General features: G+C 41.7%; 1 protein-coding gene across 3 annotated transcripts; it reads right to left on the bottom strand.

The window, feature by feature from the left end:
• Window positions 1-13,846: 13,846 nt before the first annotated feature.
• On the bottom strand, window positions 13,847-115,275 carry kif26ab (kinesin family member 26Ab). Of its 3 annotated transcripts, none has more exons than XM_021310646.2 (16): window positions 114,784-115,275; window positions 113,065-113,283; window positions 70,065-70,535; window positions 62,950-63,164; window positions 35,787-35,970; window positions 31,042-31,254; window positions 28,191-28,284; window positions 27,126-27,388; window positions 26,163-26,346; window positions 24,636-24,795; window positions 24,190-24,352; window positions 19,593-22,839; window positions 17,899-18,092; window positions 16,252-16,275; window positions 15,900-16,050; window positions 13,847-15,809 (listed from the first exon to the last, which is right to left on the bottom strand). In XM_021310646.2, the coding sequence occupies exons 1-16, from the start codon at window positions 114,916-114,918 to the stop codon at window positions 15,625-15,627; spliced, it is 6,102 nt and encodes a 2,033-aa protein (XP_021166321.2). In that variant the 5' UTR covers window positions 114,919-115,275; the 3' UTR covers window positions 13,847-15,624. The 3 variants fall into 3 exon arrangements, with proteins under 3 accessions (XP_021166321.2, XP_012707972.2, XP_012707979.2); XM_012852518.3 differs by lacking the exon at window positions 114,784-115,275 and adding an exon at window positions 113,453-113,693; XM_012852525.3 differs by lacking the exons at window positions 62,950-63,164; window positions 70,065-70,535; window positions 113,065-113,283; window positions 114,784-115,275 and adding an exon at window positions 39,584-40,473.
• Between the last annotated feature and the right edge of the window lie 6,293 nt (window positions 115,276-121,568).

Here is a 121,568-nt window from a genome sequence, read left to right on the forward strand (position 1 = left end):
TGCTGATTGTGAAAAATTTTAAAGTGATACTTAAGTGTAAAATATTAGAACTGTACTTAATGTGCCATTAGAAATATGTTAATCATTTACATTCGTGAGCGTATATGCAAGCTCATCTTTTAGCCTTTCGTTTACAGGTGTGCTTCTGAAGAAAACCTCACTTTTCAGGCACTAGAAAGCCATGATCGTCCGCCCTCTTCCCATCCACAGAAGAACTTGTGGTTCGTAGCGTGCCTTCTCCAAGTTTGGGGAATCACCTTTGATCTGTTGGCTTCTCACACCAGAACAGCCACTACAGAAGAGGAGGGGAAAGTGCAGCTTCTTTTTGTTCAGGGATTATGCTTATCAGAGGATTTTTGCACAATGTACAAGGTAAATAAAAAGATTTACTTCAAAGAAATCTGGACAAGCTGACCGGACTTCTGTCAGCTCAGTCCGGCAACTTTCTGTTCTTGGTTCTGTTCTGCAGCAGAGGACTTTGGTTTCCAAAATGTATTCATTACAAAGAATAAGAAGAAAGAGGATTGTATTTCAGAGTTTACCAAAATCACCATTTAAATTTTTACCTGACATGGATTATTTTAGAAGATTTCCTATTTTAGCAAATTCACATGAGTGACACTTTGGGACATAAACAGACAGACCAGGAGAAACACTCTTCAAGGTCCTCAAATGTTTATATTATATTTTTGAAGATATATTCTGAAGAAGAGATATTCTGCTGTGACAAATTAAAAAGGTCCAACAAGGAAACTTTAAACAGCCTCGGAGGAGAGCAGTTTTTAACTTCTCACCACGGCTTTGTTCTCCTTCACACTGTCCATCAAACTGCACTCTTTTTCATGAAGTGGCCCAGAATTATCAACATTGTTTTCAAGTTTGTCTACATGAGTGGGAAAAGACAAGGCATTAGGCTTTGGTTGGTTGTACACTGCAGTCTCACTTCTAAATGTTTCTAAATTCTAAATAATCCTTAATTAAAACTCATCCGTCCATTTTCTGTCTCTTTTTATTCTTCGTAGGTTGTGAGGCGTTTGTTCCCTTCTTCTGTGTTAAATGAGCGAGAGGATGGGCGCTCCCTGGACACGTTGTCAGGCCATCTCTGGCTAAATCAAAATCAGTAATAAAATGTTTCTTACAAATATAAAATTTCCCTCCCCCCCTATTTGTGCTTCCCCATCTAATCACTGGGATTAAATATTAACCCAGTTCAGTGTTAGTGTTTGAACAGCAGACAAACGGCTTCCATTTTTACGACTCCAAGCTTTAATGAAGCACAAACACAAGCAAGACTGATGCAGTCTGTTGGTAATTCAAAGGACACATTTATTATCCTCTGGCTATGAATGAACAGCAGTAAAAGAGAAATGGGGGGGGGATTGCACCAGCCTGCCAACCAACTCAAAGAGACAAACAGCAGGACGTGCACATCCTGCCAGACAAGCCGCCATCACAGCAACCGTCGCCACGCTGCAGAGCTGCCATCACACGTTTGATTTGTTCGCGTCTGGGACGTGATTGGCTGTGGCATGAATTGTGAGGCAAGAAGGGGTCTTATTTTTTGAGTAATTAACCCTTTCACTTGCACGTATTCTACTTGAGAAATTACATGTCCTGACAGGCTCCTGTCAACAACCAGCACCGATCCTACTCCTACTAATGTGCGAGACAGAGAGTAAACACAAAGACAATGTTTGGGCTGTCACCGGTGGGGTGCTTTGGAAACTGTCTGCGGACACAATGTGCTGCATCCCAGCAGACCTAATGAAGGGGACGCTTATTGCTCTGAAGGAAAATTCCTGGAGAGCGAGAGAGAGAGAGAGAGAGAGAGAGAGAGAGAGCTTTACAAATGTAGTCATCACAGAAAGTGATAGACCAGAATGACGCATATTAAAAAAGGTGTGCAAGAAGAATGAGAAGTGACTGGTGGTTGAATTGAAAATATCAAATGGTGGTAGGTTAGGTTTATATTTACAGTTTTTATTGATTGCTTTGACGCAGCAGTCAACTTAAAACCCACATTTTTCAAAACAGTTAATGCAGAGGCCTAAACAATGGCAACAATGGTCAAAATGACACATTTTGTTTGCAAAAGGCTCCAACTCAGCAAAAACATTTAAAATATGAACCAAAAGCACATTTTTCCCTCAAACAACACAACCTGCACACACATGTTTGAGCCCTTCCAATCATTCATTACACAAGGGGCAACAAAACACAAAATACCACATTCAGTGTGAATCAGTGCAGCATCGCTGGTTCATTGTAGCCAAAGACTGTACGCAGCTTACATACCAGTGTCATTTGTAGTCAAATTTGCCTTCTTGCAAAAAATGGATCCAGAATCAGGTATGCTGTGATCCAAATTTAATTGATTATTCATCCTTTTTCTTCAGATTGTGGCTACAAATGAAATATTCCAACAGAAGATACTAGAGCTGTCTGTCTCTTCTAGTCTCTTCTCTCTTGACGAATAGGCCACATGGCCTCAACTACATCACACTCAATATTTTCCCTTGCGATGCACCTAGGGAAAAATCTTCTTGCATGCCTGATCCATCCTTGACATGCCTCTGCATCTATATCATGGGCAGCAGCAGTCATTGCATTGAGCAAGGACATCTGCTCATAGGGGCGGTGACCATATACCTTCCATCTCCATGCACTGAATAATTCCTCTATAGGAATAGATAGAGATGTATATACTGTATAGCAGCAATACCTGCTCTCCTGTTGAAAAACTCTTACAATGGATGCAACCGTGTTTCTATTGAGAAAAGGTTGGACTCTTTGCCCCTCTAAGTGAAAGGACATGATTTACCACATGATCAATCATAGTTGCCTGAATTTCATCTGAAACTTAAGCCAATCCAGCTACACTGCCACCTCGCACACAGACTCCTCTTCCTCATAATCTTCTTCCCTTAACCCATCTGTCCTTACTCTGACTCTCATCTGCCTTAGACCATCCATGCTTGCAAAGAACAATACACAACATGGCACCTTTTACGTAAAGCCTGCAAACTGACTGCAAATTAAAAAAATTGTGTAAAGAAGTGTCAATCAGGTGCTTCAGTGATTTCATTCCGATTAAGAAGTTTCAAAGAGCTTGGAACATATGGTTTCTGTTTTGCTACCACAACTAAAGCAATGGAGTTTGGACTGCATGAAGGACATCTGCGTTAACTACTTTGCAAAGAGGCGGGACAAAACCTATGAGAATGGGTTACCTCATTTGCAAGAGGTGTCTTTTGTTCTGCTGAGATGGTGATGATGAAAACTCCTTTAATCTTTTCCATTCTCCCTCATTACATCCACAAAGCGCAACACATTGCGTTGGAGTTTTAGTTGGTAGACTGAGTCAAAGTAATGAGCAGTTGTAAAGTGAAAGGGAAATAGTTTGGGAACCTCAGGCTTCCATATTTACTTTTTGCGGATTAGGTGGTTCTGCTGGCTTTCAACAAACACTGCAGTGGTTTCAACCGAGCGCGAAGCAGCAGGGATGGGAGTCAGCTCCTCTGAGCTGATTCTCCACTCGATAAAGGTACGCCTCTTGAGTTGGCTGCCATAAGTGGGGGAGTTTCAGCATCTAGATATCTTGGTCATGAGTGAAGGTAGGATGGAGAGAGTCCAGTCAGAGGTGCTCGTGCCGCTCTAGTCTGTGATGGTGAAGAAAGAGTTGGGCTAAAATGTTCTTGATTTAGTGGTCCTTCTATGTTTAAAACATTACTAAGATATTGACCTTGAGCAAAAGAACTAGGTCCCAGATTTAAACAGCTGAAATGAGCTTGTTTTATTGGATGGCTGGAGTCACTCTTAGAGAGGTGATGAGCTCTACCATCTAGAAGTAGAGCTGCTGCTCCTACGCATTGAAATGAATCAGATTTCTTCTTGGTACTTCTTTCTGGAGGTTTTCTTGACATGTCCCATGAGGAGGAGACCCTGGGGAATACCCAGAAATCCCTAGAGAGATTATATCTCCTTTCTGTCCTAGGAACACCTTGGGATCCAGCAGAATGAACTGACGATGCCATTGGACAGAGGGATGTCTGGGTTACCTTCCAGGATCTGTTACTGCATACATACATACATACATACATACATACATACATACATACATACATACATACATACATACATACATACATACATACATACATACATACATGCTTTTATAGCTCATAATTAACTTTCATTTACAATTAGAGAAAACAAATCACAAGGAAAAACGTGTCACACTCAAAGGTCCTCAGCACGTATGAAGCCATTCATCTTTATTTAAGGTTCCTCACAAAGAAATTAAAGCTCCGTGTTAAAAAAAAAGCAAAAAATATAAATCAGAAACTTTTCATGAACATTATTACAGATTTAAAAAAGATGCTGGATCAAATCTAGATTTAAAAAGTTATCTCGCAATCAGAATACAGTCTTTCTTTTTGTAAAGCACGACTGCCCTGGCTCATGCAGGTAACCAGCTTCTCCCTGTGCTATGCCTAAGATCCACAAAAAAAATAAGAAAATAATCATTTAAAATGAGTCCAAAAATCTTCTGATTGAAGTGTCTCACATTTTATTTCAAAACGTTCACAGGTGGCTCCCTCCATAAGCTATCTGCATTAAGTAAATGGTTTCACAAATGAAGGGTCACCGACAGACTTCAGATGACATCCTGTCGAGGCTTCTCGTTTAAAAAGGACCATATGTAAGAAAATAAGGCAGTTTACATGTATTGAGTATTTTATGGCCAATGTGTGAACAGATTGCTATGCATCTTTAATGAGATCCTGTGACTTTCGTGTGCATTTAACAGTCAGCAACAAAGCGCTTCTCTTTTGATAATCCCTTAATTTAACAGAAAATGTAATTGGGACTTAGTTTAAGGATCATTACCTGTTTAACTTGGGAAAAATTGGTTTCGAGTTTAAGAAAAAATTTCTTTCTACCAGCCAGCCCCCCCAACTCAAGCTAACACGCTGCAAACACCCTCATTCTGGATGCCTGCCTGTTCTTCCACCCAGAACTGCACATCTTTCACATCTCAGTTATCATCCACCCCCTCTGCTTTTAGATGACTCCACGAATGAGAGCCTCCTCCACCACCCTGTCCATCTCAACGATCCAAATCAGGAACACACAGAAAAAGACCAAAGTGAGAAAGGCTGCAGGTCCAGATAACATCAGCTCCAGACTCCTGAGTTGCTGTGTGGATAAGCTGTGTGGTATCGTGGGGCGCATCGTCAACATCAGTCAGAAGCAGGGGAGAGTACTACAGCTGTGGGAAACCTCCTGTGTGGTACCAGTGTCTAAGACCGTAGACCTCACAGACCTCAACAGCTACAGGTCAGTAGCACTGATATCACACCTGATGAAGAGGCTGATCTCCAACCATCTTCGACCTCTGGTGAGGTCTTCATTGGATCCACTGCAGTTTGCAGATGGATCCATCTGCAAACTGCATCATCTACCTGCTGCAATGAGTTCTGGCCCACCTGGAGAATCCTGGGAGCACTGTGAGGATCATGTTCTTTGATTTCTCCAGTGCTTTCAACCCCATCCGACCACAACTCCTCCAGGACAATCTGGAGTGGATAGGTTAGCTGTAGCAAAGGATGTTGGATTACCTCACTGGTCGACTGCAGTATGTGAGGAGATGGGGCGGTGTCTGTGACAGGCTGATCTGCAGCAGGGGAGCACCACAGGAAACTGTGCTGGCACCATTTCTGTTCACCTTCTACACTGCAGACTTCTCCATCAGCTCACCAGGCTGCCACCTACAGAAGTTCTCTGATGACTCTGCAATAGTTGGCCTCATCACAGATGCGAACGAGTCAGAGTAAAGACAATGGATCCAGAGGTTTGCAGACTGGTGCCAGCAGAACCACCTCATGTTAAAAAACCCATCTCACTGACACAGGTGAACATCTGGAGAACTGATGTTTAGATAGTGCACTTTTATAAACACCTGGGTGTTCACCTGACCAATAAACTGGACTGGAGTCACAGCACTGATGCTCTTTACAGGAAGGGTCAGAACAGACTCTACCTGCTGATGGAGATGGATATGTTTTGGAGTGTAAGGGATGCTCCTGAAGACCTTTTGACTCTGTGGTGGCTTCAGCTATCTTCTGTGGTGTGTTTTGGTGGAGCAGCAGCTGATCTGTATCTGAGAGGAAGCCGTTAGACAAACTCTTTAGGAGCTCTGTCCAGGTTGCCCCCTGGACCCACAGCAGGTGGTGGGAGGCAGAATGACTGTAAGAAAAATAACATAATTGATGGATAATGTCCTCCACCCCATTCTGTAAATAGGCTGGAGTTTTTTCCACTGTCCTTAATATTTACTTTTTTACTCTAGTATGCCATATTGTCAACAATTATGCAATAATTGTGAAATACTCACTCTGGTATTTATTTATGTTTTACTCTTACCCTCGGCATTTCTGATTAAGCTGATCCTTTGATGCTTCAGAACTAACAGATTAGATTAGTGTGTTTTTTTTATTAATAATAATTGTGTGTATATCACGATGTGTGTATGTCACGCCAGAATTTTCCCACTGTGGGACAATAAAGGAATTTCTTATCTTATCCTATCTTTCAGAACCCCCCACCCACCCACACACACACACACACACACACACACACACACACACATTGTCACTTGGAGGATGGTTTAGCAGTATTATAATAAATGTGTTCCTGAAATAATTGTATAAATTTCAAGGAAATGGCACCTAAACACCTACAACTAGAAAACTTGACTTACACCAATCCCAGACTTTCTTCCTCTAAACCATGCTGTTTTTCTTTCTTTTTCTTGGCATCCTACAATAATTTTCCATCAAAACCACCTGCTTCTCTTTTATACTCCCTTTTGAAACTAAGCCCATGTGCCAAGGGGTCCATTGGGACAATTTAAAAACAACTAAACTCATACTATTTGGCCAAGACCGTAATAAATAATGTAAGAACAGCGCCAAGTGCACCAACTACCAAAATAGAATAAATAAAAGGATGAAGGACAACACATAGATAAACTATGCTCACCATAAAGGAATTTGTGAATGTAAAAGGATATAATGAGCTTCTCTCATCAGAGTGCAAAGTAAAGAAATGCCTTTTATGATCAGCCTCTCTCCTGCCTTTGGGGTATGTGACTCCTCAGTGGTGTGGCTAGCCCCTGTAGCCCAAGTTCTGTCATCTACCAGATGGTTCCCACTGCTGCAAGAAAGCTAAGTATCTTTAGGGTGATAACTGAAATTTAAGAGCAGAGTTGGCTGGTGGTCATAGAGAAACTTCTTTGGACTAATTAAAATAGGTGGCTCACCCTCATCATGGCTGCACATCTGTTGAGAAACCACAGCCTGATGGGATAACTGACTATTAGCTCAGAGCACTTTTTCCAGCAAATATCTTGCCTCCCCTGACATAGAAATCTTTTACGATTCAACATTTTTACTAGGAAGTCTTTGTTCTGTGGATATGTTGTAATTAGTTTTTGTTAAGGAACTAAAGATCTAAAGCTCTAGAGTCCAAAGTCAGTCCTGAATGGCTGGTGTCCTGCAGATTTGGGTACTTTACCTGGTTAAACACACCTAAATCTAATACAATATAGTTATCAGGTCAATCCAGACCTTAATCATTTTCTGAGGAAGTAATTGAGCTATTTCAATCAGCTTTGTTGGAGCAGAGGTAGAGCTGAGCAATGTAGAACACCAGCCATTGAGGACTGGAGTTAGGCATCCCTGATTTAAAGAAAATAAAACTGACCAGGAGAGTGATCAATGGAAAACTGAATTACTCCTTGACAAAGTAATGCACATAAAACCTGCAGGCTTATACGGTTTCACTTTTACATTTAAGAAAACTAAGAGAGTTGGTTCTTTTGGCAGGAGCCACAGCCTGCTGAGCAGGATGTGGCACACATGAATCAGTCCACCAATTGAGCAAAACCATATGAGACTGGTCAGATTAGATCTCTGGATTATCAACAGCTTTAACAACAGATTACAGAGGAGAGGAAGCAAAGTAAATTTACTGGATCGAAAATCAGCTCAAACTCTCAGTTCTGCTGTATTGAGTAAATATGCTGGTTAGACGTTTTATATAAAATGCTGTTTAAGTGTAACATGTTTTTACCCTGCAAACAAAATAGTTTTGGTTAATGATCCAGGTTATATTGTATTATATTGTGATGCAAAAAAAAAAAAATCCAAAGCACAGCTCAATCTTTACAATTTTATTGACTAATATTTCTTAAATTAGGCTACAAAGGGTTTAAGGGGTTCAATTTAGGCATTTCTTTGTATAATATAATCCATCTTTTTAAACAACATTTGCCTTTTTGACTTCCCATTTAATTTATGTTTTATGTAATATTGTATTAAAACAGTTTTTACCTATGATCAAAACTTTTTAGTCAGTATCGTCAATATATCATGATATAAAGGGAAACTTGTGTTCAGTGTGGCATCTCCAAATGGACTGAATGTGTGTATAGCATCACAAAGGGATTGCCTTGGGTTTGATAACTAGAGAGGAAAACAGCAAACGAAGGGGACGACTCTCTCATGCTTCTCATTATTGGTATAATAAAAGAGACTACAGTTGCTTTGGGTACTTTCTCCTGCGTGCAATTTGCAGATCTTTTAAAAGGTAAGTAGAGCATCAACCTATTCACTTGTCAACAATGTACTGAGACCCAGAAATCAGCAAAACAAAGGAACTTTGGGGTTTTTTTGTCTTTACTCGCAAAGAACCTTTCCTCCAATGAATATTCATCACACATAAAGTCCAACATCAGCATTCTGAAAGCATTTTAAAGCAATGTTTCAAAACAAAGCCTTTATGTAAATCGCTGGGTATCTACAAGCGATCTGGTCCGGGGGGCCACAGAGCACAGATTAAAAAACAAGGTTAGTGCCTTCTTCGACAAGGTCAGTGCATGATGTACTAACCAAAATGATAATGCAAAGGAGACACAGTTTGCATCACACATTATAATTAATTTCGGCTTGTCTCCATCTAAAAATGTTTAAAATATTTTATGCAAACTCACTCGCAATGTGATTTATTCCCCTGTAGCTTTAAGCAGACGTTATGGAGAGGACGACGCTGCCTGCTCACAGTCAGACAGCATCAGTGGCGGCCTGCGTGGGTGTCACTGAGTGAGCATCTTTATTACCTAAACACTCATTACCTTGGCAGCTTACAGGCTGTTTGAACTCATGACCCACATCCTGCTTCTCATTATTGTGAAAACCAGATAGGCCGGATGACAACTCAGGAAGTCCGCACACTGGGAAACAAGGGAGCTAATTCACATAATTTATACTAATATATTAAATTATGAGCTGTCTATCATCCACAGTGTTAAAGCCTCTGTTTTCTGAGTGCCATTCCTTTCTTATCTCGACGCTTTGTTGGATTAAACACACCAAACATGTTTAAACATTTTCTGAAAAATCTGATAAATTCAATTTTCAGTGAATAGATTGATTTAATTTCCTCTCCGCGGTCTTAGCCAGGCTCAGCGGCATGTTATTGGATTTGAATGTCCGCTCATCCTAAAATAATTTGCAACCGAGACGGAGAAAAAGCTTTTAGTCGAGGCTTCGGCAAAACTCCTCACACATGCAGTCTGTTTGGTGGATGGAAATGTCAATAGTTACGACCCCCCTGAAGCACGACTAGAGACTGTGTGTGAGGTTAACGTTTTGCCCAGCTTCTGATCGTTTAAGGACTCTCCTCCACGCCAGCTTGTTGTAATTACAGGGAAAAAGTGGCAGCATGTGGTCAGGTTTATGAGTCTTCTTCAAAGAGCGAGCCTGGTTCGCTCAGACCAATCTGTGTGACTGCAAAGCTGTAAATCCCAGTCTCAGCCAGCTACTGCCACTAAAAGTGAGTGTGGTGAAGTGAGAGTTCAAAAAGCTCACTTTCCTCGTAAAAATGCATCTGAGGCCATGATGCAGATTTCTCTCCAAACACGAGGTAATTCGATGTATAATTAAAGAATGCATGACAAAAAAAAAGACATAAAGCAGAGTTGGTAAGGTTATTTTTCTTTGAAGTGTCAGCTGAACAAAGATAACTCATTTAAACAAGAAATAGATAAATAAATAAATAAAACAGGCTCAAACTCTAATAAGATGATAATGGAATAGAAACATCACGGTCATCAAATAAAGGTATTAAAAAGACTCTGGATTGTAATGGATCAAGATAACCCACAGCATCAACACTTGTTTAGTGGGGCGGCGGAGCAAAGGTGCTGGTGGTGGTGGAAGGGGGAAGGGGGGGGTTGGTCTGACTTTTCGGTGAACTCATTTTTATTCTCACAAACACCCCGGCTCCCCCGCTAATGATAAGAGCCCCGAGGCAAGTCAGGTCATATGGGACAGGCTGGGCCCAGACAGAGGCCGTCAGACATCTGCAACAGCCTCAGCCGAGTGTTTCAACTCTGGCGCATACAATGCCTTGTAAAAGTATTTGCTCCCTTCGACCTTTTGTTACATCCTGTCGCGTCACCTTCTCAGATTTCATTCTGTTTTCTTGCGATTTTACGGCAAAGACATAATTGTGAAGTGGAAAGTCAATCAAACGTGAAGTTCACGATTTTTAACAACAACAAAAATTTATAAAGAGTGCCACATGTATTCACCCTCCTAACGGACACTCCCTGGAAACAGCAGCCGACAGTCTGCTGGTGCATGTGTGTCAGCTTTGCAAATCTAAAGACTGTGTTGCTCATTCTTGTTTGTTGAGTCGCTGAAGCTCAGTCAGATTAGATGTAAATAATACTACAGATTAATGATTAAATTTAGGTTTCGAACTTGACTGAACCACTCTAACTCCAGCAGCATGCTTAGTGCCAACCTCATCTTTGAAGGTGAACCTCTCAACTCTTTTGAAACTTTCAACAGGATTAACAGGACTGCCATGTATTTAGCTTCATCCATCCTCCCATAAACTCTGTTTAGCTTCTTTGTCCTAATAAATTAAATCACCTGCACAAGATGAATTTGTCACCATATTTGTGGATCTGTGATGGTTTAACACCCTTTCCATTTTCAGCTGATGATTTGAAACGTACTCCGCGAGACGTTCAGAGCTTGGGATATTAATTAATAACCTAACCCTGCTTGATATGTTTCTACAACGTTATCCCTGACCTTATCTGCTGGGTCTTTATGGTGTTGTTCACTAATGTTCTCCAACAAAGTTCTGAGGTCAAAGAGCAGATGTGTTTATGCTAGGATTTAATAACACAGAGGTGGAGTCTATTTACAAATTGGGTGACTTTCAATAGAAATCGGTTGCACTGGACTTTATTTAGGAGAATCAGAGTAAAGGGAGCAAAATACAAATACATGCCAAAAGTATGCACTTCTTTGTGTTGAAGTATTGCAACAACAACAAAAAAGAAGCTAGCAAATAAAATACACTAAAGTTTATGGTTGTAAAAGGAGAAACTGTGGAAAAGGTTTGAGGGGAAGAAACTCTTTTGCAAGGCACTTAGCCATTTAAGAGAAACAAGGTACAGAACAGAACAAAAACCTGCAAATCATGGGTTTTACTGCACACTGTACAATAAGGTATTTCAACACAAAGAGCCAGTCTTCACAATGATGGGAAAAGTGCCAAACTCACCAAACCATAAAGAAAATGTCACCCCCAGCATCTAAAACATGGTGACCAGCTGGTCTTTCCCGTCAACCAAATTAACCTCTCAGGGTTTTGATCAAAACAGAATTAAAACGGGGAGGCATGATGTTATTGCACAGCAGGATTAAGCTTCAAGCTGAATTTATCCACAGAGTTACAGTATATTAATCAACAGGACTCCGTGTATCATATTGAGCAGCAGGACGTTCTGATACAGAGAGTTATTAATCTCCCCAGACCTGCACCGTCTCCTCTAATCTCATTTCCCATTTGTCAAATTCAACCTTTTTATAAGTTCAGCATTTGGCCCCTTCTGACTCAAGCTAACAGAAAAAAGTATGGAAAATGCCACCAATTTCACCTCCCGTGGCACACTGAACCCAAGAAATTAGATATGTTGATATAGTATAATTAATCAAGATTTGTTTGAAAGTTTAAGGGACAATTTTTGTTGAGTTTGTATAATACTTACCTGTAAAACTGTAATTTACTCTACATTTCTATTATCTGTGGTGTCATGAATTCACAGCTTATTTCTCTGTAAATCTGAAAACTCTGCAAGGAGTTTAAAAAAAAACATTCTAAAAACAGGTGCTCATCTTTTTACCAATAAGTTTAATGAAACAGTTTGGGAGTGAGCTTCTGTTACGAGGACATAATCTTTAACTTCACATCTACAGCAGATAACTCGTCTGGCAATTTTGCTTTGTAAATATCCAAATTAGTTGGTCTTGGAGGGTGAAGCTATTGGCTAACCCAAGACGAAAGTGGTTTTCTATCATCCTAATACAACTTCACTCTCAAAACCTTAATAGCATATTTGAAAAATATTTTATTAAGAACTAACCTCTGTAATGTTCCCATTCAGTGAGGTGGTGTGCCACCTATGATATTCCTGTGTGAAACCTGTTCTCAGACGTGCAAACGTAGGATAAAGCTGTTTTCCTTGATTGATGGCCTAATTTCACATACACAAATCCAAATTCCCTTAATCCTTCTCAAGCACCAACACTGTTTTAGATAAATTAAAATAATAAAATCTCTTAACATATAAAAAAAAGTCAGTGCATACTATCATACTTATTTAAATTTCTCTGGGTCAGGAGGAATTTTTAATTCAAATATCGCAAATAAACTACAAATAGCAGGTTTTACTATAGGAAACTAATGCAAAATTGCTATGAAACTGTTTTGTATGTTCAGCTAATTGTGATTAATAGTTTCTATATGAAATATGTGACAATTATAGAGCAGAGATTAACATTAGCAAATCAACACGAGACAACCAAACCAAAAAAAAAGAAAACTTTAAATACTCTAACCTGAATGTATATCTGCAAGTACCAAAATCATGATTTTTTTCCTTTTAGGCAGAACAAACTATGCTGCATACTGCAAAAAGGGAACTAAAAGTATGTCAAATTGTCTTGAAATAAATTGTATTTGCCCGTTATTTCAGCAGGTAAATATGATTATCTACCAAAGGGGTATTTTGATCCCTAAAATTAGATAATTAGATGCACTGCACTTGAAATAAGATGATGTGGATGAGTTGCTCCTGTTTTAAGCGCAACAATCTTATACCATTGGAAGATTATTTAAATTTGCCTGCTCAAATCAAGGGCAAATGCACTCATTTCAATAAAACTTTGCGTACTTTTAGTGCCCTTTTTGTAGTGCATGACAGCAAGACCGTTAGAGAGCCTGTGAATGATATCGAGCATTACCTCTTATTATTTACAAATTCACCAAAATGTCTGAAAAGAAAAGTTTCACTTTGTCATTAAGCTATTTAGTGTATGTGTGTATTTTTAAAGAAAACTCAGACTAGACTCAGACTGATTTTAGAATAAGGCTAACATAAATCAAAGCATAGAAACGTGAAAGTCTGAATACTTCCTGGTGCCATTATAAGCTAAACAAAGACACTGAGAATCCTCAGTTAAGGGAACGATGGTAAACCTTTGTAAAGTATTATCAGAACCTCACTTTGAGATTTCGTACTATCCATTAAAGCAGCTTTCCAGTGAAACTGCTGATGCAGAAACATTCTTGCCATCCAGTCCGAAAAGTTCCAACTTGCCTAGATTTGTATTTTCCGACCAAAAACCCTTTATTTTTTATCAAATTTTCAGATATACAAAGTATGTGACTTATGGAAAATAATCAAACTTTTTCACACCTGTAAGAAGAAACATTTTATTCACAGGTACTGGAAAAGAAAACACAAGCTGCCATATTATACATTTATACACAAGGTTTGAAAATCCCATACAAAAACAAAGGTTTTAGAAAATATGGGTTTTGATATGAAACGTGACCTTACATATTATTACACCTTGGAAAAGAAGGTCTGTTTGGCATTTTTTTTATTATTTATTTATTTAATTCATGAGCCCATCCTCTACATCAGCGAAAACCGAAACTACTGTAAAAAATTTTGCATGGTAAAAATGGAGTATAAATCATCTGTAAAAATGGTTAAAAAAATCTCATGCAGCATCTTCTGTGAGGGCCTGAGAGAGTGCATCTTTGTAAAAAGAAACAAAACAAACGCATCCAGGAGAAATCATAGCCAGTATGGTTTTGCGTGGGGTTTTTTTTTTTTTTTTTTAGGAACAGTCATGCTCACAGATCATCTTCCTTCTCTCCGTGTCAGCCGTTTGATTCAGAAACGCATTCGGGCGGCTTCAAAGAGCCGACATGATTGATTTTTTTTGCTGAACACTGCTACAATCACCGTCCAATTTTAGGCATCCTTTTATGAGAGAAAGGACTTTTAGACTCTTTCTGGGACAAATGACATAAATGTCGGCATTTATTTCCCCTAATAAAGACTAAATAATAAAGATTAAAGTTGTTGCTGACTTCCTTTAAAATAGCTGGAGTGTAAATGTGCTGGAATGCATAGAACTGAGGCTTGGTAGCACTTGGGTAATGTACTGTTAAGGAAAAATACTGTACAGGAAGAGGCTGGCACGTTGGTGCTGTCTCATTTGTGTCCTACATTACATAGTCCGAACCCTCGGCGGAGAAATAAGGCTCAGGGATGAGCGTCTATGGACCTACTGTCACCTTTGAGAGTGCAGAAATCTCTCACTGTCCATCACAGTGCCCTTCTGATTGTTTTGGCTTCATTTTCTCATTTCCCGGGAGACAAACATCGGTTAGCGCAACACGGATAAACTTCGCTTTGCCACCAAACACCACAGCTGATCCACAGAGACCCATTTCGATAAAGGCAACTGTAGGGTAAAACAAATCATTTCCACCCTGTGAGCCTTTACAGGCCGGCTGACAGGAGGAAACACGGTCCTTGATGAAATAACACAGTCCAGTTTAAAAGCCTAGAAAACTACAGAAATACAAATTTTAACTTAAGGCGCAAGAGGCTGAATGACCATGGGGGAAAATGCTGACTTGAGGTTAGAAATAAGAGAAAAGGCAAAGTCTGGGACCGCAATAACATTAGCTTATTGCTTCTTCTTTTTTTTCTTTCTTTTTCCCACTTAAAAAAAGGATAATTGTACACACCACACATTCTTTTAAATACACTATACAACGCATTATAAAATATTTTTTTCTTAAAAGCAACGTGTTTAGGGTTACGCTTAGGTATGCTTAAAATACCTGCACTCTATGAAAAATAATGACTCAAAAAGAACATTAAAAAAGGCACTTGAGGGTGTTGTTCGTTGACTTTTCAGTAAGTGATAGCCACTGCTTTGCCATGAAGACAACAGCGTTTGTGCTCACGCTTCATTTCTCCGCTCCGTCCTGGACAACGAGGCACTGTAGCTGAGATGGTCAAGAAGAGTTGTGTTTGTCGGTAAAGCTCCGCTCCCGTCCCCCATCCGTCTTTTGTTCTCCACTCCAATCGTGTCTATAAACTGACTGCTACATCTCTTTCTACCCTTTTCTTCTCACTTCCACTTTCTTTTTGATCACTACTTGCTTTTGTCCTCAGACTTCGACTTCACGCAGTCCCTCTTGATTGCCAGGTGTCGATGGCATGCTGATGTCAAAGCAAGTCACCATCATGACATGGGACTTGCAAAGGTTGACGCAAAACTCCAACTCCTCCGTGGCTTGAGCCAAGGCCTCCAGGTACTCTGGAGACTCTTTATCCAAACTCTGGTCCACGTCAACTGTTGAGACAAGAGATTTCATCGTGTCATTTGAAACCGCTGAATGTTTTGTTTGTTTTTTTCAGTGAAACACATATGACGTTGACTTACACTCTCCAATCCACTTGCTGGGATCCATCATCAGTCGAACCTTTGTGTCCTCCAGCTCCTCCAACAACACTTGATGCTTTGCTTTCAATTCCCTCACCTGCTGTTGCCTTCTCTCCAGCAACCTCCACTTGTTGTTAAAATACAGCAGACCCTAAAAAAGGGAAAAAGGGGATTGTTAATTACAACCGATTTTGCAGATTTAGAAGTAAATCTGTTTCCCCTCAATGAAAAATTAAAAAAAAAAATTTCTATCAAGGACACAAAGCTTTTTATTAAACATGTTGTATTTCAAATCAAGTAGCAATTTAGATTTAACACAGAATATCAGTCAATATAAAAAAAAGCAACTTACCTTTTCAACTTCTTGGTACGGTTGCTGGAAGAAAGTGAGACAAAACGTTAGCATGCCATGTGATCTTATAGTGCTTTGAGTAATATTCACACCCCCTTGTCATCCTTTGCCATGATACAAAAACAAAAACTTCAAAACATGTTTTATTGGTATTTAATAAGACGGAACAACACTAAGTTAAATATGTTTGTTCCTGAGTTGCCCTGTATTTAGCTACATTGTTCCCCAGCATTACCACAGCATGACGCTGCCACTGCCATATTCCACAGTGTGAACGGTTGTGTTCAGGGGTGTATGTAGGGTCAGTTTTCCTCCTCACATATTAGACCAACACATTCTTGGTTATCTAACCACAGGATCTTTTCCCACATACTTGAGTTGTCCCCCTTATAGACAAACTGTTAAACTTACGGCTTTTTTGACAGAAACCTTCTCCATTTGCAACTCTTTCAAAAAAGAAAAAAAAGAACTGTGTAGTGCTCAATGAATAGCTTTCTGGACAACATATTCTCTCATCTGAGCTGTAGATCTCTGCAGTTCCTTCGAAGTTACCCTGAACCTCCTGCTTGCTCACTTTGCAGGGCCTTGTCAGTTTAAATTAATACCTGAACATTGGTAAGTTTATAGGATTTGTGCTCCATTTTCAGATGATGGCTTGAACAATGCCCTTTTAACTTTATCCCTAACATGTCTGCTGTGTCCCTTGGACGTCTTAATGCGGTTTCTTCTCTAATGTTCTCTAACAAACCTCTGTGGCCTTTATAGTACAGCTGTATTTGTTCTGAGATTAAATCAGACAGAAGTTGACTTCCCAGTTAGGTGAATTCTGGAGACAGTTGGTTGCACTGGACTTTATTAAGGAGTATCAACTTTAAATTAAATCAAGAAATTTAGCCATGTATAATTTTCTTTTGTATTGGCCTAATATACAAATTCCAATAAAATACCCATATTTTATTGTTGTAGCTTGACAAAATGTTTAGGGTGTGAATTCTTGTGAAAGACAATGTGTCCATATTTTTAATAGCTTGTTAATTAAACATCAGTTCATAGCTGGCATCATTCCATTGTGTTCTTCTTTGAAAGTTGAAATTATGGGAGCATTTTTCGCAGAACAGGAAAAAGCAATAAAATCCAACAGGAAAATCCAGTTGGGAGTGGTTTTGTCAAAGTGAGAATGTGTTTGCTTCGCCCCATCATGGTCACTCCTTTCATCACCATCTTTTGTTTTCCTTTTTACACAGCTCCCTGTGAATAGGCCAAGTCTTCTCTCAAATTCAAATCAGGTAACCCTCCTCACTGCACTGCACTCCTGACATTCATTGGGAATGCTGCCAAAATACCAAGCTCAGAGTTGGACAGACATTTTAACTCCAGGATTAGCTGCTGAGCTGACTGAAGGTCAAACGTCTGGTACGTATTATTCTTGTCCAGCTCGTTAAAGGGAAATTAAGGAAGAAAGGTTTCAAGATATTCCCACAATGTACTGTAAGTCCTTGTGGTACATCTTGAGTATGTATGGCATTAATGCTCCACTTGCAAAACATCACATAGGCTTAACAAGCAGGAGTCACAAGACCTCCACCCAGACGTGACGAAAGTTTAGCAATATGAACCACAAACAGTCCTAGTTGACCCTCTGCTCACCTCTGTGGTTTCCTCCTGACGCCGTCTTTGGAGCCGTTCCACATCATCAATCTCGTATACTTTGATCTCAAAGGGCTCTTTCAACTGTCCAGACATAGGAGGCAAGTCCACCCACTGGCCTGCAGGGGCCACCTTTTTCCCCAAGGACGACGTGTCTGGCAGGGGTGCAGGGATTAGTCGCCTTCTCTGGAAGCCTGAAAACATGGAAAGAGAGGATACAGTCAGATAACCTGAATTTATGTTTTCGATACAGGTGAAGCAAGTTTATATGTGTTGCACAGTTCACAAACAATGTAATCTAAAGTGGTTTACAGGTACATAAAGGGGAATTAAAAGAATAAAATGCAAGCATAATTGATAAAGCAATATTTGACCTTTTATGAGAACGGTGCAGTACACAGTGATGTTTGCAGCACTAATTTAAAGGAGCCAACTGTTTCTGGATTTGGTTCTAAAGCTGAGGAAATTAAAAATAAAAGTTTGACTCAGCTAGTGTAGTTTGGGACAAGTAACTCTGAAATGTAGAATTCGATGGTCTTAAGGCCTAAGACCATCCAATGCGTTCTAGACCATTGACAAGATTTTTAAATCCCAACCAGGAAGCTTGGGCAGAATTTCAAGACTTTTGTGATATGATAAATTTCCATCCATCCATTTTCCAAACCGCTTAATTCCTCATGGGGTCGCGGGGGTTGCTGGTGCCTATCTCCAGCGTTCACTGGGCGAGAGGCGGGGTACACCCTGGACAGGTCGCCAGTCTGTCGCAGGGATAAATTTCCCTGATTGATATTTTCTCAGACATCATTACATTATTCTAACATCCTAAACATAAACAGTTTTTTCTGTCATGTTTTGACAGAAGTCTCTATATACTGACAATGTTTTTTTAAGATGGTCAAACGCTGATTTAACAGGTCTGAGTCCATAACATTGAGGTCTCTTGCATGCTATGTGGTCTTCAGCCTATAAGAGTCGAGTGGAGTGCTGATTTGTTGACTTTCATTTTGGGGACTAAAAACACTGATATTTCTTTCTTTTCTCCATTTAGATGGGAGAGATTCTGATCCTATCCACTCATTAATATTATTGCTTTAGTGCCCATCATGACAAGTGGTCATTTGGTAAAAAGGAAATAATGTGGTGTGTCATCAGCATACATATGATTAAGAGATGCTGTAGTTGTCCAAATTCTGAGCTGGGGAGAATATTTACATATTCAGTAAACGGGCCTAAGAACAGAGCCTTGAGGGACACCAAATGATGTGGTTGAGATTTATAATTCCCAAATGACACAAAGTAAAGCTTTGCAGTATTTTTGAACTATAGAAAAATTTACATGTATATGAGCTTCATGAGGAAATACAAAGTGATTCAAGATAGACCCTATATTTGATTGCATATGGGCTTTGTGAGTTATTAAGTTTTTTGTATATACAAACTGATAAAATATTAACTAAGTTACCATGGTTTCATTTTAAATCAAATATTATATATACAATACATACAATATAAATGCTATATGCTATTTGTTATGTGGGTGACAAAATGCAAAAGAATACTAAAGTAACCTTACATTCAAATAAAGATAATTAACCTAACCTATGCTACAAAAGGGCACAGCTGATTGTTTATTTAAAAACGAAATTTACAATCATGTGAATAACTGTTTGTACACATCTACATTATTGGCTTACCAGTAGCTCTCTTCTTGGGACACTTGGAGCTCCTCGCTCTGCCTGAAGATGACATCCCACTTTCGCTCATGGAGTCAAGGGCTGATGAAGCACTACCCGTGGCTTCACTGTCCCTTATCATGCTCTCATATCCGCTGCTGCCTCCGCTGTGGTAGAACAGCGCCGTGCGGCCCATTGCTGGAGGCAGCTCGCCGCTCAGCACACTGCTGTTGTCACTCCCATGGCCACTGCTGTAGCGCTGAGGGCGCCTGGGTGCAGTGATTTTACTGTACGGAGAGGGTAGCACGGCTGTGGGGGACTTGTCATCGGCCACATTTACCCCACTATCATTCCCGCTGTCTGAATCTCCTGAACCTCGGCCGTGCTTTCCTGATACATTGCCTGTTGCAAGTTCACTCACACGGCTGTTCGCAGCCCTAATGGCCTGCTTTGTGCCCATAATAGTCCCTCTCCCAGGCTTATTTGTGACTGTAGCAGTGGTCCGAGAGCCTGATGTTCGACCTGATGGCGGGAGATTGGCATTAGTATTCCGGGGAACAGGAGAGGCCAAAGATTTAGTAGAGGAGCTGAGGCCTTTGGAGCTGTTGGCTGACAGTGAGCGTGCTTTATTCCCATTAACTGCTCCTGATGCCTTGGTATTTACAGAGGCTTTAATCTGACCTGATTTAGTAATGGTTCCTCCACTTTGACTAGATTGAAAGGTAGCTATAGGAGAACTGGATGAATTAGGAATACCAAATCTTGGAATTGACTTGTTGGATTTGCTACCCAGACTTGCCCCACTGTTCTCTCTGCTTAGCGCAGCTCTCGAGCCTGAGAGAGACAGGCTTTCACACCTTTCAAGTGACATTTGACTGCCATAATGCAGCCCAGCCTCTCCTTTAGAACCTTTGGCCTTCAGGCTAGAGGTAACTTTGGCTGTGTTGAGGCTGGAGGTTTTAAAACTGGTGGAGTCTGCCTTACGATGTACCTCAAGTTCGTCCTCTGATACAGCTGCCCTGGCCCCATAGGTCCTCCCTACCTCTGCATATGCTGACTTTAAGGCACTTTGAGGCAGCAAAATCTTAGTCTTGTGATCAAGGCTTGACTTTCTAACTGGAGGAGGAGGTGGCGACGTGCAACCAGGCTTGGCGATATTATTTGCTTTCTGTGAGTTAGCCTTGTTGTTTTTCCCCAGCGAGGAGAATTTAAGGCTCCCGGAAGATGAAACAATATCTTGGCTTCCCTTGTGATCTGTGGATGAATGGATAACAGGCACCGTTCCCAGGGTGGTAGCACCTCGTCTCAGCTGAGGCATTCTACTAGGTGGATTCCTGGTAGCTGACTTCTCACAGCCATCGACCACTCTCTGGGATGAGGTAGACCCCTGCACCTTGGGAGGGTGAGGTACGCTGTTGCTGCTGTTGGATGCTTTGCTGGAAAAGACACCACTGGGAGGATTTCGGAGAAATCTGCTGGTGCTGCTAGAGTCAAAAGACTGAGGTTCTGCGTGGTTGTTGACGCGCTGCCAGGGATCCTCCTGTTTAGCTTCTTGCCTCAGTGGATCTCTACTGCTGCTGCTACTGCTACTGCTATGAGAGATGGACGAGGTAGGTTTAATCTTCCTGGGAAGACTGGAGTGGACAATTGAAGAGCCCTGTGGAAGTGGAGAGGTGCTCACCGAGTGAGCTTTGGATAATTTAGATGTAAATCGAAGGGACCCTTTGGTTGATTCTGGGGAGTGGGGGCACTTTGTCAAAGATAGTTTACTCGATGCTGCACTGTCACTGTCTTGTTCAGAAAAACTGAATCCACTATCATTTAAGGAATTCTTGGCATCTCTTGTAGAGGACACACAATGAAACATGTCAAGGGAATCAAAGAAAAAGGTGGACTCTGGCCCGATTTGTTGGGCCTGTGGAAAGAAAACATCTGTGGAATGGGCTCCTTCACTTTCCAAGGTGCAGACACTGACCTCGCTCAGCCAAGAACTGATAGACGAACCTCTGCTGTCTATACACTCCATTGTGCCCTCCTGGGTGGGTGTGACCACAGCAATGTTGACCTCAGATCCTCCCACAGTTGATGTGTAGGCATCAAATTCATCATTGATGCTGCTGATTATGCTGACAGGTCTGGAACCAGAGGCCAGGGCCTGAAGTGAGCAGTCACTGTTGAAGCTAATAATGCTTGATGGCCGACCCTTATCCACAATACTGCCAATGGCAAGCTCTTCCACAACAGTGAACACTAACTCGTCCTCCCCATTCAGCTCCACTGGCTGTTGCAGGGTGACAGTAGCTCTAAGGATGTCTCGATCCAAATACCTTTCCCTCAAAGTCGAACGCACTTGGCACACCTCTACAGGTGCTCTGAGCAAAGGCGATGTGCAAGGGTCCCTTCTTTTAACAGCTTGGTGGCTCATTCCCACCGGTGGCATCCTGGTGCAAGATTTTTCTCCCTTTTCTGGATTTTCCCTCTGCTGTAAGGGCGGTGGAGCTGGCTTCGGCAAGGCTTTCTTGTTGGGGTAAACTTTCTCCCTCACTACAGGCTCCGAGTTTAGGGCTGTGGGAGCTGTCGGTTTGTTCGTTGTAGCCTGGCTTTCAGACATCAATACCTTCTCACCGTCTGCACTGGTTCTGCATATATTTTGGACAGTCTCAGTTGAAACCATTTCTGAAGGTATGCATTGTTTCTTGTTAGTGTCAAGTTTAGGTTTAACACCAGGACTGCAGTACGTTTGATTAGGGACAGATGGTTTGGTTGAGATCCCCTCTTGGTTGTTAGAAATATTTACTCCAGTCTTTGGTGAATTGGAGACTTGGCTTTCCTTGGATTTGTCCATTTTAGGGCTAGCCTGGTTTCTCTTGCCTTCTCCAACAAAGGCAGTGGGTTCTTCACTCCCATCTATACACTCCAACCTCTCCTGCAGCTCAGCAAATGTGTTGCATTTAAAGAACTGGTCTCTATCCTGAGAGCCCTCTTTTGCAGATCTCTTCTTGTTAAGAGAGGGGATAATAGGAACAAAGGCAGGTGGGCCTTCATTGTCACTAAGTTCTCTATCCGAAATTGCAGTTCCCCCAGGGCCCACGTAAATGACAGTATCACAGGATTGTTCACTACTTGAAGAGTACTCTGGGTCACTGAGCAGGGCGGGCAGATCTGGGTCCAGGGCTACTGTCCGGGGGTGAAATGGCCTTAGGTGTGGTGGCCTCCGAACCCTGCCTTCCTCACAGGAACTCTCCCCTCCTGATGAACTGGATGCATACTTCAAAGCAGAACAGAAGAAAATCACATAAGATACATAAAGATATACTAGATCAAAACAATGGTCTGCCTTTAATCCATAGCTATGAAATCCTTTTGAGAAAACTGTGATTTGCTATTGACAAAGTTGCCTGCCATTATACCTTTTCTGTCAACATGAATCTAGGGTCAGCAGGGAGAAGAAAGGCGTTTGGTAACTTATAGCTATAAGAGATCATAAATCAGAAGACTGGTGGAATAATCTCTCTGTAGCTGCTTAACAAACAAGTCTAGTGCTCCCAACTTAACTACTTCCTTCATTTCTTTAGGCTTTTTTGTGCTGTTGCACAAATTTGCAAGAATAGGAGAAGTATAACTAGAATTTGATGATTGAGTCAGCCTATGTTTAAAGAGCCTTGGCTGCTTAATAAAGAGTATCTCTTAAACCCCTGACCATGGATTCTTCCTAACAAGGTGAGTTGTGTCACAGAGCCAGTTCCAGGTCTTACAGTCTTACTATGGATGGTTTGTGTCCAGAAATGAAGATTTTTCTAAACAGTATCAGGTTCACCCTTCACCTCAACAGAAGCATTAGTGATCTGCAATTAGTGCTTGTGACCACAAAGGCTGCTGTCACCCCTGCGGTGTACGTTTTGTGTTTGTAATAGTAGCAGTGAGTTTTTATTGGTTTAAAATATTTATGTGATTACCCTTTTATTTTACAAACCCTTTTTAACCACTATGATTTATTGCAGATGAGCTCTTAATATTTAAACGTATTTTAAATGAGATGTCAATATTTATCTAAAGGTTAAAAGTACACATCAATAGACTCCTGGAAATTAATGTCAGTTATACAAATTGCTGTATCTGAACCACATAATAATCATCAGTTGGACCATAACCAAATGGGCTGCTATTGGGCCTCATTAACTTTTCTTAATCCCATTTTCTTAGGCAGTGCTATCGACTACATGCAGATGTGTTGAGAAAAACTTAATCTGTGCTAGGGAAATAGGACTTCTATTTAAGAGTTATATGCAGGCATGTGCAGGAAGCTTCTTTAAGGGAAGTAGATTTCATGGTGATTAAATATAAAATTACAATTAAATAGGACAGCAAGACTGACCATGTCTGCGTTAATAGCTAATATCATAGCAACATTAGGTTAACAAAATAATTAAGTGTTATATATAAAAACCTATACATTAGCTTCATATTAAAATTTTATAATTAGGACAATAAATGATAATTTGGTTGTAATAATAAGATGAAAACATGTCTGAACTGAACAAATCTTTGTTGTAAAATTCCTCCTATGTTTTTTGTTTTTATCTGTATGACACAGGATACAGCTGTATCATGAGCGTACCTTTGATTTCTTCTTCCTCATGCGATGAATTCGAGAGGCCAGCTGGATTGTGTTGAGTGAATCGGCGTAGTGGGACGGAGAATTTGAGATGTGGGCAATCATCGTGGTTCTGCAGTTGATGTTGCCGAGAGATTCCCTCAGCAACATTGTTAGCTTACTGTCCCTAGAGAGAGCATTAGAGCTGTTATTAGCAAACAGGCCGGTCATGTTTTAAAGCAATGATAAAAGTGGCTTATTTGTCATTTGGGGAATTGTCCTAAATAGGCAAAGTGGAAAACACTCCCACATGACAAGTTGTTAATATTTTCATACTTGAAACAATATTAAGATCTTGTGCCACACCAGTAAAAGCTGCTACATAGCAGCTTGGTGTCTATGGTGGGCTGTTTTTTTATTTTCAGCCCACCCACTGAGAATCAAAACAGAACCAATGATGGTTCCCTTACCTATATGGTACATGTTTTGCACCATTTGTCAGAGCCATTATAACGTTTCCCAGCGCATTCAGGGAAAGACACAAGCCTCCCCCTCCGTCTCTGCTCTTGCTCAAGGCCTTCTCACAGCTTCCCAGATCAATAAGGTGCAGTCGGCTCCGTCCACCTGACACTGTGCCGATGGAAGAAGGAGAACCAGGTGAGCAGGACAAAGAAAATTCCCCTTTGAAGTTATAGAGACATGTTGATGGGAGTAACGTGGCACTTGCTGAACCTTCTGGTTTATTTATGAGGTGATTTTAGAGGACCTGGCAAAAGTATTCATGCCACAAAATGTGTCACATTACAACCACAAACTCCAAAGCATTTTATTGGGATTTTATGTAAAACACTAAACAGTAGGAGTAAAAGGATGAAATGAAAAACTGCATTGTACATTTGTATTCAGGCCAGGCCTCTTTACATTGACATCCATCAATAAATCCAATTGCCTTCAGAAGTCATTTGATTGGTAAATGTATTCCCCCTGTGTGTAATTTAATCTCAGTATTAATCCAACTGCTCTGTGATTGCCTCATGGGTGTGTTAGAGAACATTAATGAACAAACAACATCACGAAGACCAATAAAAGCAGCAGATTGGTATGGAATAGGGTTGCGGAGAAATTTAAAGTAGGGTTTGGTTGTGGTAAATGCCTTGTACTTGTAAAGTGTTTTAACTAGTACAATGACCTTAAAGCATTTCACACTACAATCAGTCATTCACCCATTCACACACACATTCACACCCTGACAAAGGTGAGCTATGTTAGCTGCCACAGCTGCCCTGGGGCAGACTGACGGAGGTTAAAACACAATATCCCAAGCTCTGAACAGCTGAGTGGGCGCTGTTAAACCTCTGATCTGAACATGGAAAGGACACACCTGTATGCCTAACAACACCATCCATCTAAACTGGTTTTATCATTGTAGCTTGATGTTGATCAAATCAGAACCACATTTAGTTGAGAATCTGTGGCAAGACTTGAAAACCACTGTGCGTGCAAATTTTAATCTTTTTAATTATCAAAAATTATCTTTTTAATTTAAAATGATTAAAAGTATCAATTTTAATCATTTTAATTAACGATTTGTTTCTTGCGCCCAAAAACAAATGCTAGCCACATTTTTTCTGCAACTTTACAACTATGCACCATTTTGTGCTGGTTTCTCACATACAATCTTAATCAAATAAAATGAGATCTGAGATTGGACCAACCCGTGGGTTGGACCAAAAGATGTGTAACCCTGGCTTTGTTGTTTATGACATGCAAAAAAAAAAATCACCACAATCTGAATCAAATATTTATTCTGATAGGTTTAAATAAGGGATTAATCACTAATTTAAGCGCAATTATCCGCATGAGCCGTCAAATAAAAAGTATTGATATCGTAGACCAACGGAGAACGCCATTGTATGTTGTGGTGCAGGAAACTTCATGTTTTTCAAGTGTCAGCTGCAAACCCGAGGATTCTACAGAAGCGTCGCAATAATACTTACTTCCGCCTTTGCCGCTTTTCTCCATGCGGTACTGATAAATGTGAAGCGTGAACAGCATGTGCGAGTTGCGCCTTTCATCCTCATCTGCATCTGGCCTGCTGGTGCTGCGCGCGGCGAGGGCTGCATCCAGGAAGAAGGCGGCCTTCTCAGCGGTCGGGGCACGAAGCTCGCTCTGGTTCTGGAGCTACGGGGTTGGAGAGCAGCGAAACGGTCAGCCAAAGAGACCAAGCAGCCAGAAAAAAAGGTGAATGGGAAAACGGAGGCGCAGTAAAAGGATAGGAGCCAGTTAATTGGAACCCAGCATACATTAGAGCGCGTCTCCGGGGCAATTAAAACAGCACATATGCACACAGAGGAAGGAGGATTAGGAGAGGTAATGTTGGAGATGGTAGTGGCAGGGTGCAAAAATAAAGGAGGTAGAAGAGAATGAAGGTGGAGGAGATCATAAAGAAGCCCACGCGTGGCTGCCGAGAGGAAGACGAGCTTCACAGGACTGCACATCCTTTGAAGTCAGAGTCCACAGTTGCCCCCAAAAAAACAACATCTGTCAGTAACACCTGTGAACACTTTCAAACATCCATTTTCTACCATCCCCCAATATCGTTTCTATTGTGCTACAGAGGACTGATTCTAATTCATTCATAATACATGCTGGCAGGAGAGTCAGTGTGAGGGGAAAAGAAGAAAGCTATCAATAACAGAGTTTGGTTTATATATTAAAGATGGATTGAAGAAGCAGGATCGAGACAGATAACTGAGAAGTCCTGGGAGATGTGTGTGGGGGGGGGGGAGGAGAGAGAAGCTCGCACACTGGCACCGACAAGCAAGTTTAAACGTCTTTGGAGGAAAAGGGAGAGGTTGATCATAGGCAAAAAGATCAATACTCAGATAATACTAGAACCCACAGAGAGAATGAAAGGATCAGTGAACAAAGACAAAGTGAAGAGCTGCAGCGATAGTTACCTGAGTGCCACAGATGGGATCTTCTCTCAGATGGATTCCAGGGGACTGGCCCTCCTGCAGGCTGCCTGATGAGACCTCAGACAGCAGGTCCTTCAGCTCTTCATCTTTCCCAAAGATTTCCACAGCGGACACGCGCACCGAGAAGCGAGTGCCCGTCTTCTCCTTGCGCTCGTTGATGAGCTTGAAGAGCCAGGAAATAGCACAGGGCACAATGCCCAGGCTCTGAGTGGAGCAGTCTTTGCCAATCATGGTGTATGTCTTGCCTGGTGAGTTGAAAGAAAAAGGGATAAAAATGGAAATGTAAACATTTATACTCCTATATACAGTTCCTGCTATGATGTGCATGCCCCTTGAACCTTATTGTGTATTGTGTCACATTATTGACAAGCTTGAATGTATTTTATTGAGATTTTACTATTCACAATTATGAAATACTTTGTTTTGGTCCCAATCAAACCCAGTGGAAGGCATTAGGGTTTGTGGGTGTGACCTAACAAAATGCAGAGGTGTTTAATGGGTACGAATAGTTTTGGAGGCACTGTACAGTGAAGTCAAAAACATTACACTGTCTGTCTTAAATGGATGGGGGTTTCCAACCACTTTGGAAATCGTGCGAAGGTTCCTGTGTTTAACAATTAGTGAAGGAAAAGAAAATGACTGATGCGGGGCATCGGAGGTAACATTAAGTTAAAGTAAAATCAAATGCTAATCCAAGGACTTCTTCCACAAGCAGTCATTCTGTGGAGAATTATAGCTAACAGCAGCAAGAGAGAAGCACGCTCTTCATCCTGGGAGGACTGGCCAGACCAATTACTAAGATTTTAATTAGAGACTGAGCCCTGAAGCTTGCGCGCGGCACATTAGCCCTCAGACCCCCCCACCTCCCCCCTTCACCTCAAACCAATTCTTTCTTCCTTCCAATCTCCCATTCCTTAACTCACCCCAGTGCTCGCTAAGCCAATTGTGGACACCAAGCGTAGCTAACAAAGAGCAATGAGAGGTTTTTTTTTTCCCCGAGACTTAACAATGGCTCTTGTCTAATCTGTTGCCGGTGGAGGAGCTTACCGAGCCTGACTTGGCCGAAGCAGAAGATGCAGCCATCTGCACCGTTCACCACAGACTGGATGACCTCAGCTACTGTCCCTGAGCACACCTCAGCCTGTGAGAGAAAGAGTGAAGCAACTGTCTGTCACAGTCCATCCCAGAGTTCAGACAGATAAATAAAATGCAATAAATAAATTATTAAAATCAAAACCTGGGAAATATTTCAGAGTCATAACACCTGAACATTTTAAAAGTATAAAGCATAAATTAACCACGATCAGCTAATTTTTAAAAGCAGATGAGTGATTGCTTTCTTAACCAAAAAGGCTTTGTAGCCACGCCTCTTTTTAAAACAGAAAATGTGCAGGAAACATGAGCGAGCTCAGTGGAAGCAAACAGGTCAAGTGTGCAGAGTTTTCATGACCCACAAAATCTCTCCTAGAAACACTTTTTTTTTATTATGAAACTTGAATTCAAGGAAACTAACAACCCGAGCCAAAGGGAAGAGGGCACAAAGCTGTTCATGTGACACCCTTGTGTTATTTGGGTCTTCTTTGCAAGCATGGCATTTATCAGATAAGGAATAGCTTTATTTTGCAACAGTTTTTATTTTTAACATTTTCTTCTGTCAGTACAAAAATATTTGCGAATGTTATATTGCTTTATCTTAATAACTGCTCTCTCCAAACATTCCTCCGGCAAGATTACCAGTGATGATTAGCTGTAGCAGAGACATATTTCACCAGTCAACATGTTTTTTTTTTTTCCTGTGTCTGGGCCAAATGAGAGAGACAGTTTTAACTGCAGCTTCATTCTGATTGCATATCAGTATTTTAACTTGTCCATCCACCACATATGTAACATTAACTTGTACTTTTAGGGCCTAATAACATTTTCTGGGTAAACTAACTACAGATAGTCTTACAGAGTTTCAGTGCAGTGGCTTTTAAAAGTCCTGTACTAATGTTTTGACAGCTACGTTTAATATATTAATTAAACTATTATGGGTAAAACAGACCTATTAAGAGAAGAAAAGTGAAATCTGCATAATCACTGCATTGTTCGGAACAATAAAAGGAGGCTATTCTGGTGACACTTTGTTGGGAGTATTGTACTGGCACATGCCTGTGTACATTTGAGTAAAAATGCAGGTCAGAACTGGGACGAACATGACAGCATCCATCTGAATGCTGCCAGAATGTTAGTGTTTTAAAGTAAAGCTTTTTTTGCAACGGGTGATTTGCCACTGTTTTCAATAACAGACATATTTAGGCTCACCACAGGGTGCTTTGAAATCCCTCCATCAGGTGCTGGTTTGTTAGTTCCCCAAGCTACTGCTCTACTGATCTCATCCACAGTCATTTACATCTTTATGAACTACACTGAGCTTGAGACTTAGCTAACGCTACAATTTTTCTTGGGTGGACATTGTGTTTGCATTGATTCCTGGCATTCCAAACACAATGGTGTCACCCATCTGCAACTTTTGGCTACATTCTTTGCTACCCTGCGCTCCATTTTTTTCTTACATGTTATTTTTCTTACACACATTTCTTGATTCCTGCTATTGATTGATTGATTGATTGATTGATTGATTGATTGATTGATTCATTCATTCATTCATTCATTCATTCATTCATTCATTCATTTGTCATGCATTATAGGTGCCAAACCCACATGGGCTTATAAAACACTACACACAAAAACATACAGAACAAAATGGTCACATTCAATTCATAGGCGCTATAAAAATGTCAATACATCTTTAAATGTTTATACTCAGCAAGGATACAGCACTCATTATCTTCTATCCCAAGTTTTACAAATAAAGTAGCAAATGCAAAAATATACCTGTCATACATTCAATCCAACTAAGGATTTTATCCTTAGATAGCCAAAGTACATCTGCATTACGCCTATTTATACATCCAAAAAAGGGAAATGTCAAATCAGAATACAGAGGACAGTAAAGGACTAATGTATTAAGGTCACAGAAAACACACTCTCTCTCCTCAACAGGGAGACTTTTATACCTACCCACTTCCATTGCAAATTAATTTAACTCTCCGTAGGCAAAACCCTGGTGAGGAATGGAAAGCAAAAGTTGTAAAAAGTAATGATATGCACCAATTTGAGGAGCTTCCATCACTCAGGTGTGTGTTTATGAAGGTTGCAATGCATACTTCTTTTTTCAGCGTGGGCCCTCTGGGAGCAGTGGCCCTTATACCGTACCTCACACAGCAAACAAGACCTGTAACAGCTGAACAGCTTGTTGTAACTGGTAGCCACCAGCAGCGCTGTCCCAGAGGCACAATCTAGCAACTAGGTTTCAGCTCTGCAGCAGAAACATTTAGGCTTCAGCTATCAGCACCATACTTAGAAAAATAATGGCTCCACTGAGATGGCATGATAGAAGATCCGGGGCTTTCTCTGCTCCTGAAATTCCACTCTACGCCAATGGTCACAATCTCATTTACTCAAGTTAATTGTGCCCTTTCGAAAGAACGAAAGAGAAAATGTTTATACAAATCTTAATGTTAGAATACAAATCTGTGCCAAGAAGAAAGCTGGTCTCTTCTCTTACAATACAGTAAATATAAAGCCGACCTTTGTCTCTGTCTCAGTGGGTGTTGTTAGATATAGAGGTTGGATATAAACGGAGCGGATTCAAATCATTCCTCAGACGGCTTAAAAGGCCCAGCTGTTAGGCCCACACTGGTAAGAATGCCCCTTGACCCAAGACAGGCATTTTTCTCTAAGCCCCTAGTCACACCCTGCAAACATAAAGATTGTCCCTTCGTCCTTGAGCAGCTGAGTTCCCACCCAACACCTTAAAAAAACACACACACAAACACACACACAGCCCTCTTACTTGTGAGGCATCGTGGGTAAAAACAGCATCGAAGGCAAATATCTTTGGGACGGCCACAGTGGCGGACCTCCTGTGCCCTGAGCTGGAGTGCGGGCTGGACGCAGGGTCGTAGAGGGTCAGCTGCTTTTTCCTGCTGTCAACTTTTAAGAAAGACTGAGACTCCGAGGAGTCCGCTCCCTCCAGAGACGGACAGATTCGCATCATCACTTTCACCTAGAAGGAAAAGCAAAAAACAGGGGGCGAAAAAGGTGGATTAGAAAGGGGGGAATGTACAAAATATAGGAAACAGAAAGGAGGAGATAAAGTTTTCTCAGCAGAGTTTTCTCTTTTTTGGTATGAAGGTGGGAACTTGGTCTAAGAACCATTTATTTATCTGAAAAATAATATACAATATAATATATCTACTGGGGACGTGAAGAACTGAAACACAAACAGGCTTCGGTTTTATGAATAAAAGTGGCGATTTTTGCATGAATGGGACCCTGAGACCTACCTCTCTGTCTGTCTCAAGAACTTCCAGACCTCAGTGCACTTCAACCTTAAAAATGCTTAATTTGGCACTGATTTAAAACCTTTAGATTTTTATCTAGGTCTGTTTTGACACTGTAGGTCATTGCCGACACCACACAAACACCACTGTTTTCTCCCACAGCAACTTATAGGAAAACAGTGGTCAATTTTGTTAAAACGTTTAAGAAAAAAAAAAAACTTGCGATGACTAAAAATATTGATGCCGATGGAAATATGTGGCGGCGGCAGTCCCGGCGTATCATATTTTGCATCGCAGGTCCTTCGACCTCATGTAGACTGTTTCAGAGCTGAACTACATCTCAGGTTACCATGGAAACTTTCAGTCTTGCATTGACTGGGAAACTCAGTGGGTCAACACATTGCTTAATGGTGTTCGTAAAAGGCAGCAAGGTGAGTATTGAAGTCATAGCCAAAAAGAAAAAAGGTGGAAATTGATGTTCGTGAAGCGTCCTGCTGTGGGATTATCTGAATCCTGGTTGTTTTTCTGAACCGTAGGCAGCTCAACAGCATTGGATAGCACCAGCATATGCCCCCCCCCACCCCCCACCCCCCAATATCTCCCCCATTATTCCACCTACTCGCTCTCCTCCTTCTGTTGTCCTTCCCCTCGGTTGCACCGACAAAGCCAGTTCACCGTTAAGAAGCCTAAAAGCCACCCAGCTGCATTTTGAGGCTTCGCATTCATCAGGCGAGCTTTACAGTCTTAACACATTCCACAGGTCAGCGTACGGTTCATCATGCCGGCGTGGAAGACCCGAAAAACGATGACAGCCCCGTGCATTAAAGCGTCGCCATGAGCACAGCTTTGACGAGACGGCTCATGCCACAGGAGTGGAGCCAATCTGCTGTTTGGTGCAGGGTTCAACCTCCTCCAGACGGTAGCAGATGAATTTTACAATTTCCTGCCACACAGAACCACCGTGTGTGGCTTGTGTGGCTGTGTTTGAACACGTCGGGCTACGACAACGCCATCATTTACAAAACCCCTTCTTTAGAAATCCTGACAACTCCATATTGCTTTAGAATCTCTCTTGTACATCCCCAAAGGCAATGTAAAAATATATCTGTGACTGTCAGGTGACGGAAGAAGCTCTTGGGATGTGTTTAATAGTCCTGTCATCTCTTCATGTGTTTAGAGTAACCCAAAGATTTACATTATCTGAATGGTTTCTATATGCAGCAGTTTATGTGAAATGGAAATCAGTCCCGAGTCACTAAACGCACACGTGCTTCCTCTTTGGCACTAAAACAAAACCTTTAAAATAACTTTTTTTTTTTTTTTTGGTACAATACGAGGCTGTTTTGCTCTGCTTTCTGACTCTCCAAACTCCTTGTGCCTATATAAAAAGTAAAGTTCACTCTCCCTAGGATTTCTGTATAAATGTTCTCACAAATTTCAGATGCAGGCCTACAGGGTGTAGATACTGGGGGCTATTTACAGAGCTCTGCTTAAGTATTCATACTGTTTAAACACTTGATACATCAAACCACATACTTCTTTCTGTGTTTTTATTGGGAGCTTGTGCTCAATCGTAATGTGGAAGGAAATGAACATGATGCACGTTGTCTAAATTTATTACAATTAAACATTTCAAAACTGTGATGTGCATCTGGGTCAATGGGAAGCATGGTCACCTTGAAATTTGAAAGTTGTGGGTGTGAGTCCGCCTTCCTCCTGCCAAATATCAATGTGCCTCTGGATAAAGCACTTAACCCCAAGTTGCCTACCGATCTGCTCATCAGTGCATGAATTTGAAAGTACGATTGGGTGAACGTGGCTATAATGCAAATTGCTCTCTTTAGTTAGCATGACTAGAAATGCATTACATAAATCCAGTTCATTTATTATTTATATTGATTCAGCTTCTCCTGAGCACCTTTGCCGCAAACTACAGCTGCAAGTCTTTGACTCTTCAGACCCTAACGTTTTCCCCATTGTTCTTAGGAAAATAGCTTAAGCTCAGTCAGATAGGACGAACAGCATCTTTTGACATCAATCAGGATGAGAATCAACTCTATTTCGCCACATTTTATGGTGCAAACAAGGAATTTGACATCGGATTTTAACGCTTGCATTGCGTAAAGAAACAGGTAGACAGCAACTACAATCTGCAACGTAAAAGACATTTTCAGGGGACAAAGTTAAGAACAGCACCAATGTGTACAGTAGACAGTTCTTAATTGTATTTAGGTCTCATCTTTGACTAGGCCATTGTAGAACATAAATTTGGTTTGATGATGGATTCCTTCCATCCTCTCTGATTAGCTTCCACATCTCTGCTGCAGAAAAGCATCCCCACACCGTGATACTGCCACTACCAGAGTATTTACTCACAGGGATGGTGTGTTCAGTGTGTCAGTGCTGGTTTTGCTTGTGGTCCTAAAAGCTCAACTTTTGTGCTTTATGTCTCCTGAGCATCCTTTGGTAAATGTTCTATGGCTTTCACTTTCTAAATGGCTTTCTTCTTGCCACTCTTGCATTGAGACCAAATTGGCTGTTCTCAACCAATCGTTGTCCTGTCAAAAGATCCCCGAACCTGATCTGTGAATCTATGCAACTGATCCAAAGTTACCAGGGACTTCTTGGCTGTGTCTCTTACCAATGCTCTCATTGTCTGGCAAGTCAGTTGAGGTGGATGGCCATGTCTTGACAGGTTTGTAGTTGCGCCATCCTATTTCCATTTTTGGATGATGGATTGAACAGAGCTTCATGAAATGAAAATTTAACCCTGATTTAATTTTCTCCGCAATGTATTCCTTGCTTAAACTGATATTAAAGGGTACACATGTAGACTCTGTTTACTAATTAGGTTCTTAAGCTCTGAAGGCAATGGGTTGGCTGATAACCCCTTTTAGTTAGGGATGTCAGAGTAATGGGTCCGGGTAAAGCAAACCACACTTCAAGTTTTGTTCAGTTAAGTGTTGAAAACCATGTATTTTGACATGTTGAATTGTAAAAACGTTAAACATGCATGAAGACTTTTGCAAAGCTCCTTGTATTGAATTCCATATACGTGGTTCAAACTGTTGTCTGTATACGACTGCTTTGTTACCTAAATATGCATATAACGAGTAAATTACGTTTGCTTTGACATTTAAACCGAGTTTCTGCATATAACTGCAGAGGTCATTAGAAAAAGAGAAGCTAATGTCTCAGCTTTATTTATGTTGGCGGTGATCAGATATTGAAGGTCACCGTATTTTAACGCACTGCTAATGGCCTTTGTTTCCCTGCACCTTGACTGCTCTCTGAAAGCCATTAGAGTTGGCACGACTCCATCTAGAAATGTCTGCAGGTAGGAAGCAGAGAAGTGGAAGTGACCTACATATGCCTGATGGAAACCAGACATTCGACCCAAGTGTCACAGTTTTGCACTGATATAAACCAGATGCAGGCATAGTCGAGTTGGAGCGGGCAAGGGAAAATGTTATTTAAACTGTCTTCCTAGATGGTAGCACAGAAACCAAGACGTCGCATTGGTGCATTTGCTCACTAATAAGATAGAGCTGCAACTGATAGGCTTGGATAGATCATAAAATCTCATAAAAAGTCAACTGTCCCTTTAGCAGAACAGATGTACATCACTGATCATGTTTGGGCTCGAAGAGGATCGTTAATAACAGTTTTTTTTTATGAAGTCCGCATGTTGAAAGCAGGTTTACAACATGTGGCAAAATTTCAACCGTTGGGATACCTGGCAGCAGAAGTGAGGGTTTCCTATCCAGGTGGGATCTAATCTTGTTCGGGGGACTTCTGCTTTATAAATACAGGACGTCTGCTCAGACAAACAATACCCAATAAACCTCAAAGGAAGCACAACTTGTTTGCACAGCTTTGTTTAATGACTGTCATATAGCTGCCAGGCTGACTTTCATCAATGTGCACCGCATGTAGAATGGATTCAGGAATCCTGCTGTTGTTGTGACCACAGATATGTGAATTACAGCTTTTACTGGCTTTCGGTGTTGAGAGAGGAATGCTAGTCCCACAAACTGAGCAAATTCATGGCATTCCAGCAGGCTTATCTGACTGAATCAGTATGGACCGGACCAGACGGCACGCTGCCTGTAGACCAGTCTGTCGCCACTCTGCATTTCACCCCTTCAAACAGGGGTCTCTCTGTCTATCTTTGTGTGTGACGTCGATGAAGTTCAAGGAGACATCAGCGTGAGTTACGGGGTAGAAAAACGTGTTTCTGCGTGCATGCGCTCACCTTTCCCATCCCTGGGTTCTCTTTCACTTTGGACACGGCTCGGAGGAGACATGGCGGGGTAGGGGGTGGTGAGATCTGCAGGATGCCACTGAAATTGGTTGGGTAGATTGAGGGCTCCTGAGGGTGGAGCGGGGAGGGCTGGTTTTTCTTCCGCTTGGAGGAGAGGTTCAGCTTCTGAGCTGCCCTAAAAGAGGGTGAAAATAGGAAATGAAGGTATGCTTAAATCCAGCAAGCCAGAAAGATCATACTTTAAAGGTATCTTTGTTTCTGAGAGGTGCCGTGCCAAGTACTCACACTATAACACATCCATAATGGTGAACAGTTTCCCTTTAGGTTTGCCAAGATATACAAAGCCACTAAAATAGCTGTTCTAAGCAACCGCTCCCTTCCTTTCCCAACTAAAAAAAAACACTTTTCATCTCCAATCATATACCCCTACACAATATATGGAGTCAAGTTATTTATTTAAACTAAACCAATATAATATAAATCATCACCAGTCAACTGTCTTAGTCCTCCAGGGACTAAATGTGGGCTCTCATAGTTGCAAGACAAAGTAAAACGTATCTTGACCAGACACAACCGAGCTGCGATGGACATGCAAGGTGAGTTGAAGAACTACTATAAAGGAAACACATGGTGCCTTGTGACTGAGCATGTTCATTCATAATTAAAGTTAATGCTAAAGTATGTGTTTTTCTTTGGAAGCTTTAATTATGCTACAAACAGTAACCTTTAGATTAAATCATAAAACACAGACGGTATTAGAGGTTCACCAGGAAATTGGTTGGTTACGCTCTACTGGCCCTGATCTGTGATGGAGTGCTCAGATCTGAAAATAATCATCTGATCTTCTTCTGATCGGGGAAAGTGTTTCACATCAGTTCTACCAGGTTGAGCTGGCGACACGCCCCCACTCTTTAGTGCAGAAGCTGTTACTCCAGGAAGAAGACTCACAGGTTTGTTCATTTCAGTTTCAGCTAGGTTTTTGGAAATAAAGTCAAAGTACAAAGTTATTAGATGCTTCTTGAAATTAGCCTTTTTTCCTTTTTTTTTTTGGCTGTCAGGTTCACAGTTCCACAATAAGAAGTTAAATATCAGCAGATACAAGGAAACAAGACCTATTACAGTTGCTAGGTTTTAAACTTTTTAAAAAGTCAAACTGTCTTTCATAGAACACACTGGATTTGCAAATGTGGTCTTTTAAAAAAAAAATCTCAGTTAAAGTAGGGGTCTACTTTCCCTCCAGCTATTACACGCAAGTAGTTTGTGCCATTCATTTTACTAACCTGCAGACAGCCATGTTCATGCTAAAGGCCTATGTAAGATGCTAAATATAGTTTGAAATGTTGAATCTAGTCAAGTCTTTTTATTAGCTTTGCAGTAACAGATATGTCCTGTTTAACTGCAGAGCTGTGTAACCACAACAGCTCTCTCACACAAACAGTGTGGTGTCGCCTCCGACCCTAAAAGAATTTAATACCAATTGATTGCAATATATATATATATATATATATATATATAGAGAGAGAGAGAGAGAGAGAGAGAGAGAGAGAGAGAGAGAGCGAGCGAGAGAAGAAAGAGAGAGAGAGCACTGAAACAGAAATTAAATTTAGCTAAAAATTTGGTAACAGGAGGCCACATTGTTGTAGCTCTTATAGGTAAACAGGTTTATATTGGACACCTGTTAAATCTGCTGTGTCAGTCTATTGTTTTGACTGACATCTTGCATATTCACAGCTTTACCATCAAAGTCTACCATCTTTCTGAACTTCTCCACTGTTCTCAGCACTAAGCGGTTGGAAAAATGGGATCAAACTCGTTTTGCCCTGGAGCTCATGTGAAAGAAGCAGTATATTTGCCTGAAGGGATTTATGGCATTGCCCCAGTTCAGCTAAAGCTCATCTGCCAACAATTCAGTGCTGGCATATAAAGTAAGCCTACCAGGAAGACCAAATGAACTCAAACGGTCAAGCAGTCACATTTCACTTTGTCCTCCCACAGAACGTCTGGGAGGACAAAGAGGCGACTGTTCCCGAAGGAACAAGTAGCTCAATCAAATATGTAAGATTGACTTAAAAAGAGAGAAAAATCTGCAGAACAAGGGATTTGAGCACAGGTGCATAAATCAATTAGATAGAAATCAGAATCCAGTAAGGATCAGCCGGTCAAATACTGAAAATGTACTGGGGTTTTTTTTCTCTTAATTAAATGCATCCAAGATAGCTATTCCTGCCATTTTAGGTCTTAAAATGTAACAACAGCATGTACATTAATGTTCTTGTTAAAATGTAATAAAAATCAGATAAATCTTAGGAACTAAGCTTGGGCTGGTTATCTGTGTCAAGGAATACTGAGGTTTTAAAAAGGTAAACTTAAAAAAAAAAGAAATTTGTCACATCATTCCCACACTTGTAAATTAATTTCAATGAAACACACAAAGCATGTGTTGAAAAGTTTTTTTGTTATTTTTCCCAGCTGTATGTACCACAGGCTAATGCAACCCATTGTTGTGACCTACTCATTAGAAAGAAGGATATTGCACTTATACTTCACCTATTCAAAAACTCATCAATTCATCAAATAATGTTTCTTCTTTTTTATGAATTACAGCTTTTAGATGGTTTAACCTCAAAGAAAGCCAGAAATTGGTACGGGCCAAGAAAAGCTTGATCAGTACACTCCTAAATTTTAGAAGCAGAACATTTTAAAAAAAGAGAGAGAGACAGAGATCAAAACAGAACAAAACCATGTGTCTCCAGGTCAGCAGGAGTTCCTGAACATCTAGCCTCAGCCCATTAGTCCCCCTCTGGACAGGACTGGGTGGGCTGCTGCCAAAAACCTCACCACGTTCCCATTCCTATCTGCCTATGGTGACAATCTAACCCCCCCTAATCTCAGCTACTCCCCTCTTCACTGTAACACCCCCTACAGCGACAGCCCAAGAGCACAATCATGGAACACGCTGCTGGCTGATGGAATAATTATTGCATCCAAGAAGGCTACAGGAGAAGCGTCTCCCTGGGGAGCTGCCTCTGTGCGATAGCATGTGAGATGGATCATGTGACGGGGGGGGGGGGAGAGAGAGAATAAAAACTAGATGGAACAGATGGATGCGAGCCAGAGACAAGGGAAGGCGAAACTACACTGGGGTCCACGTGGCTCCATGCTGCAGCCTGCCTGTGTGCATGTATGGGAGGTTTCTGCAACACGTTCATTCTAGAGAAACCTATCCTTTTTCCAGTCCGTCTCTCTCACCTCATTATGTCGTTTCTTTTCCAGCAGCAGCATAAATCAAATGCGAGAACTAAGACACTGCACAGGCAAAAAAAAACAAAAAAAAAAGGGGGTACCAAATTGATTTGTAACTGTCCAGACCACCGAGGGGTGGCTACATCCCAAAGCTGAGAAGGTAACCTTGAAGTCTAATTGATGCCACACAATGAGAGTCAGTGCGCAGGTGTGCTCTTGAATGAAAGCTGAGACAGATTCACATCCACGTTTTCAGATCAATTAAGCGCTTCTCTCCCTCCCTGTCTCTCCCTTCTTCCTATCTTTGCCTCTCTGTGCCTCACCCAACTGTGAACATGGGAAAAGGTGGCGAAGGGGAGGCTCAGATTTCACCAGCCCACAACAGCTTGTCCACCTGTTCACTCTCAATCTCCACGCAAGTGAAGCCGTTTCCACGAGCAACTCACTCCAACGTCTTAAGGCAGTCACACACTTTTGCAAAAGTAGATTTATTTACATTGGCTTTAGCATGCACCAGTGAAAACGTGCTGCAATCATGTACTTACAGCTCTTTCCAATCCATCATCTAGTTTAGGCTCATAGTCAGAAAACAGACAACTGATACAGATCAACTTTGAGGTCCGTGTCTGTGCTGTCACTGTTCTCCATTATTTGCACATTTGCTACGCCAGCGCAGTCGCCAAGAACACGGCGAAGAGGAGGGGAGGAGGGGGGTGGGTTGCTCACTAGTCAGGGCACGGGGCTCCTTCCTGCTCCGATCGCAATCATTGAAGTTCCGCTTGATTTCACAGAGGTTTGTAAGACGCCGGGGGGACGGAGGGAGGTGGATCGGGGTGAGGCGTGGGCATCATAGTAACTAAATGGAACAAGCGGCAGGTGGGGCAGGAGTGAGGTGGGCAGGCGGAGGACAACCGCTCTGCAGATAAAAAGTAGGAGAGGTGCAACGGTGAGTGAGGTGCGTGAAATCCAGAGAGTTTCCTAAGAGGAGGCGAGAGATGGGGCTTCCTTTTTTTTTAAAAAAAAAACATCTCCAACTCTCTCCCGCCGAAAAAGTTCTGCATCAGTTCACGGGCTTAAAAAAAAAAAAACAGCTTGCAACAGTTCAGCTCCCCTCTCCATCTCTTCATCCAAGTCTTCTCTCATGCCACAAGCTGCTCGGTTTCCTGTCATGTAGTTAATCCTACACGCTCTGTCTGCCGTGAGCGGCTGTACGTCCCCACGGTCTTTCCCACGGGCAGAAGGATTGGAAGGGATTCTCTTCTCCTGGCTTGGCTTTACGAGAAGAAGGAGGATTTCTGCTCCAGTTCCACCTCTTGGTCCTTCTCCTGCTATCGGAGAAATTCTGGCAGTTGTCCTGCCGTGTCTCTCTTTCTCTCTCTCTCTCTCTCTCACTCAAACATACACACACACAATCCCTCCTCCTTCCTCTCCCTTTTTTCCCTCAGCCCAGCCCCTTCTCCCTCCGACTGCCAGACGAGGTGTCAGCGCTCGATTGCTGGGTGCTTGCGGCGCAATTTGCCAGTACTCTCTTTCTCCCTATACCCACACACATCTCTCTCTCTCTCACACACACACATGCATGCACCTCAAAACACGTCGCATGAATACTTAATGCATACAGGAGCCCTCTCTTCTTTTAGGGTCCCACACTTCAAACAGATTTGGTTAGTATGCCTACAGTGCATGCATGCATGAAGCCGAGTGCGCACACGTGCTTCGTTTTTTGTTTTTTTTTCCGCCACTTTTGTGTTTCGCTGTCATTGTTGAAGGATGTAATTAGCCAGACGAGTGAGAGCCTTATTAATCAAAAGTAGAGACACGCAAGATAAGCGAGGATATACTTAAGAGAGATGGATTGCTTGAATGAGTGATGCTCGGACTCAATTGGCAAGCTCCCAGAAAGGTAAAAATAAACGTCAAGCACGGGGAAAGGAAGAAGGCGAGAGACAATGAGCTGATGATACACAAGGAAAGTAGATTCATGCTGGCCAGTGAGAGGGAGAGCAGACAGTCAATGGTCAAGGGTAAAAAGGGGAATAAAAGCGTGCGAGTGGGTGAGCGCCGGGGTTAGAGTACCCTGTATTCCCTGGGCTGCCAATTTAGCAGTAAGCCCTCTCAACCCCCCCAACTACAGCCAGTGTTGTTTGAAAGGCTGCCGCGTTGGCTGCAGAGAGCCCACTACAACACATCGGCAAACAGAGTGGGTGTGAGACTTGCCAGATGAAAGTACATTCAGCACAAAGCTCTCTCTGACTCTCCATCTGACACACTGCCCCTAATATGAACTCTGCTGGATTAAACATTAAAGGAAAAAAAAAAGGGAAAACATCTAACCAGCACTATGTACAAATTCCGGGGTCCCCGTTAAATAATGAAGCTGTCTGATATCTCGTAACCTTTACGGTCTTCGCTGCAACAACACGCTTACGTCCGCTGTTCTGCAGCATGTCCACATTACATCGACTGAGGTGTTTTTGTTTAAAAAGTGCAAGGTGTGCTGCATTCTTCAAACTCGGTACCGACGCTGATATTAGAGCTGCTCAATTATGAAGAAAGAAAATCACGATCGTCATGATTCCTCATTGAGTTTGGAAAATCAGTGTTTAATTCACTTAAGTGACTTTTTTTTCAATTTTCTTTTATGTTTTTCTGACTTCCATGTTTTATAATTTTTTTCCACCCATTCCAAATCTAACTGCATGGCTAATACTTGTCAGCTAATGTTACTTGATAACACAAACCGCAATGACACGGGAGCTCACTGCATTCTGACATCTGTCCATGGTGAAGACGAATTGCTGAATTTCAAACTGAGGATCAGAAGGAAAAGAAAAGGGAATTTAAGCGACTTTGAATGTAGGATGGTTGTTGATGCCAGATAAGCTGGTCTGAGTATTTCAGAAATTGCTGATCCACTGGGATTTTCGGGCATCCCACAACTATTTCTTGGGTTTACAGAGAATTGGCCAAAAGAGAGAAATAACCTTCATGACTGAGCATTATGGGCAGTAGCTCAAAGAACCACTCATATAAGTAAAGTATGCAGAATATCCTCTTTGACACACTACATGTAAAACCTTAAAGTAGATGGGGTACAGCATGCCAAGACACCACTGCGTGTGACTCCTGCAAGTGTAGTATCAAAATTTCAGGCTGGTGGAGTGAGGTGGTATGATGGATATATTATCGGGGCACTTTGGGACCCTTTCTATCAACTGCATAAATATTTAACCACTACAGTTTACCTGAGTATTGTTACTGACCATGTCCATCTGTTAATGACCAGAGTATCCATAGTCTGATGGCTTCTTCTAGCCAGATAATGCTCTATCCCACACAACCCAAATCCTCTAAAACGGGTTTCTTGAAGATGATAACGAGTTCACTGTAATGGGAGACTCGCATCAAGGACCTGTAGCTAACAAACCTGCAGCAACCGTGTAATGCTATCATATCAATATGGAGCAATATTCCCGCAGGATTATATTTTACAGCCTGTTAAATATATGCCAGAAAGAACTGAGGCAGTACTGAAGGAAAAAGGGGGTCTGACCGGTTATTAGTAAGGTGTACCAAATAAAGTATCTATATAATACAACTACAATACAACTTTATTTATAAAGTACTTTAAAAGCAACACCGTTGACCAACGTGCTGTACACCGATAAAATTAAAAGTGTTCAACATTTCAAGAATTAAATTTCATATTTAACAAATTTCAATAAATTTTACCCATTAAAGTGTTTTGATTTATTAACAGATTCAATTTTCTAAAACCCTTTTAAGCTACAATGTTTCACAGTGATATCCACAGTGATACAAAGCTCTAACAACAACTGAACTGAAACACCTGTGGCTTTATCATCATTTCTTAATTATCTCCCACCAGTCACAGGTGCTGAAGTTTGCTAAGGGGGTTACGGGAAAACCCCTATGGGTCGACTGTGGTGCAGGAGCTAGCAGTTCGTCCTGTAACCGATGTGTTGCCGGTTTGATCCCCTGTTCCGTCTGTCACAATTGTTTTGTCCTTGGGCAAGATAGTTTTCCCGCTTGCCTGCTGCTGATGGTCAGAGGGCCCAGCGGTCGACACGGCTCTATCAGTCTGCCCCAGCGCAGCTATTGCCACAATGTAGTTTAACACTACCATTTACCATATTAGTTAGGTCACGTTTAAAGGGGCCATTACAACAAATCTCAGTTTTCTGTGGTTTTGAGAGTATAATATGATCTGTTTTGGTCCACTACGAGACTGTGTTATGCTCATATGTTCAGCGAACATTGTTGAATCTGTTTCCTGAACTTTTTCAAACAAACTGGTTGTGAAAAAAACCTTCTGTACCAACACTGGAGGTGGCAACCACAACACTATCATTACTCGTACGTTTATTTAGTTTCTAAATCCTGTCTCATCTGCTTTACATCATGAAAACAAAAAAAGATCATAGACACATTAAAATAGTCAACGGTTGTGAGACCAGTTTTCCAAATATAGTTGTTGCCAACCAGAAAGAAGTCAACTAGGTAGAGACACATATCATTACTGTACCCAACCCTTTCACTGAGGAGGGAAATCTGGTCTGCCAAAACAACCGCCTACAAAAAGGTTATTTTTTATTAAATTCTTTGGAGAATTTACATATGCAGCAATATCAACTACATGACGTAGTTTATACAACGATGTTATGGCCCCTTTAAACAACGCCACTGTCACACGCTTACCTAGCTTGTCATGTAGCTATGCATCTATGTATGTACGTCTAAACTTGAGGACATTGCTCTGATATTGTGAGCCACTAAGCACTGTCATGACTTTAAAGTATGTGTTGCTTTGGATGTGTTATCAGTTAGAATTGAGTGTGGAAAGGTAAAGATGTTACTATTGCTATGAGGTCACCATTTCATGTTTTTTTTCCCCACAACTGACGGTCTTGGAATAAAATTTAAAAGCTCTATGAGAGTCCGCAAATAAATGAGATATTATCATTGTTCAAAAATAAAGCAGAACTTCAGTTTGACTTTCATATTCAGCAATCCAAATGTGAATATATCTTTGTCAGTGCAGACAAAGTGTATGCATAGTGTGTCCTGAGATTAGGTAACATTATTATTGGATCATTCCTATCATATTTAAGTGGCAGTTGTGTGAATGTTGTAGTAGTGTGTGAGATACAGATACAAATTATGCATGCTGCAATGTGGAATGTGTAGGAAAGTGTTGCTGGAGTATCATTTACCTAAGTTAGCATATCTTCCTACGCCATTGAGATGCAAGACAGATGTACAATTATTTGATGGGTTATAACAAATTCTATGATGTTTGTAGTTTTACATGGAATTTTTCATTCAGATGTCAAGTGGAGCATTGTCATCAAATTGTATTAACACATTTTATTTGTCAGTTGCTTTGTCAGAGTTTCCAATGCCAACGTAGGCTGAGCAGTTAATCAAATTTCCAAAGAACCACTAAAACAGAGTTGCCTCATTAGTCACATCCTCACTGCAATCCCACTTAGTGTGCTCTCACATGTTATACATCACCACAGAATAAAAAGAAGGAATGGTCACAGAACTGTCCTGATAGCCATTCAGCTCAATCACTGTCTCCTTATGAACGGACCTGGGAGACAGATAACGACTGCAATATATATAAATGAGCCGGCGCAAGACAGATGTAAAATTAAGCACCTTTTTAAAAGAATAGGTCTACTGGTGCCTTTTGTTTGAGAAAGTGAACCCAGATTTTGTCCTCACCTATAGAGGGAGAAAGAAGGAGGAGGAGCAGGAGGTCAATGACTGCGGAGTAGAAAGCACAGAGGGGCTGTGTTTTCCTCCAGCTTTCAAAGCTTCATGCTGGCTTGCTGTCAATAATCACTCCAGCCTTCTTCTTCAAGCATTGTCAAACTGGCTGGAGAAGTTTCCCAGACCCAGAGAATCATTTGCAGGCACACCCACCAGCTTCATTGTGTACATTTATTTCTGTTCCTCTGCTCACAGCCTCTCAGGTAGGGTCTCTCTGTAGCTAATTAACATGTTGGAGGCATTTCCTATTCCTGACATTTTGTTTCTGTGATTCCAAGCTTTTATTCTCCCTCCACACACAAGATAAGGCTGATGTGGCTATTCATGCAGGGATCAGATCACTGGAAATGATATCACGCTGCTTCATCCTTGACTGCCCCTCCCGCTCCACAATCTGCAAGTCTCCCACTGTTGCTGATTAGCAGCCCTGCATTGCTGTTCGTGAATGGAGATACATGAATTATAATGACCAGAGCACAAAGACCCAAGCACCATTTGTTCTCAGAAACACAGCACATTTATCCTGGCCTCAGTAGTACTGGCATTTGTAAGATCTCTTTTGTTCAAAAAGCGGTGCATCACAACGCGCCGCTCCATGCCAGACCCAAAATGCCATATCAGCAGTTGGTCATGACTGACTGAGCTGGATTTGTGTTCCTCTATCAGGTGGGGTGCTATGTTTTGAGTGGGAAGACAATCATTACCAAACCTCCCTAGAGCTAAAATCGGTGCACACTGTCTTGTTGATGGGCTGCCCTCGATCAACAGCTCTATGCCCCGGAGGAGTGGGCGAGCGGCATAAATCTGCTAACTGTGAGAGAAACACAGACTTCGGTTAAAACGAGCTCATCAGACTAATATTTAGACAGACACCGCTGCACAGGTTCATGCTTTACCAAATTTGGGGAGGATTAAGGCAAATCTGGACCTCTGCACTGCCCTCATTGGCCATGATCCCCACCACCCCCACCACTACAGCCTGATCCAGCTATCACCGAGCCTTAGGGGTAATTAAGCGGCCATGACATCAGCCTGTAAGCACACACATTCAGACAAGGAGATGATGTCATACTCTTAATAGCTAGCCCTGGCAGAATAAATAGCCCATCTACAGAGGGTTTACTTGTAAGGCCAGGATGCCAGTTGTTCTACTTGAGATAAATACTTTTCAGTCTATGATTCACAGAGAAATCTGCTAGTTGGACAGCAGTTTACGTTTAAATCCAGTCCTGGGAAGGAGCTTTCATACACTCGAGATTTGCACTGATCCTGAACAAGTATTTGTTATCCATACAACAGTATTGTATGGGTAACAAAAATTAAGCTTCTGGAGACCCACTGACCCCCACCCTATTGAAAATGGATGGTGTAGGCTTAAAAGCAGGATCTATGCCAGGAAACTGATCAACATCAGGGCCACAATCATAACAGAAGTTTTGACGATAAATGAAATATGTGGTTTCCCTGACACTTGGTAAATGAATTTTGAATAACATTAGCAGTTTCTGACTCAAATGAAGGGGTATCCCAGAGTCTTGTAAATGAGTGAGGGGATAATAGAGTCTCTCCGCTGACAAGAGCAGCCTGCAGCCTGGGAGTCAGCGTGAAATCAAACCAATAAAAATAATGTTATTGTGGTCAAACCTCTTTTGCGCTCGTCGTACCCGCCATGGCTGAAACAAAGAAATCTCATAAATCTGTACATTTTAAATCTGTGAGGAAAACTGCACCAAGTAGAGAGCTTCATCTCCCCTCTCAGCTTCTGTCTCTCCCTCTCTCTCTCACACATGCACTATATCACTGTTGCCTTATTTGTTATTGGTTTAAGCTGATGAGTGATTCAGATATTTATCCCGGTGGATTACTTTAGCCTTAAAAAATGTCCAAGACAATCATGCATATACAATTATACAAACATTATTTGTATTTTTTACGTTTATTTATTTTTTTTATAATGATTTATTTTTTAGCCTCTACCATTTCCCCTAGATATCTTTTAAGTGCCAATGACGCAAACTCGTCATGGGGAGGGCTGACGGGGGCTAAAGCCACCCCCAGGAGGCGTTTCCATCTTCCAGGCATTTCTAGGCCGATCGAAACACAAATCCCATGAAGTTATAACGAGTAGAAAAGAGCGGAGCTGGGAAAGGTACACCGATAAGGTTGGTGGAATTGCAGTGTAAGTCTCTCGGCTGAGAAAGTTCTTCCCTCATAGAAGCTGGTGGCAGCGTGTGTGTGTGTGTATATGTGTGTATATATATATATATATATATATATATATATATATATATATATATATATATATATATATATATAACTTATGACTTTACAGTGACACAAAAGCTCTGCGTTGCAATATTCTCCAAGTTCTTTGGGTGTCTTTCTCAGAGGGCATCTTACGTCTTTTTACATTATAATGAGCTAAAAAAAAAACTAATAAAATGTGCACATTTAGGCTGTACATTATTTATTGGTTATAAGGTGGTGTTACCCAATGGACAGGCTGTCTAGTGCATGACAAAGCTTATCTTGTCCTCTTGTGTGGCTCAGACTTTTAGTCTAGTAATGAGCCTGTCTGTTTTCTAAAATCTCCCTGCAATCTAGGGACTCTTGGCGTAAACATTCATTTAGTTTTTTTCTCACGTCCTCTTCCTTATCCTAAAATGCTCAAAACTAAAGCTGAATCCTCAGCCCCCTGAAAACCTAGATTAATCTTGGAATGTGGCTAAAAAAGAATAAAAAAAAAAAGTGTCATTTCACCTTGAAAACAGAAAATCCAAAAAGGGCTGCTCCCTAGAGATGCGGGAACAGACATTCTACCCGGTACACTGGAGTTATCTTATCATTCAGATACTGATTAGCATCAGCCAAATCCGAGATCTTTCCAGACATTTTGAAAAAATGTTTCCTCTTTTTTTTTCTTCTTTTTTTTGCCGAGCAAAGATGCATTAAATTGGAAGAGGGAACTAACGCGCTTCTGCGGGTCTTATCAGTCCAAAGATCTGTAGCCTTCAAAGGACTGCAGGCTCGCTTTCTCCTGTTTGGCAGTTGTAACGGCAGTCTGAAGGCTCTTCTCTCATGTGTCAGGAGCCTTTTACAGGAAATGGACAAACAGCTCCAGGCTAAGATTTATGGACTTTCTATAAATCCTTAGAAATAGATAAACGAATCCCAACAAAACGAGACACAGATAAATGGGATGTCCATTTAGCTGAGCAATATCCGGCCCGGCGTGTTCCAGGCACGTTGGACCAAGCCTCCTGGAAGGGCTCTTTGTTTCAACAAGGTGTTCAGCAAGCCTTTTGTCCCTGCTCAGTGTCTGACCTTGCACACGGAGAATCAAATGGTACATTATTTGTGTGCCGACTGCTGACGGCCCAAGGCTGCGCACACATCTTTGCTGCACCCGTCCCCAGCCAATTAGGTAAGGCCAAATGCATTCATGTAGCATCTGTGAATACAATGTGCTGTCGCATAAGAAAAGATTCCCAACAAAGTCTGGCATTGCCTTCTGTAACTGAATTGTCAAGCCTGAACCGCCGCGTGTTATCAAGGAGCGCCGTTATCAGAATAAAACAGTAAAACCTTGCAAATAAAATTCCTATTTCTGCCAGTGGGCTGTACACCTGTTTTGTGACAGTCTGCTTTTCAAAAGGGTGGGAAATGTGGAAATTAAGGCATCCTCTGGAGAACAGCTTGAATAACGGGAGATCATTAGAAACAAATGGGTTTGCAAACGTCTGCGACTGATAAACGTTGAAGAATGCACCGCAAAAGTAAGGCTGGGATTAAAAAATGAATTAGGGGGAATGGACATTTAAAGAAAGATGCAAAGGAAACGGAGTAAGACAGCATGAAAAGGAGCATCAGGGTGTAAAGCTAAGTCCTCTCTTCGATCAGTGAGCCTGGCTCCGTGCCAATGAAGCGCTGTCCGCGAGGAGGTAAATCATTTTCTGCCTGAGAAGGAAACTGGGGAGAGAAAAAAATGATTGCTGGTAGTATGCCACAACCAGCTTGGAATTGCTTTATTCCCAGAGATGGGAATCCCCAGTCGGCCAAGAATAAATGGAACAGTTGGTGACAAAAAAGTGGAGAAAAAAAAACTCATCAATATTCAAGAAAGTCTGGTTTGGTGTTACAGTATATCAGTGTAAACAGAAATGCAAGCAATGGCGAGAAGCAACAGCTTAGTGCATTTTGTACCTACTTGGACATAAAGTACCCAGGCAACATGTTATGTTTAATGCCTAGGAAAGTATTTACACCACTTTAACGTTTGAACATCACATTCATGAATCCTATTAAAAGTGGTTCATGTACCAAAAACAAAGTAGCACACAAATGTAAAGTGGAAGGAAACTCTCCACATTGTTTTACAACTAAAAATCTGAAAGGTGTGGCATGCATTTGCAGGCAGCCTGGTGTGGTCTGATTCCCTGTAAATGTAGTCCAATGCAAAGAATTACCCTCAGAAGTCAACCTAATTAGTAAATGAAGTCTGCTTGTGTGTAATTTAATCTCAATGTAAATCAGGTTGTTTTATGAAGGCCTCAGAGGTTTGCTGGACAACAGGAAGGACCAAAGCAGGTCAGGGATAAAGCTGTGGAGAAGTTTAAAGCAGGAATAGATCATTTAAAAAAAAAAAAAAACATCTTAAGGTTTGAACACAGCAAACCAACCAAAACAGTACTTCAATAAATGGAGAGCACTAATGAGAGAAGTAGCCAAGAGGCCTATAGTAACTCTGGAGGAGCTGCAGAGATCCACAGCTCAGGTGGAACAATCTGTTGAAATGACGACTATTAGTCATGCACTCCACAAATCTGTCCATTGTGGATAAGTAACAGGAACAAAAACCTTTTTACAGTTTCTTAAAGGTCCCATGACATCGCTGGAGAATTTACATATGCCGCAATATCAACTGCATGAAATGGTTTATAAGATTATTTCACTTTTTAAAAAAATTACATCTGGGAAGGCTGTTTTCCTGATGGTGTGCTCTGAGTGGAGAATATGAATTTGTAGAAAGACAACCCGTTTTCTGATCTGACCGTTTTTGAGCAAAGCAGTAAAGGTGACCGCTCCTGAACAGGTCGTTTGGGGCTCAGCTTTGACATTAACACGGCCTCATGTTAAAGCAGGTGCTCCTCTTATTAGATTTCTTTTTATTTGGCCTAAATGGAAAGTGCTGCTTGTGAGGAGAAAACACTGCACATAACTCTATGCGATGAAACATTGAGGTGGCTGCATCATGCTGTGGGAATGCGTCCCTTCACAAGGATGCGGCAAATGGTCAACGTGAAGTTGGATGGAGCTAAATATTAGGAAATCCTAAAAGAAAACAGGTCAGACAATGCAAAAAAGTAAAAGGTGTCAAAGTTACTCCCAATTTACACTGCGTCCGTCTCTGCTCCAGTGCTAACTCTGCATTATTTTTGCCAGATCCTGGTTTCCGGCCTGAGACGATATAAATACACAGATCCCTTTGCATCAACAGGGAATTTGGTGCGCTCTACATCACAATAGCAATTGTATACAATAGATCAATTTGGTCAATTACTGATCTATATACATTCACCTATAATTAACGATTAATTATCAAATGCACCAAAATAAACAAGCTTCTCTGCACTCCGTGTAGCCACTGATTGTAGAACATAACTTATGAAAATGTCTGGGTACAAAAACTTAAAAGTGAAGCTCTTTTAGGTCTGACCTCTGCGTTTATTACTGGCTTTTACTGTGCGGTGCTTCCCGTAGCATCTCCAGGCTCTGGAAAAGTGTTGAGCGCTTCCAATGTAAATAAGCCGGACTGAATGGTGAATGGCTCCGTTTGTGGATCTTGAACCGTTTAAAAGTGGAGCTCTGTGTCTGTGACAGAAAGGTTGACTCCTTTTTGATGGATGAGACAATAGTTTGGCACACAACGACGTAGGAACGAGCAACATTTTTAAACTGGCTTCCTGAGACTGACTGCATCTCTACACACCCTGCACCCATCGACTCAGTCCCACACCCACTTATCTGTCACATTCCCACACTGAAAAGCCATTAAGACTCTTTGGCAAGAGGGGGGCTTAAGGATGGCTTAAGACAAGCGCAGGAAGGAAATTTGTGGGTATAATTCCATTCACTTTATTGTTCCTTCCAGCCTTCAGGATCTCATCTAGCTAATGTGGCCTTAACTGGCCACAAAGCACCGAACAAAGCACTGGGCTTTGACTCTGCAAGACCTTTTAGTCAGTCAGTGAGATAATCCTGCAAATTTAGGACCTGTGGAGGTAAAGAACCAAAGGTGTCTGCAACAACCGGAGACCAAAGTGTGAATGAAGATTTGTACCAACAGACTAACTGCGGCGCTAAAATGCTCAGCTGCTGTGTCAATTTTTTTTCAGGCAGTCAAAAGTGGAAATCTTGGTGGTAAATATAGTTTTCAGCTGATGGGTGACAGATGATGATTAAGACATGCCCCCCCCCCCCCCATCATGTTCGCAGACTGCAGTCTACCCACCTCTAGCACCGCTGACGAAGATTAACGGCTGCTTTCATCTCTCCACAACCCTTTTTTTTTTCTTTTTTTTTTGCATTTTCTCCATGCTTCTCAGACGTCGCTTCAGGTATTCTGCTGTACACTCCTCTCCACGGTTGCATGGAGACTGGAACAGCTTCACATCCTTCACCAACATGTTGAACTCTAGTTTACCCATCATCCCACCCACGTCTTCCCTGAGAAACCTCCTGAGGACCTCAGGCGGTTCTGCTACTCAACCTCTAGTCATCACTGCTAGAATGACGTTTCCTGGCTTGATACAACACATAGTAGGATATCGCAGACAAAAGACTAGCGAGTTTGAATCACTTGAGACAATTATTTAATCAAATATATTGTCCTCTTGATTTAATTCCTAAAACAACTTAAGACCTCGATGAGCACAGGATTGACAGGCAGAGGGGTAAAAGTCAGCTTACTTCTTCTCCACTTCCCCGCTTCATTAATCACTTTCTGCCAGCATAAGACACCTAGCGATTATTTATTTGCACTTCTCCACACAGAGGCTATCACAACAAACAGGCCTGCAGGCAACTAAGAACATTTGGGGGTGATTAATCAGCACACTGTCTGGAGAGACACGACGCTGGGGGAGGGGATTTCGAACACGTGTTCCTTAATCTTTTATCTATATTACAGCCAACAGGCAACCCCAATAAAGTCTGGACAGAGGTTTGAGTAAAAACGAGCTCTACAGCCGTGCTGATGGCCGTGATAGTGGATGTAGGAGTACTGCACCACATAGGACGGGTTTAGATAAAAGACAGAAATTACTATTTGGGCAACAGGGATCAATAAGCGCAACACGGAATCAAGGCTCCAATAAAATTCTCATTGTGGGATAACCTTGATAACAACGCTAGGTCATTACATACATATATATTTCAAGAACACAACATTTTATTATTGTAGCTGAAAGCTAATGAAATCCCAAAAATTCAGTTTCTCACAAAATAAGAATATCACCTAAAGCAAAAATGTAATGTTTTGTTCAAAACAATTATGGACAAGACTGCGCTCCACTGGGGAAAGGCTGCAAAAAGTCATTGCTGGGGAAAGAGTTGACTGTTCAGAGTACTATACAGCATGTTAATGCAAAGTTTAGTGGAAGAGAAAAGCGTGGTAGAAATACCTGCAGAAGCAACAGGGATGACTTTGTTCCAATAAGACTTTGCCAAAAGTATCTACTTTAATCACTATGGTATCACTGTGATCGATTGGGCAGTAAACTGGCCTGACCTAAACCCCTTAGATAATCCATGGACAATTATCAAAAGAAAACATAGACACCATAACCAACAATGGAGCTCCAGCTGAAGGCCACTAAAAACAAAACGCGGGCTTCATTAACACCTGAAACTGTAACTTTTGAAACCTCAATTTACCTTGATATCAGTAAGGGACCCATGCCTAATGGAATCCTGATCTCGAATACATTTTTATAGGTGCCTCGTTCAAATTAGGCAGCTTATCCTCTATCACATACCTGTAAAGTCAAAAACTAAATGCAGGGAAGCCCAGCTAGTGTATGTGCATGAAGAGATTTTGTAGAACACTGCAACCACAGGGTCATGAACTGATTACAGGCAGTGATCCTTTCTGTTCAAGACAAAGCACGTGGAGACACAAACCGCAGGGATAAACGCTTTATGTAGCTTTCAAGGAGACACCTCCATGTCACGAAGATGTCCAAACGTGGCAAGACATAAAAAAAAAACAAAGCAGAACAATTCTTTTTTGCCTCTCTAATTTGTGTAACGTGGTGCGTATATGCATCGCAATGTGCAATAGTCATCATGTATCCCATGTGTCTGTATCTCAATTTGAATTAATTGCATCAGTTCAGAGAGAGGTCAAAGATTAAATTGAACGTTTACACCCAATATACCGTATGTCGACACTACAATGTGCGCTGCGGCAGCCTCATTAGTCCCGTAATTTCTTGTTTTGTGCAACCACAGTTGCTTGTTTTAACCTTTTCTGCAGCAAAGCTACCAATAGATGGAGAGAAGAAAGCGGAGATCACAATAAAATAAAATGGGTCTTGCTTTGGAATTTGATGATACAAAAGCTAAAATCACCTCTGCAGACAATCACCATCCCGCAGTGGTAATCAAAGCACCTGGCCATCAAAAGACCAGTGCAACCGGTTGATATTGACTTTAATAAGGTCCTGCACATGTGCATTTCTCAAAAAAAAAACAAAAAAACAAAGCACAAGTGTTTGGGGAAATCAACTTGCGACTGGTGATTAGGCGGCTATTAGTCGTTCATTTTGAAAGGAAGGGCATGGCACAGCTGAGCATTGAGGAGCAGCGATGCCTGAGAAGCCCCAGCAGGAGCCACCTTTGTTTATTCAGACTGGAGCAGATAAAGGCAGCTCACAGGAGATCACCAGCCTCTTTTCCACAACTGCCCACAATAAGGTCGTAAACCTCCACGGCACATTTTATCTGCCAGTCTTCCTTATTTCACTCTTACACTCTGAGTCACAGTGTGAAAGTGACTACTCCTAACGATGAAGATAATAGACTCCATTTGCATGACACCTTTCACTGAGGGGCACTAAAGAGGTTTAGATGGCATCCTTGAGCCCCCACACTCATGATACATAATATCCATTCCACTGTATGGGAGCAGCCATCAGAGCTGTTATCCAGTAAAACGGGGAATGTTCGACGTGGGCAGGCAAACTGAACCAGAAAGTTATTGATGCTCAGGGCATGGCCTCTCCTGCCCACATGCAACTAATCGCGCACAATTTAGCCTTTTTTACTGTTGCCACTACAGTCCTCAGTGACAAAGGCGGCATTGTGTCAAGTGATATACCTCATGTAGATGCATAGGGAATTATGTCGGTGCCTGCATTTGGGCAAAACTCAACTGAAAACTATAAATCTTACATATAATATTTTTAGGACACGTTGATGCACTATAGCTAAATGCAGAACTTTGAGCTGACAGACATATTCTTTGGTGTGAAGACCGTCGCTTAGCAAGGAAACAAAGTTAACTATTTTTAGTATCAGTGAAGCACCTAAAAATTAAGTAAGAAGAAGCACCGAGATGTAAAACACTGAAAAAAGAGGCGCACTCTCACAAACACCCACAGGTGTTGGATCCAGGTGCTTACAGATACCCTTCTGTCACTAAATGACGCCGTGTACTTTTTCAGTGACGCCATCATGTATCTATATGTTTCTGTTTGTTCTGTTGTCATTTCTATCTCTCTTTCTACAGGTGTAGAAGCAGACTCCGAGAATGTTATCTATTATTCTCGTTTTCCTTTGCGCTACCTTTGTCACCCTCTCTCCCTTTAAATGTTTTGTCTCACCTTTCTCCCTTCCTTTCTTTCTTTTTTTACCTTTCTGCTTCTGTGTCCAATGAATTTCAAATAATCATAAAATGATGTCCAATAAAGTTGTTTTTTTTGCATATGTATCAAGCGGAGCACTATAGCGAAGGCAGTAATACTCTGCTTGTGATAATTTGTTGGGCTCTCCTTGGCGTTAAGAAAGCAATTATGAGTGCTACACTGCCAGACAGGACAAGTTAACATAACATGTTTTTGACTTAAAATAGTAGTGAAACTGTTTTTTTCAAAATAGGGGCCATCTGTGACACTTCTTCTGCTAATAAATAGCCACTCACTAGAGGAAGGCAAGAAACAATTTGTTTGAAAGTTTTTTTTTCCCCAATCTCCTTGTTTTATATGCATAAAGAGAAATCAGAATCTGCTTCATTAATTAAAGCTTAATGAAACTGGAGACTGGATGTCAGACAAAATTCTGATGGGTGCATCTCTAACCCAAGCAGAAAAGAAGTCAATGCTTCAGGTGTACTTATTTCTGTGTGGGAGAGGAATGTGTCAGGTCTGGATAGCAGTGCATTCCCTGCTCCCGATGGCAGCTTCAACACATGTGGACCCAGGGAGAGTGCACAGGCTTGTGTCAGCACTTCAGCTCTTTGTTTGGCATCCCCACACCCACTGACCCCCTTCAGGCAATGTGAGTGGGCCAGACACACTTCCTGACTCAGGGGATTTATTTAGGTGAACAAGGAAAAGGGGACATGAATGGATGGATAGATGGACGACTGGATAATAAACTTTAATTTAGAAATACAAGTATTGAATCAATGAAAACCCCAACGCTTTTTGCAGAGAAGTATGATTCTGAATCAGCGATACACCCTTGCGCTGCACGTAGGTGAACGAGAAGGTGTGTGAAAGTGGTGGGATATATCTGCATGGTGCATCCCTCAGGCTGCAAGGACGAGCCGAACCTTCATCAACACCTCAGCCTTGACGGAACCCGACAGGTCTTGGATGAATTCACACCTGTTTTTTTTTTTTTTGTGTGTTTTTTTTTCTGCAAGCTCCAGCCTTTTCATTGCCTCAGATGGAGCCACAAATGTAAAACGCTGCAAAAAAAAAAAAATAGGGAGCCATTAGTCCCATCAGCCCGATTATGACAGCGAAAAAAAAAAAAACAGCTGGTGTTTTATCCACCAGCAAACAAAGACAAAACCACAGAGCAGCTCAACCATCCCTGCTCCCACCCACTCAATACTTCTGATGAGCCACTTGCCGCCCTGGGCATGCGATGCTCAGATTCAACAGATTGATATGAGTCAATTCTCATTTGTCAGTCTCCAGAGGTAGACGTAGCATTAACACATCTTGTGCCCCTTTGTGGAAAAAACAGAGCCCGGATTTTTTCTGCAGTACGCTATACAGCCACATACCATCCAGTCTGCTCGCACACTCTCCCTCTCTCTCTCTGTGGAGGAATCCATCTCGCTGTGGCTTGACAACAAAACTATTAGCCCCTCACCTCGAGAGAGCACATGGTCCGACTCCAGCAGCACAAAACTACACATTCTGAGGAGTGAAAAAAGAGAGTGACACACAAAGAAAGATAGATCGGGGAGGAGAGGAAAGAGAGAGGAAAAACAGCTCACAGGGCAGATTCAAGCCCACAAAGGCACACAAGAAGACTCGCACACATCCAGGTGGGCTCAGTCTTCACTCTGTACAACATAACTTACCTGACTCCCATGGCAATGAATCCAATATTCTCCTCCACAGACTCGGACCTCTCTCTCCTGACGCTTTCAGAGAGGAGCATCAGTCTAAGCTCGACTTCTGAATGACAGCATTTATAAGCACATTCATCCCGGGCAGCTACCGGCCTGCTCTGAGTCTATATCCCCCGGCTATGTAGGCCAGACCGACTGCGCTCAGCAGACCCCTGTGCTCCCTGTAATCTATTCTGTCTGTTTGTCACCGCCTGAGATCCCTGCCGTCAATCACAGGCACAGCAATCCAAACACAGCGCTGCCCCGCATTGTCTGTCCCCAGAGTCGCTGCATGGATCCTCCCCTGCTGTTGGAGTATAAAACCACAATATTTCCTCAAGCTCCACGTAGGCCTGTCCCCCGGCCCACACTACACCTGACCTTAATGTCTCTCCCTGCAACGTGGGTGGACTAAGTGGGGGGAGGGCTCCTGTTCCTATAGGAGCTACAGTTACCTGGAAAAGTTTAAGTTTCTTGCTCCTAAGGGATGACGGAAGGGAGCACGAGATGCTCTTTCCTGGTACCTCATGGCGAAGAAAGAGCTGAGCCAAAAGTCAAAGGTCTTGATTCAACTGAGGTTTGACCCAATCCCCCTATTCCGGTTGAAGTTCACATGTCTATAGGCCCGTTTACACTACACTTTTTTAACCGAGCAGAAACCAGTCCGAGCTCGGTAAGCGAGATAACTCTCGTGTGTAAATGGTCAGCAGACTGAACTGAACCGACTAGACATAACCGGACCGCGCTAACTGCAGACCAGTTCCCGAGCAGGTCTCGGACTGTTTTTTTTTTTTTTTTATCCCGGTTATCTGATAACGAAGAGGGCATGAGCAGACCGCGTCATCCGCTTACAGTCAGCTGACTGTCTGCGGGTTTTCCGGCGGGTCTGGCTGCTGCACGTCCCGATTCACACTCCATTCACACTCCATTCAGACAAATTTCAGACATTCATAATAATACTAGCTTCCTTTAACCTGACGCCGCCAGATAGATTTGCTTCGCATATCCATCTGGAAACCTTCCGTTGAAGTAATTTTGGGAAGGGGCGAAAATACTGGTTAGCTGATTGGCCTATGTTGGTGATAGACGGGCCAAATAAACCAATCAGATCAACGAAGCATATGACGTATGCTCTGTTACGAGCGACGACGAAAACACAACCACAAGCCAAGCTACTCTTGCTGCTGCAGGTAAAGGCTCGCTAGCTCAGCAAAGAAATACTCTGTAATTACGATAAAACTTGCTCGATAGCCACGCTAACGCTAGTTTCATCGGCTGAAGCCGCCATGTTCTTTAGACTGAACTGTCGCGCTTCTCGTTGCGTCACACCTCAACCCGCCTCAAAGCCAACGCTGATTGGACGTTCGTTTGGTGAACGGCTCCATATTTTCTTTAACGGAAAGTAGCCAGACTGATCTGCGAGTGAAACCTTGAAAGCTCGCGAGATCAGGATGGTCTCACGAGGCTAAGCTTCCTTACCATGCCACATGGTTTCCAGAGATGTTTCTGCTTAGCAGCGTGATGGACCTCAGCGTCTGTCGTTGTTTCCGGCGTCTGTAAATCCTTAGTAGACGTCCGTTTGTCTCATCCACTTCCCAAAAGCCGACTCTCTCAAGTAAATTCACCAATGGTTGTCTTCTTCCCCTGACTCTCCGCAAACACCGAAATATCACAATATCAAGCATAACATCCTGAATGTTACGGGCGTCGCCGTTTTGTATTGCTTGGTCCCGCCTTCAATCCCAGAGAGCAGCAGTACCGCAGATCGTCACTAGGAGGCGACGAGCAACCAAGGAACCGAGATAAGCTTGGTGTGTAAACGGTCAGCTCGGCTTGGTTAACTGATCCGAGCTCGGACTGGTCTCGGCGTTGATCGGTTTAACAAGGGTAGTGTAAATGGGGCTTATGCGGCCATCTGCCATTAGGGTCGTTGAATCACACTTGGTCTGATCTTTCTCTGAGTCCGACGTGATAAGATGAGGATTCTGCTACCTCTGGGTTGGGGAGTGGTGGTCTAGTGGTTAGAGCATTGTGCTTTCGTCCTGAAGGTTCTGGGTTTGTCTCCCACAGACTGCCACCCTTAGCCCCAGAATGCTCCCCAGCACGGTTCCTTGTAAAGTGTGTTGTAATGACAAATGATGGCGACTATTATTATGATCCAATCATAGATAAGCAGAAGACAATGGAAGGATTGAGACACACGTTCGTCTCGTCGCCTTTTTACAAACAAACGTGATGAACTCAGTCGCCTTTATTTACAGCCCCTTATCCTCAGATGAATGCACAATAGACTACAGTAAGTGATCCAACATGTGTTTTATCCTGCAGTGCCTCCACTTCCCAGTGTGCAAGGACTCATTACTGAAGAGATGCACGTCCCTCCCCCTGACAAAATTACAGTCCCCTGGACGTGAGTGGGCTACTGCAACTTCCTAATTCCCACTCCACTTTTGAAAGAAAAATTAGTCATATTTCACTCCCACGAGTTAATCACGTTTCCATGGTTACTCCAAGCAGCCTGGGGGATGAAGGGCAGAGTGCGTTGCTGACACAAAAGGCGGCGTCTTGTGTGTGTGCAAGGCTAAATGGACCTGCTGCCACAATTACAGGAGGATTCCTGCACAATCACAGTCATTACTGCACAAACACTCACCTGGGCAGCAGCTGCAGGCCAGCGATGGGTGACCATAAAACCACTTCCTCCTGACGTCCCCCCTAGAGCCACATACCAGCAAACAGCTGTCCGCCCTCCGCCTGCGGCAGCCCACCTGCCTTTAGTGTGCCACCTTGTTCTCAGCGGCCCTCTAAACTCTTTTATTCTTTACTTCTTTATATTATCCGAGCCGAGTAAATCAGCCATCTCTAGGGTGGGATCAGTGCAAGGAAACAAAGTGACAAATGGACTTGCCACGTCCTCCAAACACCCGTAAACAAGGGACTATCAATGGACCATGAAAGCTGTCTAATGCCGCAGTGCAGAACTGAGCCTATGGATCTAAATGGCCGCAAACTGAGGCCGTGGACCCACCCCCCACAAAGGTGTGCACCCAAAAATCCCATGAGCCCAGCTGGGGGGTCGTGGCCGAGTGGTCAGAGTGGTTAGAGCAGCGCGCTTGCAGTCAGAGAAGGTTGCAAGTACCCGGTTCGATCCCCAGTCCCGGCACTCTGGGTCCCTGAGCAAGACCCTTAACCCCAGATTGCTCACATGGCAGCCCACTGCTCCCCTAGGGGATGGGTTAAAAGCAGAAAACAAATTTCGTTGTAATGTATGTTTCAATGTCAATAAAGATGATATTACTATTACTATATTACTAATAAACACAGTGTCACAACCAGCAGGTGTTGATGGGATAGAGAGACGGGCGAAGGAACCTGCGAAGCCGCAGTTAGCTCCGCCATCTCGCGCCTGCTGAGAGCTCCCCCGTTTTCATTACACAACACTGTGTCAATACACTAATCATATGCTCCGTCACAAGGCAATCAGTGCTCAACGTGAAAGTCAGCTGAACACATGGCTCTAAATTCATTACCCCCCTCCCAACCCCTGTAGCGCACATAATGAGATGCAGATGCACACTCCGTCCAAGTCAGAGCTTGACCCCTGATTCTTCCTGGGACTTTATAGTCGGCATAATTGCCAACTGGCCATTACTGACCCAGAGGTCGACCTCGTTTCAGAGTATATTTTGCTGCATTTATTTAAAAAGAGGAAGAAGAAAAAAACTGCCCTTCAAATCAAAAAATGGCACAAATAACTTGCGCTTACTGCATGCAACACTGAGACAAAGAAACAGAGAACTCATGTCAGGGATAAAGTTGTGGAGAAGTATAAACGAAGGCTAGCTTATAAAACAATATCTAAGCATTAGATCACTCAGAGACCACAATTCAACCCATTTATATGCTGTTGGTGGCAGTGGCATGCTGTGGGGATGCTTGTATCCCCAAAAATTGTAAGTTTAGCAAAATATTGACTCAGGGAGGCTGAATATAAACGCATGCCGCACTTTCAGGATTGTTATTTATAAAACTATTTTCCTTCCACTTCACATTTACTCTCTTTGTATTCCTTTATCACAATAAATATAGCATAATTATGCTATATTTAATGTATATTAAGCATAATATATATATATAAAGCATAATTATGTTTGTGGTTGTAACATGAAAAGATACGGAAAGGTTCAAGGCAATGGAGACTCTTGCAATGCACTGACATGGTTTTAACAAACTTACTGGTATATAAAATTAATGGTTAGTTTACGAAAAAAAATTTTGTTCGATTAAAGAATCTTATTCTTAAATAATAGAGTAATTTGTTCAGCCAAGTGTCTGAGAGGCACAACAACAGATGAGCTGAAGGTAAATCATACTGCCTCCCTACAGGAATCTGACCTGTTGCTGATTTTCACACATTCATTTTTTTTTACATTATCTGACTTTGTGAAAATCCTAAATGAAACATATGGAACCAAATTTAAACAAGTTGTGTGGCTGCTTTCGTTTCAGAAGAAAACTTGTTAAAATGTTAAATCCTTCGTAAGGCTCACGTTTCACTCTCGGTAGAGGTTAAACTGGAGCAGCCAGGCTCATGCTAATTGAGATCTAATTAAAATTACATTTCTGAGAAGAGACGGTGTTGCTGAATGTCAGACAAATGTCTAAAGAGCCGTCTGTACTCCGCTGGGGGGGAAAAAAACTGCTCTTTGCTTATTCCGCTCCAACATCCTGGGCTTTCAGCATTTACACATGCATGCCACTAATTGAATCTACGGAGAACAAAAGACGAATACTAATCAGATATAAATTTTTGATCAGCTCTAAAATGTGATGGACCTTAATTCAGTCCAATTTTCTTCCTTCAAATGAGTCACAAAAGAAGAAAAACACTGATGATTGATGTGTATCTTTCATTTTATTTATTTTTTTTACTTTTTGTGTCTAACGTTTAAATCAGCAATTACACAGAGAGGAACAGCTGCAGAGGGTAAGGAAGTGGGTGTGCTTCAAATCAAGTGAAAAACATCTCCTCTACCTTCTCTTTATCTGCAGATTGTCGTGTTGTTTGAGTCTGACCCTCATGATTGCATTTCTGAGGGCCAAATCAAACACAAAACTGTTGCCAACACATTTTCTTTGGGACGAGATGAAAGGTGGACGCCTCTTTCCGATCAGCACCAGCTACAAGGGAAAAAAATAAGCCTTCAAACCGGGCGGCCAGCTTTGAGCTCAAGTCCAAAGGAAACATGAAAACTAATAAATCAAAATACAAAATTAACTGTGCAGCTGCCCACCCTGACCGTCATTCACCTTTTAGTCACTCTGCACAATACATGCATGTAAAAAAATATGCATTATCGTGAAGGATTTGTGTTGTCCCCTTGGTAAAAGAAAAGGCTTGCACTGTGAAAACCGCCTAGATAAACCCCATTTCGCTCAAAGAAAAGCTTTGCTCCAAACTGATCCTCTGTGGGCTTCCTGTCACACGCCACAGGTCCCATTCGCTGCTTCCTTACACCTCCTGTGGAGCCGGGTTTCAATGCTTATACACAGCACTCCAGCCAGCTTTCTCCTTTCATCAACATTCATCACAGCGTAGCTCTCTTTAGAGAGAAGAGGCAGGCAATGTATGCACTGAGCAGACTGCCAAAGAATCTTTCAATGACTGTCCTCCACAAACAGGGAGGCATGGATGGATGGATGGATGGATGGATGGATGGATGGATGGATGGATGGATGGATGGATGGATGGATGGATGGATGGATGGATGGATGGATGGATGGATGGATGGATGGATGGATGGATGGATGGATGGATGGATGGACGGACGGACGGACGGACGGACGGACGGACGGACGGACGGACGGACGGATGGACTTTTTAGTGCTCTATTTCTTTTTTTTTCTTTACATTTTTTAATGCCAAGCAGAACTTAAGCTCCCCTAAGCTCCAAAATACAAACAGCTCTACTAAACTAAATGAGAGCTCCTGAACTGCTGATCCTTAGCTGTCTGAGTAAACACGTACAAAATGACTAAACATAATAAATACCTGAGAACAATGTTAAGCTTTACCCTAAGCCCCCTTCGTGTCATATTCGCTCTTTCTATAAAATTATGTAACTCTGTTATCCATGCGAGTTCACTGGTGCCTGCCTCTCAAGGTTCATTTAGCTTCATGATGCACATCCCAAAGAATTTTAGAAGTGAAGCATGATAAGAACAGCATCTCGACTGAATAGGGTATCCCCCCGCAGCGCGGCTAACAACCCGAACCATCATCTTCAGCGGGCGGAAAAAGGCAAGTCTGTGCAAACCTCCCTCTCAGCTTTTTGGCGTGCAGCATCAACCTGAAGCCTGAATGCAACAAAAAGTGTCTGCAAACACATTTTGCAGCAACAAAACAGACACACGGCGCGACCAAATCGGCCCGCAGTTTGACAGCGGTGCTGTTATCCGATGACGCAGCGGGGAGGTGCTCACCTGATGAAGAAGGAGGCAGCTGCAGACGAGGAAGGAGAGGCTGACGCGCCGGTTATGGGCACTGGGCCCGCTTGGCTGGGGCCCCTCAGCCTGCAGGGCGTCAGCGAGGTCGCGGCGGCGGCGGCGCAGCTGCCGGTGGTGGTGTTTGTCCCGGTGCTGACGGGGACCTCCAAGGTTGTGACATCAACTTCTGCGTCCCCCATCAAACTATGGGCCTGTTAACAAATGGATACAGAGATAAGAACACAAGCCACGCTCATGCCAGTCCGGCTCACCTCGACTCCGCTCCATTTGCTCCCCCCCCCCCCCCCGCCGCCCTCCTTTGCCACAGATGGATGGGCAGCTGCTGCAAACGGTACGGGTTAGTGGCAGTCAGCAGTATCTGCAGCAGAGAGCTCCCCACAGAACAACAGGGATGCTGCACCATTCATTGATTCTGGCAATGCTCACAAGGTTGCTCTGGATGTAACATACTGTAATTAAGCAATAACCCGCACTTAATTAGCAATTAAATCACTAGTGATTTAGCTCACTCTGCAGCCTCGATTATATCTATACCTCCATGGCTAATTTGGCACTCAAGCAGGTCGAGTCAGAATGCCTGAGAGTGAGTTTTAAAGAGGGTGGCGATTTCCAGTGATTTGTGCATAGCTTGAATAACTCGGAGGTGCCTGGGCTGTGCATACTGTACATGGCGCACCCTGTTCGGGACTCAGGCAACAGAACAGGAATAAACCGCGTTGTGCCGCACCTGATTCCACCCTCGAGCAGCGGCACTTCATGCTGAACCTATAGTTCCCTCCCTATAGGTTCGTCTACAACGCTGTGTTTGCCTCAGCTGGGCTCACACATGTACGACACAAACGACCGGGTGGACATTTACGACATCTTCTAAGTTCACAGCCGTCAAACAATTTGAAAAGAAGAAATGTAAGCTGACAATGTAGTGCACTTGTTCTGTTTTGGGCCGGCATAAATAATGTGAGGCTAAAAATACATAGCAACCGGCTTTTTGTTTTTTTTATGTTTTGGCTGAATTGGTACATATACTTGCTGTGGGTGAGTTCCGCCCTTCAATTCACTCCCTGTTTTCATCTCAATCTTCTTCCAGTATCATACCATGGACCTAATTATTCTGTATTGGTTTGTTTATCTTGCTTTTTACATGCTTTAGAAAATGAAATGACATCTCACATTTAAGCTGTTACGTGATCCCTGATTCAAAAATGGTTGTCGGGCCAGTCGGATCTTATGAAATGTGCTATTATGACACCTGATCAAAGCAGAACTGTTGTCGGCAGTTTAAAGCTTTGCAAAACCAGTGGTCGGAACTTGTTACCAAAAGCTGCAGCTTGTTAAAGTTCAGAATAACTGCCCTGTTTGGAAAAGAAATATCATATTCTGCTCCCCTGAGACATAATCGCAGATGGAAAAGTCCAAATAAATCTTTGATGTGTTAAGATACGGCTGTAGAAACATGCAGAGAAAACAGTGGCTGGAACACGAAATGAGCCGACCGCAGATCCTCGCACTGCAGCTAGAGCAGAAAGCCCTGACACCAGCGCCGGAGCTGGTGACAAGTTAGGAATTCAGTGCATAGCAGGGAAGTGGACCCATTACACTCTGGCATGAAAGAGTGGAGCGTTTCACACGCAGCCGTACAGGAAGTTGGTGAGCAGCTCATCACATCTGCTGCTGACTGAGTCCTTGGAGTGTCTGTTTTTAAATAGAGCGGCTGCAAATTCGAGGAGGACACACAGACGGCCAGGCACAGGTGGAGCTGTGGAGCGAGCTCCAAATGGGATAAAATGCAGACTCAACACACACACACACATTTGAGCTTAGGCCCAGTGCCCGACAGAGTTTTCCCTTCGGTATAAATACGAGAGACTTAAGCTGCGCACCCCAGCCGCTCCCTGCAGCCTTGGACCGGGGCTGGCCCTGATTATGGCTGAGGAGAACAATCTATCCCCCGGTCAGGTAATTAGGCTGTGTCAGTGGAGCCATGTGCGCTCGGCTGTCTGCACCGAGAGTCGGTAACGAGCCGGCCCCACACCCTCTCGCCCCCTCCAGCCCTTTATCCTTGATTTTCTTTCGCTGGAATAAAATCGACAGAAGAGGGGAGGGGCGGAAGAGAGAAAGCAGGGAGGATTTGAACATAATGGGAAAAGTAAAGAATTGAAAAACAATTGAAAAGGGCTGGGAGAGCGGGCACCCTGACGTCCAGAAGTGAGCGGTGCGGGTCAACAGACCATCTTCCCTCAGACTACCGGGAGTCCGCTGTGAACTTCGATCCCTGCAGTCAACAGACAATTACGGCAGAGGTGAAAACAGGCCTCGCGTTAACCTTCCCATCATTCCCAGCTGGCCTCCGTAACCAACAAAGTCCGGCTGAGCTGAGAATTGACTGCTAATAATAATAATGTCCCTGCTTGGTAAGGAAATTACTATTCTAGCCGTCTTGACAGAAGATGCCAATACAAACATTCAACCGCATCCCAAGTGGAGAGAGAGAGAAAGAGAAAAAAAAAAGGCTGGAATTTTCAACCTTTTTCCTTCCTCCTCTTGTCATCGCTGCCATCTGTGGCTCTTTGCCATTCGAGGCACAGCTGCACCGAGCCAGCAGCGGCCAAGATCATCGGCTGGCCCAGAAAATTGGTGGCAGTGGAGCTAGCTGTGGAGGCAGCCAACCACTGAGTGAGGAACGGAAATCCTCAAAAGTCGAGTGCGTTCAGATTAGTCTGCATGTGGTTTTTGGAGTTTTGAAAGCAAATGGTGACACGTTGATTGGATTCCGTCTGAAAAGTCTTGTTCATAATGTGATTTCCTAAAATTACAGGAACTGCTAAAAGCTCCTGTCGCGGCAAAGCTGGAGCACGACAACGTTTTGATAATGACGAATTGTTCTGACCTGGCAGAGGCAGCTCAAAGAAAACAAAATCACACCTAGCTCTACCTGTGCAGCTCAAAAAATTCAAATAGTGGAACGTTTTTTATTTCACTAATCTTGTAGATTTAGATCCCTTACACATAGAGTGATATGTTTCAAGCAATATGTTGATGGTTATGGTGGGTCTTCATTACCTGTAATCATTATCTGTTATATTTGTTGTTCTTTGTGATTGATATAAATGTTTAGAAATGAAATGAAGGGTGTAACTTAGGAAATGTTCACATATGCTCTCACCTCCGTCTTGGTGATTCATCATTTTCTCTACAAAGTCTTGAATGTGCTTCGCTTCACAAAGCTTGGTGAGCTGTGGCTATCCCAGCTGCTTCTGCATTTTTTTTTCAGCTATGTTTTCCTTCAATTTAACTTTCCATTTATATTTGGGTATGGCACCCTTACAATAGGTAACTACTTTGCGGTTACCTATTGTGACTCATCTTCCTTGGGAAGGAGATAAGTGAAACTCGGTGGTTGGGCTGCTGTAAAGTGAACAGGGGTCCCAATTATTATATATATACTGTATATGCTGTGTGTATAGATAGATAGAGATAGATAGAGATAGATAGAGATAGAGATAGAGATAGATAGAGAGAGATAGATAGATAGATAGATAGATAGATAGATAGATAGATAGATAGATAGATAGATAGATAGATAGATAGATAGATAGATAGATAGATAGATAGATAGATAGATAGATAGATAGACATATAGTATTTTCATAGGATATATTGAAAACCTCAAATATTTCAGTGTTTGTAATGAATCTATAGAATACTATTTGAATTGAATTACTGATATACATTTGTCATTTACTAAGATACACATTACATCTTTCTAATTTCCATTTGTAAAAAAAATTATTACCAGATTTCAACATAAAAACAGTGGATTGGGATGTTAAAGTTTATGTGCTTCAATGTGTGCACACACATTGTTCTCAGATACCAGATCTATCCTCCTCAGGTTTGTGTAGGCTGAAGCCCATCTTAGATAATGCAAGGTGAGATGTGGGGTTCACTCAGGACAGGCTGTCACTCTACACAGGGCCAACACAAAGAGACAGACAACTAAGAACATGAACACCTAAAGGGCAAATTAACTTCAGAACATCAAGATGAAAAAGCAATACCAAGGGAAAGTTCACGCAGGGAGAGAAAGAGAGAAGAACCAAAATACAGACAGAAGACCTACAACTGAGATTCAAGACAGGAAATACTCGAAGTCTGATGACAGCTTTAACTACCAAACCACCAATTATTAATGATACCCTTCTGTTTCATTTCAACATACACAACAAACATAACTCCACATGTTCAACAGAGCCCACATGGGACCGCCTGGGTGCTGTGTAATGAATTCCAGAGCCCGTGTTTCCCATTCCCTCGGGAATATCTGTATAAAACACACACAGAGTGCATGTTTGCCTCTCCTGCCAGAACAGCGCGGCAAACTCTCTCCACGAGGAGCACGAAGAGGGAATCTGGTGCCTTTCAGCACTATGTAACTTCCAGTTCTCAAGAGAGTGTGTGGGCTTTTGTCATTCTGAAGGCTCTGGTTTTAATGAAAGAAATCAGCTTGGAGAAGAAGAAGAAAAAAAAAAGTGCTGCGGTTGTAGCCTGATGTCCTGAGGGGACGTTTTCTCCCAGTACGAGGAAGGCCTCGGCTGCAGGCTTTGAACAACTCACCCAGACTCCGAGAGCCGCTAATTGCTGTTAGACACAAAGATGGAGAACACCAGTCAGCTTCTCCTGTCTTTGCCAGGCCATTTGGTTTGAACTAGACTGCGTACGAGCAGCTAAAAGCTTTTGATGGCCTCCCATAAACCATCTCTGCAGGCACTTGTTGACGTTACTAGTGGGAAAAGAAAATCCGTCTTCAGCTTTTCAAGCACACAGAAGAAACGAATGCCCAGCAAATGCATTTATGTTATACTGATGGGGAGATTTACATCTTTTACTGCCTTGCAAAAGTATTCCAACCCCTGGGACTTTTTTTTCCACTTTTTGTCACGTTAAAACCGCAAACCTAATTTTATTTAATGAGAATTTTATGTGAGGAATTAAGACCTGCAAACAGATTCTCCTACATTTGGTGTGGATCTATGCAGTTCTTCCAGACTTACCCCGGTTTGGCTTCTTCTCTGATTAATGTTCTCTTTGCCCCGCCTGTCAGATTAAGTGGATGGCCATGACTTGGTAGAGTTGCATGTGTCCCATTCTATTTATATTTTTGTATAACAGTAAATGTTTAAACCTTTAGATGATACTTAATCAACCAACCGTAATTAAAAACCTTCTACAACTTTATCCCTGACCTTTCCACTCTTCCTTGGTCTTCATGATGTTTGTTCAACAAAGTTCTCTAACAAACCTCTGAGGCCTTCACAGAACAGCTGTATTTGTACCAAGGTTAGATTAAACACAGCCTGGCTAGCTCATAATTAGGTGACCTCTAACAGCAAAGTAAAGGGGGTTGAATAAAAATGCATGTAACAAAACAAAAAAGGGAAAAAAACTTAAGGCAACATTTGATTTTTCTTCCACTCCACCATTATCCTCGACTTTGTGTTGGTCTGTCACATCAAATCCTGATAAAATACGTCGATGTTTGTGGTTGTCACATGACAAACTGTGGAAAAGTTCACCTTTAAAAGACGCTGCTTCAACTGCTGAGAACATCTCAGACGCCACAACCTGAGATATTGTTCACATATGTTGTTTAATCTGTGGACCACCTGGCAGACGTCACATTTATCTGTCAGTCAGGTCTGACAAAAGTTGTCACCGTCTTTGCAGGAGCTGACTCGTCAGTAAGGTGAAACACCTTCCTATCAGAAGGCGGAGGTATGCTCTGAGATGCTGGGAGTCACATTCTCTAATGAAGCAGTTGATCTCGTAAATAAATCATTTAAAAAGGTACCTTTACCAACCTTTACCCGTCACGCCAAGGTTAAAAAACCATCCACGCCAGTTACACGTCTAACAACCGTAAGACAAATAAAGAGTTATGGTCAGGGTATGGTACTGTCATTTGAATATGCCCTTGAGGAGGAGGTCAGCAGCTTACTGCTGGGATGACCTCTGACCTCAGATCAGTCAGGCTCCTGGAATAGCGGGCAATGAGAGTTCAGCACCGCCGCAGAGCTCTGAGTCACCGACTCTCTTTAAGGCTGCATCTCCACTAAAGGAAACTGAACATTTGTAATTGTTGATTTGATGAGAGCCACATTGTCTACATTTAAATTGTTTACTTTTAAATCACTGCTGCACCTTATACTGTCATTTAATTTTACTGCAATTTACAAGCTTTATGCAATGAAATTTCGTTCTGTACGCACTCTGTGCATACAAAATGACAAATAAAGTTGTCTAAGTCTAAGTCACAGGATGATGTTTATAATCTGGGAAATCATAATTAGGTCTTTTAGGTTCACTGTACAAAATATGTGCTTCACTTTGTCTTTTCTGTTTCTTTTATCTTCAGATTCTTTTAAATCCCTGGTAAGTAATTTTCTGCAAATAGCAGACCATTAAACTACCTTACAAAATCACACTTATTGGTCTTTTTCTAATTTTTTCACGTTACAGCCACAAAATTAAAAGTGTTTTATTGGGATTTCATGTGGAAGATCAATGTCAAGTAATGCATACATGTAAGGGCACAAAGAATAATAATGATAGATGTTTTTGACTTTTTTCTCAAATAAAAATCTAAAAGTTGTTGTAATTGTATTCAGCCCCCTTTACTCTGATACCCCTAAATAAAGTTCTGTTCTGTTCGACAAACTGCTTTAAGAAGCGACCTAATTAGTGCTAGAAAAACACTACAGGCACATCCCCAAAGAGAGTCACGGTGCAGGAAGCATCATGGTTTGGGGACGTTGTTCCTTTGCAGGAAAAAGGAATGAATAGCAGTGAAAATTGGTCTGACAAAGTTGACCAAAGACGTCTGACTACAAAGGACATGATCTCAACTTTTCACCCTTCAAATTCAGTAAGCTTTCCTCATCAGTGCACGAGGTTACGCTGATCTGCAGTTGGTTTGAAAATGAAAACTAGCAGATTAGCAGCTGTAAAGCATCATAAACTGCAGATTAGGCTTTATATATAAACTACTTGTATTATATTCTGAATTATATAGAAGTTAAACTAAACAAACATACCTGCTTAGGTTGATGCAGAAAGTTATTGACTCTGGAGATGCTCCACATCCCGTCGAGGTACTGCTGTGTCTGGATGGTGACGGTGCTCAGAGATCCAGTGAGCTGGCCTCCGGCCACAGTCACATGTACACTGGTCTTGGACCCCGAAGAGGAAGAAGGGCTCTGAGCCAAGCCTGGTACTTTGTGCCGCTCCCCCAAAGGCAGGACAGAGCGGGCCGTAGGCTGGCCTTTCACCAACTGCTTGGCTTGGACACTGGAGGACGACAAGGTGATTCTGGAAGGCTTTTGCTGAATGGCTGTAGTGGGCAGGGCAGCCATGTCTGAGCTGAAGGCGAGGATAGGAGAGCGGAGCGCCTGCAAAGCCTCCTTCCTCAGCTGATGAAGAGGCGTGGAGCACACCTGGCAGCAGTCAGGTTCATGACTCCCAGGTGTTTGGAGCTGATCGAACAGGAAGGTTGCATATCCAGGGTCCTGCAGAGAAGAAAAATATATACATACAAGTTAGGTCACCAGGTGTGTAACTGGAAGCCGCTCATTTCATGAAGCCAGGTTCCGTTGAAGATTAAAGATGCACTGCGAAATCAGTCAATTTTCAGCTTGTTCAGCGTGACACGCCAGTTTAAAACTCGATATTTGGTTTTAAGTATCAAATCTTTTTCCAATCCACTCAACCCAGTCCAGCTTTCTTGTCAATATTTCTCATACAGAGCATGTAGTTGTACTAAAATCTCAAGGTGCACATTCTCAACACAGAGAGTTTGTAAAGGTATATACATAACAAATAACAGTGAACAATAAAAATAATAGTAAACAGGAAGGCCCAAAAAGAGCTATAGTGGAAATGGATGATCAGCCAGTAAATAGACAATTTGACCAAAAATCTTTCAAACATGGCCAAAAATCACTTGAGCAATAATGAGAGAACTATGTGTAAAATAAGGTTAAAACAGATACAATAAATTCTGAATAGACTAAGTTGCATGTTTTGTAAATAGAGACAGCAAACACACTACCTAAGTGCTAAGACGTTCAGGTAATTACAACAATCTTTGGTGTAGATGTTGCCACTGAGTGAAGAAGACTCAAAATGAGTGCAGAAGAAAAGGTTTGCAGATGCTGAGAAAGGTCTTTGGTTGAAGAGTCTTTCAGCAGAAAACAGGAAGGCTGAACAGAGTGCATCAAAGATTTCTTGTTTTTGAGCAGTCGACCTGTCATTTGTAAGAAATTTGATGAAAATCTTCCAATTTGTTTTTGAAATCTTAAAAGTAGAGCTCTGCATTCTTCAGTTATTACAAATGTACACTCCTGTTTGAGAAATGCTAACAGAGCTAACAGAGTTAACCGCTAAGTTGCTAAAGGCAATTTAAAATAAACAGTCTAATCGTTTTTTTTAAACATTGATTTCTCTCTTTCACACGGTGGTCGCTTATGACGGTAAGCATTAAAAACAATGTTTTGCTGCTACTTATATTTTAGGGGACATATATTTCCTATAAGTCCCGCCTTTTCACATTAAAATCATTCAGTTGTGATCTATATAAAGTAGAACTAAACCTTGGTCTGAATACTTCATCATTGTTGCCCCACAATCTCACTTTTTACCCCTGTCCTGAGGAGAGTCGCACCTGGAGAGACTACATTCAAACTTATCTGCACCCCTAGAGACTACAAGTACTTAAGGACTAAAAAAGTGGATTTTGCATGATATGTCCCCTTTAAAGAGAAATGGAAATTGACTAAAACTGGCTTTAGCAGGTCAATGCTTCAAAAAAAAGTAGAGATTGCATGGAATTCTGCAACAAAACTCTGACATCTCTCATTACAGCAGTTTTTTTTATTATTATTTATCCAATGTAAGGTTTTGGGGAAGGCTAAAATAATCATTAAGGCAGTGAAATATACTTTTAAACACTTTGTGAAGTTTTCTAAATTAGAAGTCAGGAAGACTTTAACGTATTACCCGTTTCAGAGATTGCTATGGATTTTTTTTCTCTTTTCACTTTGTCTCTGAGAAGACTCCCCAGGGTGTCCATCCCTGCTTGGAAGGACCGATGAAAGAAAATAACAACGGAGGGGACTCAAGCACCCAAAGCTATATAATTTACATATGATCAGTCTCCCAGCATGAAAACATATGAGCCACAAAATAACTGAAAATAACTAACTACACAAGTAAGCAGGAGACCTACAGAGCAATCATTGAATTATTCAAAGCATAAGTAAGGAGGGAATATAACTTGTGTCGACTTTAGGGAAACAAACCCACATGCACACTATCAGAGGTGGTTGGTCTCTTAAGAGGCATAAAGAGGCACTACAGGCCACTGCCCTGTGAAGTCGTGGCTTAAGACAGGAGCTCGCAGCCCACACATAAATGTTTATGAGACCTTTGCTCCGCAGAAGCTCTGTGGTGATCAGGAGGAGAGAAGCAGTGGGGAAAAACAACAATCTACTGCTCTAATGCGGTGCCACTTAATACAGCTAACCCGACAGGCGCAGAGAGCAAAGAGGCCGGCCGAGGGACTCTAAATCAGCTCCCGGTGAAGGCAGCTCAATACGCGGACGGTCCTGCAAACACCAGCCTTATGAGACATAATGGACACACGTCAGCAATGCCTTTCTCCGACTGTCAGGACTCCCGCTTAATTGAGCTCTAACGAATGGCCTCCGCCAGGTTTGCATAAAGGATAATCGCGCGTGAAGTCACGACTAGTCAGGCCTAACGTTAACCGAGTGGCTCGAGTTAATTATTTACCGAGTTGCCTGCTTTACACGCGAACAAGCATGGAGAGGGTGAAAACGACAAAGAAATATCCCGTTTATTCTCGCTGTTAACGGCTGAGCAACTGTCTAATGGATTATCAAGCGCAGTGGAGTCCCAAACGGACATTAATGCTTTAGTATTATAGCCCCGTTGAGGGATTTAAATGTAAGAAGCTTAAAGTTAAACGTAAAGCAGTTGTGGCCCTGAATCCACAGCGTAGCTCATAAGTTTACATACATCATGACCATGGATGATATATTGAAGACACTGAATGACCTGTTTATTTGATCTCTGAATTCACTGAGGATTTTCGTTATCCCACACAATGTCAAAATTATCCCTACAGACAAAGATATGCATAAAGTGACACATACATATATATATATATATATATATATACATACATATACATGTTTTCTCTGTTACTTGTTAAGGGACTGTATATATATATATATATATATATATATTTGGTACAGTCCCTTAACAAGTAACAGAGAAACAAAACACTTTTTTGAAGTTACCAAAAAGCTTTTCTCACTATTCTGCTATTTCAGCCTTTAAATTATTTAGTGTCCAGCCACTGGCTTTTAAGCATGGTCCTTAATTTTTTTTATAGGATAAGCTTGATGTCTGCCTGTTTTTTTCCCCCCCATCACAAGTTTGGATCACCCTCCAGTTGTAACATCAAACCATATCTAACTTTCTCTCATCTTGCTCAATATGTCCAGTTCAGAGGAAAGAAAACTGGCTACAATAATCAAGAGCAACGCAGACAGGAATGAGATTCAATCCCATGATACAGCTGCCAACATGGACGAGGCGAAATCCTTCTGGAGAAACGTTTTGAGCTTTTTTTTTGTCTCAATGATAAAAACTACACTCTAATAACCCGGTCAGCATTTTATAGTTGTAAATATATCTAAATAATGTGTATATGACGCCTTTATATGTATATTAGCCTTTAAAATGCAAACATGTTTTAGCAGAGATCCACAAAGCTATACACATGTCCATGCAAAACAAATGTTCAGAATTTTTTTTATCAGTTTCTGTGTTTGTGTCTTGCTGCCTGGCTTTTTTTTAAATTAGAAATTAAACTTAATTCCTCAACAGCCTTTCAGTGTCGAGTCATCTCTGTGTCACCAGACTGTGTTAAGGACCTGACGTATGAGTGTGAGAGTAGCTAGTTGGAAATGACTATTCATGTGGATGAGCAAACATTTGGCTTTTATTTTATGTATATATATATATATATATATATATATATATATATATATATATATATATATATATATATATATATATATATATATAGATATAGATATAGATATAGATATATATATGGTGGTATTTAGAAGGCTTCTTGTCACACAGCTCATGTGTTTGATACCTTTATTTAGTTGTCACCCATCCACTACTATAGTACAATACAGTAAACTTCTTACCAGCACTGTATTTTCAACTTGGACGGGGTATCTAGACACAAACAGAGCAGGCCTGCTGACAGAAGATGAAGCGGTTTATTTCATAGCGAGGTGCAATGTGATAGCGACCCATAGAAAACACCGCTGGCAGCTATTTTGATAGTTTGGCCTCACTTCATGTCCATGTTTCCTTATGCAGGAAATTAAAGGAAGGTCATAACTCATAAGCTCCGCCCCTTCACCCTTTACCCTCCGACCACTCCTTTACCCACTCAGGGGACTGGTTGATGAAATCAATGCCCGTCTTCCTCTTCATGCTTTGTTAGGCATTGATTTAAGGGAGCAGTAAAAACGAAACACAAAGCTCAGCCCATCTGTTATTCAGTTTGGCTTCTGGAGGTTAGGAGACTGCGCCTTCTCCTGTAAAGCTGTCCATAAGCTTTATGCCCAGCAGTGTGAAGAAAGGGTCACGGCCCCAAGGCAGGATAGCTGGCACAGATTATGAGGATGATGATGATGATGATGATGTTGAGGCGAATGATGTGATTAAACTGAAGGCCACAGAGGAGAAGAGGTGAAGAAAAGCGATATAGGACATCAAGTGTGGCACATATTTCACACAGAAGTAGCAGCAGATAGAAATATCTTTGAAAAAGTGTTTCTCCCTTTAAAAATCCCTTCTGTTTTTGACTTTTTTGTCACACTGACACGATTCAGCTCAAACAAATTTTAATAGCAGGCAAAGAGAACGTGATTTGATTTATTAAGGGGAAATAAAGGTATCCAAACCAACCTGGACCTATGTATAAAGGTAATCGCTCCCTGAACCCGGTAATTGGCCGTGCACCCTTGATGGCAACAAATGCCATCGGGTCTTTATGTTAATCAGTCTTTTAAATTGCTGTGGGGCAATTTTGGTCCCTCCTTTTGTCGAGTTGGTGTTCGTTTATGAGAGACAGACCAGGAAACCGCCTCTCTCCGTTGGTGAATTTAATGAAAGCTCAGTGTTTGGTTGTACAAGAGCCTCCCCTCCGTTCAACCCACTGCACATGCTAAAGCGCACACAGCATCCCTATGATAAGGCGACGATCATACAGTGAATACGTGTCTTATACAGTAGATGGAGTCTGCCAGAATTACAGTGATTGGTTTAAATGGGTGAGACTGGATAAGGAAGAGGTGGGGAGGGGATGCTGTCATGTCAGACCTGACCGCTGTGTTGGTCTCTTAAACCAATAGTCATCTCACTGCAGGTATTCACACACCCCCACCTTTAAATGAAAAAATTTTTTGTATTATCTTAACATCTTTGCAGAATTGTTTTAACTTAGCCACATTGGAGGTATCTTTTGCATGAAAGGCCCAATTAAAGGGATGTTGCAGCATCTCAATCACATTTAAAGGAGGCATATCATTTCACTTCTTCTTTTTCAAGTTGAAGTCATTCAGTTGAGGTCTATATAAAGTGGAACCGCAATGCTTTGGTCTGAATGCCTCGTTAAGTCACCCTTACATTCCCCCTTTTTACCCCTGTTCTTAGTTGCGTCTGAGAGCAACTCATTTCTCTCTAAATCTAAAGGAGCCACTTCATATCTCCCCCCACCCCCCAGCTTACAGGGTGTTTGGCCTTTTTTGTAGTATGTTGGGGGATTATGTGATAAACAGCCAGAGACTTATCCACTTCTAGCCTCAACATCCTTCAGCTTGGACTACAAAATCACTCAGAAATAAAATGGCGGATTCGTGAGACGAGACTAGTAAGCTGGAAGTCCATGGTCTTGTTTAGCAGTTCTGCAGCAAATGCTGTGAGTTCAAAAAAACATAATACAAAACAGAAAAAACTGAACAGCTCAAAAAATATTACCCATAAAGAATATAAAGATCTCTGCTCAGCCCCTGGAGAGACTACATTCAGATTTTCTGCATTCCTAGAGACTCCAAGTACACAACAAAAATGTATTTAAGGGCCAAACAAGTGCATTTTGCATGATATGTCCCCTTTAGGTTTGTACTTAGACTAAACCTCTTCAAATCCTTCATTTTGTTTGTGTTGTTTTTTAGTTTTGAGCCATTCAAAGTTTGAACTGCTGGTGTACTTTGGATCATTGACAGGCAGTGTATTCCAAGTGCACCATAGCCTAATAAGAAGGATTGGAATCATCTTTATTTGGCCATGATTGTGCACAATCAAAAAATATGATGTTGGTTACAGATTCAGACTCTTGGAGTCATTTTGGTAGCAAAAGGTCTTGGTTTTCCTCATTTGTGGATAACTGGTATCATTGTGGTCCACCGGAGTCCCAAAGCCTAAGAAATTGCTTTAGGTTATCAGATATGGTTCTATTTAAATAAAAATAAATGTAAAGCCTTGTAGCAATTACACCAGGCTGTTGCTACTGAAACTCAGCTTTCCCAATAAAATGTGGTAAGTCAAAGTTTTTCATAATTTAACAGTGTTGATTAATATTTCACTTAAGCCCAGGCTGGTTTGGGTAGCGTTTTCACATTTATTAAATCACATCAATATTTGGAAACAGACATTTGAATTCAGTCTCGTGATTTTTTTTTGTCTGATAAAAAAATACTTGCACTATAGCCAGAAGCTTAAACACTTTCCTCATATGTTTCCTCCATCATACTCCACCTAAACGCTTGAGAGCTTTTTTATAAGAGTAAAGTAGAAGCATGAAGCATACGATGCATGAGCGCACAAGCCCCGAAGCCATATTGTTTCTTTTATTATCCGTGTGATATATTACTGACAGGTGCAAGTGGGTGTGAAGGGTAGCATCGCGTCAGAGAAATATGTAACGCGCGGCTTCGGCACAGTCCAAAAGCTCAGAGCGTTCTCCGTGAGAGGCGTGGAAGCGCTGCAGGTCTCCTCGGCCATTGTTAATGCGGGAGCTGCTTCTCCGGCTTCTCCGGCTTGCGGTCTCTAACCGTGGAGAGTGTTAAACTGCATCACAACAGGGCAGGGAGAGGCGGGAGGAGGCAAGCCAGGGGGTTGTGGCCCTTGCCTGGGGCCTTGTGGATGGTTGTGTTGGTTTACTGCCTGTCAGTGCTGATCTTTATTAAACTCTAGGGACAAATGTAGTCAGATGCTGTGGCCTTATTATGGAAACGAGCCGCGCTGAGCACTGTGGAGAGAGAAAGCCCAGCCGGTGGAGCGAACCCTTCACGGCCCTTGGAGACCGGAGTTTGTCTTCGTCCCTCACACTAACTGTGATGAAAACCAGGGCGGCGACGGAAGGCGGCGGCAGGAGAAGCGAGCCGCCGAGCCCCGACTGTCTCTGTGTGGTTGATGGAGAGTGTCATCACAGACAGGCCGTGCCCAGAGGCTGATGGAAACAAGTTCAGCCGTAACCACTTACGGAAGAGAGCACAGGGAGAAAGACATGCGTGATTTCTCTCCCGTGCGTCCTTGGTGTGCAAACAGAACTGAAAATCACACCTCATTTACCTCGTCTCTTCCCTGCACCCTTTCTCTCACCGGGCAAAGCAAAGACCCGCCATCTAACTGTTTCTACATTCAGTGTTTGATGTAGCGCCGGTGCGGAGCGCCGGGCCAGCTCCAACCAGCTGACCTAAATCAGGGGAAGGTCACGGCGATTTGAAATGCATGAGGCTCCTCGCTCGCCGAGACACTTTTAGGCACGCTCGATTGAAAGTAAAATACTCTGGGATGCCATATTTCCTATTCCAGTTGAGCCCGACAGATATTTTCCTAGCACGAACGCGCTCTGTGAACCTTTGCAGGAATGGAAAGAGAGAAATGAAGCAAAATTGTTTCAATCTGCAGACAGGATGGATAGGAAGTTTAGAAAAAGATTGAAATGTGCAGAAAAGCGCCATCTAAAAGCTTTTAAGTGTCATCTGGTCGATGGGTTTCTGCGATTTATACCGCCCTGCTGAAGTTTTCATACCTCCTCAACTTACGTACACAAGACTTCAGGGTATTTCCTGCCTGTAAGTTTTGTTTTATGTATTCACAATAAATCGTCATTCATCCCATCATTCAGCTCCCAGCCTCTGTCCTAGTCTCAAGACATTTGCAGCCCCCAACTAATTTTTTCCAAAATTTCCTTGAATTTAGCACCATTTATCATCCCATGAACTCTGATCAGCGTTCTCACAGCTTGGTGCTTCCTTTCTCATGTTAAACCAATAGTCACGGCCACGGTGTGTTCAGGGTGATCCCATATCCAGCTGTCACTTTGTCAGAGGTGGGATTTTAAGCAGCATCTGATTTACATGACTAACAGTAAAATAAAAAAAGTTTAAGGGGTGTGAATACTTTAGTATTCTGAGTTGACATTAGGGGATTTGCTCCTGCATGGCCCGCTCTCTGCTCATCCACGGCACTCATTAAACTGAAAAACAATCCTTTCAAGCTCCTGATTGAGGTCTAATTGCTGAGTCACTCCTCGCCCCCTTCCTTTACTTCTCAGGATTCCTTTTTATTGTTCTACCGGTACGGAAACAATCCTGAAAAAAAAATGTGCACAACGCTACACTGCTTTTCTACCTTATTCTCTCACTAGAGCCAGTCCTGTTTACACATCACAGTTCTGAAGTACTTCCTACTGACCACATTTCTTGTAAAATCAAGACCACACAGAAACTGCCTCAGCTCCTAACTTTCCCTTCCCTTCCTGCTGAATGGGAGACAATCATCTGTTTACTCGACCTGAGACACACTGACCTAAAACACACAGAGCATTTAGTGGAACCCCACCACCCCCCCAATAAACCACAGGAGCCCCCCATCCAGGTCCCAGGGTGAGGGCGAGTGCATGGAGCTGGCTCGTTTTCCCACAGGTAGCTCGGCTTACTCTTGACAGCCAAGTTGGAGGAAAAACGAGCACAGCTGCTGGCCTTGCCCCGGGTGAACACAGGGCATTAAGGCAGATTACGTTCCCAAGATAAAAGCAACACATCCAGAGGTGTAATCCCTCTCAGACCCCTGCTCCATCTCAGCTCTTCACCCAGACCCGCCACCTCAGATGCTCAGATTCCCCGAGCTCGCCCGTGGCCCTGATTAGAAATCAGGTAAAGCTTTTAGAGCCACAGCAGATTGAGGATGCAGACCATTAAATTTAACCACTGCCTGCTCGCAGGCAGAAACAGACAATGACTCAGGATGTCACACTAGCATGCTATTTAACTGTGGGAACGCCTTTGGTACAACACAAAAAGGGACGGTTCAACAAATCACATCAAACAGATGTTTGCCCCCGGTCTGCTGACTTGACAAGATTAAACAAACCTGTAATAAGACTTTCCCCAAACAAAGCATCTCAGGAAACACAGGAAGACTGTCATTACCTACCTGACGACAGCCTCGGAGAACGAGAGCGGACAACGGCAGCTCTGAATTCAATCGCCTGTGGTGGATGTGAGCAGGAATGCCACCTGCTTTGTTCTTCCTTGATTTGCCGAGGATTGTACTGTAGAACTCCATTAAGTAACGATAAGGAATTTAGAATCTTATCCTTGTACTTAAACGCAAGTTTTCATGCAAGCGGCATTAAAAATAGTTTATTTGAAAGTGAATAATCAAGAAAATTAGCATTTTTTTGTTGTTTTCAGAATGACTTTGTCAGACCATCTACAGAAGAAAGCAGCACCTCATCACGGCCTCTCAACATTTTAATCCATCAATTTACCTTCACTTGATTTGGGCATCAGTCCTCTTCCTTTAAAGGAAAATCCAAATCATTGCACTGCAAAACGGGAACTAAAAGTAACATTTTCTTGAAATGTGTGTATTCTTCCTTGACTTGAGCAAGTTACTTAGACTATTTGCCAATGGAATAAGATTTTTGCAGTTAAAATGAGAACAATTAATCTCCATCATCTTATTTCAAGTCCAGGATATCTAATTATCTTATTTTAGGGGTAAAAAATACTCATTCCATTGGCAAATAGTCTTATTTAGCTGCTCAAATCAAGAAAAAAATACACTAATTTCAAGAAAATATTACTTACTTTTAGTTCCGTTTTTGCAGTGTGTCAGAAGCATCTGTTTAAGATGTGACTCAGTTACTGACGGCAGCCCTGTGTCTTTCCGTCTTTTCTCCCTTTTAAAGTGGCACCGAACTGCTGACAGAATGCAAATAAGCTTTACCCTCTGTGACACCTTTAACACACGATAAGCACCACCTGCCCGCACCGCAACATCACACCGTGACACAGGGTGGGTCAAACCAGCCACTCAAATGAGCACACCGAATATTTAGCAGAAAAGAAAAGCTGTGACCTTCTTGTCCTTCTTTGTAAGGTCCTGGCTGACATGTTGCTCTGGGTTTTTCTTTTTTTTGGGGGGAACTTCTTGCACAGTGATACATCTCTCCGTAACCTACATTGCAGTCTGCAGCTTCCCACGACGTACATTGCCGGAGACATCACTGTCCATCACATATATATAAAGGGCGCGGATTGTGTTGACCTTCAGTGATCACTCATAGGTTTTTGCCAAACCGCACTGCAGCCATTACTGACTCAAAGTTGGGATGTGTCATCACTCCATCTGGTCGACCCATTTAAGAGTCACCGCTTCCCGCTCCTCTCACCGACCACCTGCATCGCTCTCTGCAACGTGTAATCACGCATGGCGCCTCGCGCTCACAGCCCTTGAACTTTTCCGCATTCCGTCGCTTTACAACCTCAATCTTCGATGTGTTTTATTGCTCTTTAACGTGCTACGTCAACACAAAGCGGTGAATAGTTAGTCGAGTTTCTTGCAACCAGCATCAGTGTCTCTGTGGAAGAACAGCATCCCCGCAGCACAATGCTGCCACCACCGTGCTGATGCTATAATCAGTCCATTAGTCAGTTTTAGTTTTCCACTACACCCGGTGTTTTGCATGCACTAAATGGGTGTCTTTGTAAAGCAGTTATGTGCATCGAATTTTATTTAGGAGTGTAATAGCCAAGCCTAAATACAAATGCTACATTTTTCAGCTGTTTTCAAACCTCACGTGACATGTTGGACTCAGTTCAAGAATTCACTTTCTTTCACGTGTATTCTGCATCTCCAGCGTTGCTTGTGACAAATGTTAAATGTGATTTATGACTTTTAATTTTTTTTGTTTTGTTTTTCTGCCTTACCGCTCTTCCGTTACCGCTATATTTGTAGAATACACAACTTGGTGACTTCCGAAGGCATTTGGATCCTCTGCTTTTGCTTTGAATATCAGCTTAAAAGAGGCAGAATACAAATGCACATCAGATTATGTACGTTTTACAGTAAATACATTTGACAAACCAAGCATCGTCTTTCTTCCACATTATAATCATGCACTATTTTGTGTTGGTTTATCACATAAAATCCCAATAAAATACTATATTGTGGTCGTGACATGATAGAAAAGGTTCATGATGTATATTTAAACAAAAATGAAGGCATCGCTGAAAAAGGCAGAAAATATGTGCCTGTGTATGTGTTTATGTTTGTGTGACCGCCTCTTCTACCACACCCATCCATCACTGTAGCCTCTCACCACTTGGCCATTTAATTACCTTTTCCTGTTCACTCACGCACTAAAAGAAAACAAGCCTCTTTCAGACTGTTTGGACAGACTTCATTCTTCCTCTCCCCCACCTTTCCAACATCTTCCTCTGCTTCTCTCTCAGTGAAGGCAAGGCGGCCTCGCTGGCTCAAGCTCTGGGTGTCTCAGCCCAAAATCCATCAAGCTTTCATCGGCTCTGACTGGGGTCAGGGTGTCGGAGGGTTCAAGACAGATTCGCCACTGGCAGGAAGGAAGGACGGAAGGAAGGAAAACAAAGGCAAATGCAAAAAAAAAAAGATGTCTCAATTAGACATCTGGTGGTTTCTGATCATTGGTTTAGTTCAATATGCGGCTGATTGGAGAGATTAAACAATGCTTGCACAGAGGGAACAGGCAATGTTGTCAGGCTTACTGGATTTCTTATTGAAATTATCCAGACGTCCCTCTTTTTCTCCACAGAACATGTTCATCTGTGAGCGAATATTATAATAAGTCAATGGCAAGTCAATATTTGTGTCCCTGATTTAGATGTACATAAAAAAAAAACAGAACGCTACGGTTAAAAACCCATCATTAATCCTGTTCCCATAGTTCCCATTGTAATTAGTAGTCCATACTGTCTGCTTGAGCGTGCTTGGTGATTTTTAATTTTTTCCCCAAGTGCCCACTCTGTACCACATGATCCTCTTATAACCATTCCACAAGCACAACTGTCCTTGTTAGTCAACACCATTATCATCCTGTTAGAAACGTTGACAACTGTCCGCGTTTCCACAGCAGTTCGCTTAGCAGGAAAACGCTTTGACTGGGAATTGAAGCGCCCCAAGTTCCCTGTAGTTTACATAGAAGGAAAAAAAGAAACTGCTGCCAAGAGCTTATGGTGACTAATCTCAATCTGTGGTTAAAGTGGGGCTTCATCGACCCTAAGCGTGCTTTTTCAGTCAATTATCAAAGGAAAAAAAGGGAGTTACTCATGCTTAAACGTAAATACTTATATACAGCGCATGAATCCTGTGAACCAGTTAATGTAAAAGAAATACACCACAGCACATTTACAATATCAAGCAATTCATTAAGAGAACACATGAATCAGGATTATTCATACGCACTTGGCATGGGCCTGTTTCTGCTAAACCAATGATTTTTTTTTTTGAAAGCTACTGTAAGAAAATCACTAAAATATAACAGACCATCATCAAACAACCACATTTCAATTATTATAAAGTCTCTGGAAAAGGAGGAGGCTCTGAGTATTTGACCAATCACAGCGCTAATGTCAATAGACATAAAACATTAAAATCAACACATACACAGACCAAGAGGTTTGATGCGTGGACAAAAAAAATCAATCTAAGACATAAACCCTGCAAGAGTGCACCATTTCAATACATTAACAACTTCATTTAAACATTAAATACACATATTATGAAATAAGTCATTCATTCCCTTTGAAGCCAAGCTTTAAAGCATATAAACCCTCATATTGTTTATTACTGTGATTACCTCTAGGTGGCAGAGTTTCCAGTTCAATAAGACAAAACCCAAATTATGTTAAATGATGAGAATAATTAAGGTGAACTACAACGGCTTAACCTCAATCATTTTCATATAATGGGATCTTAATATTAGTCCTAATTAACCAGGTTTCCTTTTAGTTATCCCAGCATATCATTTATGCATAACATATGGATGCAAAAGTAAGAACATTAATGTTAATGGTATTTTGTTTGTTTGTCTGATGACTTAAAAATCATTTTGTTTCCATATCACTGTTCCACTGCGTAAAACCTTTTTTTTTTTCTTTTTTTTTTGTGTCTAAACAGCATGAAATTGTCAAAATTTGCCCAAGCTTACCATGCACTGAGAATGGCACACTGGCCCGTGCCTAATATGAACCTGAGTCTTATGTTCCTTTTGAAATAAATAAATAAATAAACAAATACTCCTGGATCCGGTCAGAATGCTGGGGAGGTGGATTCAGTATGATATGCTGAGTATCCTACATTATTAATTCTGTCCACTTCTCCCTCCAATAGACAATATGCTGATTATCCTGCAATGCTGCCACTATAAGGATAAATATTCATATTTTCTGTTGCTGAGGGTGTCTGAGTTTCTGTCTCCCTCCCACTATCTCTCCCCACATGGAGTCGCGGTGCCTCTGTAGGTTCAGCGTGTGGGGAGAGAAGCACATAATGAGGCGCAGTAAGTGCTTCTTGTTGAGCGCGGCACTTTTTTTATTTGCCGGATGTCTCAATTTTCACCTATCAGCTCATGCGCCGGCAAAGATGTGTGAGCGACGGACGAGCTGGGTAAAGTCGTAAACGGGTAGGGGTTATGGGAACACTGAAGATTCATTCTAGCTCCACGTACGTATGCAACAGCCGGGGGTGAGCATTCCTGCCTCGTTCACATCCAGTGTGCAGAGCGTTGCCGCATGGATTGACACACATTGTGTCTCAGAACAATGGAGCAGCAGAATCAGTCTGGTAAAACATTATAGTGTAGGTGCACCACAGAGTGGGGGGACTAATTTATCATAAAAGATGTCATTACCATGCCAATAACTTGTCAGAGAGCACAATTATCTCTAATAATAGAAACACAAAACATCAGGCTAGGGCTTTCAGCCAGGAATAATTGTATTAATGGAAAACTGTTGTGTGTTTATAAAAAAAATACAAAAAAATCGACACTGACGGCTGGTGAGAGTAAAAGATAGAGATAAAACAAAACACAGAAAGATAAGCACCAACCAGTATCTAGTTTTTTTTTTCCCTGCTAATTGGGAAGTCTAGACACGTTTTGTGAATCTCGGTGAGATAAGGAAGTAGGCTGAACTGTCTCAGTAGAGAATAGCGCAGGCTAATCCACTTATTGAGTCTGCAAGATTTTCATTCGCCATCCTTGAAAACGCTTAGCTTATCAACATTTTTCCACATGCACATTGTGCCACTTTGTGTTTTTTGGAATAATAGCATCCTGCAAACAGAGCTGTGGACTACAGCACAAAGCTACTCAAACAGTTTCACCTAAACTTTAAATGGGCATACTCTGACACAGTTGTCCATGTTTTGGTGTTGCTTTCTGCAGTTATCGAATTAAATAACTTACATTCAAAGCATGGGGTTGATATTTAAATTCACCCTGTTTTCTATCAGATTTTAACTATGAAGCTGTTCAAAGGGTTGCAGGGTGCAGCAGACATCAACAACGTTGATGACCGTAATTGCCTTTAGGTGTGAGTTTAGAGGAGCTACAAATGTCCAGAGCGCATGAGAATCTGTTCATAAATTTAGCTTTTATGGAAGAGAGCATCTGCCATAGAGGGCAGCAAACATGTGCAAGAAGATCCGCTGCTTCAAGAAGCCCAAACTTGAAATTTTCAGTCTACGTGCAAAATGCTATATGGGGCATTTTGCATGTGGAGCCAGACACAGCGTGGATGTAAAACATAGCGATGGCAGCATTATGCTATAGAGATACATTTTATTAGCAGAAACAAAAAAGCTTGGTCCTGCAACCTATTAAGAGGTTACAAAATACTTGAGGCCAAGGAGGATGTTCACCTTCCAGCATTAGAACTTCCCTAAGCATAGATCAAAGCACATTTGTGGTCTATTTGAAGTTAAGGCATAAAACCAACAGACAATCTGTGGAAATACTTGAAAACTGATGTTTACTAATGCTCTTCATCCATTCTGACTGAGCTTTAGCTAATTTGCAAAGGAGAATTTGGCTTCTAGGTGTATAAAGCCTGCGGCCTTTCAAGAGTTTACTATTGCCTATAGGCACCGGCCTCCCCACAACCCTGTTAGCATAAATAAAGCTGGTAGGGTTGTAGCTGGACACATTTGCGTGGTACATTTCTGAGATTTACATTTGTGAAAGTAATAACTAAAATAAATAAATAAAAACTAAGTATCACGTTCCTTCTACTTTACAAGCGTGCTCTTCTTTGTGTTGGTCTACCACATAACACCCCCAATAAAGCAATATTAAAGTTTGAACACGCTTCAAAGACAGCGTATGTATGCCAGGGGGCAGTGACACTGCGTCATTGACTGCTTTTTGTTTGCTCACTTAAAACTGTCACAACAACAGCCCTCAGAAAAAGTGGAGGACTTCAGCTTGATGAGGAGACATGTAATCCTGACGCTGCTGGTTTACAGCTGGTGTGCATGATAAGAGGCAACGCGACGACAGGTGTCAAACAAAGCAAAAGCTCTTGATCTGGAATGGGATTTGTGTATAAGGTTGAATAATATAACAGCAGTCGGTCTGTCACTATAAGCATGAATTATACATTTAACTATATATATATATATATATATATATATATATATATATATATATATATATATATATATATATATATATATATAGAAGACAATTAAACAGGTTTGAGGAGTTAGCTATGGTAGATGGAGACTTATGACACCAAGATCGGGGTGCAAACCTTGATGCATCAAGTTTAGAATACAAGTTTATCTCCCTGCCTCTTCTGAGTTTTTTTGTTCATTTTATAAATAGCTACTTCATTTATGGCTGAACGACAGGTTACAGCAATGCATTTCTGACACACACCCATTCACAAACTAAGATGTAAAGCAGATCTGGGGATGCAGAAGCACGGCCCGATCGTGCTCGGAGTTTGATTGTTGGAGCGAAGAGGTTGAAGGGCAACTAATTGCACAACTCACAGGGGTCAGCGCCGGTGCGGCCTGCTGCCGGAGACCGAGAACCCCACTTAGAGCCGCGTCAAGAAAGACAATTGAACTCCGACCTCCATGCTGATGGCGTTGACCTCAGACAGAGAGCATACAGGTCTTAATCCGGGTCAGAGGGAGAAGATCAGGCCCCCCGCTTGCCGGTCTGGAAACTACATGCTGAAGGAGCCACTTCTGGTGTTTACCCGTCTGATCTCATGTTTAGGTCATCGAATCAAAAAAAAAAAAAAAAAAAAAAAAAGTTGTCACGGTCAGTTGAGATCACGCTTTATTTATGATGCACAGGGAACAGTCTATTCTTTTCTCATTGTAAGATGTTGTGATCACTGGGGCCTCCAGCGTTTTTTCAGATTAACCATTAAGATCCCTTTCATGTCTCGTTGTGGATGTGTTGGACATGCACCTCGGTTCTGATTAGTTACACGGACCAGCTTCAGACCCGAAAACTTCCTCCGTGTTGAGTCGACAACAAATCACCTTTACTCTGCTGTCCTCCACAGGTATGCTGCCGCCTTTTTGTTGCAACGTTTTTTAAGGTAACATTTAACCGACTGACACACAACATAATAGAAAGTTTGACATGTTTTGGATTAAACAAATTGAATGTTTCAAACGTTTTATACATGGTCGGTGTCTTTATTGACTTGGCCTTTTAACAATAATCTGATCCCCTGTAACAACAGCCTTCTTGGGGGATAAGGGATTTCTAAAACGCTGTGACTATTATTGTCCTATCTGGTGCAAAAAGGCTTCAATCGAGGATTAATTAGATCCGATGCATCATAGACCGCCACAGCAGATCCTTCCTACCCATAAAAAAACATCTGCCGTGACTCTGAAGAGACCTTGCCACCGGGAGCTCTCACAATGTTTAATTTGCTTTTGTGAATAATCAACATATTAATATATTAATTAAATGAACCAAATGTTGACACATAGAACAAAGCCTAAATCTGGAATAAAGAAGCAAAAAAATTAAATAGAAGTAGAAGTCCGAGGTTTAATCGCTGACCTTGATCCTTCATTTTCTTTCTTTCTCGCTTTGTCCATTTATTGTCTGATCACTGCAGGAGTCTCAAACTCCGGTCCTCGAGGGCCCGGTGTCCTGTAACTTTTAGATGTGTCTCTGCTTCAACACCCCTGACTCCAGTATGAGCTCGTTAGCAGAGCTCTCAGCTTGACTGTGTGCTAGGGAGGTGTCATTTCATTCAGCTGTGTAGGGCAAGGAGCACATCTAAAAGTTGCAGGACACCGGCGCTCGAGAAAGAAAAGTTAGGCTTATTTTGCATAAAATTATTCCTTTTTCTTATTTTTTAATTTTATTTATTTATTTATTTATTGGAAAAAGAGGAGAGCATGGGCCTGGTGGTTAGAACAGGGTAGTTACATCCTAGGTCTGGGATTGCTGCAAGGTGGCTGCAAGTTCAATCCCACAGACTCCGACTCTTAGCCCCAGAAAACTCCTCACCATGGCAGCCCTCTGTTCCCCAAGGGATGTAAATAGTTGTAATGACAAATAAAAGTTATTATTATTATTAGTAGTAGTAGTAGTAGTAGTATTCTATTTATAGCTAGTTAACTTTTTGAGCAGTCTGCTTTGCAACCAGGCTACAGTCGGTTAATTAACCCTTCGCTAGCTGAATCTTTTTAAACAAAATAAAAACTATATTGTCAAATATAATTGTTTCAAATACACATTGTTTCAATGCAATCCTTGCGTATGCATGTGTTGCATATGCATAATCAGGCATTAGTGGTCTAAATAAACCACCCTAGCTCTGTGGCTATTCAAAGCAAATTCTCGGAAATACTCTACAAGGGCTTAGCCACCACCAATCATTGCTTGCCAACTGTAGTTTTAAAACAATGTTACCATAATAAGAGTAATGGGTGGGACTTCATAACTGCGTTATTTGCAACCTGAAATATTTCCCAACAGCCTAATTTGGCTTCTTTCTATTCAACAGTAACATTTCAGCCAGCTGACCAGCAGTATGCAGTAAGAGGCGGGGAAAGGTGTGATCCATATGGTTGCTGAAACCATCGGTCAGTGTCGCACTTTCTCTGGCATCTCATTTAAAGGATATTAAAAATGTTACCGATTTAGCATAAGGCCTTATGCTAAATCATACAAGTGTTATTCTTTTTTATAATACACATGTTTTTCTTAACTGATATTTCATCAGCCAAAATGAAACATTAAAATCCCATTCAAAGTGCTCCACTGACCAGAGATTTCCTCAGAGCTGCACACTAAAGGCTGTTTGACGGCTCAGCTCCGCGGCCGCACCATCCTGTTGTGAAGGCCTAACAAATATGTGTGATGGATGGATGAAATCATTTGACACCTCCAGCCTGATGGAAAAGGTATTGTGATTGAGGTCTAGAGATCATCCAGAGAAAAGGAGTGTCTCGCTTTCATGATTAACATCACGCCAAAAAGGATTTCCCTTCCTAAACAGAGAAATGTGAGGCTGTCAGCCAACGGGACACGGCCAGATGGGATGTCAGAACTCCTGCACTGTTTTTGAAGACAAAAATTACCCAGACCTGTGTCAACAGCTGGGAAAGGCATCCCCCCCTGCTGCGCTTTGTAAAAAGTGATAAAAATAACGCCATGAAGTACCCCACTGTGGGTTACACCCAGAACAGGCCTGTTTTTCCTGGCTGGGAGGGTCGCCGTCAGCCAGAGCTGGACCTCCAGCCAACATACATCAAGGCAGCACTTTCCTACTCCTCCATTTTCGCCCCTGTCTTTTCCTGTTTTGACAGGAAACAGGAGATGATAACATAGTCGCACAAACAAGCAGGGATTGCCTCCGACCTGCTGCCATGCTGTCCTCGTGTGGCTGTGTCTGTTTTTTTTTTTTTTCTGTAAAGGGGCTCATGTCCAAACATTGAAGAAATATAATAATGGGATGTTTCAGGTGCATTCAAACACACCTGACGCACACCTGTCGTCCGGACAAACTTACCCAAGCCTGGCGGAGTCAAAAACAGACCGCCAAAGTCATGGACAAAGGACTGAGACAAGAATTGCTCGGGCTGCGGCGGTCGCTGAGGGGACGCCAAACTGCTAAAGTAAGCAGAGCAGAAGTTTTTAGCAGAGAGAGGAAGGCTGGAGAGAGAGGGGAGTGGTTCAGGGCTTGTGTCTCCTGTCCGAAGCTCTTTTTGAAATGTGGGCCTTTTATGTTGTCAGGAAACACACCAGAGTGAGACACAACAAGCAGAGCGGCGGGCCATTAGAGTGGGCTTTGTAGATGGTGTGAGAAACTCAAAGGAACAAGAAACTTTGATTGCCCTTTTTGATCCCCCACTGGCCTTTGTTTATGGGCTAATTAAGCATTGTTCCACTCCTCCAGGAGGCTTGAGCTCGCCATCCAAATAGCACCATAGCATGACTTTTAAAAGCTACTTTATTGCTTTTATGACACCCTCAGGCTTAAGATTTCAAATGGGAATTACTTTTTGCATTGCAATCTAGTGTGGGAACCAACTTCTGTCAAAAAAAAAAAAAAAGTGCAATTAGTCTCTAAGTTGTGCAAATTTCTGCGTACCAAATGCACAAAGGAGACACACACAGGCAAACACATCAGGTGGCGTCAGATGGGTCAAATTCAGTTCAGACGTGGTCTGTGGTGGCTGCATCTGTGGGAGTTCAAGTGTGCCCCGCATTCACCCCTCTGCTGGGCTGTGCCGTCAAAACAGCTCCGCTCCCACAAAGAGATGAAGACATAAACGCCCAGCGTGGGACGGGGGAGGACCGAGGGGTCGGCGATGGACCAAAGGGGAAGGAAGGGGGCAACATGGACATGGTAATGACCGTGTGAATCTGGTTCACAAGGCCAGCGGAAATGGTGGACGCATCCGAGCAAAAATGGCTTTACCTATTTGTGCTCGCAACAGTTTAAAAGGTCGCATTACCTGCCAGTGAGATACAGGTGCATCGCAGGAAATTACAATACCGTTGAGAAGTTTAGCAGTTTGATTCGAATACTGAAACTCATGGCGTAAAATTACATTACGGAATAATTCAGTAAATTTTGGTGCTCATTAAAATTACATAAAATCAATTTTTTTTTTTAAATAATTTGTTATGCAGAAATGTAACACTACTGCCATGAAATCATGGAAGAGATTACTGAGGTGACAGCTGTCCAGCAGAGAGTCACTGACAACCTTCGCAAAGGCGCTAAGCCACCAAAGGTCATTGCTAAAGAAGCAGAATGTTGACGGCATGCTGTATCCCAACATATTAATGGAAAAGTTGAGTGGAAGGAAAAAGTGAGGTAATGAAATGAGAGACTTATCAGCGCATAAAGGTCACTATAAGTATTAGCAGCAGAGCCACAGAAGGATTACCTCAATGCCATCAGATTTCCATGCAAAAGGAGCCAAGGCTAACTACTGACTGACATACTTTCAGTCGACTTCTTTATGTCTTCATGCAAGTTTCATTATTACATTTTCTTTTTCTGATTCTTCTTACATACAATTCTAATATTGTAAGCCATAATTGTCACAATTAAAACAAATACATGTTTAAGATGTTTAACTCCATGTGTATAGGATCTTTTCTTTTTACTTTTCTCATCTTACTTTGTGAATCAAATTACTGAAACTTTGATATTCTTATTTATTAAGGTGCACCTGTGAATGACAAGAGTTACATTTAAGATCTTGATCAGATGGAGCATTTGAGGAGAAAAAAAAAGTCACCACTGCTTTGCACGACCCTGGCTCTTCCTAACGTTTGCATATTGCTTAAATATGAAATAGCTTTAAAAATCAGTGACATGGTCATTTAATATTACAGATGTTATGAGAGGGTGTTAAACATTGCTTGAAAAAGTATTTTCTAGTTGCAGCAAATATGAAGAGAGTTTAAATGAACAATGGAAGCAAAGCTGGTATCTTAGAAATCTGTATCCAGGGCAGAAAATACTTCTTTTGATGTTAACAAGTATATCTAACACAATTTTTTTTGGTCCCAATAGTCAGTGCTAAATATTAAGAATAAAAAGTCAATGCTTTCATAAAATGTATCTAAAAAAAATGACACACCAGTGAAGATTGGTTCAAGGTTGGACGTTCTGTTGCAGCCAGTGTGATATTAAACATTTAACTTAAGATATTTATTTCAGATGTAACTCAATATTGGTAAAATACAGTAGCTTCTGAAGATTCCGACACTAAAACCCTTCTAAATCTCATTTGCACTACTTGGACAGGAAGAGTAAATGGAGTGAAAACGGCATCCACTTCTGTTCTCACCACTGAAGGCTTGCAAGAATTCCCAAAATTCACAAGCACAGGTGTGCTCCCCAGGAACTTCCACTCCTGTTTTGTGCCGGGAAACTGTTGAGGGACAACATTTCCGTGTTGCACCGACATGTTCAAAGGCATTCCAGTGATGTTTGTGTTTGATGCATAAACTCAGAGCAGTAAATAACAGTTACGATCTGTCATTTTGATTTAAATGTCACTGAGATGAGAAATTGTTTAGGAGCCCTACAGCCTGTCGTAAAGAATGACGGCTAACTGCAAAGTTCAAAAACCTTAAGGATGACAAAACAATGAAGAACAGAAATAAAACTAATTAAAGCAACTGGAAACAAAAGTTAAATGACAAGACAATCTAACTTCACCAGACTCAACCACCAAACATAAATGTTTCACTGAAAGTAGAGACGCCAAAATCTCCAAATATTAGTCTCAGTTGCCTATCAAGGCATTAATATTTGGTTGAGTTCAAAGTCCTTGAGGGAGCCTCAAATATTCACTAAAAGCTGCATTTAAAAAAAAAAAACGCTGCCTTTAGTTAAGTCCTCTTTTTGCAAAACAGTATTATAGACTGCAAATTACTCCTCTTTAATATTTTGTTTCGTTTTGCTACCAGGGAAACCAAGCTTTTCTACATCCCTGTGCTTTGGGAGAGCAGTTAAAAGACCAGACTTTACATTTTACAACGTTAAAAGCAAAACACTAAAGCCATTTTCATACAGTTTTACTATCTTGCCATATCTGTTGGTATTACAAAAAAATGCTGATTATCATCATATCATTTGTATGGTGTGCTTCCATTGGCATGAAGGGTCTAAAATTCACAGTGACAAGAAGTGACACGTCATTTTTGCTGTGACCTCGCTCTCTCCTTTTATTTCGTACTCAAGCATCAACTGGCCATATGGGGATGAAAGTTAAATGTTCTACGTGTGCAGATGTGCAGAAAGGTAACGCCATAGCGTTACTTAGCCTACATAAGGCAGTGTATATTATGCAATAGTGCGATTGGGGTATTAGTTTATGAAGCAGGGTCATTTTTGATGGGTGCTCTACTTACACAATGACCTAGAATCACACTGGAAATCTGTTAAAAACTGAATTATCAAGTTCTAACAAAACACAAAGTAAACAAAATAGTGTTTGCCAAGAAATTCAGCTAACATCTTTGCATGAAAACATTGTCTCATGGACAAAAGAGATATGGTTTAATTTTTCACTAAGCTAGACTGAGCTTTCTGAACCTCATGTTGGTGAAGGATATCATCGCTGTCCATCGCTACATGTGTCTCACAAAAAATTAAACCCTTGCTTCTTTATCTTAATTCAGCGAGTAAAGTTATAGTTTGTTTATATTGCGCTTTTTCACAGACACATATCACAAAGTGTGTCATAAGAAGGGTAACCCAGCAAAACACACAGTAATGTAAAACGCTGACAACAAAATAATTCAACCCTAAATACATATCATAAAAGCTCAAGTGCTGTTTTTGGTACATTATACTGGATATTTATATATAGAATCACCAACGTAAAGTGTGATCAATACAGATGATTTTCAGAAACAGCGAAAAAAAAAATAGATACAGGATTTTTGCTCTCAACAGTGAAGGTATTAAATCTGTACAGCAAATTCCTTGGCTATGACAAAGTTAAAGCTTATTCATGGCACTGTTTTTTTATTCTTCTTTTAGCTTTATTGTGGTATCAGATTATTACCCGCTATCAACAGATCCCTGAACTCAAAACCCACACAAAATATATTGATCTTGCCTTCTTAACTAAAACTTACAAAAAGACATTTCGTTGGTGTAGACTACCCACAAAACAACCCACTCGCGTTCAGTGGATGTGACACTCAGCGGGGGAGCTGTTCGCTTTGCTGGGGGTCTGCACCGCAAACTTTTCCTGCACAAGCAGAATGGCTCATCTTTTACAGGCAATGCTGAGGTGAGCAGGAAATGCAGAGAGACGGGAAGGGGCAGTTTGGGACTCGTAAACAGAAAGGTTTAAGTTTAAGTGCTCAAACACACATGAAGGAGATAAACCAGCCCAGGGCTCTCCACCAAAGAGAGTGACATCATAAAACAGAACGGTGACAACAAGAGGGGAAGCATAAAGGACATATCTATTAATGGGAGTTGGAGCATAAAAGAGAGAAGATGGAAGGTTTACTCCAACACGCGTCAGCTGGGAGTCATGACAAGCTCAAGATGTCAACATTTTTCAAGGCAGTAAAGCTCCTCTATCTGAATGTAAATCTAATTATCCATGTTTGGCTGTTTTTAGGGACCACTCCTGATATAAGTGAGCAAAAAACATCAAAATATTTGGTGGATGGGATAATAAGATTGCGTCCAGTGGCTCAGTAGGTCTTAAAAATAGCTAGACTAATAGAAGGACACCAAAACAAAATAACAGTTAACAATAACTCTTATTTAATTTTCTTTGTTTGTCTATATTTTGTCAACTAGCTATCTTTAAAATGTGCAGAATAAATTGATATTAACTGGTTTATAAGTGCTTAATAATTACATTATAGTCCACATAAACACTAAGAGCTGTCAAGTCTCACACAATGAGCATGAGACACACACATTTTCCTGACATCACACGCACTCACGCCACGCATGACATTTCTCACGGCGAAAAATAACAAAGCCTGAGTGGGCTGAGTGATTTGTTCACGTCACTGTCCACTCAGAGCCCAGTATAATCCCTGCCTTCAGCTGTTTTGCACTGCTCCTGTTGCTTACTGCCAAAATCAGCTCATTGGCAAGCTAACATTTAGCTAGCAGAGCCATTTAGCTAACAGAGCTAACATACTCGCTAACTGGGAGCACTGGTGCAACTTTTTTATTTAGGTGCACTGCTGCAACATTTAGAAGAACCCAAACTTGTATGTAAGCAGACCCTCAACTACATGACCAACTCAGACATACAAACCAGCAAAACATTAACAGACTTACCATTAGCTATTGGGGTGATAAGTGGCGTTACCCTAACTCTGTATTATATCTTTCTGCATTTTCTACTGAGAGAAAAACATTATTTCTGTACTGGCCAATTTTTCTCCATCTTGTTTTTTTTTCATTCCATTAATTATTTTAATCCTTAGCACACAGGGACATAGGTAGGTGGAAAGTGTCGAAGCAAAGAACTTTAGTGGTTCTGTTTGGATGCAGCATGGAGTTTCACAAAATGTGAAAAATTACCTATACATTAACATTAAACTTCCCCTCTCCAAAATGTTGTAATGCCAGGTGATCTCTCCTTCCCCAATCTTTATGTTATTTCACAAAAAGAAATCAGGTTGAAGACAAAAATCAAAAAGTGCCTTTAAGATATTCCATTTCCTAGAAGCACAGATGTTTGCTTCTCTGCTTCAAAGGACCTCAGGTGCCAATCTCAGAAAAGCACACACCTACTGTATCTGTATTGAGTTTTTCTTCAAAAAAAAAATCCATTATGAAAATCCATACAGCTGCAGATGACCTTTTCAGTGCTCCGCCTGTTGAGAAATCCAACAACATAATTTTTATGGAAATAAAAACAACTTGGCTGCCATTTTGTTGAATGCAGGACTATGCCATTTGCTTTCAAATGTCAGCAGACAAATTATTATGTCAGGCCATTTAAGGCTAAGAAAAAAGCACAGTGAACAAATGGCTTTCTTTTCTAAAGCAATGCATTATAATGATTTGGAGCATACGGAAGGCAGGATATTTCGATACTGAGATGAAATTTTTGTTCATTTTCATGCCCTTGGAAGCTTAAAAAAATACAACTTAGAAATACAACAAAGCCTTGTAGACATAAACCCAACATCCAGCCACCTTCACCGTTAACCATGCCACCACCAGACACGTGTCTGTGTCAGAATGAGGACAAAAGCCTGACTGTAATAATGCAATCATAAATTGGTCGCAGTTACGATCAGAGAGATGGATGACTTCTGCGGCAAAGTGAAAAGAATGAAGGGACTCCGAGCGAGCTTCATCTTTCTTTTTCTCTCTGGTGCTTACACGCACATCCGCACATCATCAATACACACACTGCTCCTCGCTCGCGGAGCTGGACGCTCAAGCATGAAATGAACATGAGCAGTGTGAACTTTGACTGGCATTTTCACACCTCGCCAGGATTTATGGGGCACTATATATACGTATCAGAATGAAGCCGCTGATGATAAAAAATAGCCCAAAGCTTAGGTAGGAAGTCCAAGGAGATGAGTTAACGCAACCTGTTTACCAATCCTAACACAGAATCCATCTGCTGTTACACCAGTAGAATCACGGGGAGATGCTTGTGTGCTTTCACAAATGGAAAAATATGACGTGAGAGCAAACCGGTGCACTTATGCGGTGGACACGGACCGCATTCACAGTTTTACTGCTGATGGTCTCCAGAATATTCTTTAAGGAATAAAAAGAAATATCAAGCTGCATCCACACATCCATCCCTGGTCCTGAGCTTACACAGGATCAAATCACAGAGGTAACAGGTCCAGACACCCCTCTCCCCAGCAACACTCTCCGAGTCATTCCAGAGGATGGACATTCACAGGCTAAATGGTATATATAGTACCTCCAGTAAGTTCTGGGTCTTGTCCAGGGTCTCCTGGTGCCTGGGACTCCCCCAAAAAGAGAAGCTGAAGAGAAATCCTGAACAGATGTCAGAACAATCTCAGGTGACAGCTTTCTATGCTTTCTATGCAGAAGTGGTGGCTTGTCTCTGATCTCTGCCCTGAATGATGAATGGTGTCTTTAACATGCTGGACTTGGACATTATTGCTGCCTTTTTGAAAGCTCACAGCCTTTTGAGATCTCCAAACACCAGCCTCGCCCCACCCTTGGTATAAGATAAGGCTGAAACGACTCGTAAGATTAGAATACCTCGATTTTTAAAATTCCTCGAGACAAATTATCTGCCTTGAGTCTTTGTTAAATTCTGCTTAATAACTGTCTAACTATTCACTGCAATACGTTCTGAATGGGTGGTTAGTTGTGTTACACAACATTCTCGCTACCGGTAACGATGGCCGCACTGCTAAAACGTGAATGCAAAGCGCTTCAGAAATGGAGTGAGACAGCGAAGGGGAAAAAGAAACTGAGAAAACAGCAGGAATTTCAAATGTGCGTGATCGATTTAAACTAAAAGAAGCGTAATGTAAGTTCTGGAGTTTTTATAGACGTCTGCCCCGTCTGGTGACAAGCTGAAACGACACCAGTGTTGTGCACGTGCGTGGGAGAAGAGTAAAGGCATCTGCCGTTGCAACTGCACAGGTCTTTTGTTTAGAGGTGTGATGTCTTCTGAGGTAAGAAAGCTATAAATATTGAAGTTAACCTACGTTCTCTCGCTAATGCTTCGATTACAGCGGAGACTCAACAAAGTAGCCAGGTAAACGACAGAGTACTGGCATCACACCCATGCGTAGCCCAGAGAATATGACCAGAATCACTCTCTCATCTACAATCAGCAATTGTAAGGGCATGTATGGGAAAGATATACTTAAGATAAATGATAAGATTAAGATAAGATTAAAGATATACTATATATTTAACCTTTAAACTTGAGCAAAGCTCCTGTAACAGAAAAGAAAGACACAGTTCAATGTATGTATTGCAAAACTAATTTAGCAATCTATATTAATATGTCTTTGATGCTGCAAAACCTGAGCAAGAGACATCCAGCAGAATAATCCATAGAATTGATTATTAAAATAATTATTTGCTGGACCGCGAGTATAATGTGACTTGGTAATGTTACAAGGTCGCCGCTGTGACTGGGGAACAGGTGTGTTAACTTTGCGGCTATTGCTCTCACACTCTCAAAAGAGTGGAAGTTCAACATGGCACCTGGTGGAAAAGAACTGAGAAAAAAGTTTGTTGCTCTACATACATTTTTGAAATCTCACAGCCTTTTGTTATTTTATTTATTTATTTATTTATTTAATTCTTTTGCAAAGCATCTTTGAGTGTCCAAAAAACGCTATGCAAGTTTGATGTATTATTATTATTATTATTATTATAAAGCTAGCCGAGGCTATAAGAATATTGCCATTGTTCTGTGTTCTGATGAGACCGAGATTAAGTTATTTGGTACAGATTTTGTCAACGTGTGCAGCGGAAACCAGGTGCGTAGTACAAAGACAAATGTGTCTGACTGAGTAAAGCATGGTGGTGGTGGTAGAGTCATGGTTTGGAGCTGCATGAGTGCTACAGTTCTCTGAGGGATTGATGAATAACAACGCATACAGTGACATTCTGAAGCAGAGCTTGATACCTCTATTGGGCTGCAGGGCAGTATATACTAACCCCAAAAACACCCTGAAGGTGACCAATGCCTTTCTAAAGAAACTGAAGGTAAAGGTGCTGGACTGGCCAAGCCAACACATTCTCACTCCAAACTCATCAAATACTGACACTTACTTAAGCCCCCGTCACGTCATTGATTGACACACAGGGTGCATGACGAGTGACCTGCAATGAACATTTTTGTTGCTGTTGGTGGCTTTAGTAGTGTATGGTAACATGCATACTAGTGTTTGTTTAGGTTTAGGGTGAGGGTAAGGAATGGGTTAGGGTTACTTTCACAGTTTGCGGTCATGTAAAATTTTCGTGAGTTCCTGCCATGACCTCTCATGCACCCTGCGCATCAATAAAGAAATAAACCCTATTAAGCAATCTGTGGAGCGTCCTCAAACGGAGGGCGGAGAAGAGCAAGGTCTCTAACATCCACCAGCTCCATGATTTCACCATGGAATAGTTGAAGAGGATTCCAGTGACAACCTGTGAAGCTCTAGTGAACTCCAGGCCCAAGAGACTTAAGGGAGTGCTGGAAAAGAATGATGACCACACAGAATATTGACTTTGGGCAAAATATAAAGATTTTCACTTCAGGGTGCGCTCACTTTTGTACTCACTGCCAGCGGTTTAAACATGAATGGCTGTGAATTGAGCTATTTTTAGAGGATGGCAAATTTAGACTGTTATATAAGCTGTATTCTGACTACTTTACATTGTATCAAAGTGTCACGAATTTAGTGTTGTCTCACCAAAAGATTTAATAAATTATTAGCAAAAATTGGAGAGGTTACTCACATTCAAAGTTTTGTTAAACATAGCACGAAAAGAAAAAAATTGTATTGGCAGATCAAGGATTAAAATTATTGGAAAGCAAATACTGACCACACCATCTCCGACTGTTGCGTCTCTTACAATAAATTGATTAGTAGTTGATGCATGGTGTGTTTATAAAAGCAAATACCAAAGACTTGCCTGACAGCAGTCCCATGACATGAAAGGTATTTATTAATCTACACAAACGTTTTCTGTACATTTCAAAAAGGCTTATTTCTCTGATACTGGGGTTATTTCTGAACGTATATGCTGCCAAATGCTGGTACCCTTCTGAGCAGACAGATGACATGTAATTCCTTTATTAGATTCTGTCAAAGGGGGTAAAACAAACAAGGCTAAGTCAGTTCCAACTCAGGAATCACACTCAACTAAACCTCTGTTTGCCCTGAACATGGGAGCCACGCCCGGACAGCTCGGAGTTTGCTGTCTGCATATCCATCTTGGCAAGGATACACAGCGTCGGCATTCTCTTTCAGCACATCGCTATAAGCCAGGCGATTTGTCTGCTACCACAAGGCCTGCTGTCAATTGAGCACATTTTATGGAGCCAGCAGGAGATTACCTTCAGCTCGGAGCCCATCGGTGTCTGTGCACCGTGCTGAAAATTTATCTCAACAACAATGTTTCTCCAATACTCTAAATCAGACCCAATAATGGACTGCAAACTGCCCCGGATTGTGCACGTCTCACTTCGGCGTGACATATGGTGCGGCGTGCTGGGGGATCCAAGAGAGCAAGAGGCAAACGCACACGCAGACGTTTACTGTTACATATTTAGATCATAGTCGTACTGATGCATTTTCAATGGTTACACATCTTGTTTCATTTGTGCTCTTTGTTCGCTGACATTTCTGCCTCTGGTGCTCCGTTCTCATGCTCCGTAGACCTGTGTAGCGCTGTAACACATCGCCCTGTCAGCCTGCTCTTTGCCTGCATTGTTCGTTTCAGTCTGGCTCTTTGTAACTCATAATCCTTTGCCAAACAGCAGCAAACTCTTTAAAGGCGACGGTTGTTATGTACAGTAATCAGTCTTCAAATACACAGAGTAGAAAACGGTGAGAAAACGGAGGTGCTGCAGACTCTCAGCAGAAGAAGGAGCATTCATTCAGAAAGTATTGAAAGGATGATTAGAAATAAAAGAAGAGAGATATGGGCTGATTCACAAACGAGTAGAGAAAAATCAAATAGGTGATGCCTCGTTAAAAATTATTGTTATTGGACCAATAAAAATGACTAGCATATGGTATTTTAGGAGACATTTTGAAAAAAAGTGGATATACACTTTAATGTCTAGCATAACAAATTACAATTAGGTTTCTTCAGCAGGGAAAGGGAAGCCTGACAGAGTTAGATTTAGTGTATTCATGTGTGTCCGAGTCAAAGTCCAAACTTTATTCCAATTAAGAATCTGTATCAAGACTTAAAAACTAATGTTCACAGATGTTCTCCAGCTAATCTGACTGAGATTGAGACATTTTCCCAGGAACAATTTACTATCTAGATATATAAAGCGCGTAGAGACAAACCCCTAATAACATGCAGCTGTTATTTCAGTTTGGTGTGGTTCTACAAAGCCGCAGATGGGCTAAAAGCATTGGCATGACACATTTTTTGACTTTTGTAAGAGAGAAAGTCTGTAAAACATTTGTCCAAGAGGATTGGACAAATATGTTTCGGTCCAAGTTAGGAGTAAAGAAGTATTTGGTAAAAAGGCAACTCAGGTATTGAGTGACTGTTTAATCAATGCAGACAGACAAAAATATAAAGCAATGTGCAAATGCCAGTATTTTAATGAATGAAATAACTCAAGATAAGTAACATTATTAATATGTATATGTATATGTTATGTAACTATTGTTAGAAAAGTTCAAAGTGCTTTGAGTAACAATGCACAGTGTTTACAGTGCCTCCAAGTGGCACGATAGACACAGCAGATAGAAGATAACATTACAACAATAATCAAGTAAGATTAGTGTCACTTCAGTGTAATATCGCTGAAGCAGAACTAAGGCGGTATGGTGCAGCAGAATTACTGCTAAAAGTACTTTTACAACTAAGTAAATATGATTGGTTGCTATAAACCTCTATATGGGGAAGAAAAGAAGTAATGCAAGACACTCTTTTGCAAAGTTTTTACTGGTAAAAAGGATTTTTAGAAAAACACTTACCATTTTCCTTCCGCTTCACAACCATGCACCAGTTTGTTTGGTCTATCATAAAGAATCCTGCTAAAATACACTGAAGTTTGTGGACAAAATGTGAAACACAACAATGGGGTGTGAATACTTTTGCAATTCCCTTTAGCATGTAGTTTCCAGAAATCACATTCCACTCTGTCCTCTAAGCGTAACCACATCCATCCAACCACCCATTTATTCCTTTGCTTTCTGTACTTCCTTTGGTCTGGTCAGGATTGCACGGGGACTGGAGTCTATCCAAGCTGTAGATGTGTGAAAGGAGCACATCCTGAACAGATTTTGAGCCCATCAAAGGCCAACAAAAACTCACACGCACTGTTCAACCAACGGCATTGTCTTTTAATACAGCATTGGGCAAACATGCACAGAATTCAGACATGGCATGGCTGCTCGTTTATACTCTACACCATAATATCACAGCATTAAAAAGTATGCCTAAAGTTCACTCAAAATATCCCAAAGATTTATAACAAACAGGAAACTGATGTTTTTAGAATAGATCATGAAAGTGAAGTTGTGAGCTCCTCTGCCTAGCAACAAATATCTGTTCATGAATAAACTGAAAATAATGTAAGGTTGCAAAGGCAGCTAAAGAAGGGGGATTTTAAAGACTGTGATGACAAAAAAAAATGTTTTTAAAGTTAAGTTTAAAAAAGTGTATTGCTTCTTTACTTTTGCTTTCCACTTTTTCTAGAAAGAGAAACACATTTGTTTAGAAATCTATAAAAAAAATCTTTTTTTTCCCCTTTTTTTCCTTTTTTTCCCTCTTTTTTCTTCTTTCCTATTTTTTCTCTTTTTTTCCTTTCTTTTTTTTCTAGAGAAAAAAAAATCTATAAATTAGCTCACCCTTTCATTGTAGTACCATAATCTCACTTATAAATTTGGAAAAATTACAAAAAATTGTTGTCATTGATCTCACTGGTGCCACATCCGGTGCCTTAAACAATCCATGTAAGGAAGAACTTTCTCATTTCTACTTTCCTTTTTTTTTTTACAGGAACCTCTTATTAGTGAGCCATTACTATGTGTCACTGGGGAATAAATACGCTGAGACAAGGAAGCCCATTCCACAGTAAACTAGGCTGGATAACGCTCCACATTATTTTGAGCAGGATGGTAACAGGAAAAAACAAATATTCAGATTTTACTACTCAAAATAGCATATTCTGTTCACCAAGCCTCCATAACAACTATTAGACACCATCTACATGCCAACTGGTTGTCAGGGAGTGATGCATAATAACAGGCTTTTCTGCCCCGACATTAGAAATGTAAACATATGGAGTTGGCTAAACTCTACTGGTACTTTAACTGGAACTGTGTACTTTGGTCTGGTGAGACTGAGATCGAACTTTTTCAGAACCAAACATCCATTTAAGCATTAGGCAAAGGATGAATATATGAAAAACCATCTCATGCTCACCATTAGCTACAGTGGGAAATCTGTGATGCTGTGGTGCTGTGATGCTTGGGTCTTTCAGTTAGATGATCATCCAACATTTAAGCCTAAAAGAACAAATAAAACATTGCCCAAACTCTAAATTCACCATCTTCTCAGTTCCTACCGTAATCCTTTTGGAAACCTGTGGTGTCAGATAAAGAAAAGAGAGCAAAGGAGAGGATCCAAAAGGGAATGATCAAAGATTCCTCTGTCCAGCCTTAGGAAATGTTGTAGGGGAAGACTAAGTAACTAACAATGTTATTAGTAATTGTGCAACCAGGGGATTTATTCAAGATTATATATTTCTTAATATGAGACACAATAAATGTCCTCAGATTAAAGCTTGAATGTTTCTAGGAGATTTTTTGCACCAATTAAAGATTAACTTTAATGCAGACACATTTGTCTGCATCTGTATGTAGGCAATCAATGTCATGTTGCTTGACTTAAAATACAGGTAGCAAACAAACTAACAAGATAAACTTATGTTGCTTTTAAAAAATAAAGACTACAGTTCATTGCATACATGTTCTTTTAAATGAATGCAGTTTATGCAGTTTCCTATACAAAAAATATATATATTCTGGTTGCACTTTTTCCCATATAAATGCTCCCCTGCAATCTTTTCAACATCTGAAGGTGTCAGACTGAATATCCACGTTTAAGCGGTCTAAATAGCTTTGCTCAGTTGACAGGTAACTGTGGGAACATCTGGACGACTCACTGTAGGCATTACAGCAGCAAAGTCACAGCAGCCACAACCAGATGGCCCGGAGACGACGCATTCTGGTAAACCTGTGCACGCCTGCGACTCGAGCTCGTTTCGTGTGTTTGTGTGTCAGCTCCTGTTTCATCCTGTCCGCAGTGGATCTACTCATCTGCGCAGCCTGAAGTGCAGCGTAGGCGGAAAGAGTGGCAGTGATTCCAGGTGTTGCATTCCTCCACCTCCTCTGACCAATTCCCGATGAATGGGGACGAGTATCGGCCTTCGCTCTCCTTCGAACCAAAACCCATCAGCCTCCTGCAACCGCACAGCCTGAACCCATTACCGGCGCTAACTTGGCAATTTACCCCATGCAATTGCGATAAGTAGTGGACTAGCCAGCAACAATTGGGTCTGATTCACTTTCTCAGTTCACCAAATGAAAGATGTAGAATGAAGCTGCAGCAGACGCAGCGAAGATTTGGCCGTCACTCCAGAGTGGCCTGGAGGTTAGAAAATGAGGCTTGTGGCTGGTAAAAGTGCTTAGAAAGCAGAGCCAGCAAGTGAATGAGAACTCGCTGCACTCCCATAACAACTGACACGCTTCGTCCACCATCCAAATTTAAAAGGTCTGGTTGCACCAGACTGCTCTGGAGAGCAGAGGAAGACGAACCACAGGTTTAAATTTATTAACAGACCAGGATTTTTTTATTTACATGCCAATTCTGGGGCAGAAAATCTGGAAGGAAGCAGAGGATTTGACATATAAAATCGTTGGAAGTGGGTTTGATCTGATATATTTGGGGTTTTCAAACAGTAAGGATGAGTGCACACGTTACGATGATCAGAGGAAAAGAGAGGCTGTATTTATCACTCCTGCTTCACCCCTGTCTGTTAATGGCAACTTGCTCAGCTGTGGGTAAACCAACAGCCAGGAGAGACTGGAAACTAAGGCGGAATGCTCTTATAATAGATTAGTTTATTTAACTAATATTATACAATAATTAGTTAAATAATAATCGTCTTAAAAGCTAACTGCTTATGTTATTAAGAAAATAAGAAATATTTTCTGTAAGAAGTGTTCTAACCATTTTAAACCACAAAGAAAACTTGTTAAAAGCTCAGTTATCAAAGGATTAAATAAAAACTTAGAAAGTGGAAGCTAATGTTAGCCTAGCGCCTCATCAAAGATCTTCCTATGTAAAAAAAAAAAACAGGTTACTTTTCTGTTTCCATTCTCTCCTTTCTTGTCATTGTTGTTTTCTGACTCTTTTATTTGCATTTGTAAGCTTGAGTGACATTTGCACCTGCGCTTTCAAGCTGACAGGAGTGTGGCTTTGGCAATTATCACAAATGAATCTGATTGGATGAGGAAAACACGAAAAGCGCTGAACAAAAGGAACATATTTACGTATCAAATTAGTGATTAGAAGCCAAAAGGTTACAAACATATACAATCATCTGTACAGCAAAAGAGAGGGATTAAATCTGCAGTTATCGCCTTTTAATATAATGCTGAATTATAATGCCAAATTATGCCAATGTGTCCATGTATTATATATCTGCTACATTGAATACAGCAATCACTACTTTAATGTAGCAAGTCTTTGACAGAAAAATTATAAATAACTGATTTTTTTTTTATAAATGAGGTCAGTAAGGGATTAAATCAGTCTCTAACAAATGAGCCATTATTAATTGAACTACTGAAATGTTTACATCAATCATATAATTAGACACCTTTTCAGATTAGAGGATGTGTTTAATTTCTAAAATATGGCATTCAGAAAATTATAAAGAGAAACATTTTATAGAGGCAGATGTTTAGGCAGCTCACTGATGGCGGTGAACTCTTTTATACCAGGTCAGTCTGAATTCCACCTGTTTCTGGGGATTTTCTACCTATTACTTCAGATATTTTGTTGTTGCCTTTAGGCTCAGTTTATTCTTGTGTGTAAAGAATGGTACTTTATTTGTTGTGGCATGAAAAGCAGATAAGTTGATAAAATGTGAATTTAAAATGTCTCATAAAGTTTGAGTTCTCATTATGTTTGACTGTCAAAAAGCTAGCCACTTTAAGGTCACAAGAATTTCAAGGCAAAAGCTGCCATTTATTTTGCTTGTGTGGGATCAAACTAATAAAAGAGGGGAAAAAGGACCTTTGAACACATCTAGAAATCCAATTTTGGCCTTTGAAAAGGAGCTTTGGCAACCAGACGTCGAGGTTAACCCAGAAAGAAAAAAAAATTATTTGGTTCTGAAATCTATTTGCTTGAAAGAGGACATAGAAACATCTACAGAGAGCTGTAAATTAGCGTTAAGCAACTGCATGTGCTGCTGCTGCTCAAACATACAGGGGCTGCACAGTAGCACCATGACTGATGTCTGTGGTCTCTGCACCACTTGACACCAGATTATTGCTCTACAGTTTAATATAGCCACATGCCATAAAGCAGAAGTCACACTGCACGCAGGGATGAAGCAGGAGAACAGCTCATCTCCTCTCTTCTTGTGTATCGTTTTTCATCTCCTCCCAGGCTCTCTGCACTGAAACAGGCTGCTGAGTACACACACACACACACACACACACACACACACACACACAGATATGACAGAGAGCACCCGGGGCTCAGGTGCTTAAAGGTGAAGAGAACAATATGGTCATGCACTGTTTTAACTCTACGTCATCTCAAGTTTCACGACCAAAGGGGCTTTTCAAAGTCTTTCCGTCCATCTGTCTTTCAGTCACTCCATCCTGTTGCCTGCCCTCCTGCTGCGAAATTGGCAAGGCACACCTGTTCCAGCAAACACACACACCCACACACACACACACACACACAATAATCAACCCAGCAATTTAAGAGAATTAATAGCAAGGATAGAGGTCAGCAAACAAAGAAGAAGCAACAATCCCCAGAACTGTGTGAGAAACATTATAGAGGCAGCTCAAGCTGACTTACTTGTACATTAGTAATTATCAATATGCATTATTGTTATCCTTAAATAAACGTTCCATAACAACAGAGCCATTTGCCCTGGGCAAAAAAGGCAAAGCATGCAGCTTCGGTTCAAACTAAGTTGTTCAGGCAATCCGTACGCATCAAACAAGCTGGTCTGAGGAACCTGCCGTGCGCAGACACACCAACACGACTCACATTTGAAAGGATTGAGGATCAAATTAGGAACAAAAATGACAGAAATCCAACATGAATCCCAATGACTAATTTGTGAGAATTATTGCTCCCATAATTCATCAATTCAACAAGAAATAACCTGCAAAAACTCTAATGGTATAAATTAATTTGTGCAGCCACATTCGTAGTCACCCTGATGTACGCCATCCGTAAGAGCCGGAGACACTTTATGCATACATACCAGACATGATTAGCTAGAACGAGCTCTCTGTGTGTATGAGATCCCAGTTGGTTGTGGACTCATTAGATGTCTGTAGTGGTCTGCTTAATTGTCAAGGTTTCTAATTCCACGGTGCAAAAGGTCCCAGGAAAAGGTGGGGTCCGGCAGCAGCTGACCTTAACCTCCAACAGCTTCAACCCCTCACAGACATTGTGTTTTAATCAGTCTGCATGCTAATAAAGCTCACAAGGTCCAGCGTTGCTTCCGTATTCATCAATCTCAATGTTTAATAAGGACTGTAAGAACTCTTATTGTATCAGTCTGTCGTTTCTGCAGTGCAGCGAACTGCAATGCAGCAGAGGCTCGGACAAAAAGGAAGCATTGAATCGTGTTGACGCTTCAAGGTTTTTGTAATCAGAATAAACATGACAAGACTATTACAGAGCTACAAAGCGAACGAGTTCAGAAGACACACAGACTTAGTTCTTGGAAATGGATGACAAGTCACATTACTTACAAGTCTGCACTACAAAGAACCTTGCAAAAGTATTCATAACCCTTTAACATTTTGTCACATTTTGTCACAACCACAGACTTCAAAGTATTTTAGATTTTACGTGACAGAGCAGCCAAAAGAGAAGCTGCACAGAGCCATGTCTAAGGTGGGACAATTATTTGACACAATATTCTGCCTTTATGGAAGAGTGGCGAGAGAAAAGCTATAAGAGAACAGTTTGCCACAATTCATGTAAAGGAGACAGCAAACACAGAGAGGAAGGTGCTATGGGAAGATGGATGAAGCTAAATAATGGGATGTTCTGGATGAAAACTGCTTAGAGGCAGCAAAAGACTTGAGATTGGAAGAGAGGTTGATCTTTCAGCAGGACGGTGATCCCCTAACAGGTAAATGGTATATAATCAAAGCATATATGATATGGAGAGTTGAAGTTCGGGGCCGTGATGTGGTGAAATGTGAAAAGGTTTAACAGGTGTAACTAGTTTTGCAAGGCACTGTAGCTATTAATCTAAAGCTTTAAGCAAAAAAAACAAGATATAAAAGTAAAATGTTGTCAAATCTGGGTGTTCCCCAACTTTAACACTTTGGTTTCTGGTAGATTAGAACAAACAAGCCGACTCTTTAACGAGAATAGACGAGACCTTAGATGTCCACTGAGTATCCCTTTAACTTTGGTGAAAAATACTCCATAAATAAACCCAACTTTCTTGACTTTCAGTCTTTCTGAATGTTATCTCCATGAGAGCTCAGCAAATGTGTTAAAGGGATCCCTTTGAAACAGAAAAGATGCCACGTTTTTGTGTTTTATCCACAACCTTGTGGTCTGATTGGCTCCTACCTGGCCTGAGGCAAGGAATAATAATTGTTCCTAGCAGCGGGTGATTTGTTATATTTACACAGGTCTGCGAACTAACTAATTTAGGCCACCCTCTGCTACTGAGCAAGCAGCCAGCAGACAGGATGGCAGGTCTGCAACGGGGGAAACAATTTGGCTATTTTTCCTGCATCTAATCATGACCCCAGCGAGTCTCTCAGCTTCATGTTAGGGATTTCCTTCATGTCAGAGATCTTCACTCAGCAGTTAGATGTTGTGGGTGGAGGTTCCAGTCCAACCGCTATCTAACGATTGTTGAAAGATCCTCTGATTACAGTACGAAGCTTGGTGGTTTCTTTAAAGTAAGAGTTTTAAGCACTAATCTTTCTGTAAATCATCACTTAGTCGCCGTGTTCAGCCACAATAAGCGCTCTGAAAATTATCAAAATTAATGAACCCAGACAGTCTACCACTAATGATGGAAATCACTCATCACAGTTTTTAGCTATGCAAATCAAATAGGTGATTTCCCTTGATTAAATAAAGTATGGAGGTCGTGTTTCCTGCCTATACCTGTCCTTTGACTAAAGGGCATGTTTCCTCCTCGCATTATTTTACCACTTGCTGTCTGAACAACATGACAGGTGTCAAGACAGCTAACATGAAAGAAAGGTAGTGCAAACACAGAGTAAAGTAGCAAAGTAAAAGGTGGGTTTTAGTTTTTGAAGAAAAAGGTGCAAAATTGCTGAAATAAAATGTCGAAAGAAGTGAAATATTCTTTTTAGCGTCGGCATCTAAATGTGTGCACGCATCAATGTGCACACAGGTATGGGCAAACGCAAGTCTGCATACGTGTTTCTGCACAAGTGTGCATGAGACCGATGGGGCACCTGGAGAGCCAAAGACGCTTTCAGAGGCTGGCGGCTGCTTTAAAGAACTTTGCTTGACTGAATTTGCGGCGGCGGGTCTTTCCGAGTATGTCTCCACCAGCTTTGCTCATCTCCAGACTCACATTGTTTTCCCATTTTGCTTTGCAAAGAAGCTAAAGCTCAATCAGATTAGATGGTAAGTGTCCAAACAAGTCAAGTCTTGTAACAGAGTCCGGGTCTCTTTAATGGCGGACTTTAACTAGGCCATTCTAACACATGAATAAGCTTTGATCTAAACTATTCCATACATCCTCTTGGAAGGTAAAACTTTGTCCCAGGCTCAAGTCTTTCACAGTCTCCATTACATATCCTGTATTAGCTCCATCCATCTACCAATCAAATATGACCAGCTTCTCTTTCCCTGCAAAAGACCATCTCCACACCATCGTGTTTCACTGTAGAGAACTTCTAATTGGGGAGATGTGAAATGCTGAGGTGCTGCACGGTGGAGCAGTGGGTAGCACTGTTGCCATGCCGCAAGAAGGTCCTGGGTTTGAGTCCTACCCTCACCCTGGGTCTTTCTGCATGGAGTTTGCATGTTCTCCCTGTGCATGTGTGGGTTCTCTCCGGGTACTCCAGCTTCCTCCCACAGTCCAAAAAACAACATGACTGTTAGGTTAATTGGCCTCTAAATCCTCCTTAGGTGTGCATGAATGGTTGTTCGTCTTGTTTGTCTCTGTGTTGCCCTGCGATAGACTGGCGACCTGTCCAGGGTGTACCCCGCCTCTCCCCCATCGACAGCTGGACTTTTTCTGACTTTCTTCTTGCCACGGACAGCGCTACACAATTCATAGTGTTCCTTTGAGTGAACCAGTGTTGTGGAACTCTGCAGCTCCTCCAGAGTATTTTTTTCCCCTTTTTTTTTGCCAGTTCTGTGATTAATGCTCTCCCTACCTGTGCTTTCATTTTAGGTGGATGCCTATACCCTGGTAACTTTACAGTAATGTCATGCTCTATTTTCAAATGATGGATTGGACCGAGCTCCAGAAAATACCCAAAGCGTGCAATATTGTTTTATAACCTAGCCTCGTTTTAAACTTTTCCACAAATTCCTCCCTCACCTCTCTGGATTGTTCCTCCGACATTATAATGCTGTTTGTTCACTATTGTATTTACTAATTAGTATACCTCTGAATGCACTGAATTTTATTTATCACAGTCAATAGGGAAGATATAAATGTATGCCAACCTTTTAAGATTTGTAACTTTAGAAAATGTTGTAAAACCATGTATCATTTTGCTCCAACTTTACAATTATACCTCACATTATGTTGGTCTGTCATATAAAATACCTAAAGGAAAAAAAATTAAGTTTGTGGATTTAATACAGCAACATTCATCACAAGAAGTTTATTATGAATATTTTTTGCAAGCTACTGCAATATTTGTTAACAGATTTTTTTTTTTTTTGCCTGCTCATTGTTCCCTCACACAACTGGAGGCCTTACTACAAAGCTGAGCTGAAGCGCAGCCACAAAGGGAGAGGCCCTCGCTTCCACTGCTTTCTTCTGGGACATACTGTAAGCACGTTCCTCCAGACCCAAACAGGAAAATACAAAAAAAAAAACTGTCTGGAAGACTTCAGAGTGTGTGAAAAGCCAACTTTCCCTCCAGCAGGCTTGATGTTTAAAAGCACATTCACTCTTCCTTTAATTTTTGTCCACTCGCTACCACTACTGTATTGGAACAATACAGTAAGCAGGCGGGCGGGGGCTGTCTGGGGACTGAGCGGCTTCCTCTTAAGAATAAAAAAAATACGGGTCTGCAGGCAGATTGGCAGGGTGGGGAAGTGTGACCTCGGGTAAACAGTCTCCGCTCTCGGGTTTTTCCCAGGACGGACGCAAACTCCGTCCAAACCGCAGCAGGTTGCAGGATCCCACAAACACCAGCAGGCTTGCCCGAGTAACCCCGCTGACCTTATACCCTCCATGGAGGAAGTAATTTGGAGCCAATCATCCATCCTATGAGGCCCAACAGGTGAGCTGTCCAAACCTCAAAAAGACAATGGGGTTTTTATCCTTCAGCCTAGAGGAGGCCATACCATCGCAACGGTACAATAACAGTACCCAGCCATCACTGTTTGCCACCCTGGAATTAGGGCCCAATTTAGCCATCAACAAGAGCAAATAGTGGGTGAAGGGGAGGTCTTCGTCTCTTTCTTCCTCACGGAGCACCTGGGGAGAGCCACAAAGTGCTGCCGGAGGGTCTGTCATTAAACACAAGAGGTCAGTTCCGATGACAGATGAAAGGACACAAGTGAAGCCTTTATGGATATATGAAGTGGATATTCCCGATAGCTGAATATAGATATAATAAGCGCCGAACGTCTCATAATGGGCAGACCACACATACAGACCCCAGGTGCTTGAAAAGTCCCCTTATCCCTTTGAACACCTGCTCCTGGACGAACCACAGGTGCTCTGGGATTACAAGTGAACCCTAAAGTGCTGTAACTCAATCTTACGTTGAGATTCTCCCGCCTTTAACAACAGCAAAATTACAACAAAGGGGCACGGAGCAGAGGCCGAGCCGAGCCCGTCACAACAACAGGGGGGGCAAGGCCTACGTTTAACAGTGGTGGGAATTGTGGGAGCAGCAGCACAGGAACACTTTCAATGGACATCGAAGGCCGACTGGGACTCGACTTCCTCCGCTGCCTCCAACGTGAGCGGCTCACCCCCACCCCACCCCACCCCCCTTCCACACCCGACCGCGACATAAAAAAAAGATAAGCATTGTTTGGCTGAACAAAGGGCCACTTTAAATGTCTCAAACGCATCCAGTTTAACATCCAAGGCCAGCATTTGAAGTCAAGTAGAGCAATAAATAATTGCACAAGAGAATGATGACAATCTTCTGGGTTCAGTTAGAAAATAGCAAGTTGAGTTTCATTGTCCTTCAACACAAAGTGAACGACTAGTTGGAAGGACAATTGAAAGACATACACATCTTGAAAGAGGTGTTTCAGCAGGTCAGGAGCCTATAAATAGCCAGCCCATAAGGGTACGTGTGGCCCATGTTGATTTTGGACAGTCTATCTGGGTCTGGGCTCACAATGGGCTTCTTTTTGTGACCTCCATTAGGCTAAAAACTACAACTAAAAACAACTAATATTGGCCAAACCAGTTACCCTATGTAGGTTATAGCAGTGTCTTCCATATAGGTTCCACTATTTTGCCCAGTGCTACCCAGCTTCATAACCTGTATAGGCTGTTATCTTCGGACTATTATGTAACCTATGGACACTCCCAAGAAACGACATATTTTCCACCCATTTCCTATAAATATGGGGCTAACATGCAAATGTTTGCTGGATCCGAGCCAATCCATATGGGAACTCAGATGAGTCTTAATCAATTTTGTTTTAAATAGCACAGCAAACCAACGTAGAACCCATAAGAGTCGGTTGGTGCTCAGCCAACATTTACATAAAGGGCCCATATTGAATATAGAAATGGGTTTAAAATGGGTCCCAGATTAACTGTTCACGCCTTACATAATGGCCCCTTGCATACTGCATAAGTCTAAACCTGAATAATTGTGGATACAAAAAGTGGCATCCATATGGTACATAGACACAGCTAATGGCCATGTTTTTTTGGCAAATTGGTTTTGCTGCAATAGGTTTTATACAGTCAACCAAGTGGGTCCCACATATGAAATTTTATCCAAGCCCAGGTCCACCAAGGACACATCCATGAGCAGGACCCACATGGGGCCCATATATAGTGTATTTTCAGCACCTACCTGGAGATTTTCACTCTGAGCTACAGGTGTATGACCAGTGTGTGTCTTGTGTGTGTGGCTTCACTTTTTGGCCAAGTTATCCTTTATTGAACCTTTACAAGACATTTATCTGGGGCCATTGTGTAACCTGTGAAGTATCCCACGTGACAATCATTCTCATCCAGTTTCTTACCAATATGGGCCCGTTTTGTGTGGAATGCCAGCTACCCCGTATAGGCCCTAATAGCGTTGGGCAATTCCTGATGACCTACTGGTTTTGCCATGTCGGCTGTATTAGTGAACCCAAGTGGGTACCGAACAATCAGTGTATTGTGATCCCAGGCCCACTTACTGCCAACCAGCCTGAGAAAAATCCACATGGGGGCCGTCATGGGGTCCTCAATACAGCCACTCTGAAGTGATGAGGAAATTAAAAAGATGGGAACACGGGAGAGTAAACTAACCTTCAAGGAGTTTTGGTCAGCCAGAGCTTGCGCCTGCTTCTTCAATTCGGACACCTTCTTTTGACACAGCTGGCAAAAGCCTCCTTTCTCCTCCGACTCGGTGATGGAAACTGACCCGGCGCCCTCGGGTGGAGGTCGGCTGCTGCATCGCGCTTCCTCCGCTGAGTGAAGCCTTTTCCTGGGGCTCACGGCGGACCCTCCACTCGCACATCCCTCCACCTTCAGCACAAGATGAAAAGTTTGCTTGTCAGTTGGGCCGTTCGTGCGTCAGGTGCGCACGGGCAAACCAGAGAGCGACACTTACTTGAGTGCGCACAACAGCGAGATGCGGGTTAAATTTAAATTAAAACGCAAACCAACTTTTCAGCCCCGAGTGTGACCCACTTACAGTGAACTCGCGGTTTTGGGGGTCCTCTCCATCAGTAGCCAAAATGCCCTCTGACATTCTCATTCTCCGGGATCCAAGATTTATGCCTTCAGGAGAATCTTTCGTCAAAGTCAAAGCGCAAGCGGCCAGGTAGCGCCATGAGCTACTCTGAGGATTAGACTCGCTGTCATCTGTCACATTGCAAGTAGGCAGGAGCTGCACAGCGAAGGCAACGACTGAGAGTGTCCATAAGTTTGAAAGCTGCGCAGAGTTTGGGCAGATCAATAGAGGAGGCGGTGTGCCCTGCTAAAAATGGGAGGGCTGAATAAACTTTCTCGTCCGGGGTGGGGTCTCAATATTCGAGACATTTAAACGCTCTCTTGGTAGTTTTAATTATTTAATATCTCTCCTATATTTACTCTTTTTTTTAATGCGTAAGCGTGTTGCTCTGCGTTATATATGGAATAATAGACATTTAAAAATGCGAAATAAAAACCTTAAAGAATAGGCCGTCATGTAATTAGATGTACTTTGGCTAATTGGTATGAAACAAGTGCTTTCATTTAAGAAACCATACTTTACGATTAGTCTTCCTTTTGACCAACAAAATAACTCCAGTTCAGGATCGTCAACAAGCGCGTCCCTGCGCGTCGTGCATGGGACTCTGGCGCCATCGCCTGGGTGAACAACGCAAAAGCATCTCTCAGACTGAAGGAAACGGCGCACTACGAGTTTAATATTTAATTGGTAAACTTTAATTTTTTTATGCGGGTGATGTAAGCCATAGTGGCTACCACGGAAAGGGGTTTTACAATTTGTGTCAGTCTTTAGTTTAATACACGTCATTTCATGCTAAATCGCAAATAAATCCAGAAAAAACGTTTGACAGAAAATAACTTCTAATAGTTTTAAGGGTGAAATGAGATCATCTCAAGACCTGTGGATCGCTGTAGCATCAGAAAAGGAAAACTGCTCCACAATTTCATACAGTATCGTTTTTGTTAGATTGTTGCACAAATGCGTTCAGAACATTTTAGAATAGCTTCATGATTTCTAATTTGTTAACATAACATTTATACTGGTATTGTATTTATGTAGGGTTTTATGTGCGTTTTGGGTTATATTTCAGAAAATAAGAAAATCAAAGAACGTAAAAAATAACCCAAACTCCCCCAAAGACATTAAATAAAGACTTGAAATTAATCTGAGGTCAATAAAAGGGGATGGTGTGAGTTGCACCAGAATCCCGGAGAGGAGCGCTCCTAAGCGCATCATTAGTCTGGACCCTAACTGTTTTGCCTCATAATATTTATTCATGTATTTTTTTTTTCGTCCCAAATTACACTTCTTACCTTTGTTTTTCTCTTCAGCAGGTGACTTGTAAACCCAAATATGATGTCCGAGTCAACAAAGATAGTCCCCAGGTCTATGACGTTGGGGCTGGGCTTCCCTGCTCCGGGAGAGCCCGGTGAGTTTGGTAAAGCCATGCTGGCTGCAAGCGCTGCCCAACAACAGATTTTACTCCTATTTGGTGTTTAGATCCATGTAATTCACGAGTCTTGTTTCGCCAGAAAAGATCCGAGAGGTTTTTTAATCCCAACATCCAGGGAAATGCGTTGAGCACGTGTGCGTAAAAATAACCTCCCGGGTTCCCAGTGGTCTGTGGTCCAAGAGAAAGGGAAGGACAATCCCCCGGGGTTTGTATCCACTGTGTTCGGCTACTTTTTAAGAAATCCTGAGGCTGCTCATGCCTGATCTCTGACTGATGCTGCTTCAGGTCTGAGAGCGAACAAGGAGCACCTTGTGCATCTGCTGCGCACTGATCTCCTGCCTCCCTCCATCTCCTCACCCTACTCCCCCTCTTACTCAGCCACCCTCCCTCTCTCTCTCTCTCTCTCTCTCTCTCTCTCCGCTATAAGCTCCCCCCTGTCAGGTTGTGATGACCCGCTCTATCATCCCCCTCACGAAGATGTAAAACACAGTGGCAATCCTGGCTGTTCCTCCACACACAGAATCACTACATGCTTATTCTCTTGTATACCTATTTACAAACTGCAACTGAAGCACACTTATATATTTGTCTTTTTTATTTTCTTGAGGTTAAAAAATCTTCAAAATGATCCCCTTTTATCCAAGAAACGTTAACGCTCTCAATATTTATATTAGTTTTAGCTAATGTGTCCACACAAAGGTGCGTCTCGATAAATTATCATACAAAAGTGAATTTGTTTCAGTAATTCAATATGTAAAAATTAAAACTGATTTTCCACTGTAAATTAAATATTAATTACACACAAAGTGATAACTCTCAAAAAGCCCAACTTTATTTCTTTTCAGAATATTAAAGACCAATTGAAATGTGATTTTTAATTCACAAATTTTATGTCATAGCTGAAAGAGTGCTGACTCGACAGTTGTCCAGCAGCCGGTAAGCATCACCTTCCACAAGGAGGATAACCCATAAACGTTGATTACAAGAAGAGGCTGACTGCTCAGTGTGCTGTATCCAACCATATTAATGGAAAATTGAGGAGAAGGAAAAAGTGAGATAAAAAAAAGACGCATAAGCAACAGGGATAAGCGCAGCCGGTGCCACGTCAGCAGGTGGTTTTGGTTCACTGTGTTTCTTTTTATTTCCAATATCCATGCTCCCGCCTGCTGACAGCCTCTGTTGATATGCAGATTTCATTTTCCAGCAGGAGTTAGTACTAGCCCACACTGCCAATAGCACCAATACCTTCTTTACTCACCATCATATCACATAACCCTTAGTCAGCCTGCGAACTGACCTGACCGGAGCCCCATTTAGAATCTATAGGGTATTGTCAAGAGGAAGATGAGATACACCAGACCCAACCATGAAGGCATGCTGAAGGTCACCGCTGAACAAAGCTGGCCTTCATTAACATACCAACAGAGCTACAGGCTAATCACCTCCATCCCATGCTGCATTGATACAGTAATGAATGCAAAAGGAGATTAAACCAACAATTAAGTGCACATACTCATACGTGGGCAAACTTTTCAGTAGGTGAACATTTATTTCAATTATCAAACTTAAACACAACACTTGGATGTAATCTATCACTCTCTGTGTATGTTATTTAATATAAAAGTCTAACTTTTTGAAATGTCATTAAAATAAATGAACTTCATGATACTTTATTTCAACAAGATGCACCTGTGAAGCGCGACAGACTGGCAACCTGTCCAGGGTGTACCCTGCCTCTCGCCCATTGCACGCTGGAGATAGGCACCAGCACCCCTCACGACCCCATGAGGGATAAAGCGGTAAGAAAATGGATGGATGGATGGCACCTGTGAAGTGGGGAACTGATATTTGGGTTAATTTAAACATACTTGTAGCAGGCTTGGTAAAGAGTAAATTAGACCAAATCCCCCATATGACCTCCAAATCTTAATCTTAAATTTGACATCAATTAAAATTGCATGATTGGTAATCAATAGTCAATAAATTCCCTCCGCTCTTTAATGAATGTTGTTCGACCAATGGATTAAGATAGAGACCAGTAGGTGGTTTCCATTTGATGCATAGGAACCACAAATGAAGGTTATTGACAACATGGCTCAGTGCTCAAAGCAGCAACATATATATATATATATATATATATATATATATTCATTCAGGTAGACGTTGAATCCTTAGAGAGTAAAAAATACAGTTACATATTAGAGACTGGAGGCATAAAGTCACTCTATACTGTAAATGGTAATTTTACAGTATTTACACTTTGCTGTAGGAGAAGCAATATCCTAACTGTTGGTTTCTCTGAAAATACGGACAATAGATGTCACTGTGTCTTGGCTGATCTCAGATTGGAGAAATTCACTTGTCACATCGGCTCAGTAGTCAGTCAGGAGTAGGAAAGGGTGCATCAATTATGTACAGTGGATCAAAAAGAAAATGAGAAAAACACAAGAATACAAAAGATGTCGGAATAGGCAGATGATGTCACGTGTACCTCCCGGTTATACACACACACATATATATATATATATATATATATATATATATATATATATATATATATATATATATATATATATATATATATATATATATATATATATATATATATATATTTCTACGAAATCATGCAGTTTTCATTCATAAATGTTTGCATCTTACGGATTGGTGCCACTATCAATAAAAGTTCTGGTGAGCAGATGTCCTTCAAAAATATCACTGCAGAGTCTAAAATATATTTGAATTAATACAAAAATATTGATTGATAATACAGAAGGCGAACCCTTGTTATTATTTCTGGTGTGTTTCCACTGGTATTTGGACAGAGAGCCACTGTTAAACATAAACCATGCCTCCATCACTGACTACTAGAGGGCGATCACAAAGCATTGGACTCTAGTCCTTAAACGGCCAGTTAAACAATTAAATATAAAGGGGAAAAACACCATTGCCATAAAGGAACATGTGAATGCCACATCTTTCATCCCAGTGTGGTTAGATGGACACAGTATGCAGCAGAATTATTTGATCATCTTTATATAGCTTGTTGGTCAGTCCATTTGCAATTCTGCAATTTGAGAACAGGTCTTATTTTTCACGCTACTATTACGTCTAATAGATATGCCATAAGACACTACTGTGCTTTTAATAGTAATAGTAATAATAGTAATATAATCTTTATTGTCATTGAAACATACATTACAACGAAATTTGTTCTCTGCTTTTAACCCATCACCATTTTGTTAAAGTTTCATAAATTTTTCTGACAAATCGTAAAACATGAGATTTATTTAAGCATGTTTTCCAAAAGAAGATGTCCAGGTGGGGACCAATGATAGTGCTGATTGTCATCAGACACCCATACGCAGGTTTTTTAGAGGTGTTGGCAGAAGGTTTTGAAAACTTTTGAAAGTCTTTAAAACTCGTCTCCGTGTCTTCTGAATGGGCGTTCGTCAAACTATTATACATTGGAGACTCTGTAGAGGTCGCTACTGCCTCTCCTGAATCCCGGTTTATCTCAACAGATCATTTTCACCTTTGGCGGAACCCTAACGCTCTTCTACCGTAATACACCATGTAGGAGCGAAGTTAATTTATGCTTTCAGCGCGTTGAAAGCAGCGCTGAACTGGACGCACAAACTAAAGGGGGTTCATGATGTGAGGCTCTTTTTCTTTAAAATTTTGATTTTTTTTTTAATGTATATACTAATTTCAGAAAGTTACAAGCTCATGGGAGGACAGAAGTTTGGAAGTTTTCTTGATTAATCGTGCGACAGGAACACAGGGAAGCAGCGCAGAGGAGAAGGTAAATAATACCACTTATCACTTTAGGTGGAGCAACAAGCATTAGTAATGGTCGCGCACCATACAGATGATTTACAACGTTCGCCACCCCCGCTCCAGGAGCTGTGGGTCGGACTCGGGTCTCCTACTCTGGCCGCTGATGAAATTCAGTGGACCGCCCTGGGATACCCCCCTGGGAGGGCCCCCTGGGAGGGCCGTGCGCGTCCACATCTGCTGCCCTGTCCCCGCTGCGCCTACACTTAAAGCGCTAAGGGCTTCTCATTAATGCCTCTCTCTCTCTCTCTGCGTGTCGTATCCCTTCTCCTCTGCAGCTCCCCCGGTGCGCGGTCAGGCTTTGGGGGGAAACGTTTAGCAAATATTGATAGCTTTTGGTGCAGGGAGGAGATCAAAAGAAAAGGGAGAGAGTGAAGTCTAAAAAGTGAAGGGTGGTTAAGTGGTGCACAGTGCTTCCATGAATGATTTATGCTGCATAAGGTGGACTATTGTTCAGGGAGGTGGGGAGAAAAAAAGCATTTGGACTTTCTTGTTTCAGATTTTGAAGGCAAACCTGAAAGCAAACCTGTGTGTTTAGAATTTAACATTTAGTAAATGGTTTCGCTAAAGCCTCGGGTTTTAAAATAATGAGTGGTTAAACCAAATGAATGCAGATAATATAAGAACATTTATCTCAAGTGAATAAATAAGATGTTACTCATGCAGTCAAACTGGGGGGGAAAAAATGCATCTTTTTCTCAAGCGAGTGAATTTGCCATTTTACTACCAAAACTATTTCCAGAGCTTTGGACAGTGACCCTCCCTGCAGACCCAAGGTCCATCACCCCCCACAGACTCGTCAGAGACAAATGGTTCTTTATTGACTTGTTTTAATCAGTACCTCTGGAAAGTAGGAACAGAAAAGCAGTGAAAAAAACGAGCGCTACGCAGCAACAGAGTCATTAAAATTTCGCATATGTGCCAGCAGGATGAAATTACTGAGTCCTAATCATTTTTACAGCCCCCCCCCCCCCCCCCCACAGCTCCAGAACCGCAGGTAGTGCTGTGACACAGTCGGGCAAAAATGATGAAGAGACGTCAAGTAGGCAGAAAAAAAAAAAAACGTGCCAACGACGATGCGGTCCTCTCCGAAATTGTCCCGAGTCGGGCCTTCTTTGGTGTTAGAGAGAACCGTGTGAGTCGGCAGCATTTGTCTGACTGCTCAAGTGGTCCTAAACATTTCACAATTTTCTCAAAGAACTGTTGAACTGTTGAGAACCACTCGATCAGAAGGACGGTACGCTTCTTCGCTCGACGGTCATCCTTGAAACTGTAGATCCCACTGGTGAAAGAAAAAAAAAACCAGCAGCCACTGTTAATAGGCAGAGGTAAATGCACTTTAGCTGCACATTACTGAGGATAAAACCAGCTACAGAGCAAATCAGTACAAAAGCAGAAGACAGGCCCGGGCCTAGCGCTTCTTGTTCCGAGAGCATTTACCTGAAGAAGGTGCCTCCTTTCCTTATAAGCAGTAGAGTTCCTTGGTGTCATCCCTGCCAAGACTGAGCGACTGGAGAGGCGAGAGGCGCTTATATAGGGTTTTTGGGCTTGGCTTGTACAAGCGTCTCATTCAAGGAAGAATGAGGCTCATGCTGGTCCGACCAGACGAGCCAGGTTCCACCGGCAAGGAGCAGGAAAGGGCAGCCACCCTGAAAAGAAGACAAAAAAAAAAAAAAAAAAAAAAGATACCGACGAGTCACATGAACAGATGCGGTTTTATGTCATTGCTGCCTTGTGAATTTGTGTGATTTCTGATTAAAAAGGAATGCATTTATAGTCAGTAACAACCTGCTGTTCATGGAGCTTTATATTTGGATGGGTTGCAGCTATTCTCTTAAAGACCTGCTGCAGTCGCATTTATTCTTTTCAGCATTCAGAGCATGTTTCTGGCGAGGGTATAAAGAAGCTAAGCTGAGAGATAGAAGAGACCGCTAATGGTTGAAAAGATATGAATTTACTCGTTAAGAAAGGGGGAAGCTGGAAACTTGCGAAGGCGAGGCAAGTTTATTTGCGTAGCCGGCGTTTACGCGGCAATTCAAAGTGCTTTACAGCACTATAAATTAACACAGATAAAGAAGATGGCTTTACAAACAACCAGTACATGAAAATGGTAAATCATTTAAACTCAGCATAAAAAGAAACATTAAAATGCAAATCGAAAACAATTACATTGCTAAGATAAAATGAAAATTAACTGATAAAATAATATTTGGCCTTCATGGGAAGACTGCGGCGAACAGTAATTTTTTTTTTCTTTTCATTCCCGACTTGAAAGGATCCAACATTTTCTGCACCCTTCATGTTTTCAGAGTTTGTTTTAGAGCCGAGGATTCAAGTATCATCTATATACATATATAATATACATAGAAATGCATCCAACTTGTGTTCATACAACACCAAACTGATAACGAAGAAACTAAATGCTGCCTCCCCTTGTTTAGAACAATGAGTGAACAGGTTTGCGTTGGCATGTGGGGGTTTGATTTGATTGGTTTATACCTGAAAAGCAGCTCTGAGATGTATTTAGACCAAAGATTGTTATTTTCTTTTTAAAGCAATAACAAGATTATAAACTCTTTCCTTTTACAGTGAGCCAGTGAAGTTACTTGAGGTTCATTGTGAAGTGATCCTTTCTCCTGGTGTTAGTTGGTTTAATATTCTCTAGTAGCAGCAATTTTAAATGGGCTGCAGCAACTAGAGTTAGTAAAGACTTTGCATGGTTGTTAAATCTCAGATCTGAGTCCCTGATGAAACACGTGTCTCTTGCATGAACTGTGGACTTAACCCTCAGCGAGTTTGATCACTGATTTG

This window comes from Fundulus heteroclitus, chromosome 19 (assembly GCF_011125445.2).
Source record: "Fundulus heteroclitus isolate FHET01 chromosome 19, MU-UCD_Fhet_4.1, whole genome shotgun sequence".
NCBI lineage: Eukaryota > Metazoa > Chordata > Actinopteri > Cyprinodontiformes > Fundulidae > Fundulus > Fundulus heteroclitus.

Bases quoted from the DNA above. Each gene is read 5' to 3' on its own strand.
- kif26ab (XM_021310646.2), bottom strand. From the start codon at position 114,918: ATGGCTTTACCAAACTCACCGGGCTCTCCCGGAGCAGGGAAGCCCAGC. The intron at 63,165-70,064 runs GTATGTTTGTTT...ATTTGTTAACAG, and splicing joins TTCTGCATCAACCTAAGCAG to GCCCATAGTTTGATGGGGGA. The intron at 16,051-16,251 runs GTAAGTTGCTTT...TCCCTTTTTTAG, and splicing joins CGTACCAAGAAGTTGAAAAG to GGTCTGCTGTATTTTAACAA.